A 143,405-nucleotide genomic window follows, 5' to 3' on the forward strand; every position below is an offset into this window, starting at 1 on the left:
AGAGGATTCCAAGAGGATGAGCAGGGACATAAAGCAAGTGTTCGTGATGGTGAATTGCATAGAGGATCTAGGCTTGTTAAGAGTCGAGGCTGGAAAGTGAAAGTGAAGTGTTAGATATAAAGTATATATAGTTAGATTTGTTATTGTTTAGTCACCAAATCTTTGCAGCCCCATGGACTGCAGTCCACCAGGCTCCTCTGTCCATGGGATTCTCCAGGGAAGAATACTGGAGTGGGTTGCTATTCCCTTCTCCAGGGAATCTTTCCAACCCAGGGACTGATTCCGGTCTCCTGTACTGCTGCAGATTGTTTATTATCTGAGCCACCCAGAAAGCCCTGGTGAGGTTGGAGATGTTGGCATATCATGTGTGGCCTGGCGTTCAGTCATGTAGTAACAGGAAACTTTATTTAGGCTAATATATGATTAGGCTTCCCTGGTGGCTCGGTGGTAAAGATTCCACCTGCAATGCAGGAGATGCAGGAGACCTGGGGTTCAATCCTTGGGTCAAGAAGATCCCCTGGGGAGGGAAATGGCAACTCACTCCAGTATTCTTGCAGGACAATCCCATGGACAGAGGAGTCTGGCAGAATATAGTCCATGGGATCACAAAGATTTGGACATGATTGAGCATGTAATATACAATTTACTTGATCAGAATTGAGTTTTTGAGTTTCCCTTTGGAAGTGGCATGGGATTTGGGAGATGATTTATGATGAATGATTGCAAAACCCAAGGTAAGAGAATAAGGATATGAACCAAGGCTCTAGCACTGTCAATGGAGTGGGTGTTCTCAGGGATGCCGAAGAAGGAGAACTATCAGGAATTGAGTGTAGGAGCTGGGGAAGTCAGGTGATGCTGAGAACAATCATCCCAAACTTGGAAACGAGGTAAAGAGGGACGCTGCATAGCCTGTCCATGACCTACAGGGGCAAAAACACACCCAAGGATCATCACAGAACATATTTTATTCAACTCATTGTTTACTAGTGACTGAAGTTGCCGGACATAGAGAAATGACAAGTTAACTTGTAGATTTTTGTCTGATAGAGATGCAAATAATTTCAGTCAAGGGAAAAAGAAAACCCCAAAGGTTATGTTCAATTGCCCTCTAGTGAATTAGCCAGTTTTTAACTGAATCCATCCATCTTACTCTAAAATTTCTTCATTAATTTGCTTATACATACCTACCTTGACATTCATCTTTGCACCAGCATGTCAGTCAGTTCAGTCACTCAGTCGTGTCCGACTCTTTGCGACCCCATGAACCGCAGCACGCCAGGCCTCCCTGTCCATCATCAACTCCCAGAGTCCACCCAAACCAATGTTCATCGAGTCGGTGATGCCATCCAACCATCTCATCCTCTGTCGTCCCCTTCTCTTCCTGCCCCCAATCCCTCCCAGCATCAGGGTCTTTTCAAATGAGTCAACTCTTTGCATGAGGTGGCCAAAGTATTGGAGTTTCAGCTTCAGCATCAATCCTTCCAATGAACACCCAGGGCTGATCTCCTTTAGGATGGATTGGTTTAATCTCCTTGCAGTCCAAGGGACTCTCAAGAGTCTTCTCCAGCACCACAGTTCAAAAGCATCAATTCTTCAGCGCTCAGCTTTCTTCACAGTCCAACTTTCACACCCACACATGACCACTGGAAAAACCATAGCCTTGACTGGATGGACCTTTGTTGGCAAAGTAATGTCTCTGCTTTTTAATATGCTGTTGAGGCTGGTCATAACTTTCCTTTCAAGGAGTAAGCATCTTTTAATTTCAGGGCTGCAATCACCATCTGCAGTGATTTTGGAGCCCAGAAAAATAAAGTCAGTCACTGTCTCCACTGTTTCCACATCTATTTGCCATGAAGTTATGGGACCAGATGCCATGATCTTAGTTTTCTGAATGTTGAGCTTTAAGCCAACTTCTTCACTCTCCTCTTTCACTTTCATCAAGAGGCTTTTTAGTTCCTCTTAACTTTCTGCCATAAGGATGGTGTCATCTGCCTATCTGAGATTATTGATATTTCTCCTGGCAATCTTGATTCCAGCTTGTGCTTCCTCCAGCCCAGCGTTTCTCATGATGTATTCTGCATATAAGTTAAATAAGCAGGGTGACAATATACAGCCTTGACGTACTCCTTTTCCTACTTGGAACCAGTCTGTTGTTCCATGTCCAGTTCTAACTGTTGCTTCCTTACCTGCATTTAGGTTTCTCAAGAGGCAGGTCAGGTGGTCTAGTATCCCCATCTCTTTCAGAATTTTCCACAGTTTATAGTGATCCACACAGTCAAAGGATTTGACATAGTCAATAAAGCAGAAATAGATGTTTTTCTGAAACTCTCTTGCTTTTTCGTTGATCCAGCGGATGTTGACAGTTTGATCTCTGGTTCCTCTGCCTTTTCTAAAACCAGCTTGAACATCTGGAAGTTCATGGTTCACGTATTGCTAAAGCCTGGCTTGGAGAATTTTGAGCATTACTTTACTAGCATGTGAGTGCAATTGTGCGGTAGTTTGAGCATTCTTTGGCATTGCCTTTCTTTGGGATTGGAATGAAAACTGATCTTTTCCAGTCCTGTGGCCACTGCTGAGTTTTCCAAATTTGCTGGCATACTGAGTGCAGCACTTTCAGCTTTCAGCATCAGCTTTCAGCTTTCAGGATTTGAAACAGCTCAACTGGAATTCCAACATCTCCACTAGCTTTGTTCGTAGTGGTGCTTTCTAAGGCCCACTTGACTTCACATTCCAGGAAGTCTGGCTCTAGGAGAGTGATCACACCATCGTGATTATCTGGGTCGTGAAGATCTTTTTTGTACAGTTCTTCTGTGTATTCTTGCTGCTGCTTCTTAATATGTTCTGCTTCTGTTAGGTTCATACCATTTCTATCCTCTATCAAGCCCATCTTTGCATGAAATGTTCCCTTGGTATCTCTAATTTTCTTGAAGAGATCTCTAGTCTTTTCCATTCTGTTGTTTTCCTCTATTTCTTTGCATTGATCGCTGAGGAAGGCTTTCTTATCTCTCCTGGCTATTCTTTGGAACTCTGCATTCGAATGGGAATATCTTTCCTTTTCTCCTTTGCCTTTAGCTTCTCTTCTTTTCACAGCTATTTGTAAGGCCTCCTCGGGCAGCCATTTTGCACCAGCATGAACATCTTACTTTTTCCTGCCTGAGTGATTTTTAACAAAGTTTTATTTATTTTTAGGCTGTGCTGGGTCTTCGTTGCTGCATGGGGGCTTTCTCTAGCTGTGGTGGGCGCCGCGGAGCGTCTGCTCTCTGTCGTGGTGCAAGGGCTTCGCACATGCAGGCTTCCCTGGCTGCAGATCACAGGCTCTCAGCACGTGGGCCAGCAGTTGCGGTGCTCAGGCTTAGTTACTCTGTTGCCTGTGGGATCTTCCCTGAGCAGGGATCAAACCTGTGACCCCTTCACTGGCAGGCAGCCTCCTAACCCACTGCACCCCCAGGGAAGTCCCCTACATTCATTAGTGAGTTGAATAATATAGGTGACAAGTGTTCATGTCACATTTACGCAAGAATCATGATTTGGCTCATTTTGAGAATTATACTCTGCTAGAGCACACGCTTGACTTTGGGTATCTGACTTTGGGTAACAATGTGGAAAACCACGATGGCCCACAGAGAGATCTAATTTGTTGGCAAAGATAATAACTTATTTCCTTGTATGTGCTTGAACTTCAGGTGCCCTTGGGATATCCAAAGACAAATATCTACTGACCATCTTTCCTGGAGACAGGGAAGAACTTAGGGAAGTAGGGTGCAGCAATTTTGGAAATGCAGGGCTTCTACATAAGTAACAGCATGATGAGTATTGGACTGGTCTCTGCGAGTATACTGCACACACAACCCTCACACACACTCACACTCACACACAGAGTCGGGTCCAAACAACGGCTAATTGCTAATTTTTTTTTTCCATCAGAAAAATGAAGTGCTCCTCAAGCTTCAGTCACTGAGATGGAGAGTCTTCCAAGTAATTTATAAATCAAATTAAACAGCAGAATAATTACTTTCAATCCACAGATATTTTGAGAGTTGTACTTGGTGAATTAATAAAACACTCTTGCTCAACTGTGCAACGATCAGACTAAACGTAAGGAGACCAGCCTTTGCTTGTCATCAGAAATTATCTTCGGATATTACTTGTTCACAAAGGGGAGACTACTTAAAAGTTATCCAAAACCTGGATATAGGATGAAAATGTGGGTGACATGTCCTTTCAAAGCAACAGAGAGGTGAAAGTTCATTGACGGTTTGTCCAGGAGGAGGTACTTTGACTCACTCTTCACTGTTGATTAAAGGAGAGGATAAGGTACTATAATAAATGTTTGGTGCTTTGCAGGAATATGCCCTTAGGTGACACTATAGGTGAAAGAACTTGCTTGCCAATGCAGGAGATGTAAGAGATGCGGGTTCCATCCCTGGGTTGGAAAGATCCCCTGGAGAAGGGAATGGCAACCCACTCCAGTACTCTTGCCTGGAGAATCCCATGGACAGAGGAGCCTGGTGGGCTACAGTCCGTGGAGTCACAAAGAGTCAGACATGACTGAAGTGATTTATCACATACTACATGCGCTTAAATTGTTTGTTCAATTAAAAGGTATTGTTTAAAAGTTTTATTTATTTATTTGGCTGGTCTGGGTCTTAGTTGTAGCATGTAGGATCTAGTTCCCTGAGCAGAAATTGAACCTGGGTCCCCTGCATTGGGAGGGCAGAGTCCTAGCCACTGGACCTCCAGGGAAGGCCCCAGGTATCATTTTTTTACTCATTAAATTTCCTAAACACTTAATTTAAAACAGAAATTGATGGTGCCTCTTCAATTAGGGAAACACTATACTATTTTAGTTGAATTTTACTTATACCCTTGTAAGTAAAGGAGTCATATTAATGAATCAAATCTAATTTTCCACGTATCCACCTAAGACATTGACCGACAGAACAGTGATATCAATGACTGACAGCAATCAATCAATCAATTATAAAGCACAATCATGAGAACAAGACTTGTCAGTCCCTTTTAATTTTCTTCTCCAATGGAGTGACTGTTTTGATTGCTAGATGTAGTGAAGCAAAAGATAGGCAACATTTTGATTTTCATGAAGCATTTAAATTTTATATTTTGAGTAACATAGTCATCACCAGATATGAATATAAAATATATAAAATTCTAATACATATAGTATATATATATATATGTGTATGTATTATATATATATGTAACGCCTCTGAGTACATACCTTTGTTCTAGATGTCACAGAAGCATAAGGTAAGGGGAGAGGTGGATAAATGACCCCAACATGGTTACACATCTTGATTAAGGCTTTTCATTTCTCTTCCTCTGAAGAGTCAGTGGGGTGAGAGTTTAAAATCATTAGGATTTTCACTTGAAGGGGTTCTGAGAAAATATAGTGAAAATAATGGAAAATTAACCTAGTTCATCCTGCTGCCTTCTAACATTTGTGAGACCAGACTGTTATAACAAATGGTCAGTTAAAATACATGTGTCTCCCACTTCCTGGGTTAGGAAGATCCCCTGGAGAAGGGTGTGGCAACCCACTCCAGTATTCTTGCCTGGAGAGTCCTGTGGACAGAGGAGCCTGGCAGGCTACAGTCCATGGGGTTGCAAAGAGTTGGACACGACTTACTGACTAAACAATAACAAATCTAGCTTTATATACTTTATATCTGCCTTAAGATAACTTTAAAAAATTAAGTAGACTGGACTGTAATCTCTAGACATACTTTGCCATCATTTTCTATACACAATGTATTTATCAGCTCTAGCTCTCCCCACTTTTGATTCCTAATAACTAGTGTCTTCAGCATCTTACATTCTCCAAGTTTCTAGCATGACATTAATGCAAACCACCTTCAGAAATTCAATATGTCAACAGCAATCTCACTCAGATGGAACAAAAACAACCTGAAGAAAATGTCGACAGAGATAAACAAGAAGTATCTTACCCTCGTCTTCTGGAAGAAGCTGTCCCATAATTTCTGCTTTCATTACTGCCTGCAAATAGTGAACCAAGGAATAGTAGGTCTTGGCTCAGACGTTCCCTTCTACCAGGATTGTGTTCAGATATGTATAACCTTAATACTCACTTACCATTATCAACAAAAGGATGGGGGCGTGTGTGTGTGCAAAGTCGCTCAGTCGGGTCCCACTCTTTGTGACCATCAGGCTCCTCTTATCCATGGGAATTCTCCAGGCAAGAACACTGGAGTGGTTGCCACACCCTTCTCCAGGGGATCTTCCTGACCCAGGAATCAAACCTGTGTCTCTTGCGTCTCCTGCATTAGCAGGCAGATTCTTGACCATTCTTCACCTGGGAAGCCCCCGTCTACTTAGTTCTAATTCTGAAAATGTTCAGAAAGCCAGAAGCAAAGATCTCAAACGCTGGTTTTGTAAAGGACACTCTTTGTCAGGCCAACTTGAATTTTCTTCCACGACAGAGATTATCTATGAGAAGAGTTTAGAACAAGTATGAGGCGTTTCAATTTTAGTGAGTTTTTCGCCTTTAAATTCTGACTAATGCAAGTAGGTCCTGGTAGGTTGCGAAACATTTGGGTTTTACTAATAGGTTGATTTACATCACACACACACACACACAATGATTACATGGGGGTTAGTAAGAGTGAGGACGTACCACAGGGCTGTGATCCCTTGGGGCCATTCTGAAGTTCAAAAGGGCTCTGAAAACAGAAGGGCTTTTGTTTGGTATGTGGCAAACTTTTTGGCCATAAAACCGACCTGAACCAATGTGAGACTATTTTTAGTCTGTATCCTTCTTAGTGTGAGAACTCCTGTGTTTCACTGCAGAAACATTAAGGTGATTGATTACAGGGCCGCTCTGGCCCCTGCTGCTGTCACCCCATGGGCTATACCCGCACTGTTTCCTTTCTAAAACCCCAAATCCTAAGCTCTGAAAGGCAGCTGGAACTAAAGGTAGTGGATAAAAGATTGTAGAAAAGTATTAAATAGTTTCTCTTAGCTTTTTTTAGAAGAAAGGATTGAAAAGTGAAATTGCTCAGTCGTGTCTGACTCTTTGTGACCCCATGGACTGTAGCCCACCAGGCTTCTCTGTCCATGTGATTCTCCAGGCAAGAATACTGGAGTGGGTTGCCATTCCCTTCTCCAGGAGATCTTCCCGACCCAGGGATCGAACCCGGGTCTCCTGCATTGCAGGCAGACACTTTAACCTCTGAGCCACCAGGGAAGCCTGAAGAAAGGATTAAGAAGGTGCAAGTAAAATGTATGAAAGATACTAAATTTCCAGAGATAGTTTGCATTGGACTCTTTAAAAAAAATTTTTTTTTAAATTTATTTGATCCTATTTGTTGCGTGCAGGATCTGTTTTATTTTAGTTTGTTTTGTTTTTGTTTTCTTTAAAGTTCTGGCACATGGGTCTCTTTTAGTTACAGCGTGTGAACTCTTAGTTGCCTGCGTGTGGGATCAAGTTCCCTGACCAGGGATTGAACCCTGGGAGCCTGGAGTCTTAGCCACTGGATCACCAGGGAAGTCCTTGGCCTCTTTTTTTATTTCATACAATTAAGATTTTTTTTGAGGCGATCACCTGGTCTAATCCCTTCATGTCACTAATGAGGTAGCTATGATCTACAGAGGCTATGTGCTTTGCTTAGGGTCCCATATTTCAAAAACCAATAGAGGACATTGAAAATGATTTTCTCAGTTGCTCACTGCGAAGTGAAAGTGAAAGCTGCTCAGTTGTATCTGACTCTTTGTGACCCCATGGACTATACAGTCCATGGAATTCTCCCGGCCAGAATACTGGAGTGGGTAGCCTTTCCCTTCTCCAGGGGATCTTCCCGACCCAGGAACTGAACCGGAGTCTCCTGCATTGCAGGTGGACTCTTTACCAGCTGAGCTATCAGGGAAGCCCTATTACTGCAAGGCACTCCCTATAAATGGCCAGGTCCAACTGCAGAAGCAAACATCTGTAGCCTTTTAGTTTGGTTCTGTGCAACCCCTGAGTTAATGAGAAAACAACACAAAGCAAAATAAAAAATCATCAGGATTCCCTTTTTTCTCAGTGGGTGGGGTGAGGGCTTGGCTTAGTTGCCATCACACCTGCAACCTGGAACCAGGGACCGAGACCTGGGGCTCTGCAGTCAGGGCTTGGGGTTTGGCACCCGCTGAGGGGCACCTGCTGGGTTACAAGCCAGAGGCTTGGTGCCCGGGCCCTTCACAGCCTGTTGAGGGCTTGTCACCTCCCTGGAGCTCAGACATCCGAGCTGGGTGTATGTAAGAAAATTCAGGAGGCTGCAGGGAAAGCAGAATTCTGATCGGATCTGTTTTACTTTTTTATATAAAAAGATGCAAGCCAAGCCTTGCTCATATCTAAGAGCCTGGCGGACACAGGTCAGCCCTGCAGATGCTCATGGCCACCCCCAGGGGCTGGCACAGCCTCTCCACGGCCCCTTGCTCTCAGCGCTCGGTGAGGTTGGCTGTTTACCTGCACGGGGTTAAGTGGCTTTATACATTGTATTATTATTTGCAGTTTATTAACATTTTTATCATTTTTTATTGAGGTATAGTTAATGTTCAATATTGTATTAGTTTCAAATGTACAGCAGAGTAACACAGCTATATACCCACACACATAAATATCCTTTTTCATAGTCTTTTACATTACAGTATATTATAAGATATTGAGTATACTTCCCTGTGCGATACAGCAGGTCTTTGTTGTTTATCTGCTTTATATCCAGTCGTGTATATATGTTAATCCCAAACTCTTAATTTATCTCTCTCTCTACCCCTTGCTTTCCCCTTTGGTAACCATGTTTATTTTCTATGTCTGCGAATCTATTTCTGTTTTGTCAATAAGATTAGTTGTATCATTTAAAAAAAATTTTTTTTACAAATATGTGATATCATATAATGTTTGTCTTTATCTGTTTGGCTTTTTTTCACTTAGTATGAAAATCTCAAGGTCCATACAGGTTGTTGCAAATTGACATTATTTTTTTTTTCAAATGACATTATTTTTGTCTTTTTTTAAATAACTGAGTAATATTTCATTACATACATATATACGTATAATATGCACACATACATACATATACATACACCATGTATTGTCTTAAATTGTACGATCTTCACAGAAGTTTTGTAATGAGATGGGGAATGATCCTTAACATGCATTGTACCACACTTCATTTCATTGGTTATTTCATCACAGAGTACTTCAAAGAATCCTTGAGTTTAAAGAGCAACTGTTCAGGGGAATTCCCTGGTGATCTAGTGGTGAAGACTTGGGGTTTTCACAAGGGTCCAGGGACCCCTGCTGGGGGAACTAAGATCCTGCAAGCCATGTGGCTTGGAGACCGCCCTGCCCTGCTGCCACACACCACCAAATAAAGAGGAGCTATTCATTTCTCGGCTTTCCTGAAGTATCTTTTTCAGCAAGATAGGCAAGGCTTAGTAGTGAAATGAGCACAGAAGGAAACCATATTTGATACTAGACTTTGACTAACTGCATCAGTATTAAATCAAGATCTTGTGAAATACACAATCACAAAGCACAGTCACAAAGTAAAATGTGTTTTGTTCTATTAATAGATGAAATGGATGAGAACTCTTTAAAAATATTATTTATTTTATTCATTTAATTTTGAGAATAATATTAATGCAGTAGCATATGCACAAAACTATGTTTATGTGTGTGTGTACACACACGCTCACACAGAGAGAAACACATATATACAGGGAAAGTCCAAAATTTTCTTAGAGCAGCATATGGTGAAGCATTTGGAGACCAGTTCCCCTGGACTGGCTTCTGCTCTGTACCCTCAGCTGACTCTCTGAGTCTCTATAGCTGGATTTAACCTTTTCTTATTAATGCCAAATACCAATCTGGGAAAAATGCAAAAATATACTTGCTAAGATGTACCAGGCTTGTCCTGGGTGTTCATTGGAAGAACTGATGTTGAAGCTGAAACTCCAATACTTTGGCCACCTGATGAGAAGAGTTGACTCATTTGAAAAGACCCTGATGGTGGGAAAGATTGAGGGCAGGAGGAGAAGGGGACGACAGAGGATGAGATGATTAGATGGCATCAACAACTCGATGGACATGGGTTTGGGTGGACTCTGGGAGTTGGTGATGGATAGGGAGGCCTGGCATGCTGCGGTTCATGGGGTCGAAAAGAGTCAGATACGACTGAGCGACTGAACTGAACTGAACTGAACCAGGCTTGTGAAGTGTGTGATGGGAGGGACCTCTTCAAATTCCTACTCTGTTGTTCTCCAGCCTTGTGCTCTTGGACAGATTCTTTTTCTTTTTTAAATTATGAAAGTATGATAACACATTGACAGGAAATTAGGAAAACAGAGAACAAAGTTGCATATAGTTCCACTATATATTACAATTACATTTTAAGTAGATAAAGATTTTTAATTGGAGTTTCAGTATCAAAGTCTCAAAAATCAATAGAATGAATAAACAGAGTTGTAGAACAATAAAGTAAAACTGAAAACCTCTATGAACCAATTCAACATAATTAAGATTTATAGTTTTCACACAATAGTAGGATAGAAATTCTACTCAAGTTCCCATAGACTATAGACTAGGAGACACTAGAACATATCAGGGCATAAAGCAAGTGCAAAAATATCATGGCCTAAAGGTTTTGAAACCATACCGAATGTGTTCTCTTATCACTGCGAAATTACATTAGAAATCAGTAGATATTTGAAAATAATTCATATATTTTCAAGTGCAACGTAACATTTACCAAGAGAGATCTTGACTTAGCCATTGAAAGCTTCAATAAAGTTAGAAGACTGAAAAAACACAGAGGGTGATTGCAGAGAAGAAAGCATTTAAATGAGAGACTAATACAAAATGAGAAATTAGCATCAAAGGTACTTCAGAAGCCTCAAGTATTTGAAAATTAAACGGCTCTTGGACAACTTCTTTACCCTTCTGGAATGTGGCTCCCTCATCTGTAAACTGAGGAGAGTGCATCTTCAGAGAGTTCTTGAAGTTTAGGTTCAAACAAGAGTGTCCTGCATCCTTAACACTCTCGCATCTCTCCATGGATCCCACTCCTGAGAAACGTCCTTCCCCAGTTTTCATTTACATGTGGGCAACACTCTCACCTAAAGAGGCAATAAACCCTCTGCCGAAGGGTTCCTCCGATTTCGGTCCATCGCCCCTTCCCTGGAGCACACTGCGTCTGTGCAGAGAACAGTGGAAGGAGTTATTAAATGCTGACTTCTCCTTCTCTGCAAAGAGGGCATTTCCATACTCCAAAGTTGCAGATGAGGAAACTGAAACTAGAGGTTAGGTAATTTGTACAAGACAGCAGAGCTGGTCAGTGGTGGAACAAGGCTTGTCAACTGAGCTATTTAGGACTAGCACACATAATCATGGGCTTCCCTGGTGGCTCAGTTGGGAAAGAAGCTGCCTACAGTGTAGGGGACCGCCTGCAACACAGGAGACCCAGGTTCAATTCCTGGGTGGGGAAGATCCCCTGGAGAAGGAAATGGCAACCCACTCCAGTACTCTTGCCTGATATATCCCATGGACAGAGGAGCCTGGCAAGAGTCAGACACGACTTAGCAATTAAACCACGTATGTAACCATAAAAATCCATGGAGAGGTTTCTCGAATATCTTGTTGTCTTTTGTGTTTCCTCCCTTATTTTTCAGTGCCTTCTATCTCATGGACAAAATAGCAAAGCCATGAGATTTTCCTGGCCGTTCAGTGGTTAAGACTGCTTCTACTGCATCAGGGGATGGGTTCAATCCCTGGTAGGGGAACTAAGATCTTGCATGCCCCCTGGCGGTCGAAATAGCAAAGGCTGCTACAAGACGCGCTTGGTTTGTTTTTTTTTTAACCTGATTGATCCCAGCCCAACCAGTTGAGCTTGAGAATTTACATCAGTTTTCTCTCTTGTCAACTGTAGGGTTATGAATATAACTGCGTCGCTATGAGGTTGGCTACTGCTGTGTGATCACGCTCAGTTTTGTTTGACATTTTGTGACCCCCACGGACTGTAGCACCCCCCCACCCCAGGCTCTTCTGTCCATGGGGTTTCCCAGGCAAGAATACTGGAGTGGGTTTCCATTTGCTCCTCCAGGGGATCTTCCGACCCAGGGATGGAATCTGCGTCTCCCCCATCTCCTGTATTGCAGGTGGATTTTTTTTTTTTTTAAACCAGTGAGACACCGGGGAAGTTGGTAAAGCTGTGTAAAAATGCTCCTGATCGTTTGCTTGTATATTACTTGGTGGGGGATGGGGTTCTAAGAACCAGGAGGCCTGAGCTGACTACACTGTTTCAGTGAAACCCTTGCAGTTTCTTTGTAGATGTTGCCTGTTTCCAGATACTGCAGAGCTTACACCCCTGCCCCCAAAGCAGGGGTGCTGTTCCCATTTCCCGAGTGCTTGCAAAGTTCCAGGCACTGTTTCACCAGCTTATTTAACCTTCACACCGTTTCTGTATGGATGATTGTTCCCCCCTGTTTTACAAATGGAGACATTAAGTTTCAGAGAGAATGGGAAACTTGTCCAATGTAACTCAGATTATAAGTGGCAGAGTCTGACCTTGATCCCATGTCCACTTGGCTCAAGATTTCCATCTTTAATTGCTCCTCACACAGCCTCCCGTGAAGATACTGCCCAGAGCTGCCGTGATGATGGACAAGCTTTTCTCCTTTCCGGAATGAAAGCCAGGGACTCACTGCACACTAGAGTCTTGCCTGAGAAGTGCGTGGTACTGGGAGTCTGATTGCTGCCTCTGAATCCTGGATCTACCAGTTAGTTCTAAGCCTGCTTCCCTGTCTATAAAATGAGCATAATAACAATAACACCAACCTCCTGGACCTAACCTAGAGATTAAATAAAACTGCCCGTGTAAAGTATTTAGCACAGTGCTTAGTAAGTTTAAAAAAATGTTAGCTATTTTTCAATATTGAATGCCCTGTGATAAAACATAATGGAAAAGAATATGTAAAAGAAAGCCTATATGTGTGTGTGTGCATGTATGTATGTAACTGAAGCACTTTGCTGTATAGTATAAATTAACACAATATTGAAAATGAATTATACTTCAATAAAATAAAATTTAAAAATACTAGCTATTTTAATTATTAGGCAACTCCCAATGTAAACACAGATGGAGTTCCAAAAGTGCATCTTACATTCTGTTGTTTGGACTCAGAACATATAAAGAATAGTGGATGTTTTGTGTGTGTGTGCATGCTCAGTCACTCAGGTGTGTCTGACTCTTTGCAACCCCCTGGACTGTAGCCCACCAGCCTCCTCTGTCCATGGAATCTTCCAGGCAAGAATACTGGAGTGGGTTGCCATTTCCTCCTCCAGGGGATCTTGCAGACCCAGGGATCGAACTCGTGTCTCTTGCGTTGACAGGTGGATTCTTTACCACTGCGCCATCTGGGAAGTCCAGAGGTTCTATTTGATCCCCCCATAAAGTTCTGGGATGTATGCTGTTAGACTTCCATCGCAGAGCGGAGGCTTTGCAGGATGAGGACGGAGCCGGGCACCATCTACTCTACCTCGGGGTTGTTCTCCCTGGGTGAGGGGCGGGGAGGGTAGGGGGACAAGTCCAAGGGTTCTCAAGCTGCCTTAAGCCTGTGCTCCATGGTTCTAGGAGGTTTTCTGCTTCAGTATTACTCTTTTCCTGCGGTAGTCATGATCTGGTCAGCGCCTCTGGCAGCTGTCCAAACCTTAAAAAACCAACAATCCTCTTCCCCCCCTGCACCCTTGCCCTCTGTGCCCTGCGTCGAATATCCCATTCCCTCAGTAGCTGGCTCAGGAAAACAGCCGCTAATTTATGAGGATCTTTGAGGCCTTAACCTTGCCAGAGCTGTTTACAGTTTTGAAGAAATGGAATTGAGAGTTTCAGGCAGTGAGACAGGGAGCAAGCCCAGCATCGCAAGCACTGGGACATTAATGATGCCCTTCTTACAATGCCGTTTTGAGAATGACGGGGACGATTGGTGCCCCATCTGATTTCTTACCTAATATTTTTATGACAGAAGGTACTTTGAGGAAGACCAGCTTCATTGGGAAGTTTGACCTGGGATCATGCTGAAGCTGAAGCTGAAGCTCCAATACTGTGGCCACCTGATGAAAGGGCCAACTGATTGGAAAAGACTCTGGTTCTGGGAGAGATTGAAGGGAGGAGAAGGGGACGACAGAGGACAAGATGGTTGGATGGCATCACCAACGCGATGGACACGAGTTCGAGCAAATTCTGCAAGGTAGTGGAGGACAGGGAAACCTGCGTGCTGCAGTCCATGGGGTCGCAGAGTCGGACGCAACCGAGGGGCTGAACAACAACGACATCTCTCTTAAGCTGATCTTCTTGTCTTCATTACCTCTTCCCTTCTTCCATTCCTTAAGCCAGTTTTTTTTTTTTTTCTAAGAGCTCCTGGATTAAAAAAAAAAGGTGGTTGTAAGGTAGACTGACTCTGGTAGAAACTGGGACCTCTGGTAGGGCATGTGCTTGTTCAGTGACCAAGTCAGGGGGTGTCGATGTATTTGTGTGGGACACAAGCAACATATGCCTGCCAGTGACAGAGTGTGTGGGTGACGGATCACTGATGACTAAAGTTCTCATCTTGTCCAAGCCAAAATTTAGGACACATGATCTGACAAATGCAAATAAATTTATGAGACAATGGAACCAAGGAATTGAAACTGGGATGCATGCCAGAGATACGACAGCTGAAAGAGCCAGACAGCTAACTGGAGAGAGGAGGCTTGTGGGGCAGCAGGAAGAGTCTTGACATTTCTATATTCCTCTGTCATGGACAGAGACCAAGATGAATAGCCCAACAACCCACGGTGCTCCTTCCAAACAGAACAGGGAATTAGTGATGCCTTTTCTACGGCACGGGAGCAAAGAAGCCTGTGTACCCGCTCCGCTCAGCTCCCGGCCAGCACTTCTAACTGCTTCTCAAGCATCTTTTCCTGGATGTCCATGAAGTGCCTCAAAGGGAACTTTTATCTTTGGTCTCAGTTCACGGCTTCATGATGCACAGAACCATCCAAACTAAATATAGTGATTTTTTTTTGTCTTCCTCTTTCTCACTTAAAAAAAAAAATTCAACTGGCCCCTGAGAACTTTTATTTCTACATTTCTACCACTGCAACATCTTTTCTACTCCTAGTGCCATCACGATCCTCTGTTTTAACTACTTCATTGGTTCTCTAGTCGATATCCTTGCATTCCATCTCCTTCTCCCTATTTTTCTCAGATACGCACACACACACACACACACACACACACACACACACACACACACACACTATCCTCCCCAAACACTTTACATATTTATTGTCTAGAATAAACCACAATGCCCCACAATAGTGCTGAAGGTTTTCCTCAACTTAATTTCCAACTCTTCTTTCTAACTTCATCTTGGCCCCTGCATCCTGCATTGGCTTATACTGGACTAGTCATTTCCTGAAATAAGCCTCTGTGCCTTTGTAAATGCTGTTCTTCCCCACTTTTCTCTGTTTCATTTTTAAATGTCTTTCTCTGTGGAGCTTGTCCTGGCTTTCCTGGTCAGAATGCATCGTTTCCTCCTGGTCGCTCCCTACATTGTCCCCACTCGATTCTAGCATGTTCAGAGCCTGACATGTCTACACCCCCTCCTCGACTCACCCTCACAGGTATTCATCTTTAGGCCCCAATCACTTAGCCCACTGTCAGCATCTAAAAGGTGCAAGTGCAAGTGATAGTCACTCAGTCACGTCCGACTCTTTGCGACCCCATGGACTGTAGCCTACAAGGCTCCTCTGTCCACGGGATTCTCCAGGCAAGAATGCTGGAGTGGGTTGCCATGCCCTCCTCCAGGGGATCTTCCCCACCCAGGGATCAAACCCAGGTCTACTACACTGAGGGCGGGTTCTTTACCAACTGAACCACTAGGGACTTGCTAATAAATATATAAAGTCAGAGCTGAAATCCAAACTGAGGGAGCTTGGCTTCAAAGTCTGTACTTCTCACCATTAAAGACTATTTAGCTTTGAATCACAAAATCTTTAGCACCATGACAATGAAGTGTCCTTGGTCACAAGGGAGAGCTATTAGGAGACATGAATGATTCAACGTAGCTCATCTCCACTAATGGAAAATGTCTCAAATCTTAAGTATTACTGAGGGCAGGTCAGTCTCTCTTTTTATCCCTTAGTTATAACCCAAATAGCTGAACTGGAGCTATGTGATGTGGCCACAGAAGTCTAAGTTTAAGAGAATTACTAATCAAGGTAAAGAAGCCTCTGAGAATCAGTACAGTAACGATACTGAACACTTTCCATGTTATAATGCCTGGTATTTTTATAAGCTAACTTGAAAACTCAGAAAAACCCCTCCTTACAGACAAGGCAATGAAAGCTTAGAGATATTAAGTAACTTGTGCAGAAACATATTTAAGTTCCTGAGATGAGATTTGGACACAGTTCTGAAAGACCACAAAATTTAGACTCTTTACATATGTCAACAGACAAGCAAAATTAATTTTATACATTTTCTGTTGGTACAAACTATTACAACCAAAAATATCTGGATTAAGAATATGATGCAATTTTTATTTTAACTGATAGCTATTTGTTATCAGTTATAATTATTGGGAACACAGTGAGCAAATGTTTTTCTGCAAACTACTCTTGCTTTGAATTCATCTTGCACCTTGATAAGTAAGAAGCACAAGGAACAGTAAGATAAGACTGGAAACATCATGATGGTGTGTCCCGTTTTCAGGTACACATTGTTGCAACCAGAATTTCAGCTAGATGAAAAGACAAATTCAGCAGGCATGGGTTCTCACTTTGCTCCCTCTTATCACTTTCAGATAGAAACTCTTTTTTTTTTTTTTTAATTTAGTTTTAGGCTTCCCTGCATGTGGGATCTTAGTTCCCTGACCAGGGATTGAACCCATGCCTCCTGCAATGGAAGCATGGATTCTTTTTTTTTTTTTAATTTATTTATTTGTGTTTATTTATTTTTGGCTGCACTGAGTCATCGTTGCTTTGTGCAGGTTTTCTCTAGTTGCACCAAGCAGGGGCTATTCTCCAGTTTTGGTGCTTGGGCTTCTCTTTGCAGTGGCTTCTCTTGCTATGGAGCAGAGGCTCTAGGAGGATGGGCTCAGCAGTGGCGGTGCACGGGCTTAGTTGCTCCACGGCATGTGGAATCATCCCGGATCAAGGGTCGAACCCAGGAAGCATGGATTCTTAACCACTGGACTGCCAGCTGGGTGCCAAACAATCGATGCTTTTGAACTGTGGTGTTGGAGAAGACTCTTGAGAGTCCCTTGGACTGCAAGGAGATCCAACCAGTCCATCCTAAAGGAGATCAGTCCTGAATATTCATTGGAAGGACTGATGCTAAAGCTGAAACTCTAATACTTTAGCCACCTGATGTGAAGACTAACTAATTGGAAAAGACCCTGATACTGGGAAAGATTGAGGGCAGGAGGAGAAGGGGACAACAGAGGATGAGATGGTTGGATGGCATCACTGCCTCTATGGACATAAGTTTGAGCAAACTCTGGGAGTTGGTGATGGATATGGAAGCCTGGTGTGCTGTAGTCCACAGGGTCGCAAAGAGCTGGACACGACTGAGCGACTGAGCTGAACTGGACTGCCAGGGAAGTCCCTCAGATAGAGATTCTATAAGTTTCCCTGCACATCTTCTCCTGCATAAAGGGGCCAAGGCAGTATCCAGTGAAGATAAGTTGAAATGGTTCAGTCTTGCTTCCTTTATTCTCTTATATTAATAAGTCTGTGCTGTGCTGCTTCTAAAAAAGGAGGGTGTGCTGTGATGCTTCTAAAAAATGTTCTAGAATGAACATCAATAAGGAAAGAGGAGGCCCTGGGAAGGCAGCTCCTCCAAAACCTGTTGCTTGTGAGATTTCACAGTGGCAAGAGGCATCTGGGCCAAGCTCTTGGCAGAACGTCCTGTCCAGATTGCCTGGCGTCCAGTTCCATTACTCAGCAGCTTCATTCCCATTGGCAGAAGAATTAGATTTTTATTGGATGCTACTCAGCCTCGAGAACATATAGTGATTGCCTAATGGGAGTCCATGGGCATTTGTTACTGGAAATAGAAAACATTCAAGGTGAAGAGCTCAAAAAATTTCAAAGTGTATTTGAAATTCTCGAAGGACAGGTCTGTTCTGAAGGACTGAATGTTGAGATTCCTTCTGGCTCTGACTTACACTGAACCTCTACTTACCTGATGCTGGCTTCGAACACTTTAGCATCTCCCTATTTTCTCTAGAAGGCCTAAAGAAAGTGCCCAGAACAAAATTAAAGTTTTACTAGCTTCCCTGGTGGCTCAGTTGGTAAAGAATATGTGTGCAATGCAGAAGACCTGGATTCGATCCCTGGGTTGGGAAGATCTCCAGGAGGAGGGCATGGCAACCCACTCCAGAATTCTTGCCTGGAGAATCCCCATGGACAGAGGAGCCTGGCGGGCTACAGTCTACGGGGTTGCATAAAGTCAGACAGGGCTGAGTGATTAAGAACATATCTTAATTGAAAAGTACGAGCCTTGGTTTCCTTATTTGATTAAGAGAGGTTTTCATAATACCTCCCTCGTGGGACTATGACGATTAAGTGTGTGATGGACTGAAAATGCTTTTGTAAGCTATCGCTGTCATCCAGTCTTTATCTTAAGAAGTGGCTGGGAAATAGTTCCAGATAAAACCATAACACTGTTTGGCAGAACAGAAGACCTCATTAGAGTGCATCTCTCCAGACCTCAGCTATAGATGCTGACAGAATCGGTGCTTGATTCTGATGGGAGGCATGAGAAAGCACCTGTCCTGAATGAGAAGATGAAGTGGATTTGTGCTGAAATTAGAGAATGAGTGAGCTCTGAATGGAATCGGGAAGAGTGGAGAGCATGGAGTAGGCAAAGAAGAATGTTCTGGACTGCAGAGCCTGCATGAAGACCAGGCGATAGAGAGGGTTTGGTCTGTTGTCACTCGTGCCCAGGCGTGTCAAGGACGTCGTGTGAGATGAGATTGGAAAGGTGACTTGGGGGACTTCTCTGGCGGCCCATTGGCTAAGACTCCCGGCGCAGGCGGCCTGGGTTCAATTCCTGGTCAGGAAACTAGATCCCACACGCTGCAGCTAAGAGTTCGAATGCCACAACTCAAAGGTCCTGCCTGAAGTCACAAAGATCCCCAGTGCCAAACTGTGCAGCCAGACTGAAACAAAACAGGTGACTCGGGAGTAGATCACAGAGGACCTTGAATGCCACCTGGGGGTTGGGATCAGCTTCTCCAACAAGACGGAGTCACTGAAGACCGTGGGGAAAGGAGACAGACGTGAGGGACAGAGGTTCTGGGTTTCGCCAGGTTGCTTCTCCTAGCAGCATGACTCACCTCAAAGATGTCTTGGATGGGGAAAACATGGAGGTAGGCTGGCCGGTGGGAAGTTATGGAGGAGTTTAGCAAGAAGGACCGCAGGAAGAAAGCAGAGGGATGGGTATCAGGGATGTGGAGAGACTGAAAGAACGGTGCAAGAGCGGAGGCGGCGGGGGACCGGTTTTCCGGTCGAAGCCACTGCCCAGGGTGCAGGCAGAGGCGGCAGAATTGACCTGAATGAGGTCAGTGTTAGTCGCTCAGTCGTGTCCGACTCTTTGCGACCCCATGTGCTATAACCCACCTGGCTCCTCTGTCCGTGGGACTCTCCAGGCAAAAATACAGGAGTGGGTTGCCACGCCCTTCTCCAGGTGCTCCTCCCGACCCAGGGATCAAACCAGAGTCCCTGGATTGCAGGCAGATTCTTTACCCTCTGAGCCTCCAGGGAAGCCCCTGGTGATTTCCTTCCCAGTCTTGCGGTTTTAGGTCAGTTATGAACTCAGCGCACCCCAGCCAATCAACTCCAGCTTGGACCATTTTCTCCCACTATTGCCAAGCCCTCTGGGAGGTCCATTGAGTGCAATGACAGGCCCTTCCTCTTGAAGGAGGGTGCCAGCTACTTTCAAAGGAATGGGCCCTACTTTTGGGGCACTCCTTTCTCTGTTTGCATCCTCATGGCAACAGAGAACACACTGATCGCCTCTGCCCACAGCTTTGCAACTTAAGATTCACAGAGCCACTGGCTGGGCAGCTATTCAGGACAGTCTTTCATTTTTGTGTTCTTTTTCCTTCTTGGCCCAGCAAGACTAGTTAAATGCAGGAAATGAAAATCACATTGTCTGAGTGTGCCCTGACTAAATTCCATTAGATTGACAAGCCCTGTAAGTCCTGATTATTTTAAGTTGTCTTCATATGCATAAAAATGCATTGTAACCAGCATCAAAGCTGACTATTAAAGGTTCATCGGAGAGTGATGCTAGCTTATCCAGCCCTCAGGAGAGTAGTTATGAGACAGTGCTGTCGTCTGCCATGGAAGAGATGCTGAATTCTATACAGGAAGACTTCCTGTTCCCATGTTTCTGGCCCTCTAGGGGAAAGAGGAGTAGGAGGTCATTGTTGGGTAGAAACACAGTAAAGAGAAGCCTCTTTCTGCCATGGAAAGTCGACTAAAACAGTCCTCTCACCATAAGGAGAGAGTAGAGTTTTGCAAAGTGTATTGGAAGGAGCAAACTCTAGCAATACAATTAACAGAGATTGTACTTGAAGTGCCTCTTACAGAATGGGAGGTTTGTTTCTCTGTGGGTGTTTTGGCTTTTGTCAAAAGGGATGCCATCAGTCTCTGATCTATAGGAGTTTATGACATAACAGAGAATATGCTTTGATATATAGAAAAAAACAGTGAAAACACTAACACAGAAATCACATGGAAGGTTTGCTTTTATTTGCTTTTGAGGATGACAAGAAAGCAAGTAAAAACAAATGTTATGTGTGATTGAGAGGCTTAACAATTGCTGATGACTTCCATTTATTTAAGAACCTTTTACTGAGTAGCCACAAACGTCAGAAGTGCCCGATAACCCAGGGACATAAAATTATCGGAGACACACTTCTGCTCTCAGACTGGTGTACCAGGGGCGATGGAAGCGCAACCACCGTGATGCCATCAGACAAGTGAACACATGGACAGATGTAGGAGGCTCTCAGAGACCAAAGCAGAGCGTGATGACTCTTTCTGGAAGCTGAGGGAGAGCTTCAGAGACGGGGCAGAGTTCCAGCTGGATCAGCAAGGAAGAGGCTAGAGGAGTGAAAAGACGTGGAACGAGCGATCATATGTGGTTTTATCAGGAGAATTACAAGTGAGGTGGAAACTGCTGTCACTCCCCATGTGCGGGCTAAGTCACTTCAGTTGCGTCTCTTTATGGACTACTCTACTACAGACTTGGAGAAGGAAATGGCAACCCACTCCAGTACTCTTGTCTGGAGAATCCCATGGACAGAAAAGCCTGGTGGGCCATAGTCCGTGGGGTCACAAAGAGTCGGACACTCACTGAGTGACTAACACTTTCACTACTATAGACTGTAGCCCACCAGGGATCCTTCAGGCAAGAGTAATGAAGTGGGTTGCCATGCCCCCCTCCAGGGGATCTTCCCGACCCAGGGATTGAACCTGCGTCTCTTAAGTCTCCTGCATTGGCAGGTGGGCTCTTTACCACTAGTGCCACCTGGAAAGTCATTCCCCTTATGCTCAGCAAATCCCAATCCCCTCAGGTATGGGTACCATATGCTTCTGAAGACATGATGAGGCTTCTCACCAGCCCAGGGGTATGGTTTTAATAGTCTAAGCTAATCAAATGCATCAGTTCCCCTCACCAGTAACTGCTTTTGGTATAAGCTGGCATTATTATGAGCTAAACTGTCTCCCTCAAAGACATGCTGGAATCGTTACCCCAGTACCTGTGAAAGGGATCTTATTTGGAAACAAGGCCTTTGCAGATGAGATCAAGGTAAGATGAAGTCATTGGGGCAGGTCTTAATCCAATGTGACTGTTCCTTATAAGAAGAGAACACCAGGGACCTTCCTGTGGTCCACTGGTTCAGACGCCACGCTCCCAATGCAGGGGGCCCTGGTCCGAGTCCTCATCAGGGAGCTAGATCCCGCATGCAGTGACTAGGACTCTGTGCAGCCAAAGGCGTGCGTGCTCACTCGTCTCTGACTCTTTGCCACCCTGTGGACTAGAGCCCCAAAGCCTCCTCTGCCCATGGAATTATCCAGGCAAGAATACTGGAGTGGACTGCCATTTCCTCCTCTGGGGGATTTTCCTGACCTAGGAATTGAACCCGCATCTCCTGTATCTCCTGCGTTGGCAGGTGGATTCTTTACCACTGAGTCACCTGGGAAGTTTGGTGCAACCAAATAAATAAATATTTAAAAAGAAGAGAACACCAGGTGATGATGCAGAAACAGAGGGAGAGCGTGGTGTTGAGACGGAGGCAGAGACTGGAGTGATGCTTCTATAAACCAAGATCACCAGGGATTTCTGGGAACACCAGGTCTCCTCCTGGAGGCTTCAGCAAGGACTGGTCCTGCTGACATCTTGATTTTGACCTTCTGCCCTGTCGTGAGACGATAAATATCTGTTGTCGTAGGCCAACAAGTTTCTACAACAAGTTTCCACAGTGATGTCATCCAACGGTTGAATTTCCCTAGAGTTTCTGGATTTTTTTTTATATGCAATAATAAAATTTGTTCCTGTGCCCCCTTAAGAGGTCTCTGTTCCCTGCATTCGAAAACGCCTTCACTCAAACATCAAGAGTTAGTGGGCTCGAGAGGACACATTTGAAGTCAGGAAGTCTTTTTTTTTTTTTTTAATATTTAAAACCTCTGCAATTATTAGTTTACTAGTATCATCCAGGACTCAGATGTTCAGTATTCCTCCTGAAATTACATAAACAAATGCAAATGGAAAGAATCCAAGTCAAAATTATATAACAAAACAGCACTCCATCACAAAAGTGTGTAAAATTACAAGAACGCTATTTTAAAACACTGGCACTTTAAGAGAACAATAATCTCAAAAACCACAAAATTGCCAAATTGTTCCCTATAACTGCTAAGCAGATAAACATATGACCCTAATGAATGAGCTGGAGTTTTGTAAAAGTCAAATTCAAATAAATCAGTTAATTCATACTGAGATACAAAGCGTCTTCCTCCCTTGTCTACTTAATTTATAAAGGGGTAAACCATAATACAGGAAGATATATACCTGATTTAAAATGTGGTATATAACTTTAAAAGTTGGCCCAATTAATTAAAAATACCTTTAACCAAGGGTCTCAAGTTTCCTAAACAATCTCTACTTGGATAAACAGGAGAAGACATCTACAGCCAGCACTTTTTTCCCAGAGCCTTTGCTGGGACAATCATAAGACAAAAAACCAATATGGCAGTCTTGTATTTTATGCTCACGCTTTTGGGGATACATTCTCGGGTCTTTAACGTGGGAACTGCAAATATAACTGCCATTACATGGTAATGGGAGTTAAAGAGTGTAGAGTCCTCATGTAAAGATTAGAACATACTTTTCTATTAGTCCTTCAAGGACAGACTTTCAAAATGTTTGATTCTAATAATCCCGTGCTGTGAGTAGATTGGTTACTCTTCACTTGGTAAATGTAACTGGGCTATGTGAAATCCGCTATCAACTGGTCAAGATTTAAGTTTCAGTTATGGACGAAAACTGTCTCAATTCAACTTTTATTACCCTCATCATGGGTATGCAGGGTGCGCAGACAAAAGCTTTTTATTATCAGCTAACTATATGAAAGATAAATAGTGTAATAATTCGTGTGATCCAAAATGGGCAAAAGCAAAAGACTAGCTTCCCCTTAAGAAAAATTTTCAGACCTATGAAAAGGACAACAATACTAATAAGAAAAATTGTATTTACTTAGAAGCATTCAGAATGTCAACAAAACAGCTGCGACTTTTTTTCTTTTTCTTTTGCAATTATAGAGTGGTATTCAGTTAACAGAACAACAATTATTCGTATAAGTTGCATCGGAGACAACTGAGGATGAAAAAACTACCATCCCCATATATAACTAATCTGTGCTGTGCACCAACAAGAACCTGCTTTAAATTTCCATGCCAATTTACAACCCCCATACTGTACCAGGCAAGGTTAGTGGCTATTGAAAATACCACCAGGACAGGGCTACCTAAAGGCACATTCGGTAGTGTGTTAACTATACAAAAAAAGACACTGTACAGTTTAAAAACAAATCTTACACAGCCTTATATTTCAATTTTTTTTCTTTAAAAGGAGTGAGTTGTATACAGGGGGGTTAAATGCTTTATAGACAAGAAAAAAAAACTGCGCTAGAACCAACTTATTCATCATCACCTTCTTCCTCCTCCTCATCCTCTTCATCTTCTTCCTCCTCCTCATCCTCTTCATCTTCCTCATCTTCCTCCTCTTCCTTCTTTTTCTTGCTTTTTTCAGCCTTAACAACTCCCTTTTTTGCTGCATCAGGCTTCCCTTTAGCTTGGTATGCAGCAATATCCTTTTCATACTTTTCCTTCAGCTTAGCAGCCTTCTTCTCATAAGGCTGCTTGTCATCCACAGCAGTGTTATTCCACATCTCTCCCAGTTTCTTTGCAACATCACCAATAGACAGGCCAGGATGTTCGCCTTTGATTTTTGGACGATACTCAGAACAAAACAAGAAAAAGGCCGAAGGAGGCCTCTTGGGTGCATTGGGATCCTTGAACTTCTTTTTTGTTTCCCCTTTAGGAGGGATATAAGTTTTCATTTCTCTTTCATAACGGGCCTTGTCCGCCTTTGCCATGTCTTCAAATTTTCCTTTCTCTTTAGCAGACATGGTCTTCCACCTCTCTGAGCACTTCTTAGAAAACTCTGAGAAGTTGATTGAAGCATCTGGGTGCTTCTTCTTGTACTCCTCCCGGCAAGTTTGCACAAAGAATGCATATGATGACATTTTGCCTCTTGGCTTCTTAGGATCTCCTTTGCCCATGTTTAATTATTTATCCTCCGCGAGGCACAGAGTCGCCCAGTGCCCGTCCGGCTCTCACTTGCCCCGGCGCTGTCTCTATGGCGCTCAATGTACTGCCAGGAAGTCTTTTGCTTGCTACCAGCAACTGGCCTTCGGTGCCATTTCCAGTAAGTCCTTTGCAGAAGGGACACTCCCAGAAAACGGACCACCTTTATTACTAGCCAGCTCCAAATCCCACTAAGGTTTCCTCCCTGGTGAAGATGGCAGGGCGGTCTATGAGTCTTGAGGTCCTCTGGCCTCCTCGTCCCAGAAACACTGTCCCGCCCCACCCTCTCCACCATGGAGTATTTCTCCACCCACCCTCTGGGTTTCAGCTTAGGCACCGTTGCCCTGAGATGGCTTCACTGACTCCTAAGACAGGTGTAGGTGCCCTGTTATTTTTTAACGTTTATTTATTTTGGCGTGCTGTGTCTTCTTTGCTGTGAGGGCTTTTCTCCAGTCGTGGAGGGCAAGGGTTACGCCTGGTTGTGGTGTTCAGGCTGCTCACCGTGGGGGCTTCTCTTGTGCCACGTGGGCTCAGTAGCCGCGGCTCCTGGACTGAAGCACAGGCTCAGTCGTCGTGGTACACGGGCTCAGTTGCTCTGAGGTGTGTGGCATCTTCTCAGATCGAGGATGGATCCCGTGTCTCCTGCACTGGCGGGCAGTTCTTTACCACTGAGCCCCCTGGGAAGCCCCTAGGCGGCCTGTTAACAGCGTTCTGTGCACCTTGGTCTTGCCCCACCTCGGATGACACTGTATTGCAATTGCCTGTTTACTGTTGCTCTCTCTCACAAGGCTCTAAGGTCTTGGGGGCAGAGGGACATCCCTGGTGGTCCAGGGTCTAAAACTCTGTGCAAGTAAAGATCCTGCATGCTACAGTGAAGACCCGGTGCAGTCAAGTAAGTAAATAAATAAATATTAAGAAAATAAAGTCTTCGGGGCCAAGACTGCGAATGTCCCACTTACTGTTTCATGCCCCATCTAATGCAAGGCCTGTCCCATAGTAGGCACTTGATAAATATGTGTTAAGTAAAAGAAAGAGGTGACAGTGCTGACTGTCTGCAATCTAGTTTATCCACAGCCTTCTGATGAGGGCCTGGAACAGGAGTGTTGGCCAGGGCCTTGGCAAAACACGAAGGAGGCAAGTGAGCCTTTGCCCCCAGCCTCGGGATCCTATACAGGCTTTCCTCCACACTCCTCACCTTTCTTTCCTTCCCACCTTCTACTTCTCTTTCTAGGTCCCTCGAAAATTTTCTAGAACTGGGCCTTATTTGACCTGAATAGGTTAAGGAAAAAAAAAAGGAATCATCATGGGTTGTCTAAAGTGATCAAGTAATCTACCACTACTTCTCTTAGGGGGAAACAGTTTAAAAACGCTTTTAATACCAGTTAAACTGCATGGAACTACGTCTCCAGAAGAGTCCTAAAAAGTAAGGTCAGGAATATATGATAGGGAGGGAGGAGGAAGCAAGTGGGACCTTGGCTACCTTCAGAAGTTGGTCAGTGGTGCCTACTTTGGTCTGGGTTCCAGGAAGATCTTTCGGACATCACTCCACCTTTGACACTTGAGGACATGTTCCATAATGATCCTGGTGTAGTGTTAACCTGATTGAAGGTCAATCGCTCCTTAAAGCTGTCCGTGCATTTGTTGCACGGGTTCTTCTTCTATAGAGGAAAGCATGCAGTGTTCTGACAGGTGTAAAAATTCTAACGTCAAGTTTTTTTTTCTTTATTCAGAAAACATTTGGGTGTTTCCCATGAATGCACCAGATACTGTGCTGCGCATCCTTGTCATCAATGGTAAGACATTCAGGAGTCGTATCTAGCGGAGCCTATAGCCCGCCATAGGAGTACAAATAAATATATATACACGGTATAAATTTGCTCCAAATGTTGTGAAGCAAAGCAATAGATTGTTGAGATAGTGAGTAAGGTGCAGGGGGGGGGGGAGGGGCCACCTAGCAGATGAGCAGGGACAACTTTCCTGAGAAGGTGACATCTGAGCGGACGCTTTAAAACATGAAGAGTCAGGCTTCGGGGTCAAGTCCACCTGTCGGTTAGAAGAGCTCACAACCTCTCCCGCAGCAAGCTGGGACGTACGAACAACGAGGCCCCGCTGCCAGCACTAAAGATGGCGGGCGGGAGGGGCGGGGACAGGCGTGTCCGCGCCGTGATTGGTCAGGCGGGGGTGTGGGCGGGGCGTCACGTGGGCCGGCTGAGAGCATCCGGGCTCCCGGCGGCGGCGCTGCGGAGGCTCCCGGGAGCCCGGCGGCAGCGCGGGGCGGCGAGCGGGCCGGCGATCGGGGGAGCCTCCTGGGCCGGCCGCGTGGGCCGAGCATGGCGGGCTCCCTGCCTCCCTGCGTGGTGGACTGCGGCACCGGGTAAGAGCCGCGGGCGCCCGCTCCGGCCCCGGCGCGCCGGGCGCCTGCCTGCCCCGCGGCCCGGCCCCCCGGTCTCACCTGGGGCGCTCCGGGCCCGGGCTCGGGTGTCGGCCCTCACCTGTCCAGGGCCCCCTGACTCGCTCACCTTGCTGGGGAGGGAGCCGAGGGGAGACGTGGCCTCCCGGCCTCCTCCCCGCGCTCGGCCGGGCCTCCCCGGGACCCCTCCGCCTCCTGGGCTGCCGGCTGCGCACCCCGCTGCCGTCCCCTCGCCTTCCGCCTGCCTCTCGGCGCCCCTGCCTTCTAATTCAAAAGTGGCCCTCGTCCTGGGTCCCCAAGCGCATGCCATTTCTCCTCGCTGATAGGGTTTCTTTATCACTTACTTGTGGGAGGTTTTTACACCCGTCTCCCAAGTTGACATCTTTAAAAAATTTTTTTTTTTTTTTGCAGCCCACTCTGTCCTCTTCCAGTATTGAATGGCTCAGTCAGGCTAAGGTCTTGCTTTAGTTTGCCTAGAGTTACCTTTGCACTTAAGAATGTTAAAAAAGACTCCATTTTGAAAAACAGAAAAATCTAAAATGTAGGAAAGGCTGTTAGTGGTAGTATAGTTTTAATCTCTCCCCCCAACCCCGTTACTTGTGGGCCGTGATTGCTTCTTTTGATGTTGAGATATGCCACTTCGGAAAGAGACCCTTCGGAAATCTCCCGGTCCTTTCTAGTGGCCCAGGCTCGGCTCATTTTTAGGAAGGTGCTCGCTGAATCCATTTAGCTTTTGGTTTAGAAATTCAAGCTTGCCTGCTTGCACTGTAGGTGAAGTGCTTAATAAAATAGCCTGGAAGTAAGTTTAGCCTCTTAAAAAGATTTTTCAAGATGGGATTTCAGTCATTTTTTGCCACAGAGTATTCCACCCCACGTTCAGCTTAGTCTTGATTCTTCTCTGTGGAGAAATGCACTTGGTTTAGTTGCCTTGACAACCTTGTGGGGGTGTCTCCCTTAATTTGCTACAGTCCATCTCCTACGGATTGTTCTTTCCTTTTGCTGCAGGAAAAGGAGTGGTTACAAGCTGGAGAAAAACTGCCTCTTTGCATGTATTAATTTTCCTTTCAGAGATACACATTGTACCAGAAGTTTTGGGGCTCTTTATTTCAGTAGTTGTTTTGCTACCCAAAACCCGAGCCAAAAACAGTGTTGATACGAACACCCCCCCGCAGGTACTGGCTTCCTTAAGCTTCCCCTTCTCCCACCATCTAGTGTTCACCCCACACCCACCTGAGGTCTGGTTGTATCAGGAGAGAAGGCAGCTGGTCAAAGAATCTTTCATCCCCACATTTACATGTGAGGTTTTTGTGGTTTTGGTCTCATAAAACTGTTGAAATAAAAGCATTTCTTGGCAGAAGCCATAAAATGTGCCCACAGGGTTTGTCATAACTTTAATGTTAGTAAGCTGGGAGCCTTACTCATCATTCTTGCTATAAATATCAAAAGTGTGGTGCTCAGTCATGACCGTTTGAGGTAGGTGGTATCTCACGTGGCGGTGTGACTTCAGGATATCTTTGTTTTATGGCCCCAAGTTATGTTATCGTCTTGAGGCTGTTGTAGGTTTTGTGTCCGGACTTAGAAATAGTGGCCGGGAATCCTCCCAGGGGGTTTCACATGGACATAGTCTGTTGTGGAAACAGGGATGGTCAGTCATGAATTTGCAGTGTCTGGTGTGTGGCCAGGAGAAGCAGCCTGGAAGAGCCCAAGTTTATTTAAGCATATTACTGCTTCTTATGTGTCCTGCAGACCCTAGTGATTTTGCATTGACCTTTGCCTCAAAATAGGATCAAAAGGGATAAAATGCAGATAAAAATAACTAGGACCAGAGAAAAGAATGGGCCTGGAAAATCACCTTAAACTGTAGGCCAGTATTGAGCAGCTGGTTTGGCCTCAAGCTTGGCCTTCCTGTATGACAAGATGACGAGAGTCATCCTCAGTTATGTAATGCCTGTCATCAGGGAAGAAGAGAAATACCTGTTTCTCAGGTGAAAAAGCTTTTTCTAGTACTGCATTTTAAAAGAAAAATTCACATTGAATTATACATAGTGGGCATTTATGATTGAGAAGACAGTACACTAAATGGTGCTTTTTTAAAATAAATAAATTTCATCCTGGGAGCCTGGCCTCATCTAATAAACCCTGAGACCAGCTTGGTGGACTCAGGTGTTCTGGGGGCTGGGATGACATGGACCACGGCTCTGCCTGCTCTAGAGACGAAGCGTCATCCACTTAAGTGAGTTACGGGGCTCCAGAGTGTTCAGGGAATAGTACTAGCCTGACTTTTCCTAACTGAACTTGTATTTTTGAAGATTTTTGTGTTCTTTAAACTTTTTTTGAGAAATTTCAAATCTACTGAAAAGCTGCAAGAAGAGTACCAAAAAAAATGCTATATAGTCTCCATCCAGCATTCTAACTACTAACATTTGCTTTTATTGTTCTCAGTATACTTTACACGTTATTATCTTTCTGAACTGTTTGTGAGTTGCAGCCATCCTGCTGTTTACACCGGGGTACTTCAGTGTATCCTTTATGAGAACATCTAATCACAGCCCAGTGATCAGAACCAGAAGATGTAGCGTTTATGCCGTAGTGTCACCTGCCCTGCGGTCTGGATCCCGCGAGTGGTCCCCGTGTGTCTCTGGACGCTCAGCCCTCCGCCCTCATTCGGCACCGCACACCGTGTTTGCTTGTCATCGTGTCTTTTTAGTCTCGTTTCCCTGGGCCAGCTCCTCAGCCTTTTTCTGCCTTTCAGGACGTTGGTATTTTTGGCAGCCAGTTGTTACGGATCATGCTCCTCAGTTTACACTTGTCTGGTGTTTCCTTACAGTAGTCACGGAATGTGTTTTTGTCAGGGGTACCAGAGAAGTTATGTCAGAGCTTCTTCGTGCATCAGATCAGAAGCTCCCCGCCCCCTCCCCACCACCAGCTTTATTGAGAAGTAACTGACATATTATGTTGCATAAGTTTAAGGTTACAGTGTGCTGGTTTGGTGGGTTTGTATATTGCAGAATGAATATTATATTGCATTACTGACACCTCCATCCTGTCTCATTGTAATTATGTGGGGAGAACATGTAAGATCCACTTGTCTTGGCAACTTTCAAGTATATAACAATTCAGTGCTACTAATATCATCTCTGTGCTGTCCGCCATGTCCCTAGAACTTACTCCTCTTATCAGGAGGCTTAAGACAGCCGATGAAGTTCACTTGGATCATTGGATATAGTGCCGTCCACTAGATTTCTCACTGTGTGGTTACCGTTTTCCTCTTTGTAATTCATGTCTTTTGTGGAGAGAGGTTACGAGATTGTGTAAATACCCTGTTCTGCCTTAACACTTTTCACCCATTAGTTTTAGTATCCATTGGTGGTATTCTTGTTCTAATTGATGGTTACAGCGATGGTTGCAAAATGTGTGTGTGTGTGTGTGTGTGTGTGTGTGTGTGTGTGTGTATTTATTAGTTAACATTTTACAAAAAGGGTGCACTTTCCAGTAGCTCCCTTTTACTTATCATCTGTATGGGTTACGCTTTTCAGAGTTACTTATGTGATTGTTACTACATTCACTGGTTTATGATTTCTTACTGCCATTCCTTGTTTTCATGCTTCAGCTGTCCAGTAGTGGAAGCCCCATTCAGGCTGTTCCTGGTTGTCTTGAGACATGTCCCCATCCATTTTTGAGCATTTTATCAAAAGGCTGCAGTGTAGTCAGTGCTGGGCATTCGTCTTTTTTTGCATTTTCTTTTCTTTTCTTTTTTTGCTGGAGCATCTCTGAGACAGGTTTCTAGAAGTGGGACTTCTGAGTCATAAGGTACTTTGGCTGAATCGTGTCAGATCCCACCCCGGCGTGTGTGTCTTCCCCAGTGACCTGTGACAGTGCTTACGTCTTCTTACAGGCTCATCTCTGTAATTGCCGAGTTAAAGAACTTTTTTTCTTTTCACCAATCTGGAAGGTGGGAAATGATATCGTTTTAATTTGAATTTCTTATTATGTGGGAAGATGAGCATCTTTCCACGTGATGAAGTGGCATCTGCATTTCCGTTTTCTGTCTTCATTTCTCTAGCCCGTTTTTCTGCGGCCCTTCGGCCTTTTGCTGCTTTATTTTTTGGAAGCTCCTTGTGGATTAGGGTGTGTTGAGGGTCCCACAGGCCACCCCCAGGGTCACAGATTTGCTGGGAACAATCCCAGGATGGCAGTGGAAAGGTAAAAACAGCCAAGAGGAAAGGCGCGTGGGGCGGAGTCTGGGGGAGTCAGCCGTGGGCATCTTTTCCCAGTGGAGTCACTGACGTCCAGTGTGACAGGCATGTGAGTCCGTGTTCACTGGGGAAGCTCCGTAGACAGTCAGCGCCCAGAGTTTCTCTTGGGCTGGTCGTGCACCTTCCGCCTGGCACAGACCGGAATTCAGCCCCAGAAGGAAAGCAGGTGTTCAGCATACACTGTATTTGGGGCATGGTGGGAGCCCTCCTGAAATCTTAAGTTCCCAGATGCCAGCCAGAGGCCAAGCTTACAAGCAAACCTTCACCTTGGTAGGGAGAGCAGTCCGAGGCCTCTTTCCTGCACATGGAGGCATCAGCCCTTTGTGATACAAGCTGCAAACGCATTTTCCTTATCTAGGTATCATTTGTCTTTTGCCATGCAAAGACTTTTTTTTAAAGCAGTAGGTTTATTTATCTTTTCCTTATTGTTGTTGGATTTTGAATCATAGTTAAGATGGGTGTTCCCCCTCCCCATTCCCAGATTTTATGTAAATCTCTGTTCCACTTGAAATTTATCCTGGGATGGGGTATGAGGATGGCCTAGTTGGAGCCAGTTCTGTCTTCTTTCCTTCTGGATGTCCCGATTATCTCAGCCTCATTTATGAAACACAAAAAGCATAACAAAACGCTGCTTGAAAATACCGCTTTTATTGCGTACTGCATTTATCTATGCAATTGTTTATTTCTGGATTCATTTTGGGTGCCTGAACCTGTCTGCTTGTATGGCAACATCGCTGAGTTTAACTCCTGAGGCTTTATGACTTCATATCTGATGAGGTTGGTGTCCCCGCCACCTCATTTTTAAGAGTATGAATGACTCTTACTTTATTTGATAGTAAATCATCCAGAGAAATAAATCATTGTGTTCACTGGAAAAAATTATTATTGTCAGATAATATTGTTTGGGCTTTTTAGTCTTTTTTTTTTTTTGAACTTTGTATTTTGTGTTGAGGTCTAGCCAACTAACAGTGTTGCGGCAGATTCAGGTGAACAGGGAAGGGACTCAACCGTACATATACATGTATCCACCTCATCTTTTTTTTTTTTTTTTAAACTTTATTTATGTGGCCATGCTGGGTCCTAGTTGCTTCGCTTGGGGTCGTTTGGAGCATGTGGGATGCTCCCTGCACAGGAGTGGAACCCAGGCCCCCTGCCTTGGGAGCACCAGGGAAGGTTCTCCACCTCATTTTGTAACAAGTGTCTTCCAGTCTATTCTTCCTTATTATTTCTCCAAGTGGACTTTACATGCAGTTTCTTCTCTTTTTAGTTCTGGGGGAAAGCTGCTGATGGTATTTTGATTTGGACTGCATTAAACTCGTATGCTAATGAGGACTGTTCCATTTATGATACTGTCTTCCCGCCAGAGAATATGGTGTATTCTTTCCATCAGTTCAGGTCTGTTTTCTGTCTTGTAGGAATATTGTGTTTACCTCAGGTAGCTTTCTTGTTAATCACCTAGTCATGTGGTTTTCTTTTTGGCTATTGTAAACAACATTTTCTCTTCCATTCTATTTTCTGTTTTTCTTCACTATATTAAAGGCATTTATTTTGTGTTAATTTTATAATCTGCTTCTTTACTAAATTGCTAAATGATTTTTGTTGTTTGAATGAATTTTTTCCCCTCATCTTTAGGGTTTTCCATATAGAGAATTTTGTCACGGGCAAATAGAGATCGTTTTCCCTTTCCATTTTTAGGAGCTCTACTTACTTTTTTTTTTTCTGACATGCTGCAGTGGCCATTGCCTCCAAATAGTGTTAACTAGGAGTGGAGTTAGTGGGCATTATCCTTTTGTTCTTATTTTAGTGGAATAATTTCTGGTGTTTCTAAAATAAGTAAGATGCAGGCTTTTGGGCTGCTGTTTGTGTCTATATATATAAAGTGAAGTTGCTCAGTCGTGTCCGACTCTTTGTGACCCAGTGGATTGTAGCCCACCAGGCTCCTCCATTCATGGGATTCTCCACTCAAGAATACTGAAGTTGGTTGCCATTTCCTTCTCCAGGGGATCTTCCCAACTCAGGGATCGAACCAGGATCTCCTGCATTGTAGGCAGACGCTTTGCTGTTTTTAAGAAAGCTATCCAAATATGTTAAGAAGTGTCTGTCAACTGCTGTGTTTTGGATGTTAAAACATGAATGCGTGTTGCATGTTACATGATTTCTTTGTCATAAATGGGACGTGTGGTTTTCTTTGTTGGTTCTCATAGTGGATTTCCTGATGTCGAAGCATTCCTGCATTCTGTAATAATCCCCACTTGATCGTGATGCCTTGCTTTTGATGTGTAGGTAGATTCTGCTACTGCTTCTTTTAGGTTTTCGCATCGGGACTTAGTATGAGTTATAGTTTAGTTTTCTGGTGCGTTCTTTGTCAGAGTGTGGGATCAGTGTTACACTGTCTTTGTGAAACAAAGGAAGAAGTTTTCTTTCTTTTTCTGTGCTCTGGGGTAGTCTAAGTAATTTTGGGATTATCTGAGTTTTAAGGTCTTGGTAGGATTTCACTGCTTCTCCTTGTATTTCTTATGAGGCATCTAACGATGCCCCATCTTGAGTCGAATCAATTTTGGTTGTGTTATATTTGTCTAAAAACAATTCTGTTTTATCTAAATTTTTCAAATTTATGTATATAGTAGCCATGATTTTTAAAAATCTCTGTTTTTATGGTTATGTTTTCCCTTTGTCACTCAAATTTATCTATCTTGCCTTCACCTTTTTTCTTCAGGACTTACCTAATAATACGGCTGTTTTGTGGGGTTTTTTTTTTTTAAGAATAAGCTTTGGGGTTCACTTATTCTATTATTTTTCTGTTTTTTGACTCATTTATTTCTAGTTTTATCTCCTCTGCTTTCCTTTTTTTTTGGGGTTGGATATTAAATTCATTTTAATTTTCCCTTTGTATTGAAAAGAATTTGATACTGTGAAAATTTGGCTATTACCTCTTTTTTTAAGATTTCTTTTGGATGTGAACCACTTTTAAAGTGTTGATTTTGTTACAGTATTGTGTCTGTTTCTCCTTTCGGTGTTTTGACTGGGAGGTTTGTAGGATCTTAGCTCCCTGACCAGGCATGGAGCCCGCACCCCCTGCATTGGAAGGCAAACTCTTAGCACTGAATCGCCTAGCTTCCTGACCAGGCATGGAGCCCGCACCTCCTGCATTGGAAGGCAAACTCTTAGCACTGGATCGCCAGGAGAGTCCCCAGCTTTAACTGTATGTATCCCTTACTGGGATTTGGGTATGGTTTATCGTTAGCATTTTCAAGAAATTTTTATGTTTTTCTTTTGAATTTCCCTCTTAACTCAGTATTTCTATACTAGTATGTTTGAAAATTTTCAAGTAGAAGGGCCTTTTCAAATTTTGTTTTTAATTCTAGTTTAATTACATTATGGTCAGAGTGCTGTTTATATTTTCTTCTTTAGACTTCACTGAGTCCGAGATATGGGCAGTTTTGTGAATGTTCTCTGTGTATTTCTGAAGAGGTATATTCCCTGTGGGTGTGTTCTGAGTTCTGAGTATATCTGTATGAGCTATCTAATTAATGCTGTTATTGAGGTCTTCTGCTTATTTTTGTCCACTTCAGTTCAGTCGCTCAGCCGTGTCTGACTCTTTGCGACCCCATGGACTGCAGCACGCCAGGCCTCCCTGTCCATCACCAACTCCTGGAGCTTGCTCAAACTCGTGTCCATTGCATCAGGGATGCCATCCAACCATCTCATCCTCTGTCATCCCCTTCTCCTCCTGCCTTCAATCTTTCCCAGCTTCAGGGTCCACTTACTCCGTCTGTAACTGAGAATGATGTGTTAGGCGTTCCTGTCTTTAGTGTGTTTCTTGTTTATTTCTTCTTGTTCTATGAAAGTTGCTGCTGCCTTTTTTTTAATTGATTAAGAATTTCACATATTTAATTTTGGTTGCGCTGGGTCTTCGTTGCTGTGGGGCTGCTCTCTCGTGCGGTGTGAGGGCTTCTCCTTGCAGTGGCTTCTCCTGTTGCGGAGCACAGACTCTCGGCACTGAGCCTGTGAGCCTGGTAGTTATGGCACAGGTTTTAGTTGCTCCACAGCTTGTGGAATCTTCCCGGGCCAGGTATCGAACCTGTGTCCCCGGCATTGGCAGGCCGGCTCTTACCCACTGCACCACCAGGCAAGTCCTGCCTTGTGGAATAGATCAGGTCTGTAGATTTGGCGGGTGATACAGGTGGCTTCCCTTATAGCTCAGTTGGTAAATCATCTGCCTTGCTAATGCAGGAGACCCGGGTTCGATTCCTTGTTCGGGAAGATCCCCGGAGAAGGGAAATGGCAACCCAGTCCAGTCTTCTTGCTTGGAGAAGCCCATGGACAGAGGAGCCTGGTGGGCTACAGTCCATGGGATTGCAAGAGTTGGACACGACTTGCCAACTAAGCCACCACCACCACAGGTGGATTGTTGTTGGAATAGCTTCTGTCTTAACGGTCTCCGGGCCTTTCCTCTTGGGCTGGTCACTTTCCGCTGAGAGTGCACTTCTGACCCTCTGCCTGGGGGCCGGGTCTGTGCTCTGAGAGCCGGGCTGGGAGCGGGGAGGCCATGGGCGAGCCCGTCTCAGCTGTCAGGGCTGTCCGTGTTCAGTGGGGTAATTCTCAGAGTGGTTCCTGGACTCGCCCAGGCCGGTGACCTTGCTTCACGCTCCAAGCCTCGCTCTGCACTCCCAGAGTCAGCTTGTGGGGACGCGGGGGTCGGGGGGAGCAGCCGCCCTGGTGCGGGGTGGGGGCACGCTCATCTTGGCCCGTGTTTTGGGCCCTTCGGTCCTGGATCCTCAGGCCCGTGCGGCTGCCTGTCACGGGGCCTTGCTTCAGGGTCCCGGGTGTGTGGGGCCGGGTCTCAGCTTTGCCCACCACCAGTTTTCGGACGTCCCCAGGGCAGTTAGCGCTGATCCTTAGCCGTCCAGGCCCAGATTCCTGCAGTTGCCGCCTCTTCTTTTCTCCCTTTTGTTGTGGTTTCTGCATCTTAGAGAGAATCATTTTGTTTTGGTTTTAGTGGGGCTTTGGGACAGAGTGAATTGGATCACGTGTTTAGTCTACCGTTTTACCGTGGAAGTCAGAATTCACTTGATAATGCCCCAAACCCATAAAGAGGCCACATGTCCGATCTTATATTTATCAGACGTGGAGCAAAGGCAGTGCTAGTGGTAAAGAACCCACCTGCCGATGCTGGAGACATAAGAGGTGTGGGTTCATCCCTGGGTCAGGAAGATCCCCGGAGGAGGGCACAGCAGCCCATTCCGGTATCCTTGCCTGGAGAATCCCATGGACAGAGGGGCCTGGTGGGCTACAGTCCATGGGGTCACACAGAGTCGGACGTGACTGAAATGACTTAGCACGTAGAAGAAGTGGACATATATATTGGGTAATGTAAAATTTACAGACCAAATAGAGAAAAAGAAAAACAAAAACTCTTTATTGGATTTAGATAAAACAATTAATTTGAACTTAGGTATTTAACTGTGTCTTATAAACAGAAACTACCATTTTCTATATGACAACCCAAGGAATGTTTGAAGGACTTGATTATGATTATATATTAATTTCTGCAGTATACAGTGTGTGGAGTGTGTATTATTTAGAACATTATCATTAAGATCTGTTTAGTTTTATCAAAAAGTTTTATCAAACAAGTTTAGTTTTATCAAAATCATGCTCTGAGGCAGGGTAGTCACTTTTTTAAAAATTTAAACAGAACAGCTTAGGAGTGGGTAGAGCTCTTCTGGTTGAATTTGGGATTTGAGACTGGACCTTATAAGGGGTCTCACACAAAAGAACCTCCATCCTGGATACAGTGTTAAAAATGCTGTTTTAAGATGTGACATTTCCGCTTTGAAACATAAATTGGTCGAGCTGACACTGTGACCTTCTGCTCTAGACACACGGCTGTAGGAGGAATGTAGGTAAGTGCGTCGAGCTGACAGCAGTCAGATCAGCCCTCACTGCAGGCCGTTCTGTGCAGAGAGGGGCCTTTAACACGGGGAGCGGAAGAAGCTTTGCACGAGGGCCGTTTAGAATGTTTGTGGCGAGTAAGGATGTGTTGTGTTTGCAGACAGAGACATCAGAGGATACACGAGAATAGAGTGGAAGGCAAAACGGGTGGGTGGGTGTCGGAGTGGGGGCGAGACTTCTCAAGGTACCTGGTGCAAGTGTCTGAAAGTTTGAAGTGTGAGGACATACTGGGTTAGCAGCAGAGTTGTCACTCTTGGTCCTGCCTTGTGCAGCCCTTGATTCTGCTTCTGTATCTCCTGTCTGTCCTGATTTCCCAATGAGAAGAGGCTTCAGGTCTGGGATGCTCGGAAGGTGGCCCTGTGTTTGAGAAGACTGCTGTCTGTAAGCAGGGCTTATGTGTGTTGAGAAGGGCGCTTGGCTGCACCACGCTGGCTGTCCTTTGCGAAGATGGTTTTCAGATAAACATAAAAAAAAAGCCTTTTAATGTGAAGGTTGTCAATCTTAATTCTTCATGTACACATGACTGATATAGCTCTTCATGTATGGGTATATCGATGTACACAGAACTGGAAGGGAAATGAGTGTAGGGAGAGACTTTCAGAGTAGAAACTGCAAAGGAAGTTGTTCGGGAAAATAGTTGGTAGATTTGATCATCTAAATTGTTGAAACGATTATCTTTCAGAAAATGTGTAATTGCGGGTAAGCCGCAAATTCAGAGAAGTTAGTAACATATGTGGGCAAACGTTACATCCTCGGTGTGTGGAGTGAAGTGAAGTCGCTTGGTCGCGTCCGACTCTTTGCGACCCCGTGGCCTGTAGCCCGCCAGGCTCCTCTGTCCGTGGGATTCTCCAGGCAGGAATACTGGAGTGGGTTGCCACTTCCTTCTCCAGGGGATCTTCCCACCCAGAGGTCGAACCCGGTCTTCCACGTTGCAGGCAGACACGTCACCATCTGGGCCACCAGCGAGCCCTCGGTGTGTAGCAGTTCACACAAACTGATGACACAAAAGTCCAGTAGGAAAATTATCTACGGGCAGTTCCTGGAGGAAATACAGTTGGTGACTATACAACAAATAATACTCAGCAGTTGAATGAAGTTACTGACTGTGAGATCCTTTCACCTTTTGGATTAGGAGATATTTTCTAGAAACGGTCAGTCATGTTTAGCACTGAGGTAGGGATTGATACTGAACTTCCCTGGTGCCTCAGTGGTGAAGAATCCGCCTGCAGTGCAGGAGATGCTGGTTCAATCCCCGAGTCAGGGTGGTCCCTGGAGAAGGGAATGGCTACCCACTCCAGTATTCCTGCCTGGGAAATCCCATGGAGAGAGAGCCTGGTGGGCTTCAGTGTATGGGGTCACGAAGAGTCAGACACGACTGGGCAGCTAAACAACGACGACAGAGGGCTTGTTATTACCGTGTGCTAGTGAAGACGCTGCAGCTGGAGGGATCCCGTAACTTCCGGAAGCCCCAGAGCTAGTGCTGCGCTTAGAACCCAGCACCCCAGGCCCCGTTTAACTCCCTGCAGTGTGAATATACGTACTGTCTTGCAGCTGTTTTCACTATGAACCTTCCCCCTAAGAACTGCTTTTGCTGCATCCCATAGATTGTGTGATTGTGTTTTTCTTGTCATTTGTCTCAAAGTAGTTTTTAATTTCCCTTCCGATTTCATTGTTGACTGATTCGTTTTTTGGGTCAACTATTTTCAAAGTATATGTGTATATGACCAGTAACGTGTCTGCTTCATTTTTGATGATTGTGTAGCATTTTATTGAATGATGGCAATATATTTATTTAATTTATCCTCTATTGATGGCATTTGAGTGTTTCCATTTTTTGTTGTTGTTTTCCTATTACACTGCTGTATAGAACGTTTTTTGTGCATTTCTTTTTATACATGTAAAAGTGCTTCAGTGGGGTAAATTCCTAGAAATGTGCTATTTGGACAGTGGGGTGTATCCATTTAAACTATGTATAAAATGGTGTATGCATTTACAGTATTGATAAATAATATGAAACTTCTCCTTATGATGAGGCTTCAACTTTTTAATTGTAAAATTAAGTGTAATTTTCAGTAAAATTTCAGTAAAATTTACTACCACCTTCTGCAGTATTGGCCCAGATTTTGAATGGTTTTGGATTAAATTTATAGGTGAGTTTAGTGATAATATGTGATGCTTCTTTTTAAACTGTTGACTCTTCCTGTATGAGTGAGGTGTGTCTCTGTCTCCTTGTATATGGAGTGTTCTTCCCATCATATGTCTTATTCTCAGGGGTAATGTTCTGTGTTGTCACTGTTCTGAATGGCATCTTTCCATCCAGTGTATATTCTTACTGGCTACTGGTAGGAAAGTTGCTGATTCTTGTCTCTTTCTTTGTTAGAATGTGAGCATGAAGATGGGGAGCTTGCATTTTATAAAAATTCAGAGATGACTGCACGTGATATATAGTTGAGTCAGTGATTCCTGCAATGGTTGTTCTTCAGAACCGTGGCTGAGGGTGGTGGGGAGGAAGGAAGGGGATGTTTAAAATACAAAAATCCAGGTGCCTTCTCTGTGACTCTGGGACAGGCCCTGGGAATCTGCATTTTTCAGAAGCTTCCCAGGTGATCCGGTCAGTCAGTCTTGGTACTTTCTTTCCAGATGCCTTCCCAGGTAATCTTAAACTCACCTGCCAGATAATGTAGGCCATGCTACTGTGAGAAGCGCAATCTGAAATCATGTTTCTGACAGGTGACCTTTTTTTTAAAAAACCTAATTCTCATCTTTTATTGTATGGTTTTTAAAACTTTATTTATTTTTACATGGCATTTTTCTTTTTTTAAATTGAAATTATAGGGCTTCTCAGGTGGTGCTAGTGGTAAAGAACCTGCCTGCTGATGCAGGAGATGCGAGAGACTCGGGGTTCAATCCCTGGGTCAGGAGGATCCCCTGGAGAGGGAAATGGCAACCCACTCCAGTGTTCTTGCCTGGAGAATCCCGTGGACAGAGGAGCCTGGGGGGTCTATAGTCCAGGGGGACGCAGAGAGCCGGACACGACTGAGCACGTGGAGCACAGTTGATCTACAGCGTTGTTAGTTTCTGGTATACAGCCAAGTGATTCAGTTACACACATGTTGTTTTTCAGATTCTTTTCTCTTATAGATTATTACAAGATGTTGAACATAGTTCCCTATGCTATGCAGTAGGGCCTTGTTGTTTATCTGTTTTGTGTATAGTCGTGTGTATCTGCGAATCCCAAACTCCTGATTTATCCTCCTTCCCCCTTCCCCTTTGATGGTCATAAGTTTGCTTTCCGTGTCTGCGTCTAACGGGGGGCATTTAGGGGAGCGTTTCGAGGACCAGGACTGTGCTTCCCCTCCCCTCCCTCTCTCAGTATCCTCATATATGCCTACCACATGGTTTCTAGCTAGCAGGCTGGTGGGAATGTATCTTTGCATAAATGGTGTCTAGAATACCTTCCCTATTTTAAGAGTTGTGCTTTACTTGGTGATTTTTGTGGAGTTGAGCTGTTGTAAGATCGTCTCCACCGGGGCATGCCAGTCCAACACTGGGTTGTCCTCCTGGGAGAGAATTGTAGGAGGACCACTTGTTAGTTACATGTACAAACGTTCTAATCAATAGGGTCTCACTGAGGTTCCACATGGACCTGTGTTGATGAAGATTTTGTTGAAATTTAAAATTTGAATGTCTCTTACAAAATCTTATAAGACGTTCCTTACATTGTGATTATTCAAAGTAAGAAAGCCTCAAGTGTGTTTGATGCTGTGTCAAAATTAGCACAGAAGAATTTATAAAGACGTTGAATTACCGCAAAGGGGTCTGAGTAATGTGTGCTTTTGCCAGTGTTTTTGTTTTAATGGTTTCCGTTTTGCCAGGAAGGTGAGGAGGGAAGACCTCAGAGAGGTTAGTACCCACACTGTTAGTGGTCTCTTGGTGCTGGGTTTGGAGGTCATTGCAGGTGGCATGTCACTGCCGCCCGGCACCCGTGTGACTGACAGAGGCCTCCGGTGAGGGCCGTGCCGTCTCAGCGCGGAGACTTCAGAACCCCAACACCCTGGCAGCTGTGCCGGGGGGCCCGCGGCGGCGGCATCATCCGCAGAGGGTGGAATGTTAGAGCCGTGGGCCCCGGAAGGGCCGCGTCCATCTGCGGAGCCCGGCCTTTGGCCACGGTGGGCCGCCGTTCACGGTTTCAGGACACACAGGCTGGAGACGGGGATGAGACGCCTCTGTCAGCGTTGGTGCATTTTATCTCCTCCACTTCACACACGAGTGTGTCTGTGGTGTTCAGAGTGGGCACGGCAGGAAGACTGAGTGGTGTGGTTTGGGACACATGAACGTAACGGCTTTGGAAACATTTTTTTTAAAAAATGTAAATAGGAAGTATTTCAGTCCATCCTAAAGGAAATCAGTCCTGAATATTCATTGGAAGGACTGATGCTGAAGCTGAAACTCCAATACTTTGGCCACCTGATGCGAAGAGCTGACTCATTTGAAAAGACCCTGATGCTGGGAGGGATTGGAGGCAGGAGGAGAAGGGGACGACAGAGGATGAGATGGCTGGATGGCATCACCGACTCAATGGACATGAGTTTGAGTAAACTCCAGGAGTTGGTGATGGACAGGGAGGCCTGGCGTGCTGCAGTCCGTGGGGTCGCAAAGAGTTGGACACGACCGAGTAACTGAACTGAACTGGATCACACATAATAATGGTAGCAGGCAGATGAAAAATAGAGAGAGCACCGCTGTTGTGCTTGTTCTCTTTCTGTTTACGCGTTTAATGCATTAGCTCACCACCCCTAGGAAGTGGGCTGCGTTATGATCCCGCTTTTACAGATGGAGAAACTGAGGCACAGAGATACCCGTTTGGCCAATGAGAGAGCTGGGGTCTGAGCTCGGGCAGTCTGGTGCCAGAGCGCATGGCCCCAAGCAGTGCATACACTCTGCTGCCTTTCAGAAATATAAAAAGTAATATAACAGACATGAATGATACTTAGCACCTAATTTTAATAAATGTTAGCATTTTTCTGTACAGCCGACCCCTGGACAACACTGCGGTTAGGGGCACCGACCCCAGCACAGTTGTAAATTTACATATAACTTTTTGACTCTCCCAAAACTTAACTACTAGTAGTCTTCCATTGACCAGAAGCCTTCAGTTCAGTTCAGTTCAGTTCAGTTGCGTCCGACTCTTTGTGACCGCATGGACTGCAGCACGCCAGGCTTCCCTGTTCATCACCAACTACTGTAGCTTGCTCAAACTCATGTCTGTTGAGTCGGTGATGCCATCCAACCATCTCATCCTCTGTCGTCCCCTTCTCCTGCCCTCAATCTTTCCCAGCATCAGGGGCTTTTCTAATGAGTCAGCTCTTTGCATCAGGTGGCCAAAGTATTGGAGTTTCAGCTTCAGCATCAGTCCTTCCAGTGAATATTCAGGACTGATTTCCTTTAGGATGGACTAGTTGGATCTCCTTGTAGCCCAAGGGACTCTCAGGAGTCTTATCCAGCATGACAATTCGAAAGCATTAATTCTTTAGTGCTCAGCTTGCTTTATAGTCAGTCGTGTACTGTATTTATCGATATTGCTAAGTGTACATCATCTGTACGTAAGATGAATCATCTGTCAGTCCCTACATCAATATTATATTACATAAAACACTGTTATTAACAGTAGACATCAAAAATGAAAAGGTAATGAAACATGAAGAAATTCAGATTTATTTACAGTGCAGTTCATGCATTGATAACACAGAGGCAGAGTGTGATGGAAGCCAAGTGCAATTGCTATTACAGTTTCTTGGTAGCCCAGCCTCTACACTGGGGAATGAATTGTTAAAGATTTTTATGGCAAACAGTATTACAGCCAAATTCCTGATACAGAGTTGGAACCACTTGCATTTAAACACCACCACTTGCCTGTAGTGATAGCCGGATCTGCAGGTTCTCCAGTTACTGGGGGGCGGAGGGGCGGGCAGTCATGCTGTACAATGACGTGACTCCTTGGAAGTAACACAAGGAGTAAGAAAACTAACACATTATTAAGTCTGTGTTAAATTTCAGTCATCTTACTCTTGTGTAAGGATAGGCTCTCCACTTGAACGCAGGTCTTGCACATGCTCTTCTATGTATATTTATTGAAAATAAATTCACCTATAAGTGGACCTGCCCAGTTCAAACCTATGTTTATGAGAGTCAGCTGTATTTGTTTCAAGGTTGGTTTGTTTCTGAAGTGACCCTGTTAGACACACACAGGTGTAAAGGAGAGATTAAACAATGTCTTTGTCTTCTTTGTCTTTGTCTTCATTAAACAGTGTCTAATGTATTAAGCAATATCTTTGGTCTTCTTAGCATATAAGTTAAATAAACAGGGTGACAATATACAGCCCTGATGTGCTCCTTTCCCAATTTGGAACCAGTCTGTTGTTCCATGTCCAGTTCTAACTGTTTCTTCCTCACCTGCATACAGATTTCTCAACAGGCAGGTCAGGTGGTCTGGTATTCCCATCTCTTGAAGAATTTCCCACAGTTTGTTGTGATCCACACAAAGACGTTAGCATAGTCAGTAAAGCAGAAGTAGATGTTTTTCTGGAACTCTCTTGCTTTTTCGATGATCCAACAGATGTTGGCAATTTAATCTCTGGTTTCTCTGCCTTTTGTAAATCCAGCTTGCACATCTGGAAGTTCTCGGTTCATGTACTGTTGAAGCCTGGCTTGGAGAATTTTGAGCATTTCTTGGCTAGCATGTGAGATGAGTGCAATTGTGTAGTAGTTTAAGAATTCTTTGGCATTGCCTTTCTTTGGGATTGGAATGAAAACTGACCTTTTCCAGTCCTGTGGCCACTGCTGAGTTTTTCAAATTTGCTGGCATATTGAGTGCAGCACTTTCACAACGTCATCTTTTAGGGTTTGAAATAGCTCAACTGGAATTCCATCACCTCCACTAGCTTTGTTTGCAGTGATGCTTCCTAAGGCCCACTTGACTTCAAATTCTAGAATGTCTGGCTCTAGGTGAGTGATCACACCATTGTAGTTACCTGGGTCATGAAGATCTTTTTTGTATATTTCTTCTGTGTATTCTTGCCACCTCTTCTTAATATCTTCAGCTTCTATTAGGTTCATAGCGTTTCTGTCCTTTATTGAGCCCATCTTTGCATGAAATGTTCCCTTGGTATCTAATTTTCTTGATGAGATCTCTAGTTTTTCCTGTTCTATTGTTTTCCTCTGTTTCTTTGCATTGATCACTGAGCCAAGGCTTTCTTATCTCTCCTTGCTATTCTTTGGAACTCTGCATTAAAGTAGGTATATCTTTCTTTTTCTCCTTTGCCTTTAGCTTCTCTTCTTTTCTCAGCTATTTGTAAGGCCTCTTCAGACAACCATATTGCTTTTTGACTTTTCTTTTTCTTGGGAATGGTTTTGATCACTGCCTCCTGTACAGTGTTATGAACCCCTCTCCATAGTTTTTCAGACACTCTTATCAAATCTTATCCCTTGAATCTATTTGTCACTTCCACTATATAATTGTAAGGAATTTGATTTCGGTCATACCTGAATGGCCTAGTGGTTTTCCCTACTTTCTTCAATTTAAGTCTGAATTTGGCAATAAGGAGTTCATGATCTGAGCCCCAGTCACCTCCTGGTCTTGTTTTTGCTGACTGTATAGGACTTCTTCATCTTTGGTTACAAAGAGTAAAATCAGTCTGATTTCGGTGTTGATCATCTGGTGATGTCCATGTGTAGGGTTATCTCTGTGTTGTTGGAAGAGGATGTTTGCTGTGACCAGTGCATTCTCTTGGCAAAACTCTGTTAGCCTTTGCCCTGCTTCATCCTGGACTCCAAGGCCAAATTTGCCTGTTACTCCAGGTATCTCTTGACTGCCGTCATGTATGGATGTGAGAGTTGGACCATAAAGAAAGCTGAGTGCTGAAGAATTGATGCTTTTGAACTGTGGTGTTGAAGACTCTTGAGAGTCCCTTGGACTGCAAGGGGATCCAACCAGTCAATCCTAAAGGAAATCAGTCCTGAATATTCATCGGAGGACTGATGCTGTAGCTGAAGCTCCAATACTTTGGCCACCTGATGTGAAGAACTGACTCACTTGAAAAGACCCTGATGCTGGGAAAGATTGAGGGCAGGAGGAGAAGGGGACGACAGAGGATGAGACGGTAGGATGGCATCACCGACTCTATGGACATGAGTCTGAGCAAGCTCTGGGAGCTGGTGATGCACAGGGAGGCCTGGCATGCTGCAGTCCGTGGGGCCGCAAAGGGCTGGACACGACTGAGCGACTGCACTGGACTTGGTCTGCTCTGGTTTCATCAGGTTGTTTTTTTGACTGTCAGCACTGCCCCCCCCCCCCCCCCCCCGCCCCCCACAAACAGCGCCGTTTCAAACACTGGTTCCTCCGCCAGCGGTTTGACAGTGACTGCCTCCTCTTACACCCTGTGAGAAGTCATTCAGCAGATGTTTATGGAGTGTCTGCTACATGTCAGGGCTGTGCCAGGGGTGGGAGAGGGTCCAGAAAAAGGACCCTGTCCTGGTCATCCTGCAACTCACACTCCAGCCATGTGGGGAGGCAGACTTATTTATGTACAAGGTGTGTAGTTGGGGAAGGCCTGGGGGTGGTGGGCCATGTGACCTGTTAAAAGCACAGGCTTGGGTGTAGTGATTTCAGTGATTCCTGGCCTGATTGTTAGCTTCTGGAGGCTTCTTTAGCCTTGGGTCCGTCATTCAGTTTATTTATATTTGTTAGTTGGAATATATGTCTAGAAAAATGGTTCAGTTGGGGATAGGCTGGGGTTTTGAAGCTCAGTACATATTGCCTTCCTTTCGGTGAGTCCCTGCCCCTGGGTTGGCTCTGGACCTCGCTGTGGCTCTGGCAAGCCCTGGACTGGAGGTCTTGCGTGCCCACTTGTTCTGTGTCCTTGAGTAGAACCTGGGAGTCCCTCAGATGGGTCTTGCCTTTTAGAAACTGACCTGATGCGTCTCAGGGCCAGGCCTTGCCCCGCCTCCTATGACACCAGGACCTTAGATCCTTGGAGACCGAGCAGTCAGGCGTGATTTAAGTGGGGTTGACTTGCTTGTTTTTGTTTTTTGTCTTCATAAACCTTGTTCATTTACTGTGTGCTCAAAAAAAGTAAAATTGGCAAATGGTTAATATATATTTAAAAACCATAAAATTAGTTTGTTAAGATGTGGAATGTATTAATTACATAGAAAATTTAGGACTTCTCTGGTGGGCTAGTGGATGGGAATCCGCCTGCCAGTGCAGAGGACACAGGTTTGATCCCTGGTCCGGAAAGATCCCACATGCTGCAGGGCAGCTAAGCGTCTGAGCTGCAACTACGGAAGCCCGTGCTCTGCGGCAAGAGAATTCACTGCAGCAGAAGCCCGTGCGCGGCCATAGGGAGTCGCCTCTGCTCGCTGTAACTAGAGAGGGCCCTCCCGAAGCACCAAAGACCCAGCACAGCCAAAAACAACTAGCTAACTAACTAAATGCTTCCCTGGTGGCTCGGATGGGAAAGAATCTGTCTGCAGTGCAGGAGACTCAGGTTCGATTCCAGGGTCGGGAAGATCCCCTGGAGAAGGGAATGGTGACCCACTCCAGTACTCTTGCCTGGAGAATCCCCATGGACAGAGGAGCCTGGTGGGCAATAATCCGTGGGGTTGCACAGAGTCAGACACAACTGAGTGACTGACACTTTTCAAATAAATAAATGAACAAAAGTACATTTAAAAAATCGGATATCAAGCATCTTGAAATAATTCATAAAATAGGATGAATTAATAAAGTGACTTTCAGCGCGGCTAGGAAGTGTTTCTGTTCGTTGTAAGCGTTACTGCAGAATGCAGGCCCCTTTCCGGGCCTGACCCCTCGGGGCTGGGGGCCTGCTGAGAAGGGGGTGCTCAGGAGTGTTTCTAGGGTTGCATTTCCAGCAGATGGTTCCGAGTGGTGGTCCCCCTCCCCGCTTTTTTTTTTTTTTTAATATATTTAGGAGTTTAGCAAGTGCTCTTGGAACAGATAGTAGTATTTTGGCATTCATTTTCGTTAAGACTTTTGGAATCCATCATACGGAGCATCTTGACAGAAAGTGGGCTCGCTCTGCAACGAGATGATAAAGAGACGCTTCTGTCAGATATTCTCAGGAGGTGGCAGGAGCTTTTCTAGACATATGCCATGACATTTTAAGAAAATTATATAATTTCCTAAGCCCCCTAAAAGTTCACGAAGTTTGCGAAGTAAGTACGCTTTGCTGAGAGGCAGCCCTAGAATTAGAGCCTGCATGTTGAGATGTGGGCTCCCTTTTTCCGTTCACTGGCTGTTTGGCTTTGGGCAGCTCAGTTACCTTCCCAGTGCCTCGCGTTTTCTCACCTGCAAAATGGGGACAATATTTACTTCCTTTGTAGGATTCTTGTAAAGGTTAAAAGAGTATGAGAGCACCTTAAAAATCATTAGGGATCCACAGATGTGATGTACGTATGAATACATGTGTGCAACAGTTTTTCCAGTAGAAACAAGCATGTTTTACCTTTTTGTTAACTGCCTGCTTATCTGAAATTAGTGTTTGATTCTTAGTCACCACCAGGTTTTTATTTTTAATTTCACGGGGGTATTTTGAGTCTTGATATTTTAGGACTTGGAGAGCTCGTAATAAAAGACATTAATGGAACACAGAGGAGAGTATTATTATCTAAACCTGTGTTGATGACTTTGTGCTTTTAGGTATACCAAGCTTGGCTACGCAGGCAACACAGAGCCACAGTTCATTATCCCTTCATGTAAGTAAAGCTCCGCCCTTGGTTTATAAAGGGTTGTGTTTCTCGTAACTGTTCTAAGCATTCTGATTCTGGTGTTCAAGGTATGTTAATTTACTTGCCATCTCCTTTTAGATTGTTCTGGTTCCTGGGGAGTTATTCATCTGGCTGCCGAGAGTTGCTATTGGCTATAGCTGCCACCTAATTCTCACAATGCCCCCCCACCCAACACGCACCCCAGTCCTCTGATTTTCTTGTGATTCCGTCCTTTGTCACAGTCACTGGAGTTTCAGCTTGGGTGGGCTTCCCTGGGGGCTCAGACAGTGAAGAGTATGCCTACAGGGCAGGAGACCCGGGTTCGATCCCTGGGTCGGGAAGATCCCCTGGAGAAGGGAATGGCCACCCACTCCGTTATTCTTGGCTGGAGAATCCCATGGACTGAGGAGCCTGGTGGGCTACAGTCCATGGGGTCGCAAAGAGACAGACCTGACTGAGCGACTTCACTTCCTTTTCACTTTTCAGCTTGGGCGGTTGCCTCCTGAATGTAGCCCTTGTTACCTTGTTGCCCTCATTGGGCCTGTTACTTCCTGAGACATCCTGTCTCCAAATAGTCACTTAGCTCCTTCAGTCATACATGTCTGAGCTGCTTACAAGAAGTGTACCTGTTCCATAAGCTGAATTGGTAATTTTAAGTAAGTATAGTTTTATTAATTTAGCACTTTGGTGGGTTATCTGTTGTGTTACGCTGTTCTCTTTATTGAAGGACTTTTTTTTTTAAACTGAGAGGCCCAGTGGCTGTTTTACTGTGTCCGGAAGCGTCCTGTTCTGTTGAGTCGGTGGAGCGCGCTCGGGGAGGAAACGCCCTCACCTTTGGGCCGGCGTGCCTCCTGCCCACCCTTTACGCACAGTCGTGGTCCCCAGGGCAGAATTCTTCTCTGGAACTGTGTAACTGCTGGGTTATCACTCGGAGACTGTTGACCGAAGAGGCAGGTTATGTCAGGCAGGAGTGAGGTTCCGCTCCCTAAATGCAGCCCCTCATCAGGTAAGTTGCGCCCTTAGAAACGGTCAGCGGTTCCGGGCGCAGGGCATTTGAGTCGCAGGCGCTGGCACTAGCGTGGGGCGCGGCGGGCAGCCCAGCAGAGCCGGGGGAAGGGGCTTCGTCACGAGTATCGTCCGAGGGAGACTAAGGCCCTTTTGGAGGAGACGAGTATTCGCGTCACCAGAAGGTGCACCTAGATTCCTTGAGAAAGCCTCACTCACCTCACTCCAGGTCCGTCCTCGCTGGGTTACCGATCACGCGTTTGATTTTCTAGGTCTCAGTACCCGATTTCTGTGATGGGGCGTCATGATTGGTCTGCCACATCCTCATCTTACATTGGTGATTTGGTGTATTCGTTTGCTAGGGCTGCCGTAACGGAACACCACAGCCTGGATGTCCTGACAGCAGAAATTAAACGGGTCGCAAGTGGAGGCTCTGAAGACCCAGATCTAGGTGTAGTCTGGGTTGGTCTCTGCGAGGCCTCTCTCCTCCGCTTGCAGGCGGTGCCTCTGACCGTGGCCTCACGTGGCCGTTTTTTCCTGCGAATGGCCGAGCGGGAGACCTCTGGTGTCTCCTTCTCGCATGAGGACACCCGTCCCGTGGCATATTGGGCCCCACCCTTAGGACCTCATGTAGCCTGTGTTACCTCCTGAGACATCCTGTCTCCAGATGCAGTCACACTGGGGTTGGGGCTTCAACATAGGAGTTTTGAGGGGACACAGTTCAGTTCAGGGCTTCCCTGGTGGCTCAGCGGTAAAGAATCCACCTGCCAATGCAGGAGACACGGGTTTGATCCCTGGGTTGGAAAGATCCCCTGGAGGAGGAAATGGCACCCCACTCCAGTATTCTTGTTTGGAGAATCCCATGGACAGAGGAGCCTAGAAAGTTATAGTCTGTGGGGTTGCAAAGAGCCGGACAGGACTGAGTGACTAAATAACAACAGAATTGGATCATTCCATGCTGAATTGATACATTGGAATTGGGCTTTCTGATTTTTCAGAGCAGGTTAGTTTTCACCTTAAGTGCCGCAGCTCTGAGGCTGACCTTGCGCCTTTTGCTTTACTAAGGCTGTCAGCAGCATGCAGTTGGCTGCCCCATTGACCTGTCATCATCAATAGCGAGGGGAGTTGAAGTCAGCTATTAGCAGGATTTCAGTGCAGAAGCTCTGTGGTCAGTGCCGTCAGAACAGCAGAGGCAGGAGCTAGCGAGATAAAATTTCAAGGAGGTGGACGTAAAGGAAGAGTTCCATCACTGGTTGAATTTGTGGCAAGAGGTAGAGAAGCTGGGAGGCAGCGTGAGGTGTTTGGGTTGAAGGGAGCGTGGTGGGCCAGGTGAGAGCGGCCTCAGGTACCTTGGGCAGCTGGTGGGCTGCACCTCTCAGCCCGGGGAACTGAACTGTGTTCCTGGCTACAGAGGCTCTGCTCCCACGGTGGAAGTTCAGGGTGCAGAGTGGCTTTCAGAGAGAGAGGGTGGAGTGTGTATCCATGCGTGGCTGTGTAGGGATGCCGGAGCAGGGCTCCCTGGCTCTGTGGGTGCAGAGGGGAGGCAGCCCTGATGTGTGGTCATCACACCCCAGGCGGAGGGTGGCCAGAGAGCTGGCTGAGTACGTGGAGAATGGCCGGCGCTTGTCATCGCCTGCCGTCGTAAGGAGCTGTGATTTTATTTTGCATCCCAGGAGTCTTCATTTTCCAGGGGCCTTGTCCCGGCCTAGAGAGAGAGGCACGTTGCCCCGTCCTGCTTCACTAGGGTGGCCTGCTTGAATCTCATTTATCAGTATTTGAGCTTCTGTGCAGAATTCGCTTGATTATGTGAAGAAAGGTTTCTCTACCTTTTTTTTTCCCCCCACGTTGTTGGAAGATGGTGAGCGTGATTGAAAAGTTTCAGGCAGACGGGTGTCTGCGTGCAGATCCCACCCATAGAAGGAGGACGTGGGAGGGGCGGGAGGGGTCAGGAGACACGGAGTACCACTTTAGACAGTTGGTGTGTGGAGGGTCAGGCGTACAGGTCCCCTAAGCAGCTGGGAAAAGGTGTGATGCTGTGGGGGAAGGTCTAGACTGGAGACGGAGGCAAGAGATGTGTTTGTTTTTTGAATGTCTTTAAAACCTTTATTTTGGCAAAAAAAAAAAAAAGAAAAAAGATTATATAACAAAGACCCACTTACCCACCACCCAGAAAGAACAGATGTGAGCACAGTTGCGCCCTGTAAATACAGAAACGCAGACGCGCATCAGAGCGCGTGCCAGCCCCTTCTCCTCCTCCAGGCCTCCCCGCTGTCCCTCCTCTGCTGGGTGTTGGCTGCATCCAGTCCAGGCTTCCTCCCTGTGTCTCAGATGCAATGCAGTTGACAGTTTCTCGTATTGTTTTGTGAGTTTAAACATTTCCAAAATAATATCACGGGGCAAATAACTTCATGCATTTTTTAGGGGGGGAGAATAAGCCCCTATGCTTTTTTTTTTTTTTAAAGATGTATCAGTGTTGCTCTATGCAGATCTAGATGAGAATTCTTAGTACGTGAATCTACAGCATCTGGGCATTTTCTGGTTTTCTTTGGTATACAGAATGCTGCAGCAAGTCTCTTATCTGCACGTGCTGGTTTCCCAGGAGTCATAATGAGAAATGGGGTCATGTCATCACTCAGACGCGCCCCTCCTCAGCCTTGTCACGTATTGCCAGATGGCTCTTCTGTACTGACTGGAAACCTGTACTGACCTCCGTGCCCATCGGCAGCGGCAGCAGTTTCTGGTTCTGCACATCCTAACCTTTGAATACAAATTTCTTGTAAATATTTTCTCCTAGTTTAGCACATCTTTTTAAAATTATTTTTTATTTTCTTTAAGATACAATTTTAAAGCCTTTATTGAGAAATTTGAGACACTGTTTTAAGTGTGCTGATTCCCTATGTATCGTTTTTTTTTTTTTTTCAGAATTGATTACCTCAAGCATAAACCATCAGTATTTTCCTATGGGATTGCCATATGTTTTTACTATAACATTTATTCAAACAAAGGAAATTTATAATGCAAAATGTGTGATTTAAACACATACAGTTAAATCAGATTTGATTTAAACGAGAAGTTTGAGCTTGTGGCTCAGCGGTAAAGAAAACACCTGCCAATGTAGGGGACATTTGATCCCTGGGTGGGGAAGATCCCCTGGAGAAGGAAATGGCAGGCCACTCCAGTCCTCTTGCCTGGAGAATCCCACGGGCAGAGGAGCCTGGAGGGCTACAGCCCAGGGGGTCGCAGAGAGTTGGACACGACTTAGCAACTAAACAACATGTAACTTGATATATTCTTTATTCATATTCACAACTAGCACTTAAAAAAATTTCACGTAGTACAGTTTTTCAGTCTTTTTATAATCTGTTTCTATTAAAAGTGCATTTGTATTCCAGTGTCATGAAGATTTTATGTGTTCTCTTCTAAGGAAATTTTAAGCTTCTTAAAAAATACCGTGTGGGAGAGAAGTGTGGTTTTCCAAATGGAAGGCCAGTTGTCCCATCATCATTTGCTGCGGAGTGCCTCTTCAGTCGTACTGAGGCTTCACGTTTGGTGGGGAATACCTCTGGTGTTATTCTGTTTCATTCATGCATTTGTTTATCTCTGTTTCAAATTCGTTTACAAATTGTTGTAAATACTGTTACTTTGGCCTGTCTCTTTATATCTGGTAGGTCTGGTTCTTCCTCCTTTTTCTTTCTTAAATAGCCTTGGCTGTTCTTGGACCCTTACTCTTTATCAGGCTTCCCCGGTGGCTCAGCTGGTAAAGAATCCGCCTGCAATGCGGGAGACCTGGGTTCAATTCCTGGTTTGGGAAGATGCCCTGGAGAAGGGAAACGCTACCCACTCCAGTATTCTGGCCTGGAGAATTCCATGGACTGTGTAGTCCAAGGGGTCGCAAAGAATCGATTGGACAAGACTGAGCAACTTTAATAAATTTTAGAATTATTTTAAGTCCGTGAAAAAAAAATTGTAGATTAATTTGGGGGAAGACTTGGTATCTCAATGCATTGAATTTTCCTATCCATGAATATGGTATAGGTATTTTATTATTTATTCCTGTCTCCTGTGTTTTTCAGTATTCATTAAAAAGCCCATACATAGCTTTTGTTAAATTTATTTTTAGGTACCTTTCTTTATGTTTTCATTGTGAATGTTTTTTGAAATTAAAATGTCTAATTATTGCTAGCATAGTAGGAATGCTGCTAGATTTTTTAAGTCGTTTTTTTAATCTGACAGTCTTGCTGTCCGGGCTTATTTGTTCTGATTGCCTGCAGGTTCTTTTTAAGTTTTCTATGCAAGCTGTTGTATTAACTTCGGATAATGGTTGTTTTGTCTCTTCCAATCCTAGTACTTCTTTTTTTTTTTTTCCCTTGATCTGACTACACTGGCTAGAACTCCTGTCAGTGACTAGAACTGGGGATGGCAGGTACTTTTGTCTTTTTGAATTTAAAAAGAATGGTTTTGGTGTTTCATGAGTGATTGCTGTAGGCTTTTGTGGAAATGCCTTTTCAGGTTAATACAGTGTCCTTGTATTCCTAGTTTACTAAAGAGGTTTTTAAAATTTAAAAAAAAATGATGAATGGATGTTGACACTAAGGCAAATTTTGTGTATCTGTTGAGACGATTATGTGGTTTTGACATTTAAACTCCTAATATGATGCATTACATTGATAATATTTTCTAATGTTGAACAGTGTTTTATCATTCTTGAGATAAACCCTACATGGTTATGAAATATCAAGCACATGAATTGTATTTGCAAACATTTATTTGGGATTTTTGTATCAGTGTTCGAAAGTGAGATTAGTCTATTTTTTTTTTTTTTGTACTAGTTTTGTCTAGTTTGTGTATCAAAATTATACTGGCTTTAGAAAATGAGTTTGTTAGCTTTCTTTTCTGTCCTTCGGAACAACTTATGTAAGTTAGGAATTATCCTTTGAAGGTTTAGTAAAATATATGACATTCTTTTGGGAAATACACTGAATATTTTTATTTTTTAAAATTACTGTTGTCTGTTAACTGCTGTAGCAAAGTTTGAAATACTGTGAGAATTACCAACATGTTGACACAGAGACATGAAGTGAGGAAATGCAGTTGGAAAAGTGGCACTGGTAGACTCGCTGGACTCAGGGTTGCCCGAAACCTTCAACTGGTGAAACACTTAGCAAAGCAAAGTGCAATAAAACTAGGTGTGTCTGTATATTATTATGACCGAAGAGAGTTGTAGACAGTGTGGAGCTCAAGTCTTTTTTTTTTCCCTTCAACTGGACCAGTATCTGTCTTTTAGCTGGTGTGTTTAAGCAACTTACATTTATATGAATTCCCTGGAGGTCCAGTGGTTAGGACTCCATGGTCTCACCGCCAAGGGCCTGGGTTTGATCCCTGGTCAGGGAACTAGGATCCCACAAGCTGTGCAGTGCAACCAAAAACAAACAAACAAAAGACCACTTACATTTACTGTGATTATTGATTAGTGCTTTATCTGTTTGTTCTTTCTGCTTTTCCGTTCTTTGTTTTCTTTTACCTAATTTTGTGTGGATTACTTTGAGTGTGTTTTAGAATTTCATTTTGACTTATCTGGGGGTGTTTTTGAGTGCTTCTCTTTGTGGTTTTTTAAAGTGGTTGCTCTAGCTCTCATGTGGGCTTCCCTCGTAGCTCAGTTGGTAAAACTCTGCCTGCAATGCAGTAGACCCAGATTCGATCCCTGGGTCGAGAAGATCCCCTGGAGGAGGAAATGGCAACCCACTCCAGTCTTCTTGCCTGGAAAATCCCAGGGACAGAGGAGACAGGCAGGCTGCAGTCCACGGGATCGCAAGAGTCGGATACGACTTAGCGATGAAACCACCACCTAGCTCTTATGTATACACAACTTTTCTTAGTCTGCTTGTGTTAACATTTACTAGTTTTAGTGACATGTAGAAACTTTATCTACTATAAAGATAGGTCTCTTTACCCTTCCCACTTTCTGTTATAATTAAGATTTTACATTGAGAAACACATCAGCATTAACAATTTTTGCTCCAACTGCCGAACTCTATTTAGCAAACACAAGAAGAGAAGGAAAGTAATCGTAATTGCCCGTATTTTCACTCTTTTCATTGTTCTTCTTGGTTTCCCAGGATTCCTTCTTTTATCATTTCTCCTCCTTGTATAGAGACCTTTCTTTAGCCATTCTTTTAGAGTAGATATATTAGTGACAAATTGTGTTAGTTTTTGTTCATCTGAGAATGTCTTGATTTGCTCTTCACCTTTGAAGGAAACTTTTCCTGAAAATAGAATTCTTAGTGGACATTTCTCTCAGCAGTTGGAAATATGCAGGTTCCTTTTGGGCTCCCTGATTTCTAATGGCAGATTTGCTGGAGGTGTTCAGAATTTTCTGTTTGGTCTAGTTTTTAGATGTTTGACTATAGTGTTTCTAGGTGTGGATTTCTTCGGGTTTATCCTCTTTGGAGTTTACTCAACCTTGAATCTGTAGGTTTCTTTCTTTCCTTTTTTTGGGGGTCAGATTTGACAAATGTTTTAACGCTGGTTTCTTTGGATGGTTTTTCAGCCCTCCTCGCTTTCTCCTGTCGTCTGGGACTCGGGGTGTATGAATGTCACATCTGCCTTTGTCCAGCCCACACGTCCCGAAGGCCCTGCTCAGTTGTTTTTCAGAGCGTTTTCTCTCCGTTGTTCAGATTGGGTAATTTCTGTTGTTACGTCTTCAAGTTCATTGGTTCATTCCCCGTCCTTTTCTTCTTCCGGGCCAATATTGAGGTTTTATTTCAGGTACTGTGTTTTTTTTTTTGGCTCTAAAATTTCTGTGTGGTTTTGTCTTTATGTCTCTGTCTTTGCTGTGACCTTCTTTTCTCTTTTATTTCAGATGTGTTTGTATTGGCTCATTGAAATGTTCTGTGACGGCTCCTAAAATCCTATTTGCTAATTCTTCTATCTGTGTCATCTCAGTGTTGGCATTTTGGTCATCTTTTCTTTTTTCACTTGAGATATTCCTGCTTCCTGCTATGATGAGAGTTTTTTTTTTTTTTTTTTTTAATTGAAACCTGCACATTTTGGTTATTATATTATGAGATTCCAGATCTTACTTAACTCTTAGATTTTAGCAAGTCATTTCTGGTGTCGCTTCAAGCAGGAAAAGGGGGATACCCCTTGTTAATGCTGGTTTGGGGTTGCCATTCAGGTTTTCCTCTTGGCCTGTGGTGATGGGCATTTGGGGAGGGGTTGCACGCTATCGCTGAATGTGGGCAGGAGTTTGCGCCCCCCCAGGCCTCTGCAGGTGCCATGCTCTGGGAGGGCGGGGGTGGCAGCGCTGACTTTCCACTGGGCCTCCTCTGATGGAACCCCAGCCTGAGCCGGAGGGGTGGGGAGAGTCCTGCCTCCCGTGTGGTGTCTGCACTGTGTGCGGGGGTTTGTTTTTCTGTCGTGTTTGACTGGAGTCAGGGAGTGGTATGTTTCTAGTGCCGCCTTCATCGTCTTTGGCTGTTTTGTTTGTTCCCATTGGTGTTTCTGGGTCATTGGCTTCCCTGGCAGCCAGTGTGTCTATGGGACAGAGGAGACCCAGGAAGTCACCCCTGTCTTGGACCTCGGGTCCTGGGGTCCCCAGCCAGTCTGCCGCTTCACCCCTCAGCATTTTTATGTTTCTTTCAAGCATAAAGTCCAGTCATTGCAGCAGTGCTTAGGGAGAGGAGTAAAGTGTGAGTAGGGAAAAGTCTATTTACTCCATCTTTCCAGAAGCAGAACTCCAAGTTTAATGAATCTTAGATGCTTTTGAACTGTGGTGTTGGAGAAGACTCCTGAGAGTCCATTGGACTGCAAGGAGATCCAACCAGTCCATCCTAAAGGAGATCAGTCCTAAATATTCACTGGAAGGACTGATGCTGAAGCTGAAGCTCCAATACTTTGGCCACGTGATACGAAGAACTGACTCATTGGAAAAGACCCTCATGCTGGGAAGGATTGAAGGCAGGAGGAGAAGGGGACGACAGAGGATGAGACGGTTGGACGGCATCACCCACTTGATGGACATGAGTCTGAGCAAGCGCCGGGAGTTGGTGATAGACATGGAGGCCTGGCGTGCTGCAGTCCATGGGGTCTCAAAGAGCTAGACACAGCCGAGTGACTGAACTGAACTGGACTGGATAGGCAATACAGTCATCTGACATACACATGAAATGGAATTAAAAACGTCCAGAGGAAACTCACCTCCTCCTGCCCACTGCCCTCTGAGATGGGCAGCTAATGAGTCTGGTTTCTTGTGCTTCCTTCCCGGGTAACCCTACGTGTGCCAGCAAATATTAATATGCACAGATGTGTTTGTACCTAAGTGGTGGCGTTCCACAGACACTATTTTTCACCTTGCTTTTTTTTTCTCTCTCATGATCCTTCGTCTTAGTGAACCTTGTGGATTAACACATGGAGGACTCTTTGGTTCTTTTTCATCACCTCACGGTTTTACATTGCATGGAGATGCCACATGCATGTAACCAGCTGGAATGTCTAGGTGTTGATCCTGTTATCTGTTATATTTATTGCCCTACCATCTCAGTGTTCTCCGCACACTTCTTCTCTCTCTGTTTACACCTGAGTCAGGGTCCTGTAGTGAGCTTTGGTGCGCTGGAGAAAGCTGTGGCTTACTTAGATCTGTGTTCTGCGATGAGTCACGTATATATACTCCAAGGACACTCAGAGTTGCTCACTGATAGCTACTCTTCCAGATGCTTCTCTCCTTCATGTTCACAAGGACTATTTGGACCACATCATGCTTTGCATAGGGATGGACAAAAGATTTGGAATATAAGCTCTGTGTGCCCACCTTTCCTCTCTTTCATGACTTCAGTTACTTCTGTATAACAGTTAAAAGAAGCACACTTCATGGTTTTGTTGTTGCTAAGGGCCACTAAGACATCAGTCGTCTGTGATTTGGGGTCAGAGTACTTGCGTGTAGCTTTTCAGGGGGATAAGATTTACTTTCTTGTGTAAATTTTTGAGTGTGGTAGCTTCATTCTCACTAAATTTAGCATGCTTTTCTTTAAGGTGGTGATTTTTCTTTTGGTTAGATATATTGCCCATGGTGTCATGAATTGAAGACTCTGCCTCTGTATGTCTGCAGTCTTTGATGCTGACTTGGCGGTGGAATTCTAAGTTCAGGCTTAGTTGCATTTTTTTCTTTAAGGTGGTGATTTTTCTTTGGTTAGATATATTGCCCATGGTGTCATGAATTGAGGACTCTCTCTGCCGCTGTGTGTGTGCGGTCCGATGCTGACTTGGCGGTGGGTTCTGGGTGCAGGCTCGGCTGAGTTTGTCGCCGGCTCGGCCGCCCTGGGAGGCGCTCTGAGGTCTGCAGGGCTCTCGCGGGGCCGTTTGGAACGCCGCCGGCGCCTAGGTGATGGTGTGTCCCTGTGCCGTGCAGTGCTGCGCCCGATGTTCACTGGCGGGCTGTTTGCTTCTGCAGGTGCCTCCTAAGTGTTGGCCCTCTGGACTCTTCTGGCCCCTTTCTCAGCCTCGCGGCCCGGACGGGCTCACTGCTTCTCACCCAAATGCCTTCTCTAGCTCAGTGCCCGGCATGTCCTGCAGGAAGTTCTGGTCCTTCAGATGTGTGCCGCCATTCGTAACCTGAAAGCGTCGAGGCTGAAAATGTGGCAGTGGGTTGGAGCGAGAATAGGAGGCAGGCAAAGTGACTTCTGTCCTCTTTTTTTCCCGCTTTTGAGGCTGTTACTTCAAGATGCCTTTCTGAGGAAAAGGATTAAAATTCACTCCCGTAGCTTTGTTGCTATTCTTCATTTGTGAATAAATTGGGGATTTCAGATAATCTACCTTTAAAAAGCGATTACCAGTTTGTTTTGGAATAAATTTGATGAAGAGGAGTTTATAGGAACTCAGAATGTAACCAGGGGCTAGGAATTGAAATGGAAAATTGAATCTTTGTGAGGCTTTCCACATTAGGTGTTAAATTCTGGAGTTAAGTTTTATATGATTATTTACTATCAAGTATATTTCTAAATATCAAGGTTAAGCTCTTATTAAAATATTTCCAAAAAGTCATTAATATTTTTACATAATACAGTTGGTTTGATTATTATACTTTTCTTTTGTCAGATATTAGCAAACTCTCAGTTTTTCTTTTAATGAGAAGTCAGGTTTTTTGGTAACAATACTAAAAATATATTTTAAATCTGACATAGAGCTTTATGAATGACTTGAGAGCATATAGTCATTTTTCAGTTTACTCTTTAAAATATTTTAAATTTTGTCTCTTTCTATGTTGTATTTTAAAATTTGGAACCTATTTGGTAGTCCATGGGCATTTCATTTACTATCTTGAGGGATTTTTTTTCAGATGAAACTGGGAAATTTAATAATACAGCTTTTGTCAGCTTTGAAAGTAGACTGGCCAAGTTCTTTTGTGCCTTGCTGAAAATAATACTGGGACATAGCAACTTGTCTCTCTATTATTTTATGTACTCCTCGATAAGAGTCTTTTCTGTGAGCACGCTTGACCCCAAATAAAACCCTAACGTTGAAATTTTACTTGTACATGCATAGGGATTATGTCATCCTTTCTTGATCATTGGAACGAACGTGTGTGGTGATGGACGCTTTGTATTGTTTTCCCTCAGGTATCGCCATCAGGGAGTCGGCAAAGGTGGTGGACCAAGCCCAGAGGAGGGTACTGAGGGGAGTTGACGACCTGGACTTCTTCATAGGGGACGAAGCCATAGATAAACCCACATACGCCACCAAGGTAAGCCCCTCTGTGAGTGCACAGACACCATCAGGGTGAACCCTCTGTAAGGGCACCGCCGGGAAAGCGCAGCAGGACAGGCGACGCGAAGGGTGCTGTGTGTGGAGATGGTCCTCGTGAGCGTGGAGTGCATTTCACTCTTCTGTTGGAAAAGAGGGTTTTGTTGTTGGTTTGACTCGGGTGTTTTTGATGTGGGCGAGCAGGTGAACTCACACAGCCCCGGGATGCAGAACTGACTTGGGATGCTGGACTACGTAGGAAGCAAGGTCTGCCCCCATGGGATATTGCAGGTTGACTAAATAACCAGCCAGATGTGGAAAGCTGTAGACTGATCAGTTGAAAAAGAAGCACTAAAATTATCTACCCAGATATTTGTTCTAAAAAACCCCTACAAACTTCACAGATCAAATGGTGTGGTGGGTTAGCTGTACTTTCCCATCTGTTGCCTATCACGTTGTTAAGACGATTCTTTGTGCTTAGAAATGGCTGGAGTAGTACCTCTATGTTCATCGCAGCACTGTTTATAATAGCCAGGACATGGAAGCAACCTATATGCCCGTCAGCAGACGAATGGATAAGGAAGCTGTGGTACATATACACCATGGAATATTACTTAGCCATTAAAAGGAATTCATTTGAATCAGTTCTAATGAGATGGATGAAACTGGAGCCCATTATACAGAGTGAAGTAAGCCAGAAAGATAAAGACCAATACAGTATATTAACGCATATGTATGGAATTTAAAAAGATGGTAACGATAACCCTATATGCAAAACAGAGAAAGAGACACAGATGTGCAGAACAGACTTTTAGACTGTGGGAGAAGGCGAGGGTGGGATGTTCAGAGAGAATAGCATGGAAACAAGTATACAGATCAAGGGTGGAACAGATCACCAGCCCAGGTTGGATGCATGAGACAAGTGCTCAGGGCTGGTGCACTGGGAAGACCCAGAGGGATGGGATGGAGCGGGAGGCGGGAGTGGGGATCGGGATGGGGAACACATGTAAATCCATGACTGATTCATGTTAATGTATGGCAAAAACCACTACAATATTATAAAGTAATTAGCCTCCAACTAATAAAAATAAATGGAAAAAAAAAAAAAGAAATGGCTGGAGTAGAATATAAACAATGAGCTAATACAATCTTTCTGGTAAAATGCTTGTTACTTCTTTATGTAAATTAACATTCTCTCCATGCAAAGGCCCTATGTTCTCTAATAACTGGGTCTCTTCCATCTCTCCTGGGCCAGTGCCGTTGTTAAACTGTTGCTCTTACTACTGTGAACTGGATCTTGATGTGGTTTGGTTTCTTTTGCTTTAGTGGCCAATAAGACATGGAATAATTGAAGACTGGGATCTGATGGAAAGGTTCATGGAACAAGTGATTTTTAAATATCTTCGAGCTGAACCTGAGGATCATTATTTTTTAATGGTGAGTGACTGGAACTAAGAGGAATGTGTCCCTGTAAATTCCAAGTTGCTTAGATTTTAAATCCAAGTTTCATTCTTCCCTGGGGAGCTTTAAATTCCTGCTGAAGCTGTTTGTATGAATCAGGGTACTTTTGGGTAAATGATAGAAGGGTCAGCAAAAATGTCTAGAACCAAAAGGGGCTTATTGTCTCACAAAATGGGAAGGCCAGATCGAGGCCGCTCCAGAGCCGGTTATTTCAGCAGCTCAGAGACGGGAGGCGACGGCTGGCCTAAGGCAGTAGTTTGGCCTCTCCTGTTGGTTCCCCTCAGGCCGGGACGGCGGCCCAAGCTCCTGTACCACCTGTTGGTGTGTTGGCTTTCAGACGTAGAAGTGCTTCCTAAGAATGGAGAATCCCTTCCCAGACACCTTCCATCCATTCCTAACCTGGTCCCTTGCAAGGGGAGTGCAGTGACCTTCACAGGTGTGGGTTAGCCAAGATTCTCCCTGGGGCTGATGAGGGGACCACGTCTGATCACCTGGCCCCAGGAGGGCAGGTACGTAAATGGGCCTCCAGTGGCACTGAAAATGGAAATGGGGGAGGAATGGATTTGGGTGGGAAGCTAGCTGTGTACTCAGATGTCCTTCTGAAGTAAGTGTACGACTATGATTTTGCTTCTTATATGGTAGGAAACTGAGTCAAGATGTTACTTTACCAGGATTTAAATCTTACTCTAAAATAAAATCAGCCTGAGTTATGGGCCCTGATAGTGTGGTACTTAATTGATCTTGTTCAAACAAGATAAAACATGACAGAGAAATAAAAAGAAATCTCTCGTTCTGGAATCTTTCCCAGTTGTTCTCCTCGACATCACATGTCCCCTTCCATGAAATGTTCTTTTTAAGTTAAAATTAATTGCACATAGAAAACACGTGTTTTATGGAAAGCAATTGCATGCAACATAAGTTGCACATTAAAACCTACATAATTTAGCTTTGGATTTTTTCCATGAAAGTACATTGTCAAACGGTCCCTGGTCTAATTAAATAGTTCTCGCTAATGTTAAATGTGGAGTGTTCTTTAGAATTATCTGGCTTAAAATACATTAACTACAAAGACTATTAAGGTAGTTGATGGAGTCTGTATATTTAATATCTGTTAGAGCAAGTCCTTGAAGGCGCTCTGATCTTTTTTTCTGGCTATGTCACCACAACTAGGAATTGCCGAGGGTGAGGAGTGTGTTTTACTGGCCATGTGTATTTTATCTCCTGTGCATCTACAGTGGTTTGCGTAAAAGAATTGGAGCCAGAAAGCTGACGGTGTGTCTGAGTGGCTTTATCTTTACAGCCAGAGCAAACTGCACATTCCCACCTGCCACATTTGGCGTTTCCCCTCCTCTTGCACATCACGTAACTGCCTACCTGCTGGACAGGACGTTAGGGGAGGTGCCGCCCAGGAGCTTCCTTCTGTCTGCCCCAGCTTCCCTGCCAGAGGTCCCTTCTCCCTCCACTCAAGGGATGCCTGCTCTCAGCCTGGGGGGCAGATGCACACCGCTCGGACACAGCCCGCAGGAAAGGTTTCCTACAAGAAACTTTTCCTGCTTGAGCCTGCATTAGCCTGGGAAGCGCTAGTGGTAAAGAACCCGCCCGCCAGCAAGGAGACACAGGACATGCAAGGTCGATCCCAGAGTCAGGAAGATCCCCTGGAGAAGAAAACGGCAACCTGGCACCCCACTCCAGTACTCTTGCCTGGGAAATGCCACGGACAGAGGAGCCTGGTGGGCTACGGTCCATGGGGTCACAAAGAGACACGGCTGAGCACGCACACATGCATAAGATAAACCACGTTCTTGGAAGAAATGGGAGGTGTTTCATATGAATGTGGAAAAGTTCACTGGCCAGAAATGAACATTCAAAAATAATCCAGCTTATTAAAGGTCAGAAAATACTGTGTTCCGTGTACTGTGCTTTGAACTTTCCAGATCAGTTCATTGCACAGTGTGACCGAGGAGGTAGCGAGAAGGTACACGTCTTTCAGGTTTATGCCCCCATCCTCTCCGTTAATGGGGAAGTTCCGGGGGGTGAAGCTGGTGTGGAGAGATGTATGGTCAAGTCTGAAAGTCAGCTGAAGACATTTACGAAACTGTGGCATCAGATGAGGGCTTCTTGGGATAAGAGAAGCCAATGCGGTTAAGTTAAAGGTCCTCAGTCACTCCCCAAATTGTTCTTTCTGGCTGCGGTGACCAGATGCCTGGACACGTGAGAATGATCCCATCACGGCTCATGTTTTTCAAAATGTTTCAGAGACTCCGCTCCTATCGGTCATGTGGATTGAGCAGACAGCAAATGGGAGTCCTGCCCTTTTTTCCCAACACTGATTTGCCCAGAGCTCAAAACAGAGTCGCGTGTGTTAGAGCCTTGGGGTACTCTTGAGTAGGAATTGAGTTATCACGTTAGAGTGATTTGCAGACTTTTTGAATATGCGTCAAGGAGGAGGAGCACGCAGCATGAATGCCCGAGAAGCAGGAGCAGCGGTGAAGATGGACATGCCAACTCAGAGAACCGCCCTTCCTTTGTGTTTTTCTTCCCTGGGGGCCTCAGTGGCCCGGGTGATGCCTGCCCCCGTGGGTGAAGGCGTGTCTCTACTCAGTCCTGACTGCTGATCTCTCCCTGAGACACCTCACAGACACACCCAGAAGTGATGCTGTACCAGCTCCCCAGCGTCCCTCACACTGCCCGTGACCGTGTGTGTCCTGACCCTCCGTGGTGGTTCCTTTCCGGGCTCTTCAGGGTGATGTGGACCCACTGTCCAGCGTGGTGGTCACCGGCCAGAGCGCAGGTGGACGGCCCCGGGTTCGTGCGGTCCCACCCCAACCATGTGCTTTCCGCCTTCCAGCGCCTTGTCATCTCCTCTCCTGTTCTCCCCGCCTTGAGGATTTATACTTTTAAAAAGGTTTCTTCATTGCAGTTTTAGAGAGCCTTGGGGGTGGAGCAGTATTAGGCCCATGTGTTCAGTTTGCTGTCTTCATCCAGAAATGTGGATTGGTTTTATGGTACTGATTAATTCATTCATTTCGAATTAATGCCAGATGATGTGTCACCATTATTAATGAATAAAAATGTGTGTGTAACTTGTGTTCATGTGACATTTTAATCATGTTTCAGTATTTAAAAAATAAGAATTTGATATCTCCAGTTTAGATCTCATAATAAATAATGGTTTGGGAAAGCTTCATTTAGATTGGTGTCCTAAAAGGAACAGTTACAAGTGGTAAACATAAAGGAAATGGAGGATTGAGAAAAAATGGATTTATGATTATGGTTCTCAGAACCCATGAGAATTTGCCCTTAATAATGCTGAATTTAATTTGGGAACCAGGAGAAAGAACCTTATTATATTGAAAACATTCCCTTAAATGGAAGTATACAGATTTTAAGGTAAATTCTTCCCAGATGGTGAATTGTTTGGTAGCAAGTAATTAGTGTAAAATGCAGTGGTTTAAGCAAGTTGTTTTTCTTAAATACATTTGTAGTAAGCAAGGCAGCTTCCTTGTGTCCTCGGAGATCTGTTTAGCACATGGCTTCCATTCGAAGGTTACTTTATGATCACAGATTCACTGCTGCAGCTCCAGTCATCACCTCTGCATTCCAGGAAGGTGTTCAGAGCAGCAGAAGGGATTCTACTACTCGAGTCTCCCTTCAACCTTGTAAGGAGCTCTCCTAGAAGCCACATCCACCAGCTTTAGCTTCTTGTTGGCCAGAACATAGCCATCCCTGTCCAGAAGGAAGTCTGGGAAATGCTTTTCCTCTGGGCCCATGATTGATCAGTGGTCCGTCATTAAAAGCAGAAGGGAGACGAGGTGCTGGGTAGCGAACTCACAGTGCCTGCCGTAATGATGTGACTGTGGGCATGAAGACAGTGGCAAGACAAGATCCCATTCGGTGTCTTAACACTCTGGCCGGGTGTGGAGAGGTCTCCCGTGCTGGGAGCCAGCGGGCCACGTTCCCGGGTTTGCTCGCCGCCCAGCCTCTGTGCCTTTCTTTTGTCTGGATAAATACATCAGACAGCTGTACTGGGCGTTTCTGTGCAACTTTGCACACAAGCTGTAACCCCAGATTTCACAACACTTGTAAAGATTTTTTAGTTTAGGACTGTAAGTGTGAATTAGAAAATTTGGAAGATATCTGGGACTTTTCACACCCCTATGCCATTAACATACATTTTATTATTTAGCATATCTTCATTTAATCTTTTCACTGTGTTTTTATATGTTTTTGCATCAATATTGTGTTTTCCATCCCTCTCCCCCCATGAGAGGAGAGGTTTTCGTAATCCTCATTTTAGTGGCTATATAATCCTCTATCCAGTGAATATTTCCTGTCTGTTTAGCACTTTCACTATTTTTAGATGTTTACTTTTGCTTCCAATTTCTTGGTTTTATAAGAAGTAATATGAAGTAATCTTTGCATAGTTTTTTCTATATTTAGAACACTTTTTATGTTAAAAATATAAAAGTTATGTATTAATATGATTTTGGGGTCCAGAAGTATTAATAATTCTGAATCTTTAGCGTACCATTTCATACTGAAATCTTCAGTGTACAAGAAACCACATTATTTGAACTCTTGTCAGAATTGGATTAATATTTTTGACTATTTGACATTACTTTCCATTTTTAATCACTTGGACCTTCAACCTTTTTCCGTATGTTAGCTGTCCTTCCTCTTTTGTGAATTGCCTGTGCATGTCCTGTGCTGTGTTTTTACATATCAGTGTTCTGTTACTTTTCCTATTACTGTGATTTCTGTGAATTTTTTTTTTAACCTAAAAGTTTTTTTTTTAATGTGTTAGTCACTCAATCGCATCCAACTCTTTGTGACCCCATGTACCAGCCTACCAGGCTCCTCCATCCATGCGATTCTCCAGGCAAGAGAATACCAGAGTAGGTAGCCATTCCCTTCTCCGGGGACCTGCCCAACCCAGGGATTGAACCCAGGTCTCCTGCACTGCAGGTGATTCTTTACTGTCTGAGCCACCAGGGAAGAAAGATTTTAGCATCTGGTTCTATTACTTCATGATGACTAAATGGGGAAAAAGTGGAAACAGTAACAGATTTTATTTCTTGGGTTCCACAGTCACTGTGGACGGTGACTGTAGCCATGAAATTAAAAGATGCTTGCTCCTTGGAAGAAAAGCTATGACAAACCTAGAGAGCATATTAAAAAGCAGAGACATCATTTTGCTGACAAAGGTCCATCTTAATCAAAGCTATGGTTTTTCCAGTAGTCGTGTACAGATGTGAGAGGGGGAGCATAAAGAAGGCTGAACACTGAAGAGTTGCTGCTTCTGAACTGTGGTGCTGGAGAAGACTCTTGAGAGTCTCTTGAAATGTAAGGAGATCCAACCAGTCCATCCCAAAGGAAATCAACCCTGGTTATTCACTGGAAGGACTGATGCTGAAGCTGAAGCTCTAATACTTTGGGCACCTGATGCAACTCATTGGAAAAGACTGATGCTGGGAAAGATTGAAGGCAGGAGGAGAAGGGGATGACAGAGGATGAGGTGGTTGGATGGCATCACTGACTCAGTGGACATGAGTTAGAGTAAGCTCCAGGAGTTGGTGATGAACAGGGAGGCCTGACTTGCTGCAGCCCATGGAGTCACAAAGATTTGGATATGATTGATAGACTGAACAACAAAAGTTTCTTTTGTGGTAAGGTGTACATCCTGTAAAATTTACCATTTCAACCATTTGAACGTCCAGTTTGGTGAATGGAATACATTGACATTGTTGTGCAGCTGTTACCACCATCCACCTCCAGGACTTGTTCATCTTCCAGACTGGCACTCTGACCCCCTTAAAGAATAACTGCCCCCTTTTCCCTCCCCTGCTCCCCCCAATCCTGCTTTGTGTCTCTGTGACTACAGCTATTCCAGGCCCTCATACAAGCAGACTTGAACAGTATTTGTCCTTTCATGACTGGCTTGTTTCACTTAGTATAATGTCTTCAGGGTTCAGCCACATTGTAGTGTATCAGAATTTCCATCCTTTCTAGGGCTAAGTATTCTGTTGTATGTATGTACCACATTTTGTTTATACTGTGGACTCTTCAGTTATATAATAGGTAGCAACCTTTTGTTAAGAGCACACACTTGTTTTTATCATTTTTTTCCCCTTTGCACACTAGGTTTTTGAACATCTATGCCTGTGAATTTTTATGTAGTGAGCCTGTTCCCCTTTGATGTTGACACGTAGTTTTCATCCGTCTGGGATTTATTTGGAGCACCAGTTGACACTGAACTCAAACCCAGGAAGAATCCAGGGGCCTGGCTTCATCTGTTTTCTTGCTGAGAACGTCTTCTATAGGCTCAGTTTTTGCTTCAAACCAAGCAGGCAGCTCTTGGCCGGGAGACGAGAAACACTCCCTGTTAGCACGCACACCTTTCATGCTGTTTTTGTCTTCTCTTTATCCTTTTCCCCCCTCTACTTAGTTTAAATGCTTTGTTTATAAAGTGTACTTACTAGGTACTTGCATTCCTCTTCAAGGTGAGAAAAGATTTTGTAGATCTCTGTGGTCAGTACATACAATTTCTTCTGCTGTGAGTTACGTTACTGATAGTATAGCTGACATTTACCTGCTATGTGCCCTGCCCCTCCCCCATGCATTTACCCAGTTATTTAACCCCGCCAACAACCGTGTTTTTCAGGTCGATAGGAAGTACTTTAAGGAGATACTTGGTAGCCAGTACAGTTGAAACCTGCAGCTATTACTCATGTGCTTTAAATGAAAGAAATCTAAAATAGTAGTCGTAAGACTGTGCTGACTATGTGCTGCGTTTTTTTTTTTAAGGGAGTAACAGGTTTAATCTCAACACCTTGAGGTTTGCACGTTAAAATAAGTTGCATGTTGTTGGGTGACTTTTATTTTTATTTATTTATTTATTTATTTATTTATTTATTTATTTTTTTAAAATATTATTTTATTAGTTGGAGGCCAATCACTTTACAACATTTCAGTGGGTTTTGTCATACATTGGCATGAATCAGCCATGTAGTTACACGTATTCCCCATCCCGATCCCCCCTCCCACCTCCCTCCCCACCCGACTCCTCAGGGTCCTCCCAGTGCACCAGGCCCGAGCACCTGACTCATGTATCCCACCTGGGCTGGTGGTCCGTTTCACCATAGATAGTATACATGCTGTTCTTTCAAAACATCCCACCCTCACGTTCTCCCCCAGAGTTCAAAAGTCTGTTCTGTACTTCTGTGTCTCTTTTTCTGTTTTGCATATAGGGTTATCGCCACCATCTATCTAAATTCCGTATATATGTGTTAGTATACTGTAATGTTCTTTATCTTTCTGGCTTACTTCACTCTGTATAATGGGCTCCAGTTTCATCCATCTCATTAGAACTGATTCAAATGAATTCTTTTTAACGGCTGAGTAATATTCCATGGTGTATATGTACCACAGCTTCCTTATCCATTCGTCTGTTGATGGGCATCTGGGTTGCTTCCATGTCCTGGCTATTATAAACAGTGCTGCGATGAACATTGGGGTGCACGTGTCTCTTTCAGATCTGGATTCCTCAGTGTGTAAGCCTAGAAGTGGTATTGCTGGGTCATATGGCAGTTCTATTTCCAGTTTTTTAAGAAATCTCCACACTGTTTTCCATAGTGGCTGTACTAGTTTGCATTCCCACCAACAGTGTAAGAGGGTTCCCTTTTCTCCACACCCTCTCCAGCATTTATTGCTTGTAGACTTTTGGATAGCAGCCATCCTGACTGGCGTGTAATGGTACCTCATTGTGGTTTTGATTTGCATTTCTCTGATGATGAGTGATGTTGAGCATCTTTTCATGTGTTTGTTAGCCATCTGTTGGGTGACTTTTAAATCCCTTATTTACAGTCTGCTTTTGATGACTCTATTGTTTCTTCCTTAAGAGTGCGTTCTCTCTCCCATCCGGGGAATATATTGATTGTAATTGCAGTAATTAAAACTTGCTTGGGGCACTGTGTGTGAGCTTTGCTTTAGTTGCTACACAGGAGTCTGAACTAAAGCCCCCCGTCGACAGCCAGGCTGACTTGTTTGGAGAGAGAGCGCACAGCACGGAGTCAGAGGGTGCAGGGGACATCCGGTCCGCGGGGTCTCCTCAGCTCAGAGCTGCCTCCTGGGTTTGCGTCCCGAGAGGGGGGCGTGTTCCGAGAGGGGGCGTTCCCGAGAGGGCGCGTTCCGAGAGGGGGCGTTCCCGAGAGGGGCGGCGTTCCCGAGAGGGCGCGTTCCCGAGAGGGCGTGTTCCCGAGAGGGGGGGGGCGTTCCTGAGAAAGGCGCGTTCCCGAGAGGGCGCGTCCCCGAGAAAGGCGCGTTCCCGAGAGGGCGCGTTCCCGAGAGGACCCCGCCTCTCCTGGGTCTTAACCAGAGAGCTCGGCGTGCAGGCATGGGAGCTGCGCAGGAGCTTGTTTTGTACCGTGGTAACGAGAGACACACACTGCTGTACACCCCGGTTGTTTTATTTTATTTTAAACCCAGTGATGCAAAGCATCGTGGGAAACGTACCTCTCAGTATGTGTTTGGTTTAGTCCAGCGGTGTTTCCTGTGTTCAGCTTGCGCTGTGACAGGTCTCTGGAACGTTCCCATCTCACAGTCTGACACGGCCCTTCAGGCAGCTCCCGTTCCTCTCCACCACACACCTCGTTTTATTTTTTTGAGGTTGTTGACACAGAAGAACACCTAGGCGTGTTCATTTAACAGCTTAGTCGAGAGAGTGTTCCGTATCGGCGCCCGTAGAGCGCATCCTTTTTAACTGCTGCGGAAGGCCGTGTTTATGGACGTGGTGTCAGTTGTTACATCAGTTCCTAGTGATGGGCGTTTAGGCTTTTTCCGATCTTAGACACCGTGCCTCTCTGAGGCACTTTGTTTTTTGCCGGGACAGGGTAACGTGCTTTTGTTTCGTGGTCTCAGCCAAGAGACCGTGTTGCTGGCAGTGCTCCTCACTGCGACTTGCTGATGCTTTGGGTAACAATAACTCACACATGCCAGGTGCTGCCCCGGTTTAGGCTCCTGTGAGGTCAGCGCTAATTGTGCATAGAGAGAGGAAGTCACTTTGCAAACTCAGGGACATCGAAGGCGCCGGTGGACCTCGGAGCTCTCCTCTTGGCCGGGCTGGTGTGGCCTCGGCAGAGCCGTTTTGCTGCCCACTGTGGTTCCTGGTTTTGATGGGTTTTGTTTGTGTGCTCATGTTTGAAAACTCAGGTTTGATTTTTCTCTCTGATTTCCATTGGGTGAGTTCTTCCCGATAATTCAATAATTTTAAAAAATTGTTTTAGTTACTTTCATTTGTACAGTTTAAAACATTTTGAAAGACTTCAAAAAATAAATATTTTGTTAGACCAGAAAGTTTTTAAAAAATCTTTACGGATTACTTCCATATTCTCTTCCTCCAGCTCCCTCTGTTAACATCTTTCATAACCGTAGTGTAATTATCAAAACTAGAAAATCAACACTGATGTGATGCTGCTAACTCATCCACAATCCAGATTTGGACTTTTCTGGTATTCCCCCTTTTTTGTCCCAAGACTCAGTATTTAAAACTTTTTTTAATGTAGCTATACTCTTGCATATTTACTTGTATTTGTAGGGTGACTAGGTTGTTACATTTCCACATTTTCTTACCTCCTCTTCCTTTCCTCTGTCACCTGTTTTGGGCTGATTGTTACTAAACACTGGGCTTCCCCCGTGGCTCAGAGGGTAAAGAACTGCCTGCAATACAGGAGACCAGGGTTTGATATCTGGGTCAGGAAGATCCCCTGGAGAAGGGAACAGCACCCCACTCCAGTATTCCTGCCTGGAGAATTCCACAGATGGAGGAGCCTGGCTGTAGTTCATGAGGTTACAAGGAGTTAGACACGACTGAGTAGCAATTCCAGTAAACATTCTAATATTTACATCTATAACGTTATGTGTACTAATGTATGTGATACTCTATCAGTAAAACAGTTATTTTTTGATTCCGTGATACAAGGGTATCAGTGTCTTTGTAGTCTTTCCTCCTTCCCATGTATACCTCTCAACTCAATAGTGGTTCTGCTGTTTTAATTTACAGTGTTTACATTCTGTTCCATAGCTGTAATTCTCAGAAGAGAAAAATCTTTATTTCTACATCTTTTTTTCTTTCTTTTTTCTTTTTTCTTTCTTTCTTTCTTTATTTAATTTTATTTATTTATTTATTTTATTTCTACATCTTAAATGGATTAATTGCTCACTGTGAGTCATTGGCTGTACTTTCTGCATTTTTATTGTTTGGCTAAAGCTTATCTCCTAATAGTTAATTCAGGAAAGCTTCATAGGAATGAGATTCTCCCAGGTTCTTATATGTTTCAAAGTGAAAGTTGCTCAGTGGTGTCCGACTCTTTGTGACCCCATGGACCATACAGTCCATGGAATTCTTCAGGCCAGAATACTGGAACCTTTCCCTTCTCCAGGGAATCTTCCCACCCCAGGGATCCAGCATTGCAGGCAGATTCTTTACCAGCTGAGCCACCAGGGAAGATTTGTTTTTGCAACACCATTGGCTGGCAGTGTGGCCACGCCTTCCTGCCCTGAGGGCCTGTAAGTGGCCCAGTGGTGCCCACGAGTCTGTGCCGATGGCCGAGACTGGCTGTGCTTCGCCGGCTTTAAGGGTGTTTTGGTGTGCTGGAACATTTGCTGTTGTTCAGTCGCTAAGTCGGGTCTGACTCTTTGTGACCCCATGGGCTGCAGCTCACCAGGCTTCCCTGTCCTACACTATCTCCTGGAGTTTGCTTAAACTCATGTCCATAGACCATCCAATCACCTCATCCTCTGTCGTCCCCTTCTCCTCCTGCCCTCAATCTTTCCCAGCATCAGGGTGTTTTCCACTGAGATGGCTCTTCTCATCAGGTGGCCAGAGTATCTGGAGCTATTTCTCTGCTCTTCCCCAGTATCACATTGGATACCTTTTGACCTGGGGGAGTCCATCTTCTGATGCCCTATCTTTTTGCCTTTTCATACTATTCATGAGGTTCTCCTGGCAGGAATACTGCAGTAGGTTGCCATTTTCTCTTCCAATGAACCACGTTTTGTCAGAACTCTCCACCGTGACCCATCCATCTTGGATCGCCCTGCAGGGCATGGCTCATCCCTTCATTGAGTTATGCAAGCCCCTTCGCCGTGACAGGTCTATGATCCATGAAGGGGCTGCTCAGACTCAGCATGATGAAACCCCACCGTGTTCTCTCAGAGTTCTGGAGGCGTTAGGTCGGAAGTCAAGGCACCATCAGGGTTGGTGTCGGCCAAGGCCTGTCTTCTTGCTGACCTCTCTGTGTCCTCCATGGTCTTCCCTCTGTGCAGGCGCGAACGAGAGCTCTCTGCTGTGTCCTCCTTCTCTTGCAAGGACATTAATCCTGTGGAATTAGGGCTCCCCCGTGACCTCACGTAGCCCTGTTCCCTCCCTAGAGACTTCGTTTCCAGATGCGTTCACATGAGGGTTGGGGCTTCAGCGTAGGAATTCTGGGAGACACAGCTCCGTCTATAACAAAGGGTAACATGGAATTTTTTGCCTAAAGGATCAGAGAATTTTTATTTATTTATTTTTTCTTTGTTTTTTTTTGCAGCTTAAATATATGATGTATATCCGTATTTATTGACATGGAAAAGTGTTCACAACACACTGCTGAGTGACAGAAAGCAGGTTTATTTATTCTTTTTCTCTTTCTGTGATCCCGTTTACTTCCTCCTCTTTGATAGTCGTTGTTATTTTAAAACAGATACTTGAATTTTCTGAAATGCCTCTACCATGATTTTCACCTGCTTAGTTTTTCCTGGGTAAATGCTTTTGGTCTTTCGTCCGTTCTCCCTGTTGCTTCTCTGTCCCCCTCCCTTCCTCTTGCGGCGTTTGTACACGGCCTTTGGCTGGTCTCTCTGAGTTCCTTCCTCATCCTGGAATGAGGGGAGTTCTTCTGGGCGGCTGTGCGCGTGAGTTTGGGCCGGGCGCGGGTGAAGCGGGTCTGGGCGAAGCTGCTCCTGCCTGGGTCTTTCTGCTCGCCGCCGATGGCAGAGCTGCCTTGTCTGACCTCGTGGCCTGTGCTGTCAGGGCGGCTGGGGCTCGGGGCGGGGGGCTTCTCCGCTCTGCTCTGCTCAGACGGGCTTGTTCCACGCGGGGGCGCCCTGCTTCGGCTCTTCTCTGGAGACCCGCGTGGCTGGCCTGCGACCTGGAGTCAGCGGTGCCCCGCTTCTTGTGTCCTCTCTTGTCGCGGGGTGGGGGGTGTTACTGCCCTTTGCAACTCGCGCAGGTCTCCTCAGCTTCAGGGTGTGTGGGTGCTGCCTTATCGAAGGTGGTTTCCTTTTCTGTGTCTGGTTCTTGTTTTGGGGGTGGCTAGTAAGAGCAGAAGTGTTTAGAGAGGTCTTTGCTCTGCTGTGTGTGTGCTCCTAAGCCAACCTGTAAGACCATTTCTTCAAGTGCAGATTTCTTTAGCGTGCTCCCTGGGTGCGCCCTACCTGTGAAATTAGGAAATGGTTATCATGCTTTTAGGGTAACTTTCTTGCGATTCTGTTGTAGTGACATGAAGTTTCAGTGAACACTACATACAGTGAATGTTTTCTTACAGACAGAACCGCCACTGAATACACCAGAAAACCGAGAGTATCTCGCAGAAATTATGTTTGAATCGTTCAATGTCCCAGGACTCTACATTGCGGTTCAGGTAAGAGCAGAGAGGTTTTTATGATTCTCAGGCTTCCGCGGCTGTCTCGGAGTGGAGGTGGTCCTGAAGGCCCCAGTTGTCAGCGTGCTGCGCATTCTTCCTTTTCTGCACCCTCCACACACACACGCGCCCACATAATACAAACCAACAGACTGAAACACACACATACAAACACACACACGGTGTTGGGTTTGAACTCAAAGGCTGTACGAACATGTTCTGTGATCTGTGTTTTTATTGCCGGTATGGAGTTGTCCAGCTTTTGTCTTTTCACATACATTAGCATCTAAGGTATTCTTTGTGTGACAAGCTCGAGACAGTGGTTCTTTTTTGGCTTCTTCCACTTCTGATCATAAAAAGGAAAAGATGCTCTAGAATCTGCTGAAATACAAAGCAAGGACCTCTAGAGGGCCCCCCTTTGGGATTTGGGCTCCATGAGCTTGCAGAAGCTAATTGCTCGTAATGTGGGGTTTTTGTTGGTTTTGGTTGTTGTTGTTTATCTGCCACTCTTATATAAAGAAACTGACTGACATTTTTGGGAATAAATTTTTGAGAAGTGTCTCCCAAAATATTTTCTGCATACTCTGGTTCTTCACTTCTAAGAAAAAGGAGGAGGAGTTACATGGAAAATTAATCTGGGAGATAGCACGTGCCATGGCCTCTGGTGGTTCTCACCAGCTTTTCTTTGCAAGACTCTGGTTTATTTTGCGGAAAGCTTGACTCCTCAGGTGACGCCTACAGAATTTGCATGTTAGTCCCCCATGGGACTGGGGTTTGAATTCTTGGGGGAAGATGGAGGGTGGGGAAGGGAAGGAGTTACTCAGGCTTGTTGAGTAAGAGAAGGCTTGACTGACCTGAGAACCTCGGGTCCTTGGGAAGCGTTTCCCCGAGGCTCACGGCCTCTGTGTCTCCCGTGCAGGCAGTGCTGGCCCTGGCCGCCTCGTGGACATCGCGACAGGTGGGCGAACGCACGTTAACGGGGATCGTCATCGACAGCGGGGACGGGGTCACCCACGCCATCCCAGTGGTAAGCAGCACATTCGGGGCTTCACTCTGCGGGCCTCACCCGATCTGAGGTGAGGGAAGAGATGAAGGGAAAACACCCTTCTGGAGTTAAGACACCACTTTAGAAGACATGGCTGTGCTCAGCAAAGGTAACAGGAGTTTTAAACCCAGGACTGTGAGAAAGAAGACGACGCCCAGTGTCTGGTGCTGGCGGTTTGAGATCCGCAGTGGGGGGTTCCTGCAGTCAGAGTGTCAGCAGTGGTTTGGGGTCTCCTGGGCTCCGCGTGATCCCGGGGTACATCACCAGGGGGTCTTCCTGGCTCACGTTCTGAGCTGTCCGTTTGGGTATCAGTAGCTCAGGATGACCTCTTTGCTCTGTGACAAGAGGGGGTAGCTTGACCCAGCTCTTGCTTTAGAGGAATCACTTCTTGCTGCTTATTTAAAAGCCAGGAAAGGGAGATTCCCTGGTGGTTCAGATGGTAAAGAACCTGCCTGCAATGCAGGAGACCGAGGTTTGATCCCTGGGTTGGAAAGATTCCCTGGAGAATGGAACGGCATCACACTCCAGTATTTTTGCTTGCAGAATCCCACGGACAGAGGAAATACAGTCCATAGAGTTGCAGAGATGGGCATGACTGATTTTCACTTTCAAGGGATGATTGTTCGTTTTGGCCTGCAGAATACCCTGCAATGTTATTTTTTGGTTTTAGATTTCAGAGTATTAGAGAAGTGATTTCTTAATTCAGGCTTCAAGAGACAGTATCTGTTTTTTCTTTCCATCCAGTGGATTAAGTTAACTATTTGAAAGTGAAAGTCACTTAGTCGTGTCCAACTCTGTGACCCCATTGACTATACAGTCCATAGAATTCTCCAGGCCAGAATACTGGAGTGGGTATCTGTTCCCTTCTCCAAGGGGGATCTTGCCGACCCAGGGATTGAACCCAGGTCTCCTGCATTGCAGGTGGTTCTTTACCAGCTGAACCACCAGGGAAGCAAATTATTTGAAGTTTGCTTTTTTAAAGATGAGTCGAAGCTGCCTGCCGGGGCCACCGTGGACAGTCAGACCCCCTCCGATTCCTCCCCTTCCTCCTCCAGACTCAGGTTCAACCCTGTTACTAGTTATCAGTGGACACTGCAAGTGGGTTTTCTGCATATATGGGGTGTGTGTGTGTGTAACTCCTTTTAAAAATGCAAACTGGGTGGTGGTGGTTTTTTAGAGCAATTCATTTAATTGAAAAAATAGTCACCATTTTATTTCAGGCAGTTGAGGAGTGATGTACTGACATGCTGAGGCTTTAATTCCTGGAAGGCCAGTGTTCACTGCAGGGGAAAGTTCCTGTGTCCACAGTCAGGAGGATAAAGCCACATTCCTCCCGCCCGCCCCCCTGCCAGCGTGTCGCCTGCCCCCCTGCCAGCGTGCCGCCCGCCCCGAGGGATGAGAGAGACGGGCAGAGCCTTCTCTGTGCCGGCGGAGCGCCCTCCGCTGGGCCCTGAGCCCGCCCTGCTCTTGAGGCCCTCGAGGTACCGCTGAGGGCCGGCCTCCGCGCTGCGGTCATGCCCTCAGAGACAGGGCGGACCTGGGTCTGGGCGGCGCCCTGCGCTTTGCCTCCCTCTTGCATCTGGTTGAGGAGAAGAAAAGAAAAATTCTGCGTGGTGTTCAGGCCCACAGGGAAAGCTGCTGTTCAGCTTTTTATCTGTTTCTTAGTTCAATTATTTTCCTGATTATAAAAATGAGATTTGTTGAACAAAATCAGGACAAAATAGAGAAGAAAATAAAAAGACCTGTAATATCCAACCAGAGGACTGCATTATGCTTTTGGTTGTATATCTTTTCTAAGCTCTTAAATACATGTGTACATATTTTAAGCGGAATTAGAGTATTCTGTGTCTGAAATTGTATTCTGATTGTACAGTGTAATCCTAAATTTATATTTTGTATATTGGTTTATCCCTAGTGTATGGTTAAATATTCTGTGAAAAAACATCACTACATAATAGCCCATCCTCTGGGTATAGCATCACTCATTTATTTTCATGTTGTTGGTTTGTGGGGTGTTTTAATATATTTAATGCTGTGATGAAGCTGATTGAACAATGGTTGAATTCATTTTAGAAGGTGTTATATATATAAAGCATAGATGGTAAAGAATCCGCTGCAGTGTGGGAGACCTGGGTTTGATCCCTGTGTCAGGAAGATCCCCTGGAGAAGGGAGTAGCAACCCACTCCAGTATTCTTGCCTGGAGAATTCTGTGGATAGAGGAGCCTGGCTGGTTACAAAGACTCAGTGACTAACGCAAGGCACAGAATATAAAAATTTGTGAGTGGTTTGTGTCAGAGAGAGCTCATATTCTTATGAGTGTTTATGTTGATCTTTTATTATTTTAATAATTGGTTTTATATTTTTTATCTCGATCTTAAAATATTTAATAAATGGCTTGGACTTTTTGGAAAGGCCACAGCTTCTCTGCTAGACAGAGTTACATCAGAAGAAACCCCAAGAGGAATTATTGGGGTTGGTGTATTTCAGAGCTTAGAAAGATAATATAACCAAAAGCATAACGCAGGGACTTGTTCCTGCAACCTAACTGGTGATGGTGTCTGTGCTTAGAGTTTAGGACTGACACGCCGTAACATGGAGCCACCTCTGTCCGCTCTGTCTCGGGCACGTGGCCCAGGAGACAGGGCTTCATGGGAGACTGTGAGGGCCCCTCCTTTACTCGAGGAGGCTGGGGTCGGGCTCCTCGCTGACCGTCAGCCCCTGGAGCGAGCTGGAGGTGCCCAGCCTGGCTTGTGTGGCGGCTGAGCCCGCGGGGCAGTGGGCGGGGGCGCCGGGCTGCAGCTCCTTGCTGGCCTTGGCGGAGCACGGCCCAGCCCCTTCCAGCGTGGCCCCGCGGCAGAGCGCTCCGGTGGGCTGACCAGGCATCCCCGAGCAGTGCCGCTCACCGCACGGCGGAGGGGACCGCTTCCTGGGAGCTTACTGCCTGCCCAGGACAGGGCTGGGTGCTGGACTCGCCCATGAAGGCTGTACCACCACCGTCAGCCCCATCTGCCCCACAGAACGGATGAAGGCGCCGCGGCTGAAACGTGTTGCCAGCGTCCACGGTCCCTCCGCCCACAGCAGTGGAACCGGACCGAGTCCAGGTTGTTGGAACCTGCGTCCTGCCCGCTAACCAGCTTGCTGACTTTTCTCTACAGGTCCATTTCTAGTTGCTGTAAGAGTTATGAATAAAACCTTTTCCTTTTCGTTAGAGGAACAAAAGGAGGATTCATCTGTTGTTCTGACAGGCAGCCGTACTTTCTGGAAATGACTGTTTTACGGGATTTTCTCTTCACATTCTTGACGAGAACGTCAGGTTCTGCTAAGGGAACCGCGCTTGCTCCCAGGCCCGAGCCAGCCCTCCGCAGCAGAGTGCGGCCGCAGGAAACGCCGTGGTGTCCGGCGGGGCGGGGCTGGGGCAGGGCTGACTCGGCGCCGGGAGCCCGCGCCTCCTGGACTCGCTTACAGGCCTCCCCTCCTCTCCTTCCCCAGGCAGAAGGCTACGTGATTGGGAGCTGCATCAAGCACATCCCCATCGCAGGGCGGGATATCACCTATTTCATCCAGCAGCTGCTGCGGGAGCGGGAGGCGGGGATCCCCCCGGAGCAGTCGCTGGAGACCGCCAAAGCCATCAAGGTAGAGACAGCCGGGGGGCAGGCCAGTCTGGGGGCGAGAGAAATGGTGTTTGGAGGCTTCCCTTGCTGCCACTGCCTCCCCGCTCCCGGCTTCATTGTCCTTCCTGCTCCCTCCCCGAGAACGTGGGTCTCCATCCATTTATGCTTGCGGGGGTTCCCGCTGTTAATGAGAGCAGCTTGGTGGCCGGGGTTGAGCACCGGACCCAGTCCAGCATCATTTCAAGGAGCCTAATTAAGTTAGAACTTCAGTTAGCTGGGCGCATCTGCCTCCCCTCCCTCCAAGTTCATCTCTAGCTTCGGGAGCAGCATGAGCAGTGATATCAGGGGTCTGGTGAAGTCAGCCAGTTTTCAGATGCATTTCCAGCACCTGTAGAGTGTGGTTCTGGGCCCTGTGAATTACAGCCCAGAGGAATGCTGTTCCAGGATGGGGTCATTGCTCAGACCCCCCACCCCGCCCCCTGTCGTTTCTAGACTGTAATGACCATGCTGGAAAGGTTAGAGGGTTTTAAGATCAAATCAGTAAGATGAGAAGAAAAACGTCTTACCAGTCCTTTCTAAAAGTACCCGCTTGACCCGGCCCATCAGTCTGGTCTTTGTGTTTCTCTGTATGTAGCAGCTGACAGACCCTTTTTAAAGGAGCTTTCTTTTCAGGTTGAAAATCAGGATAGATTACTGAAGATCAGGACACATTACTGTTTTCCACTTTAGCCAAAATGCAAGAGAGTCTTCATAACGCAAGGGTGATTATTATGTAGATGAAGAGCAAGGGTTTCATTTGTTTAAGGAGAAGCATTTAAATGTGGGGGTGACAGGGGGCCTTGGGCGTCCCCCCTTCTCATAGAGCACACAGCGCCTGAACCTCAGGGGCTTTAGCCTCCCCTGCCTGCCCCCTACTAAGCACCCAGTGAGGGGCTTGAAGGAAAGGGAGATTGGGGCACTCCCTCGATTCCCTGCCCTCGGTGAGCACAGGTGTTCTGGGGCTGGGGTTCCTGAGGAGGGGCCCCCGCTGCCCTGGGTGTCCAGGATGGGAGCTTCCAGGGAGGGGGTGCCTCAGAGCCAAGCTTGCAGCCCCGGCCCAACCCCAGATCTGCCCTCTCCCCCTGGGAAGGTCACGGGAGCGTCCTTTTAGACTAAAACCTCCCCCATTTGCCCTCCCTTCCTTGCCTTTCTTTTTGTCCCCTCCCCGCCCCTTCTGACCGGCCCTCGGGGTGGACGTGGGGGAGGGGAGCCCTGAGTGGTGACCGAGGGGCTGCTTTCCAGGTCCCCGTGGTAGCCTTTCCCTTGTCGCGGGCTCTCTGGGGCCCGGTGCTGACTCCGAACCTGGATCTGGTGTGTTCAGGCCGCTCAGCATGTGGCTCAGCTCTGAGGTGGGGGGGTGAGAGAGACCCCTGTCCCTTCAGCCAGCTGCCCGGCCTGCGGCTAGTCCTCCCCTCACTCCGTGAGACCAGGGCGGGGGCGTCCTGGAAAGGTGGTGGAGCCCCTGCACCCCACAGGGGTGGTCTCTGCAGGCCTGAGGCTGGTGGGCCTGGCACTCACGGTCCTGGCAGCCCACGTTGCCCACAGGAAGCTTATTTCAGGATCTGGTACCCAAGAGCCACCTGCTGCTCTGCTGAGGTCAGCTCTCACGACAGGTGATGGACTAGAGATCCCCAGGGGGGCATCACGAGATGCCACGTCTCAGGCTGGTGCTGGTGCTGGGGTGAAAACCAGGAGCGGGTTCTCAGGCCGCAGTGCATGGCCGCTCCGTCCTGCCTGTCGGCCTCTTCTGTCCGTGGTGCCTGGCACCTTACACCGTGCCCTGTCATCTGCTTATTCGTCACGGCCGTTGCTTACGCTCCTGACTCTCCGCTGGGGTGTGTGCTCCAGAGGGCGGGGGGTGGAGGGGGTGTGTTTTGTCGTGAGTCCTGCGTGTCTGTGTCGTGGAGCTGGTGGCCGTGCCGTGTCAGACTGCACAGCAGGTTCACGACCCGTGGTCAGCCGTGTCCGGCATGGGCTGGAGTCGGCTGCGTTCTGCGTGGGGCTGCAGCGCAGGTTTGCTGGTCCTGGTGGACGGCCGTGAGTGCCCGGGCAGGCGCCGCGTGGGGCCACGAGGAATAAGGAGACCGGAGGTGGAGACAGGATGCTTAGTGCATGCCGTCAGACAGCGCTTCAGCTGATGAGCAGCAGAACATGACAGGGGAAGGCTGAGATTAATAGCCGAGCTGCAGGGCAAGCAGGTTCACTCACAGTCCAGAGCGAAGTCATGAGAAGCCTGTGAGGCTTGACCGTGTCTGCACTGGAGTTGTGATGAGCGGGCAGGACTGGTTTTGGGGTGCCCAGGGTTGAGGTTACTGGGTCTCGGTCAGAGGCAGACCCTGGTGACTTCCGTGTGTGTGTATCTGCAGGAGAAATACTGCTACATCTGCCCTGACATAGTCAAGGAGTTCGCCAAGTACGATGTGGATCCTCGGAAGTGGATCAAACAGTACACGGGGATCAACGCCATCAACCAGAAGAAATTCGTCATAGATGTCGGCTATGAAAGGTTCCTGGGCCCTGAGATTTTCTTTCACCCAGAGGTAAAGCTGCGGGCTTTTTGAGAGTGACGTCCGCCGCGTGTGGTGGAGCGATGCTGCCCCCTGGTGCACGTGGGCAGCAGTCCTCGGGTCGCCTTCCCGTGAGGCCCGCCGGGCGCCCGCTGTACGCCCGGCAGCTAACCAGCACCCTGTGTGATCACCTGCTTGACTGTTGCCCTCTTTAGACCCGGCTTTCTGTTAAAAAAACAGCTAACGAGTGATTAGGAAGCTGCTTTGAGAGCAGTAGAAGATAATGGAAATGGAGTTGCTCTCATAGTGACTGGAAAGCTAGTTAATCCTGGCAGACCATCAGTGTGGGCGCAGGAGGGCAGTGACCTTCCCATTCTTTGTGACGGCCCGTCCCACCTCCAGTTCTGAACCCGGACGGCGGGTCCTGCCGTGTTTCCTGCTGCAAGTTAGTCAGAGCTCCTCTCTGAGCAGCACCTTTCCGTCAGTTAGACGGGCTTTAGGAAGTACAGGCCTCACCGTGTTAACTGTAGTTACAAAGACTTATTACTCTTACAGATAAAGTAATGAAGAGACAACATTTTAAGGTTTAAATAAAATGGGTTGTGTTTGCATTTTGGCTTATTTTTCTAATTCAGTTTGCTTTTGCTAGGTAGGTTACACGCTGCTGCCTGTTTCCGGGTATGTGTGACCTTTTGTGCAGGGAAATGGCTGACAGCGTTGCCTCACCACAGTCTAACACTCATTCGTGCCCTTTGATATTACAGATTTAAAACAGACATAAAGCCAGCCATGACCAGTGAGCACCCGGATGTTACCTTCTTGAGTCCGTTAAAGGTGTCCTTCATTTTTAAAGCATAGTTCAAATTTTTAAAATCAGATTCTTTTGCACTTTACCTTATTTGACTTACAGAACTGAACTGAAGGCTGTTGACTCAGTGACGTGACCGTCACCGTATTGCTTCATTTAAAAGCCGCCCCCCTGAACTGTCCCACCTTGCACCCCCACCAGGTTTCTGGCTCAGGTTTACAGTGTGATCGTTCATTGGCTGTGTTTTCTCTTGCATCCTGGCTAATTTTTACATGACATTAATACTCGTAAGTGATACACTTGTTCTGTACTCACAGTGCTTCCGTAACATCACACACATGTGATTTACAGCCTCAGACAGCAGGATTCCTGGTGTGTCCTGACGCAGGGCTGGGCGCTCTTGGCTCCCGTGTGATGTTTTCCCCTCACTGAGCCCACACATGTCGCCGGGACGTGTCACCATCACCCCATGCACACTCACTTGGGTTCGCTTGACATACTAACATTTGACATGGTCATTCCAGCCTGACGCCTTTAAAAGTTACAGTACATTCCATATTTATTAAAGTCACTTTAAAAAAAATTACTGAGAGAAGTATGTAATGTTTCTTTTATATTTGTACAAAATCCAGTTTGCCAACCCGGATTTCATGGAGTCCATCTCGGAGGTGGTCGATGAAGTCATACAGAACTGCCCCATCGACGTTCGCCGTCCGCTGTATAAGGTATGAGCTGCCTGGGTGAGGCGCCTGGGTTTCATCCCACAGTCTAAGGCCCAACATTCTTAGAAGAACAGGTTCTTACCATCAGTGTGCAGACGTTCCTGTCTCACCCCGGTCTTGTAGGATCTGTTAAAGGTCAGCATACTGGTGAAATGTTCTTCTTGGAGTGCTGTGATGTAAATGTTTGGAAATAGGGCTCAGTTAACCGGAAGTCTTTAAGTCTTCTGTATCTTTATTCTTATCTGGCCAGCTGTATTTTAAATTGGACAATTTTAACCCTGCATAGTGACCGAAAGATAAAAGCAGCCCTTCCCCGCCTGCTCTCCATGAATTCGCTGGTCTTGCTTCACGGTTTGCACCACATGCGCTGTTGTCGGGAGGAAGTCAGATCCTGAATGAAGCATCAGGTGGAAAATACCCATGTAATAATGTTTCCAAAATTCTGTGTGACCAGGGAGCTTTGAAACCTGAGATGAGAAAAGGCTAGTCTGTGTAATTACAGGATAAAAGATGTTGTTGACAGCTGGATGTTGAGAGCAGGAAGTGGCGGTCAGCTGGCCCTCCTTCACCCGTGGTTGCCCTCTGCCGAGTCTTACCTCCTCAGCTTGGGGGGCTGAGCTTAGAGGGGACCATCAGGCCCAGCAGTGAGGGTGAGTCCTGTGCAGTCTTCAGAAAGAATGAGGTGAATCAATGTAAATTCAAATGAAGAGATGTTATACTATATGTTAAGTGAAAAGGCAAATCGTAAAACTTATATATACTATTATTTGATTTAATTTAAAATGTAGTTTGTGTATGTTATATACATACATACATATATATTTGAAAAGGTTTTGAATGATACATGCCGAACTCAAAGAAAATAAAATATCTTTGGGGTTTGGAGATGGATAAATTTTACTTTCTACTTTTTGTGTTTTAAAATTATTTGAAATTTTATAGTTAACAAATATTATTTTTATTATAGGAACATTTTCCTATGTAGACAACTTTTTATGGGTGAAAACAAATTATAATTTGGTTTTTATAGTTCAGTTCACTCGCTCAGTCATGTCCGACTATTTGCAACCCCATGGACTGCAGCACGCCAGGCTTCCGTGTCCATCACCCACTCCCAGAGCTTGCTCAAACTCATTTCCGTTGAGTCCAACCATCTCATTCTCTGTTGTCATAAGTGATACACCATAGTTCAAAAGCATCAATACTTCAGTGCTCAGCTTTCTCTATGGTCCACCTCTCACATCCATGCATGACTACTGGAAAAACGATAGCTTTGACTAGACGGACCTTTGTCGACAAAGTAACGTCTCTGCTTTTAAATATGCCATCTAGCTTGGTCATAGCTTTTCTTCAAAAGAGCAAGTGTCTTTCAGCTTCATCACTGTAGTCACCATCTGCAGTGATCTTGGAGCCCAAGAAAATAAAGTCTCTGTTTCCACTGTTTCACCATCTATTTGCCATGAATTGATGGAACCAGATGCCATGGTCTTCTTTTTTAGAATGTTGAGTTTTAAGCCAGCTTTTTCACTCTCCTCTTTCACTTTCATCAAGAGGCTCCTTAGTTCCTCTTCGCTTTCTGCCATAAGGGTGGTGTCATCTGCATATCTGAGGCTATTGATATTTCTCCCAGAAGTCTTGATTCCAGCTTGTGCTTCATCCAGCCCAGCGTTTCGCATGATGTGCTCTGCATAGAAGTAGGTAACAACATACAGCCTTGACGTACTCCTTTCCCAAGTTGGAACCAATCCACTGTTCTATGTCTAGTTTTAACTGTTGCTTCTTGACCTGCATACAGATTTCTCAGGAGGCAGAACAATTATACTAAAAAAATTCCCACACTGTTAAGAAAGTTCTAGGACCCACAACAGATTTCTCAACCTGGGGATTCGGCAAAGGGACTGAGAACCCTCAGGGAATTTGACTTTGGAGGCCAGTAGGATTTGATTTTTATTGTTACATGTGCTTAATTAAACATCTCTCCTCCAATAAAATGTGCAAGAAAGGGAAACTAGAGACAGAAGAGAGTATTAAAGTTTAATAAAATTCACGCTTTGTTCGCTTTACTTCTTAAATCTCACCCGACATTAGCTGTGTCTGTCCGTGAAAACATGGAGCAGTTGTGCTCTCTTTAGTCTCCATTTCATTGAAATGGAAACGAAATTTGTGCCAGTGGTTACGAAGGTTCATGATGGGGTGAGATTTTTCTCATTAGACAGCTGAGTTCACTTTCAGTAGTATTATAGGAAGTAGAGATGGCCTGGTAGCCTGAGCTCCTTATTTCATAGAGGACGACCCTCAGCCCCAGAACTAGATGGACCTAGGTGAAATGGAGCAAACTGGTCTTGGACTTGTAGTTATTATAAAATGCTGGCTATATTCCCCGAGTTGTACAGTATATCTTTGTAGTTTATTTTATGCAGAATAGCTTGTATCTGTCAATCCCCTACTCGTATCTGGCCTCTTCCCCCTGATCCTGCTGGCAACCACTGATTGTTCTCCATGGAAAGTGAAAGTTGCTCAGTTGTGTCCGACTCTTTGGGACCCCATGCACTGTTCACTCCATGGACTTTTCCAGGCCAGAATACTGGAGTGGGTGGCTGTTCTCTTCTCCAGGGGTGTCCGGGTGTTTGGCGGGAGGATTCCTACGTCTGTCTCTCATGGGTCCTCTGTCCCTCTTCAAGCGGAGCAGCACGCTGCTCCCAGGGACTGAGGTCATTGTGTGAGGCAGGCGTGGGTCTCCTTTAGTAAACATTCTCTTTACAATAAAACTCCTTAGTCTCGCTCCCCTTTCTTGAGATGTGGATTGTGTCCTGACCTTGTGACTAACATTACCCCTTGTTCCCTTGGTAACAGTTGCTGTACGTTTGGTTTTCTGATCTCTATCATTCCCAAAAGAAGTTTCTTGTACCACAGCCTATATATACTCATAAGAAAATCATTAAAGCACCTGTGCTCCATCAGAGCTTGGGTCCCTGGGTCTTTTTTGTTTCTCTTTCTTTCCTCTCTCTCTCTCTCTGGCTGACTCTCTGGAGCGTGGAGACCTGTCATGCTCACTTTCCTGCCCGGGCTTCTAAGACCCTCTTGAGAAGGCACTTTGTGCCTTTACCCCTTCGAGGGGGCACCTGGTGCCCTCGTGAGCGATGCAAGTCCTGTGTCAAGGGTTTTATTGGTCCTCTGCGTAAACCAGGGAATATCAGCCTCTTTCTCTCTTTTACTTTCTTATCGTTGACTCTATACCACCAGGTTCCGGTCCATTAAAGGACCTCAACACAGGGGATCTTCCCAACCCAGAGATTGAACCCAGGTCTCCCGCATTGCAAGAGGATTCTTTAGCAGCTGAGCCACCAGGGAAGCAGATTGTTCTTTATAGCTGTGTCTTACTTCTTTTTTGTATGTTCATTCGTTTTTTATATTCCATATATGTGATATCATACAGTATTTTTTTCTACTTTATCCCTCTAGCCTAATGCCCTCCAGGTCCATCCATGTTGCTGCAAATGGCATTATTTCATTCATTTTATGTCTGAGTAACATTTCATTGTATATATGTACCACATCTTCTTTATCCATTCATCTGTTGATGGGCACTTAAGATTGCTTCCACATCTTGGCAGTTATAATGTTGTGAACATAGGGGTGCTTGTATATTTTGAGTTACTATGGTTTTCAGGCTTCTCTATCCCTGAGACCCGTGGCCCCCACTGGCCTCTGCTCTGCCCGTTGTCTCTGGAGGCTGTCACCCCGGGTTACAGGCTCTTGGGCGGGCAGCCTGGTTCTTCAGATTCACTTTGTACTCGTGGTCCCACTTCCTATCGTGAGCTCCTCCTCGTGAGCATGGACGTGAGCTTGCTATGGACAGAACCTTCCACCGTGACGTCTGTGTTCATGAAATGCATGGATGTACGGTCGGTGGGATTTTACAAGTAACTCTAAAGCCCTCTTCTGGTTAGAGACATGGTACATACAAGTGCTTCTGCAGAGCACACGGGCATCTTGCTCCAGAGAGCTGAGTGGGCATGTCTTTGGGATCATGTCTTTCCTCTCCAGTCTTACTGTCATTCTCTTCTCTGTTGCCGACGCTTCTTCCTGCCTGCTGGGCCCACTCTTGTCAGTGTCCCAGGCACCTGCCGTGGGGCTTCCAAAGTGCTCAGTGAACCATCCAGGAAGTGGAAAGCAGTTTGCACCCACACAAGCTCACGATTGCTGTCTGCTGAGCCCTGCTGAGTTACCCCTCAGGCATGAGGCCCTGCAGTAGGCTGGGTTCCTGACTTCTACCTTCATGCACAGTCCCTCCAGTCCCCACAGGCTCAGACGGGCAACTCTGGTGGTAGAGAGGGTTATAGGGGAACCCGCAGGGAAGGCTCTCAGGCAGCTCCCTGGGGCCCCGAGGTCTGCCCTTGGCTTCAGAGGAAGGTGTCTCCCCTTTGCCTCACCTGCTCCCAAGGCACCGCCTTGATCAGCAGGGTCAGGATTTCTTGTGTTTCCCAGGCCCAGTTGTGGAAACTGTAGGGGAAGTGTTGTATGGTGAAGTGAGCAGAAGGCTTATTGTAGGCCCTACTGAAAACACCTGAGACCTCCTCGGGCCTTGATTTGACACTTTCCTCAAGCTAGTAGTCAAGAAAAAGAAGTTGGTGGAGAATACAATGTAGCTTTGAAAACTGAGAATCTTTGCAAAAGCCAAACAATTGTTTTAGACAAAAGGAGTCATAATCTAATTTTTATTTCATTCTGGCCTGTAGATAAGAAGGTTATTCATGGGACTTTCCTGGTGGTCCAGTGGATAAGAATCTACCTGCCAATGCAAGGGACATAGGTTCCATCCCTGGTCCAAGATTCCACATGCCACAGAGCAACTAGGCCCATGCCCCACAACTACTGAGCCTGTGAGCTGCAACTACCGAGCCCTTGCTCCACAACAAGGGAAGCCATCGCGGTGAGACGCCCACACACTGCAATGAAGACTAGCCCCTGCTGGCTGCAACTAGAGAAAGCCTGTGCAAAGAAGAAAAATTTAAAGATTAATTTTTAAAAAGAAGGGTATTCACATGCCTCCCCTTCTGTTCAGTCTCTAAGTGTGATGGAAGTTGGGTCTGGAGAGGACTAGCGTGTGAGAGCTGACTCTTGGCCCGTGACTTTCCCACGAGGCCAAGTCATTCCAGGCAGCAGATGCTGCTGGAAACAAGATGTTTTTGGCCCTGACTGTCTGTGGGCATCACCCCAGGAGCCGTAAAGTACACAGATGTCTGGGTCTCACCCCGAGATTCTGATATAATTTTCTGGGCATTTGGATTTTAAGCTTCCCAGATGATTTTGATATGCAGCTGAACTGAGAACCACTATTAGCAGCTAGTCACTCTGAGGTTATCCCAACCTGTAGGGAGTGGTTGACATTGAAATCTCTTCAGGGAGCAGGGCAGAACCCAAACACTGCCATCCCAGCAGAACATGCAGCTATTTTGCACCTACAGTTTCGAGAGGAAGCCGACTGAGGTACACAGGATGGTGGGCAGGGGGCACTGCGAATCTGTCAAGCTGGATGAAGAATAAGGATAGAGCCCCTAGCACAAAATACACTTGATACAGGAGTGGAACTTTTGTTGTCTTTAATCCCATGTAAGGTAATCAGTGGACTTTGTAGACAGACTTTGTCTTTCTACTTAAAAAGGTGACTGACAGGCTCTGGGTAGTGTATATGATGATGTTGGCCAGGATGTTTTTTTAATGGCATATAAAGACAGGGCCTTTCCTTCTATAGAGGTAATTACGACTGAGACTTTTTATTTCACATCATGGAATAGAGATTTATGCAGCAAAGTAAGGACCTGTTGGAAAAGTCCAGTCCACTAGAGGGGTATCTTGAACAAGCAGATGAGTAAATGGTATGCTGTGCAGATTGGGGTCTGTGGCCTTTCAGCAAGTTGGCGGACAGCACTGTGAAAATACAGTCTTAGGAAAACCTAGACTCTGCAGATAAGCAGAGATAACTATTTCCAAATTAGAAAATTTGAGAAGTAGCAAAATCTTTAATAAAACAGTAATCACTGCTTATCAATTATCACTTTGTCTTTCTCCTTTTCTTGAAATATAGGAGGCAGGTAAATATATCATGCTGTATTTATATTTTGTATCTTGTATAGTAACCTAGCATTGTGTTGCACATTTTCTTAGGGAATTAACGTTTTTCAGAAGCATCCTTTTTTTTTTTTTTTTAAATGGTATCTTATGCTCCACCCTACATCTGCTTCAGTATCCAACTCCTTTTCCTGCGTTTTAAGTTTTTGGTATTTTTCTAGCTCAGGTCAAGCTTTCCTTCTCTCCCAGGACACACTTGGTGTGATGACTAGTGATGCTTCCTGATGGGCAGGTTCCGGCCTGATTTGCAGACCGGATGAAGCGGACGCCTTCTGACATGCTAGCTGCTCGCGTGGGTCAGCGGGCTCTGAGCTCGTCAGGATCTCCAGTCAGGATCCCACGGGAGCTGGTGGGAGGCGGTGACTGGGTGTTGGAGGAACGTCTTTCCTGAGGCGGGCTGACTGCTAGAAACTCGCACCTTGGAGACTTACCCACCGCTCTCGTTACGTGTGATAAAGGATCACCTGGTCTTTTAAATTTTCTTTAGAATGAATCACATTAATGTCGGCTTTTGTTGAAAGTTTCTCGAGGAGTGTCAGTTTTTGTATCATAACATGTAAGAGTGTGTCGCTCCGGAGCCAGACCGCGGGCTTTCTTCGCGCTCTCGTAGCCGCCGTCTGCCCTGGAGCATGGGGTGTGTGATCTGCGTAACGGTCCCTCTGAACTCTCGCGAGGATTCGCTCAGAGAACGCATGCGCAGGGTTGAGCTCGAGACTGGGTGTGGGCAGTTTTGTGTGAAGTGAATGTTAACTACCGCCATTTTATCATGGGCTCTAAACCCCACGGCCATGAGTTCGGGCTGTGCAGTCAGGCCTGCAGCCTACTCGCTGTGTGGCTCTGGGCTGTGATCTAACTGCCGGCCCTGCTCTTTTATCTGTGAAATGGTGTGGCAGCGCCTGCTTCATAATGCCGTGAGAGGCTTGCTTACATGGGACAGCGACCATCATCCGGCACCTGCTAAATAAGCCTGTGGTCACCGTTAGGACTGTTCATAGTGAGGCCAGGAATTTGAAATGACACCATAATGTTCTGGTTTAGTTCAGAGAAAATGCTGTGGTGTTTTAAAAAAATTTATCCCAATAAAGTGTTGAAATATGCATTTTTGTTATTTGACTCAGTTAAGGTAAGTCAGGAATTCTTTAATTTAGTAAATCAGTAATCAGTCTTGCTAAGACTTCCAGCAGGTTAGTGCACTTTGAGTTTTTACTTCTTCAGTTCAGGTCAGTCACTCAGACGTGTCCAACTGTTTGCGACCCAATGGACTGCAGCACGCCAGACTTCCGTGACCATCACCATCTCCTAGAGCTTGCTAAAACTCATGTCCGCCAAGGCGGTGATGCCATCCGATCACCTCATCCTCTGTCATCCCCGTCTCCTCCTGCCTTCAGTCCTTCCCAGCATCAGGGTCTTTTTCCAGTGAGTCAGTTCTTCGTATCAGGTGGCCAGAGTATTGGAGCTTCAGCTTCAGCATCAGTCCTTGCAGTGAGTATTCAGGACTGATTTTCTTTAGGATGGACTGGTTGGATCTCCTTGCAGTCCAAGAGACTCTCAAGAGTCTTCTCCGACACCACAGTTCAAAAGCATTAATTTTTTGGCACCCAGCTTTCTTTATGGTCCAACTCTCACATTTGTACATGACTACTTTAAAAACCAAAGCTTTAATTAGATGGATCTTTGTTGGCAAAGTAATGTCTCGGCTTTTAAATGTGATGTCTAGGTTGGTCATAGCTTTTCTTCCAAGGAGCAAGCATCTTTTAATTTCATGGCTGCAGTCACCATGTGCAGTGGTTTTGGAGCCCAAGAAAATGAAGTCTCTCAGTGTTTCCAATGTTTACCCATCTATTTGCCATGAAATGATGGAAGCGGATGCCATGATCTTTGTTTTTTGAATGTTGAGTTTTACGCCAGCTTTCTCACTCTCCTCTTTCGCTTTCATCAATAGATTCTTTAGTTCCTCTTTCCTTTCTGCCATAAGAGTGGTATCATCTGCATATCTGAGGTTGTTGATATTTCCCCCGGCAGTCTTGATCCAGCTTGTGCTTTGTCCAGCCCAGCATTTCTCATGATGTACTCTGCATATAAGTTAAATAAGCAGGGTGACAATATACAGCCTTGACATACTCCTTTCCCGATTTGGATCCAGTCTGTTGTTTCATGTCCGGTTCTAACTGTTGCTTCCTGACCTGCATACAGATTTCTCAAGAGGCAGGTCAGGTGGTCTGGTATTCCCATCTCTTTCAGAATTTTCCACAGTTTGTTGTGATCCACACAGTCAAAGGCTTTGGCGTAGTCAGTGAAGCAGAAGTGGATGTTTTTCTGGAATTTTCTTGCTTTTTCAATGATCCAACAGATGTTGGCAATTTGATCTCTGGTTCTTCTGCCTTTTCTAAGTCCAGCTTGAACATCTGGAAGTTCATGGTTCACGTACTGTTGAAGCCTGGCTTGGAAAATTTTGTGCATTACTTTGCTCACCTGTGAAATGAGTGCAATTGTGGGGTAGTTTGAACATTCTTTGGGATTGCCTTTCTTTGGGATTAGAATGAAAACTGACCTTTTCCAGTCCTGTGACCACTGCTGCGTTTTGGTTTCGTTCAGAAAATGCTACATTTTAAAAACATTATATTCTGATAAAGTAGTTGTTGAAATATGCATTTTTTTATTATTTGAATTGACTCAGTTGAGGAAAAGGGAGGAATTCTGTAATTTAGTAAATCATTAATCAGACTTGCTAAGACTTTCAGCACATGAGTACATTTTGAGTTTTTACTTCTTATGAGACCTTCATAAAGACTTTGCATGATGGCAATACAGGGGAGAGGGTCCCTCTCAGCTGAAGTTGATTCCCGGAAGGTCCAGGGCAGAGGTGGACGGGTGAGCCACCTCCACGGGTGGAGGACAGGGTGGCTGAGGCCAAGAAGACCTGTGTGCAGACGCGGGCAGGGTGGGCGTGGTGTCTGAGTGAGCGTGGCAGGGTCTAGTGATCCCATTTACTTATTCAGTGTGCAGTGAATTCCACTGATTTCCCTGCCACCCCGAAACCTTTCAGAAATGAAAAGGCCACGCCTACCGCATCCCCCAGGTGGTACTAGGAGAGTCAGTGGCAAGGTTGGCACCTGGAGGGAGGTACCAGCCCCTGCCTGACCTGAGCGCTCGGCCTGGAGTTGTGCAGCGAGCAGCCTGTGCAGCAGCCTGGGACCATGGGGGCTAATGGCAGGGCTTCAGCTCCCGGCCTGAGAGAGCCGAGAAGCTGTCCAGGGGGTGGGGGCAGGAGTAGTGACTGGGTGACAAGCTTTATCGTGGTCACCAAGGTGCTGTGCTGGGAGTTGCCTGGGGGAGATAAGACAGGACTGGGGAGCCCGCGGGAAGTCGTGTCAGGGTCCAGCAGGACAGTCACAGAGGTCCGGTCCACCTCTGCACCCCAGCCTCCCTCGTTTCCCTCCTGGCCGCTTCACAGACACACCGAGCACATTCCTGCCCCAGGGCCCTTGCCCCTGCCGCCCCTGCCAGGGAGCTACTCCAGGCGCACCCCTGACCTGCTTCCTCTCTGCCTTCACGTCCTTGCTGGCACGTTGTCTTCCAGCGAGGCTTGCCGGCAGCGTCCATCTCAGCCTCCCTCACGCTCCGTTCCCCCTTTCCACTTCAGGGCTTCCTCCCTGGCGTGTGCCACCTGCCAGTGTGACGCTGCTGTCCCTCGTTCGTTTGGGTGTACAGTCTGCGTCTCCCCCCTTGCGATAGGTCAGGTTCTGGGCCTGCACCAGCCGGCTCCCAGGTCGTGTGGGGCCGCGTGAACGGATGAGCGTGCGGAGCACCTCGTGAGCCCCTGACCTCTGACTGCTCACACTCAGGGAAAGAGCGGCCCCTTGATCGGAGGGAGGGGGGCCAGGACCTTTGAGACACAGTGACGTCTTGTTAGGAGAGCAGTGCCTGAAAGGACCCGGCGAGACCAGGGGCGGGGTGGGAACGTGGGCTGGGGTGCGATGGGAAGGGCATGTGTGTGGATGAGAGCGTAAGACGAGAACCTTAGTGAGATGAGGATTTCCAAAGGGAGCCTTAGTACATATTTGCTCAGCTGTTAAATGCTGAGTTAGAAAATCTTATTTTAAGAGTTCGTGTTGGCCTGTGCTGTACAAACAGTGGGGTAAGGTGGGGGGTTACAGTGTTCTTTCATGACTTCAAAGATGGTATTAGTTAAGGAGGGCATTAGAAATGCTTTCTCTGAGCTGGGCTTTCTGCTGAGAGCTCTCTGTACACATGTCTTGCGGTGTCTGCCTTAGGAGGCTGTTTCCTTCCTGTAAGTGAGGGGCTTAAATTACAGTATTAAAGTTTTACTATTTGTGATATCGTATTGAAAGACTTCCCTTAGAAGAATATCTGCTTACTTTTCTGTGTGGAAATTGATTAAGAATCCTGTGAGGCTAAATGTTCCTATTTTCTAAGGTGCAAAACCATTAAGATAAGCACTGTTGCTTCTCTTGAAATGAGATGGAGAGAATCCATGTATTGGTAATTTCACTTATTTCTCTATTTTTGTTTTTTTCCACCACTCTGAAAGTGGGACGAGCATAGGTGATAATAGACCAAAGCCAACACTGCCTGTCAGCTAAATTTAAACTCTCAGGATAACTCTGAAGAGCCACTCGGGTTGAAAATAATAGGTTCATGTAACATTCTGATGCTCATAAAACACTAGTTAGCGAACCAGTCTTACTTCCAGAAAGCCAGCCAGTTACCACTGGAGAAGGTAGGCTGAGAACATGGCCAGCAGAGCATGCCCTCTCCTCTGCCTGTGTTATAGTTATGAAGATTTTAAGGAAATATTTTCTTCTAGAGATTCTGTATGTTTTAGCCCTTAAATATATGATCCATATTGAATTCAGTTGTGTGTGTGAAGTAAGGTAGTTAGTAAATGTTCAATTCCCCTCCATGGATATTAATTATTCACCATCATTTGTTGAAAAAGACTATTCTTTTCCTATTGAAGCATCTTGGCAACTTTGTCCAAAATCATTTAACCATGTATACACAGCACTGTTTTATGTAAATGAATGAATGAATCTTACATGTTATGCCTTTGCAAGCGACTGAAGATCTTGCAATGCTTCTGAAATATCATAATGAACATTCATTTTTCATACTCTGATGAATTAATTTGTAAATTAAAAAATCCATTACAGAAATATGACTGGTAATTGCAGTAACTGGCCCATGACTGTATTCTGGACTGGAGTTAAAAATGCTAGAAAGTATTAATGGAACAGGTGACAGAATTGCAGTCGCAGTAATAGATTAAAGTTATATTAATGTAAATTTATGAGGTTAAGAATTGTACTGTGAGGCTTATTCTACAAGCCAGTGCCCCAGATAACCAAGAATGCTTTTGAGCTGTGGTTCTTCGTAGCTCACAGGTAGGCAGTTTGTGTGAAGGTGTTAGCAGGAGTCTCTTCGAGAAGACGGAGGTCGTGGTGCTCTGTGACGCCCCGGCGGGGTGGGGTGGGGAGGGAAGCTCAGGAGGCGGGGGTGTGCATATACACGCTGATTCACAGCGTGTCTTACAGCGGCAGCTAGCGCAACACTGCAGAGCAATTATCTTCCAATTAAAAATTAAAAAAAACAGACGGAGATCAGAAGACCCTTGTTTTACTCTGTTAAGGTTGCTGTCCGACCCGTCCTGGACTTGGTCCTGGCGCTCTCAGCTCCCGGCCGCGTTGAGGGGTGACCCCTGGGTGCAGTGTAGGTGGGTGGCCCCCTGACTCTTGACAGGAGCCAAGCCCCCTCCTGTTGCTTTTGAGCGATTCTGCCACAGATGACCGGGTGTGGCAGTGGTCACTGGCGACACTGATGTCGGGGCGGGATGTTGTCAGAAACGTGCAGATTTGCGATTTGTCAAGAGAAGCCAGAGGCCTGTGGGGAGGGCTGCGGGTAGACGATGCCCCCTAGAGAAGTGGGACAGGCAGCATGGTTTTACTTGGTTGTGGTGGAGGAAAAGCACCAAGAGAGACTTTGTGACGCAGGAGAAAAACTCAGTTTATGCTTTAAAAAAAAAATTATGTTTATATTTGGCTGCCACGGGTCTTAGTTGTGACACGCGGGGTCTTCGTTGCAAGCCTGTGGGGTCTTTGGCCCTGGCCCACTGACTCGGTAGTTGTGGCACGGACTTAGTTGCCCCAAGGCACGCGGGCTCTTCCTTCCCCCACCAGGGACTGAACCTGTGTCCCTTCCATTGCAAGGTGGATTCTTAACCACTGGACCGCCAGGAAGCCCCGATTTATACTTCTTCCTTGATAGCGCTAACTTTGCCTCAGTGATTAGCTTCTCATACAGGTTGACGTGTGTCACTCAGACGACTGAAGGGTGGGTGGGGAGTGTGTTGCGAGCAGGTGATTTCACACGAGGAAACCTCTGTTTTGTGTCTTCTAGAATGTCGTTCTTTCGGGAGGCTCCACGATGTTCAGGGATTTTGGACGTCGCCTGCAGAGAGACTTAAAGAGGGTGGTGGACGCCAGGCTGAAGCTCAGCGAGGAGCTCAGCGGTGGCAGGATAAAGGTGAGGCCTCTGGGTGGCCGGGCGGGGCTGGACATCCCACTGGTCTGGGCCGTAAGGGGTAAACACGAGTTGGAGCCACTTTCTTAGCCGCACTGTGAAGTTACAGTCAGAGGTCTGTTGCCCGGACTCCCTCCAGGTGTGCAGTTAGGACAGGTGTGGACCTCCCGATGCAGCAACGCAACTCTCCCCAGCCTGCCCACCCAACCCCCTACGCCTGCCAGCAGTTTCTTCCCTGTTGTCAGAGATCAGGCGTGTCCTGTAATGACCAGTACCCCAAGGAGGTGGATCACTTTTCAGTGAACTCACTTTTCAGGAACTCTAATGTCTTTTGGAACGTTCTGATTAAGCTCTCATCACTGGTATGAGCAGGGCAGTCCACTGTTTTCCTTAAGATCCTAACCTTTAACCAGCTAGTGTATTTACAGGGTTGGGTTGGTGTGGGGCCCATGGGAGCAAACCCACATGTCCTCACCTCCTGGGATCACCCCCAGGTGGTGTCATTTCTTAGAGTATTTTTGGGACACTTAAGTGTTACTTCCCCATGGCTTCCCTGATAGCTCAGTTGGTAAGGAGTCCATCTGCAATGCAGAAACCCGAGTTTGATTCCTGGATCGGGAAGATCTGCTGGAGAAGGGATAGGCTACCCACTCCAGTATTCTTGGGCTTCCCTTGTGGTTCAGCTGGTAAAGAATCCATCTGCAATGTAGGAGACCTGGATTCGATCCCTGGATTGGGAAGATCCCCTGGAGAAGGGAAAGGCTACCCACTTCAGTATACTGGCCTGGAGAATTCCATGGACTCTACAGTCCATGGGGTCGAAAGAGTCAGACACGACTAAGTGCCTTTCACTTTCACTTAGGCTTCTCGTGTAGCTCAGTTGGTAAAGAATCTGTGTGCAATACTGGAGACCTGGGTTCCATCCCTGGGTCAGGAAGATCCCCTGGAGAAGGAAATGGCAACCCACTCCAGTATTCTTGCCTGGAGAATCCCATGGACAAGGAGCTTGGTGAGCTATGGTCCATGGGGTCCTAAGAGTCGGACATCCCTTAGCACTATCTTTCTTAAGTGTTACTTAGAATTATCTGTAGATGTGAAAACATCTAATTTGTTTAGTTTAAAAAAACAAGCTGGGCTAGTTGCATGGAGTGTTTGCGTCTTAAAAATGCCTTTAAATGGAGGTGACCTGCCCTTGCCTTGTGTTCTTTCTTGTCTGCGCCACCTGGGCTCGGCTGGGGGTCGGTGGGCTTGGCAGTGGGGGGGCTGAGCACCCTCCTGTCAGGGTGGGGGCGTTGAGCCTGTAGGTGGGGCCTGCGGGGTGGGAGGAGGGTCCCAGGTGGGAAGGCTTCAGGGTGCCCTCTGCACAGACAGTCAGCTCGCATCATTTCCCTTGCAGCCCAAGCCTGTGGAGGTCCAGGTGATAACACACCACATGCAGCGCTACGCCGTGTGGTTCGGAGGCTCCATGCTGGCCTCAACTGTGAGTCCTTTCCTGGATTGGGCTGTCTTTTCATCTCTGTTTTCTGTTGAGTTTGAATTAATACTCTCTTACCGGAGATGAAATGGTGTGTGCTCTAATTGTGTGTGGCTCTAAACAGCCCCATATTTAATTCTGAGATAGAAAAAATAATGACCATTAGTGGTGCAAATTAGTACCACTAATTCATAAATATCCTTGCAAATTAGGGGTTACAGATATTGTAGATATGTGAATCCGAAAATAACCTACAATGTCGCCGTGATCATTAATTCCAAAAATTTTTCCTAGTAATTACTGGTTTTTCTCCTCAAACTTGTGACTAGCTAACAAATTGCTAATTTTGGGCGAGCAAGCCCATAGTTCTTCCTAAACAGAAGCTCAGACTGAGCGCCTGAGCACGCAGGCAAGTTTTTTAAAAAACGAAATAAAACTCCCGTCTGGCAGTTCAGGCTCACAAAGCCCGCGGCCGCAGTGGGGGAGAGGGTGGCGGTTCTGGCGAGGGGCTGTCTCCTCTGCTTGGTCGTCTGTCTGATGCTCTTCCCTCTCCCGCGCTCCTCCTGCAGCCGGAGTTCTTGCAGGTCTGCCACAGCAAGAAGGACTACGAGGAGTGCGGCCCGAGCATCTGCCGCCACAACCCCGTCTTCGGGGTCATGTCTTAGTGGCGGCTTGGGCGCCGCCCCCGCAGTGGTGTCGTCGGAGCGCAAGTGTCCTTCAGACCCGGAGTCAACGGGCCCTGTACATAGAGCGCGAGCGTGGTGTCCCAGTGCATGCGGCGCCGCCCGCCGGACAGCTCGCCAAGCCATCTGCGCGCCTGCCCCGCCCCGCCCTGCCCTCGCCCCGCCCTCGCCCCGCCCTCGCCCCGCCCTCGCCCCGCCCTCGCCCCGCCTCGCCCCGCCTCGCCCCGCCCGCCCCTCGCCCCGCCCCCGCCCGCCCCTCGCCCCGCCCCCTCGCCCCGCCCTGCCCCATTCCTAACCCTTGCCCCACCCTGCCCCTCGCCCTGCCCATCACTCCGCCTATTTCCCCGCCCCCTCGCCCCGCCCCATTTCCAACCCCGCACTGCCTCTCACCTTGCCTATCTTCCCGCCCCGCCCCTCTATGCCCTCACCCCGCCCCTCACCTCTCCTTGCAACCCCCCCCGCCCTTGCTCCGCCCCCACCCCACCTCGCCCCTCACAGCTCCGCCCCTCGCCCCGCCCCACCCTTGCTCCCTGCCCCTCACTCTGCCTCTTCACCCCGCCCCACCCATTGCCCCGCCCAATTCCGCCCTCGCCCCGCCCCCTACACAGCTCTGCCCTCTCGGCCCGCCCTTTGGCCCGCCCCTCGCCCTCTTCACCAGAGCTTCTAGTCCACAGTTGGGTTCTGGAGTTCAGCTGCGGCTCTTAAGAATAATAGTTAGGGAAAACCCTAGAACGTGACAATAGCTCTCCCCCCCCCCCCCCCCCCAGGACAGAGTATGGGACTGTAAAGCCTCTTCCTCCCAGACTATTTTTGTAAATAAAATGTTATAAACTTGAAATACTAAATCGATGTTTATATTTCCTATCATTTTGTATTTTACGGTTCTTTGGTACAACTGGCTTGACTGCAAGCACGCGTAGATGTCGGTGTCATGGGGTGTTGTCATAAAGCGTTTCTAATCGTGAGGCATGTTCTGATGTGTTTGTAGGCGAGCAGAATAAATCAGAGCAAAACGTTTTTGCCACATGTTTGCTAGAAAACGACTATATTTGATTGAGCGACATGAAATTTAACCACTAAGCAGTATTGTATGAGAATCATCACAGACAATGTATCTTTTCCTTTTCCTGTGTGAGCTTTCTGGAACTGTTTTACAGAAGACGCCAGTGTGCTGTTGGTGAGCGTTGGATGAAATAAACCTTGCACTATTGTAATAAAAGCACTTAGACTCTTTATAAAGATCTCCTGTGGTGCTGTGGTGGTCTTTGGGTTTTCCCCTTGGTGCCTGTGCTTCTTTCAAAGAGTATCGAAATTTGTTTCACATCAGTGGAGGCTTTGATGATAACAGGAAGTTTGGGGGGGAAGTTTCCTGAAAGGGTGTGGAATGCCTGTGATGCAGGGACCACTCCATCATTCAAAGTGGTGTGGATGGTGCTGGATGAACTTGTGTGAATGTGGGGGGTGGGTATTCCTGGTGGTTTCCACCGTCCCTTCCCAGGAATTCAGAATGCATGGCTTTTAAGAGTGGAGCAACTACTCTTGACATCTGCTGAGAAGATTGCTGGCTTAAAAGATAATTTGCTAAATTAAGAGATTTAGTTTTAGCCCATTCTTCGTATAATACTTATGTTCCTGTTTACACTGATATTTTATGGCATTTCTTCTAGGTCACGAAGTATTTTTTTTTCTCTTAAGATCGGAATTTGTAAAGAAACATTTGGTTTTATTACTTAAGGTTAAGAAGACGTTGGGGATAATACAGGAATCTTTGTGCTCAGTATGGTAAAATCTGGGTTTCCTGGGCTGTAGGTGGTTCCTGCTACTTGTTCCCGATGGTCAGTGACCCCAGGCCCTTCAGCGGAGGGTCTCAGGCCACTTGGTTCTTCGTTTGTCCAGACAGTTTCTCCACTTTCCCTCGGGTTTGCTCTGCTCAGGGTCGCAGGACTGCTGTTTGAATCTTCCAGCCACCGCTTTATCACAAGTCCCGGTGGGTATGCCTCCTTCAGCACCCCCTGCCGTGTGACAAACAGCAGACTGGCGGGATCACCTCCCCTAACACTGCTGCTTCTGCTCAGAGACCATGGGGGCCTCCCCTGGCCCATCCCCATATCAGCTGGCGTCTTCACATGTGGACCCTTTGCCTCCCCACCCTCCCGGTCTCTGCGTTCTCACAGTGAACACACCATGCCTCCTCCCTCCTTCCAGTCCCACCTTGCTTTGACTTGGCCAGGTGCCAAGTATATTGGAGTTATTATCATTTTTTGTTTCTTCAATCAACCTGCCAGAGGCCATATGTCAAAGTGGAAGTGAAAGTCACTCAGTTGTGTACGAATATTTGTGACCCCATGGACTATATACAGTCCATGGAATTCTCCAGGTCAGAATACTGGAGTGGGTTCCTTCTCCAGGGGATCTTCCCAACTCAGGGATCACCCAGGTGTCCTGCATTGCAAGTGGATTCTTTACCAGCTGAGCCACCTGCAATGTGCATTGGTCATTCTATAAGGAGGATAAATGCTTAGAGTTATGGTGGTAATTTTAAGAAAGTCTACAAGTATCTTTTCAGATTGAATTAGTACAAGATCATAATATGGTGAGTTAGGTATTACTGGTTGATGGGTAAAATCAGCCTTCTATGATGAAAATGCCTTGTAGCTCTCAGTGAACAGTTTTCTATAAAAAAAATTTCAATGAACTCACACTTTCACAGAACATATTCTAAAATGTCAATAGTTTTTTTTTTTTTAAAAACAACTATTAAGCTTTTAGATAGAATAAGAAATCATGTTACCCTTTTTGACAGATGTAGACATAATCTCAACTTTATCATGATAAGCATATTATTGGGATGCTTTACTTAAAATTTGGTAACTGATGTGTGAGCATTCCCACTCTAATCCAAACCCCTTGGTATGTAATGTGTGCTAGAGAGCTGCTGATCTAGGATGTTTAGATGGTAAATTATTTTCATTTTCGTTCATAAGGCTTTGTGAATATATGTTTTGTCATGTGCATTGACTGGATTGTATAAGGCAAATAAGATAAAAGAGAGCGATAATGGGACCATGATAAGTGTTCAGTAAATTTTAGCCTTTGTTATTCTGTTATAAAGCAAATATTGTGTCTTGAGACATCATATTGTTCTTCAGTTGCTGAATCGTGTCTGACTGTTTTTGACCCCATGGACTGCAGCATGCCAGACTCTGTCTTCTACTGTCTCCCGGGGTTTACTCAAATTCATGTCCATTGAGTCAGTGATGCTATCTAACCATCCATCCTCTGCCCCGTTCTCCTTTTGCTTCAGCCTTTCCCAGCATCAGGGTTTTTTCCAATGAGTCAGTTCTTCACATCAGGTGACAAGTACCGAAGCTTCAGCTTGAGTCCTTCCAGTCAATATTCAGAGTTGATTTCCTTTAGGATTGACTAATTTCATCTCCTTGCTGTCCAAGATACTCTCAGGAGTCTTCTCCAGCATCACAATTTGAAAGCATCAGTTCTTTGGCACTAAACCTTCTTTATGGTTCACCTCTCCCATCCACACATGACTACTGGAAAAATCACAGCTTTCACTATATGGACCTTTGCGGGCAAAGTGATGTCTCTGCGTTTTGCATCATAATTGTAATAAAATTGTATTAAAAAATTTAAAAAATTGTAATAAAATTGTTTGAGTAGGGGAAAAGAAAATTTTAGGATCATGAACTAAAGGGCCTTTAGGATTTCAGTAAGAAGGTATTTTTTAAAAAGATATTACAGGACTTCCTTGGTGGTCCAGTGGTTAAGAATCCAGCTTGCAATGCAGGATACACAGGTTCGATCCCTGGTCAGAGAACTAAAACCCCACATGCCTAAGACCAGGTAATAAGCCTGCTTGTCACAACTGCTGAGCCACATGCTGCAACTAGAAAGAAGCCAGCATGCAGCAACTAAGATCCAACACAGCCAAATATTTTTTAGAAAGGCTTTTCTTAAAAAAAAAAAAAGGTATTAGTATATAGTTGTAGAATCTAAACATCACTGGGCCCTTTCTTTTAATCACGATGCTGATATAACTGAGTCACTTTCATCATCCATGTAATAAAGCTATCCTGTTCCTTCACAGCAACTGTCTCCTCCCCTGGTTCTGTGCTGGGAGCTGTCTCTCTGTGACACTGTGAGGCCGTACATGCTCCATAGACATGCTCAGTTGAACACGCTGGGATTTGCAAGTTACTCTTTGGTGTTATGGCGTTGTTTCGGTAGCAGATTGGTGCACAGCATCCTGGAGGGGTCAGCCCAGAAGGGGCTTCTTTCTGAGTGCCCTTGCCCTCAGCTGCAGCATCACCCGTGTGGGAAGCCTGCTCTGACCTTCCCCACCGAGTCAGTCTCTAGCTGTGCCCTCTGTCCCTCACTGGACAAGGTTCCTGAAAACAGGACTGATGTTTGTGCTCCTAGGAGCCCCGCTATCCCCAGCACATGGTGGGTGCCCAGTAAATAATGAATAAAGTTTCTTTTCAAGTGAAAACTCCATCCCTTTTCCCAGGCTGGGTGTGAGAAGCGTTGTGTAGGGTAACCTTAGATGAAAGCTGGGTTTTGGAGGTGTGGGATGTTAACCATTGTTATTTTAAGATTTTTTAACAATATAAAATTTAGCTTGTGGATGGATAAAGAAGATGTGGTACATATACAATGAAATATTACTCAGTCATGAAAAAGAATGAAGTATTGCTCTTTGCAGCAATATGGATGAACCTAGAGACTGTCATACCCAGCGCAGTAAGACAGAGACAAATACTCTATGATATTATTTGCCTGTGGAATCTAAAACAGTAGTACAAATGAACCTATTGACAACATAGAAATAGAGTGACAGATGTAGAAAACAAACCCTGGTCACCAGGGGGTAAGGGGGGAGGGATAAATTGGGAGGTTGGGACTGACGTGTACACGCTATGTATATAACACAGAAAACGAGTAAGGACCATTGTATAGCACAAGGAACTCTACTCAAAACTCTGCAATGACCTATGTGAAATGAAAGTCGCTCAGTCATGTCCGACTCTTTGCGACCCCATGGACTATACAGTCCATGGAATTCTCCAGGCCAGAATACTGGTGTGGGTGGCCTTTCCCTTCTCCAGGGGATCTTCCCAACTCAGGGATCGAACTCAGATCTCCCACATTGCAGGCAGATTCTTTACCAGCTGAGCCACAAGGGAAGTCCGCAATGACTTATATGAGAAAAGAATCTAAAAAAAGAGTGGATATATGTATAACTGATTCACTCTGCTGTACATTTGAAACTAACTGAATGTTGTATGAATAAATCAATTATACTCCAATAAATCTTTTTTTTTTTAAAAGAGAAAATAAGATTGTCTGCAACAACTCCATCCACCTAATCTAGCTCTTTTATCAAATAGATCAGTGATTGCCTGGGAGAGGACTGGGGGCAGGGGTAGGGAAGTTTGGGAGGAAATTGGAAATTGGAAATACCAATAGGAACGGGGTTTCTTCCTGGGGTGAGTAAACCCTCCAAAGGAGCTCCCAGGTGGCTCAGTGGTAAAGAATCTGCCGGCCAATGCAGGAGATGCAAGAGACTCGGGTACGATCCCTGGGTTGGGAAGATTCCCTAGAGATGGTAACCCACTTCAGTATTCTTGCCTGGAGAATCCCATGGACGGAGGAGCCTGACAAGCTATAGTCCATGGGGTTGCAAAGCGTCAGACACGAGTGAGCAACTAAACACACATACACAGTGTTCAAAATTGTAGCGAGGATGGCACAGCTGTGAATACAGTGAAAGTCATTGAATTATTAATATATGCATTAAGTGGGTGAACTCTCTACAGCATGTGAATTATATCTCAATAAAGCTGTTAGAAACTTATGGAAAAAACAATCCAGCTCTTAAACTGTGACTCCGGTAACTCTTCTGTAAACCTGAGAGGTAGGTGTGCGATGTAGAACACGTGTGTGAGTGGACCTCTGCTGTGTCACTGCACGTGGTCAGTGAGAGAGCCCAGCAGAAGAAATGATCCCCCAGGAATCTTGAGGACATAAGCAGATTTTATGGAAGTGATAACCAGTTCGTTCTCCAAGGTAACTAGTATGAATCATGAGCTCGTCTCTGATGGATGCACCCAGAGTTTTGTGATGAAGTCATTGTTTATGATCCCTCCATTTTATCTCATTTGTAAAAAGCATCATAGTGCCAAACAAGCTTGTGAGGTTAATTGAGCGTGTCGCTTATTTAAAACCACGAGAGAGCCTCATTAAGAATATTTATCTGTTAAATAATTCTTTTCTTAATTGAAATATATTTCATAGTGTTTCTTTTAAAAGTAACTGTCAGGATTCTTAAATGGCAAAATAATTGTGTGGGGTGGGTTCTGATTGGCAATGACATCAATTTCACTTGGTTGGAAGGAAATAAATCTCATTAATTAAAAAGAGGAAAAGTCCTGTCGTTTGATATTGGTATCATGGAAGGATTTTTATAATGTTAAAATTTGAATTCCTTCTACCCTCTATTATGTCTCAAAAGTAAGCAGCTGTTTGTTCTTTGAAGGTTGATTTCTCAGGTTTTATCCATTTAAAAAAATTTTATTTATCTTTGGCAGTGCTGCTCAGGCTTTTCTCTAGTGGACAGCGGGGGCTACTCTCTAGTTGCAGAGTGTGGGCTTCTCATCGTGATGACCTCTCTTGTTGCGGAGCACGGGCTCAAGGGTGCGTGGGCTTCAGTAGTAGTGACTTCTGGGCTCTAGAGCACATGTAGTAGTTATGGTTCACAGGTTTAATTGCTTCGAGGCAGGTGGGATCTTCCTGGATCAGGGATCGAACCTGTGTCTCCTGCATTTGTTCAGTTCAGTCGTGTCTGGCTCTTTGTGACCCCATAAGTCAAGTCAGGCCTCCCTGTCCATCACCAACTCCCGGAGCTTGCTCAAACTCATGTCCGTTGAGTCCAGCCATCCAACCGTCTCATCCTCTGTCATCCCCTTCTCCTGCCTTCAATGTTTCCCAGCATCAGGGTCTTTTCCAATGAATCAGCTCTTCGCATCAGGTGGCTAAAGTACTGGAGTTTCAGCTTCAGCATCAGTCCTTCCAATGAACACCCAGGACTGATCTCCTTCAGGATGGACTGGTTGGATCTCCTTGAAGTCCAAGGGACTCTCAAGAGTCTTCTCCAACACCACATTTCAAAAGCATCAATTCTTTGTTGCTCAGCTTTCATTATAGTCCAACTCTCACTTCCATACGTTCTTTACCACTGAGCCAGCAGAGAAACCCTAGCCATTGTTTTTAGCTTGGGACGCTACAGATTATTTCCGCTTATGAGGGTGTATGCAGGTGGCGCTAGTGGTAAAGCATTCACCTGCCAACTCAGGAGACACAGGAGACCCGGGTTCCATCCCTGGGTCGGGAGGACCCTTTGGAGTAGGAAATGGCTGCCCACTCCAGTATTCTTGCCTGGAAAACCCCATGGACGGAGAAGCCTGGTAGTCCATGGGGTCCCAAGGAGTCAGACACAACTGAGCAACTGAGCACACACACACATAAAATCATATATATATATCCCTCCTGGTGAGGGACAGGGAGGCCTGGTGTGCTGTAGTCCACAGGGTCACAGAGAGTCAGACATAACTGCGCCACGGGCAACAACAACATTTACATCTGTGTGTATATGTGTATATGTGTTAATAGTATTTTCTGTAAACAGTTCCAAAAGTTTCTAATTGATAAAAGGGAAATACAGTTATAAATTATTAACAAATTAATAATCACCAACCTAAGAGTTTATGGTGTGCAATAAAATTTAAATGATATGGCATTGGTTATATTTTCAATATTAGGGGGTCAGACCAGTTTCAGTAATTGATCAGATCTCCATTTAATTCACTCATGGCTACACTAGCACTTACTGCAGATAAATTTTTAATGGCTTCCCATGAGACACACTTTGGCCTTTCTTCATGCTTCTAGATTGTTTGGCCATGGTGATCAGATGAGAAGGGGGTCTGAGGGAAGGCTCTTGGCGTTCCTTTTCAGGACAGTGTGGCTGAACGTGGGGACTGAGCAGAGAACCAGCGTCTGAAATCCTGACTCTAGAGCCTGGCATCGCTCTTGGCTTGTTGCTGGCCCTTGTTAGCATCAGTTCATTTCTGTCTCCTCCTCACCTTCTGAGAAGTGGTAATGTGGGCCAGAGGAGTCAGTGACCACAGGATCCCACTGGACGACTCCAGAAAAATGAGATGAGGACGTTGCCAAGGAAACAACAGCAGGCTGTGGTCCAGCTCTCCGTGCACCTCTCGGATTGTGTGGTTGCCTCAGGTTTTTGTTTTTGTAGACCAGGAAAAGCCATAGTGTGTTGTATGCTTGCTGGGTTCTGGGTACTGTGCTAAGCCCCCATTCTGTCATCACACGTATGCTAAGTGCCCGTGAGCCAGGCTTCCCTGATAGCTCAGTTGGTAAAGAATCTACCTGCAGTGCAGGAGACCCCAGTTTGATTCCTGGGTCGGGAAGATCTGCTGGAGAAGGGATAGGCTACCCACTGCAGTATTCTTGGGCTTCCCTGGTGGCTCAGCTGGTAAAGAATCCACCTGCAATGTGAGAGACCTGGGTTCAATCCCTGCGTTGGGAAGATCCCCTGGAGAAGAGAAAGGCTACTCATAACTCCAGTATTCTGGCCTGGAGAATTCCATGAACTGTATAGTGCATGGAGTCACAAAGAGTCGGAAACGACTGAGCAATTTTCACTTTCACGACACACAAACCTGGTGTGGGTGGAGTAATGGTGCTCAACGTGGGGCTGGGTGCAGGAGTTTGGTCTTTCTCTTCAGAACAAAGCCCTCGGGCGCGTCACAAGACTAAACAGAAGAGCAGGTGATCAGATTGGTGCAGGCGTGCCTGCAAGTTTCAGCCGAGGGCTGCAGCTTTTCTCTGGAGACGGAGCAGATGAGGAAGAAAAGAGGGGGTCGGCCGGACGTGAGGGCTGCTCAGGAGTCTTCTCTTGGGAAAGCTGACTCATGAGACCAGAGTCTGACAGAGGCTGTGGACAAGAGCTGCGGGATGTTCGTGCCTCGCGCTGACGACCAGTGGGTGGAGGGGATCAGAGCTGTCAGATGAGGGTGGGGGACGGACTCTCGGAGGTTTAGGGAAGTAGGACACTCGGCTATGTGGATGCAGTTAGTTTTCAGTCTTTTAAAAAATATTTCTTTCTTTCTTTGTTTTGGCTGTCATGGGCCTTCACTGCTGTGCAGGCTTCTCTCTAGTGGAGAGTGGGGTCTACTCTCTCGTTGTGGTGCAGGGGCCTCTTGTTGCGGTGGCATCTCTTGTTGCAGAGCACGGACTCTAGGGCGCTCCGGCTTCAGGAATTTTGGCTCCCGGGCTCTAAGCTCAGGCTCAGTGGTTGTGGCATGTGGGCTTAATTGCTCTGAAGCACGTGGGATCTTCCCGGATCAGGGATCGAACCCGCGTCTCCTGCATTGGCAGGCCAATTCCCTGCCGCTTAGCCACCAGGGAAGCCCAGTTTTCAGTTTTAAAACTGAATTTATTTTAAAATTAAAAAGTTTTTAAACTAAAAATTTTCTCCTGCTGAATTTAAAAGTGGTAGATGTTTTTCACGAGTATTGTATATGAACGCACGTATATGGGATGTGTTTTCTATTATATTAAGAGAAAAATGGTACAGATGAACCTATTCCCAAGGCAGGAAGAGAGACACAGATGTAGGGAACGGACGTGTGGGCACCGAGGGGGTGGGGAGGGGAGGGCGAATTGAGAGAGTAGCGTTGACATGTACAGACGACCACGTGGAAAATAGCCGGAAGCTGCTGTCCGGTGCAGGGAACTCGGCTCCACGCCCTGGGGTGACCTCCAGGGGTGGGATGAGGGCGTGGGAGGGAGGCTCAAGGAGGGAGGGGACATATGTACTCCTATAGCTGATTCACCTTGTGGTACAGCAGAAACTAACATGACATTGTAGAGAAATTATCCTCCAATTAAAAAAAAGGAGTAGGTGTTCTTCACTCTTCTTAGCACTGTGCTTTATTTCTTTTGCAGAAAAAGAGCTTCTATGGTTTGTCCATAATCAGTGGTATTTGAGAGCTCTTACAGGAGGATTTATGATACATCACAGTATAGATTAGGTGCCCTAACTAGTCATTAAATATAAACTATCAAGAGAAATAAGTTTGTGAGCTATAAAGGTACAGATGACTGGTATTTTCCACTGACATATCTCCTCTTAATAAGGATAGTGTACTGAACTTGCATTTTGATTGTGTAGTCATTTTCTCGAGCTGAATCAGTATGTTTTAACATTTATCCACTAGCTCTTATGTCTCTGACAAATTAAACTTTATAGGTAATCAGAACATTATTGCCTGATATCATTACAGAGCTCTGAATTACAGTTTAAGAATGCTATTACAATAGTATATGTAACTTAAATGTCCCTGCTGCAAAGATGAATAGTATTATGAACTTTCCGGTAATACGCCCTTCACATCTGGGTTGATTTACAGTTGAGTAAAGAGCTGGTGGCTCTTGTGGTGAGCAGTTATGAACAGTATTCTTTCCAGGCGGGCGCGCCCTCCGTGATTTGGTGGTGATTTCTAAGCCTCTGATATTAATGGGTCTACTAAGATGGTTGTGTCAATGCCCTGAGAGGTTGTTACATTCATGGCATAGGAAAGTAGGTGTCCTGTTTCACAATGTCATGTTAGGAAGTTAGCTTCATGAAAATGGAAAAATAATGTCGATAGGATTCAATAACCACACCCTGGGATAGTTTTTCAGAGTTTTGTTTATAGATAGCTTGTGGGAAAAGGGGATGACAGAGGATGAGATGGTTGGATGGCATCATCGACTCAATGGACATGAGTGTGAGCAAGCTCTGGGAGTTGGTGATGGACAGGAAAGCCTGGTGTGCTGCTGTCCATGGGGTCGCAAAGAGTCGGACACGACTGAGTGACTGAGCTGAGCGGGAAGCTGCTGTAAAGCGCGGGGAACTCAGCTTGGTGGTCGGGGATGATCTCGAGGTGTGGGATGGGTGGTGGGTGGGGGGGAGGTCCAGAGGGAGGGAATGCACGTGTATAAATATGGCTGATTCGCTTCGTTGTGCAGCAGAAAAGAACACAGCATTGTGAAGCAATTACACCCCAGTGAAAACATCACTGACACACTCACATAACGAGGTGTACATTTTTGAGCACATGTATTTTTTCTTAAATCTTAAGCTCTACCATTCCAGTGGATTCCTGTAGGAAGCCTTGGGCTGTAAGTACTGAAATTATACCTATTCAGTTCCTTACCCGGGGAAGGCTTGTTGCCAGCATGAATAGAATGGTTAGTGGACTTGGAGTTCTGTCCCCAGCATCAGAGATGGATTTGTGGGGATGACAGAGTGACAGACCTTTAGACCAACCAGTTCATCTCTCCCTACCCTCCTCACCACCAGATCCTCTGGTTAACACAGGATGAGAAGTGATAGATGTGATCAAAATTCCTGTCTGTGTCCACCGCACAGTGTCAGACTTACTGGATCATGCGGGACTTGAACCAGAGACCCTGTGGAGACCAACAGAAACTACTCAGGACTTTTCATAAGTGACCTGTGGCTTCCGGAGGTGCTTGTTATAACAGAGAGATGAAAAACAAGTCCAAGCTCAAGTATATTTAGGAAGCCTGGTGTTAAAGAAGGCGTGTTCCTTTCTTTTCTTTCCTTCCTTCTTTCTAAAAAGCATATTTTGGACTTCCCTCATGGTCCAGTGGTTAAGAACCCGCCGGCCAGTGCAGGGGATACAGGTTCGATCCCTGGTCTGGGAAGATCCCGTGTGCCACGGGGAAAGTAAGCCAGTGCACCACGACCACCAGCCCATGCTCCGCAACAAGAGAAGCCGCTGGATGAGAAGCCCACACACCGAAACGAAGAGGAGCCCCCGCTCACGGCAACTAGAGAAAGCCTGTGTGTGCAGCAACAAAGACCCAGCGCAGACAAAGCAAAAAGCAAAAAGCCCAAGCATGTTTCTTTACTCAGCGGAAGTGTGAAAGTCGCTCGGTCGTGTCCGACTCTTTGCGACCCCATGGACTCTACAGTCCATGGAATTCTCCCGGCCAGAATACCGGAGTGGGTAGCCGTTCCTTCTCCAGGGGGTCTTCCTGACCCAGGAGATGAGAGGATTTAACGTGCTGGGATGCGAGGTGTCCTTCTGAGCAGGATACCGTCTGCTGCGTTCTGTTCGGTGTCTGTGCCTGAAACAGGAACGCCTCTGAGCGCCACTGGTCCAGAGGACGGAGTCTGGGGAACCCATCCTCCTGCGATCCCCCGGGAGAGCTGTGTTCAGAGGGCGCTGTCCACAGGGGGCGTCTCTCCTCTCGCTCTTGGTAGCCTTGGTGAGAGAACTTGAGGTTTCTAAAAAGGATTTTTTTTAACTTGGGAATCACGATGTTTATTTTACTGTGAACTGAAGAGAAATGAAAATTGTGCTTCTGATGGTCATTGGTGATAAAAAAAATTAAGGAAAATGAAAGTTACAGAGGGTATTTTGCAGAAGGACTGTAACTCACAGAATGGGCTGCTTGGCCTTCCTTCCTATAGATTTTCGTTTCTCAAGCTTCTATCTGAGAGGACGCACATGTGCAGGGTGTTACCGTCTTCGGGCTGCGTTTGTGCAGTTTTCCCGTGAGGACGTGATTTCTATTTATTGGAATTTGCTTTCAAATATGAGCAAAACTCCTGGAGGGAAAGGACCTAGAGGTGTTAGTGGCTCCTGCCGTGCTAACTGCCTGGGGACCGACTGCGTGCGCTCACTGTGACAGCAGTTTCTGGTTTTTAGGGAAAACAAACTCCTTTTATGAGTAGGATTAGGAATAAGAGCGATGCGATGCTGGGCTCACTTGTCTTTTGTTCTCACGTGAGGAATCGCCAGTTTTCTTTATTTTTTGTTTATTTAAAAAATTTATCTGACTTTTGGCTTCTGGGTCTCCCTTGATGCTTGTGGGCTTTCTCTCTTGCCCAGAGCAGGGGCGACTCTTTAGTTGCACTGCCAGGGCTTCTCACTGGGGTGGCTTCTTTTTTGGGGCGCATGGGCTCCAGGGTGTGCGGGCTTCAGTAGTTTGCGGGCTTCAGTAGTTGTGGGGCTTGGTTTCCCCGAGGCATGTGAGATCTTCGTTCCTGGACCAGGATCGAACCCATGTTCCCTGCATTGGTGGGTGGATTCTTAACCACTGGGCCGCCAGGGGAGTCCCAGTTTTCCTTATTTTAATCTCTAGTCACAGTTGTGTGCTTTGAGAATATTCTTTTTGTGGGGGTCGAGGGGGTGGATATTCTTAAAGAAGATAATAATTTTTTTTCAATTTAATAGTTGTAGTGGGCATCGCGTTTGTGGTTAGCGCAAGGAGTTTCTAAAGGTTATTTACTTGTAGATGTTTTCTTGATTCAGGACTTTGGAGAGTGCGATCAGTTTTCCATTACGGAGGCTCTTCCTGTTATATGGGGGGGGGCGTCTCTGATTGTCCCCCCACCCTGCCCTCCGGCTGTTTTACTTCATGAGAATGTAGTTTTACTTCTGGAGAAGGTAAAGGAAAATTAAAGATGGAAACTGCTTTCCTTTTAGCTTGGGGAAAAATAATTGGTAGTACAGAAGACAAAACTTTGTTATATGGAAATAAAGGAAGACCCAAGTAAGTAAGAGGCGGCTTACTCAGAGCTATGGGAGCTTGGGGGTTGCCACCAGCCTCTATGCTTGGCGGGGCAGCTCCATCGTGGAGAAGGGGGCTCCGGGTCCCTCGGGTGCCTCCGTGGAGGCTGTGGGTGCGGGGGACCTGGGGCAGCTGACTTCCTTACGTGACTTGTTAGGAGAGTGTATTAGGCTTTCCCCAGTTGGTCTTCAGTTGGAAGTGAGGGCAGAGATTAGGGAAGCTGTCTGTTATCGATGGAGTCCTAGCCATTTGGAGCTGGTTGCTAAGCTTCCCTGGTGGCTCAGTATAACCTGGTATAACTTGGTTATAACCTGATATAACCTGGTATAACCTGGGAAGTGCATCTCAGAAAGCTCTGAGAACTGTTCCACCATTTAGAAGTCATGACACAGTTTATAGAAGTTTTTTGAGATAGAGGGCTGTACATCAAACAATGTATTATTGACAGTTTACATAATCCAGACTTGAGCACCATCAGGGTGGATCATGGGGCCACTTTACAAGATCAAAAAAGTGAAAGTGAATCCTCTCCGTCATGTACAACTCAGTCGTGTCCGACTCTTTGTGACCCCTTGGACTATAGCCTACCAGGCGCCTCCATCCATGGCATTTTCCAGGCAAGAATACTGGAGTGGGTTGCCATTTCCTTCTCCAGGGGATCTTCCCAACCCAGGGGTCGAACTTGGGTCTCCCACGTTTCGGGCAGACTCTTTACCATCTGAGCTACCAGGGGATCCCTTATAGGATGAAGGAGGAATGCTACCTTTAAGGAGTTGTCTTGCTGTTGCTGGGAGAATGTTGCTCTTTTTGTCCTGGGCTTTCGTTATTGTTGTTTTGGCTGTGCTAAGTCTTGGTTGCAGTGCCCAGGATCTTTCCAGTTGTGGCGTGTGGGATCGAGGTTTCTGCTCAGGGATGGAACCCAGGCCCCTGCATTAAGAGTGTGGAGTCTTAGCCACTGGACCACCGGGGAAGTCCCAGGGTTGCTCTTTTAGGCTGAGCCGGTTTCTGCCGATGGGAGAGGTTTGATCCATACGTAATGCTTATACAGGTGCACAGAGGTCAGGTGGTGGGGGGAGGGGAGAGGTCGAAGGGCAGAGAAGAATGTTTATGTTTAGATTGTTCTTGTCTTGCCATAAAAGATGAATTTTGTTTCACGTGCTGCAGGTTGTGGGTCTGAGGCAGGCTGTCACACACGATCTGACGGCCGTCAGAGCGTATGTTTAGTTTTTCAACGGGAAGGTGAAATTTTGATTAATGTGTGGATGGTCCAGTCTACATGTTTCCCTTCCCCAAAGCATGAACACTGGCCGCCCAATCCTGAGGCCATGTTGCTCTGCGTGCTGCTATCGCTTTAAGTCAATGAAATCTCTGAAGCGTGTTTACCACCGACTGCATTTTCCCGTGGAAGACTTCGGTGATGGCACAAAGACCCCCAGATGTAGCCGCTGCGCCAGAGGGCTGGTCCCTGCCCTGCTCCGGCTGTGCTCTGTGGCCCCACGACATCGCCCGTCCCTGGGCCTCCGGTGGCCTCGGGGGTGGGGATGATGAGGTCCCTGACTCTCTGGGGTCTTGTGATGACACAGTGAAACCCTGAAGACAGTTGGGGAGACCTGCGTCCATTTCCCGGGGCTGTGGCTAACACAGGACTGCAAGCAGGGATGCCGAAAGCAGCAGAAACGCACTGTCATACTGTCTGTGGACCGAGGGTCCAAGATCACGGTGTTGGCAGGGCCAGGCTGGGAGCAGCAGGACGCCTGGTCTTCATGGCCTTCTCCCTCTGGGCCTGTCAGGGCCCACCTTCCCCCTGTTTATAAGGATGCCAGTCATCTCAGGTGAAGGGCCCACCCTGCTCCAACACGACCTCATCACAGAGTTACATCATCAGAGCTACTTATCTCCTGGAACTTCCCAGACGGTCCGGTGGTTGGGACTGTGTGCTTCCACAGCTGGGGGCATGCGTTCGATCCCGGGTTGGGAAACTAACACCCTGCATGCTGGTGAGCCAAAAAAAAAAAAAAAGAAAAAACCAAAAAACTGCTTATTTCCCAATAAGGTCATGTTCCGAGGTACTGGAGGTTAAGATGATGACATACGGGTATGTGGGGAGGCCTTTTAATGCATAACAAGACCCCTGAACACATGAGCCTCGGGTTCCTTGGAGTTGCTGGGTGTCTGCCGTGCTCCATGGGCAGCTCTGCCACGTTACCCAGGCAGTCTCCCCAGTTGTAAGAGGAGGGTGGTGAGGCAGACCTCATGTGCTTTAGGATTAAAAGAGGGAATAGGTGGAAAGGAAAGAGCTCAGCACAGTTCCTGGGATAGAAGAGCTGTTAGAAATGTGACCAGGAGCCCTCGGTCTGCAGGACTGCAAGGATCAGCATGCGGAAAGAGGAACAGCATGTCTCACTAAGGGACCGGGCGTCCGGGTTCAGGGGAGAAAGTGCTGCCTCTACCGCTGACGGCCCGGCCTGCGTTCCCAGACACTTGCAGACGTGGATGGCCCAGCTGAGGCCTCGCTTCTCCAGGAAGCAGTTGGCAATCTATGTTCTCAAGTTCATTTTGGGCCGTGGACTTTGCTGCTCCTCAGCCCCCTCCCTGGGGCTCTGTTTGAGGGCAGGGCCTCGTGAAGAATCTTCTCTGCACACGGAACACTGTACCTCGTCACCAGGCCCCTCATTGAGTGGTCGCAGGACCACTGTGGGAAATCAGAACACAGGTTCCTGTGCGAAAGTGATTCAGAATTCAGGATGGCAGGAGCAAGCTGTTCAGGCTGAGTGTGGAGTCCCCTGTGATCATGCAGCCGCCGGAGTTTCCCAGGAAGAGGCGTCCAAAGGACCACTGACATCTGGGGAAGCAGCCATGTGCAGGAGGGCAGAAATGCAACGGGATGCAGCGTGGCCCACCCACCTTGCAGGGGTCGATGGAGGGGGAACCCCTCTTGGGAGGGAGAGCACGCCGTTACAATGCCCTGACTTCCTCCCAGTCCTCTGTAAGGATGCCCGTTATCACCAGGCTGTGTTCCTCCCCGGGGAGCAGGGGGCGAGACCGCCCGGGGTGAATCTGACACTGGGCCTGGCCATGCTGTTTACTGATTCATGAGTCTTCCTGTAAAGCAGAGGACAAAAGACACAACTGTGTGCCAAAAAACACATTCTGAGTTCTTGACGGCATCCATTAAACTTTCACACTTGAATAGTAAACTACAGCAGCCTGGCAGGGCCCGCCGCTCTACCCTCCGGTGTAGCTGGAGGGTCCACAAGTTCAGGCTTTACGGGGGAACTCGAGCGCGGGGGCAGACGTGTGGCTTGTGGCTCAGCCTTGGGACAGGGACACTCCTATTGATAGACCCAGTTTGTTTCTCTGCCAAATCTCGTTCTCCTGGTCAAGCACAAATGATTACCCAGCTTAAGCTTGTGTTTGTGTCAGACAAAAGCAAGTGAAGAATTAAAACATTTGCGAGGATGCGTCATGAATATCATGTATGCAGTACACTTGGCAGGGGCCCAGGGGATGTAGACAGAGGATGAGGTGGTTGGATGGCATGACCGACTCAACGGACATGAATTTGAGCAAGCTCCGGGAGTTGGTGATGGACAGGGAGGCCTGGTGTGCTGCAGTCCATGGGCTCGCAAAGAGTCAGACACGACTGAGCGACTGAACTGAACTGAACGCTTCCAAAGGGAGATTGTCCATGAACTAAAGCAAGCTCAGGATAGCAAAAGCTACCATGTCCACGGATTTCAGGCAAGAGTGTCTATAAACTATTGATCAATTCAAACAATATCTATCTACCTTTTACTTCCACGAGATTGTCTTTTTCTCCCCCATAAAGAGTCTTCTATTAGTAAATGTTTCTTCGTGTGTGTGTGCACGCTTAGTTGCTCAGTCGTGTCTGACTCTTTGCGACCCTTTGGAATGTAGCCCGCCAGGCTCCTCGGTCCATGGGATTTTTTTAGGCCAGAAACTGGAATGGGTCACCATTTCCTCCTCTAGGGGATCTTCCTGACCTGGGATTGATCCTGCATCTCCAGTGTTTTCTGCATTGCAGGCAGATTCTTTACCCTCCGAGCCATGGGTTTTGCCAAATTGAGGTTGTCCTTCAGAACAGATTATTCTAATTTCCTGTTTGCAAAGCATGTGGTTTATCTCCAGACAGGATACAGTGAAAACACAGTAAGTTATTTCAGCAGAATTAGGTTGGGAGAGGATTTTAAGAAACACTTGCATCAAAACTTGCTTCTGCTCTTGAGACGTTCAAATTTAAATAATATTCAGTGGCAGAAGCTTGAAGAAGAATAATGGATTGGCCAAAATGTTCATTTGGGTTTTTCCTTATGATCTTATGGAAGAACCTGAACTAATTTTTTTGCCAATCCAATATATAGGTTTAATATAGAATTTAGTATAGGGCCTTCCCTGGTGGCTCAGATGGTACAGAATCCGCTTGTAACGCAGGAGACCCAGGTCCAGTCTCAGGGTCGGTGAGATCCCCTGGAGAAGGGAATGGCAGCCCACTCAGGTATTCTTACCTGAAAAATTCCATGGACAGAGGAGCCTGGTGGGCTACAGTCCATGGGGTCGCAAAGAGTCAGACACAGCTAATACTTTCATGACTCTCTTTCATACCCCACTTAAAATTATTATAAAATAATGGCTGTACCGAGTTAGATCCTAAAAGAACAAGAGGGCTGACGGCTTCAGAAAACCCAGGAGGACCAGCACACAGTCAAGAGGAGAAACACCCGGAAAGCCAGCCGGAAGTGGCGAACCACTGGCCCACCGCACCATGTAGCTCCATCCTTCTGCCACCAGCCGAAAAAGAAACACAGGCCTGCGTGCCCGTGCTGCCAGAGGTGACGTCTTGGGGCGGGGCTGCTCCTCCCCATGCTGACTTCTGCCCGGGCAGACCTGGTCCCACGTGGGAGACGTGTCCTCTCGGGCAGGTGGCTCGGGCTGCCGTCTGCTGGAGAAGGCAGCTGAATTGCCCGGTTCACTTCAGGCTTCCTCAGACCCCAGCTCTTTTTCTGCCTGGCTTCCTCCCCGGTCTGATCCTAAACATGGTGATTTATGTCGTTTGTCTCTGCATCTGAACTCTGGCTCTGAAGCAGTTGAAATGAAAGCAAATTGAGTTTCTCTCCGGAAGCAGTAGGTGGGAAGAGGGTGAACGAAGAGAGAACTGAAAGAGCGAGGGAAACTATCATATGGGAAGGAAAAAGCTGGAAAACCGCCCCCAGCCCCAACACACACACTGTCCTCCTTGTCAGAAGAGACAGATATGCTAGTTTCAAATTTGGTTCAGTTGTATTTGTAATAGGATCAGATTCTTCTAACCATTTTAGAAGAAATGTTACCCAGTGACTAAGAGATATAAGCAGAAACTGCCTGGATGAGTTGAAGACAGAGGCTCAATTTTACTGTTAGATTGTAGTATCAGACGTACTAAGGGTTATAGCAGTGAAAAAGACAGAAAGATTTTAAACTGTGCTAGTTGTAGTAGGTCTATGACTTCTTTAGGGTGAGTAATGATTCCTGTCAGGCAAGTAAGAAAATATTCCCATTTCATGAATCTAATTATCTACAAACAAGCTTTTCGGGAGTAGAGAGGTTGGTTTAAAACACTTCATGTAGAAGCCTATTTTTTGCTCTCAATATATTTATTGGTCTAGTGAAAGAGTGGAGTTTTTATTTGTAAGTAAAAGGATCTAGTTAGTTTGACTGCTTGTGACAAAAAACCAAGTATCCAAAGTAGTTTCAATATATAAGGTTTTATTTTTTCCTGTAGGTGGGCTGTCCACAGCTGGCATTGCAATTTCCCTGAGCGTCCCTGGGACGTGCTCCTCCCACTGTTCTGGCCTATAGTCCCTAGAGTGTGGCCATGGTCCTCATAGCCCAAAGTGGTGGCTGGAGCTCCAGCTAACACACCTGCTTTCCAATCAGCAGGGGGAAGAAGGTGACGAGAAAGGGAGTATCCCCTTTTCAGGGTACCATAAAAAAGCACCATCCAACACTTCTTGAGCTTGGTTGAGCAAGGAGCAACCAGCTACCAGGGGTGGTGGTAAATGTAATCATCTGGCTGGGGGACAGTGGCTTAGCTAAGAATCAGTGTTTCATGATTAAAAAGCAGGAGGGTGAATGTTGGGCAGTGATGAGCCATCTCTGCCTCAGTGGAGCTGAAGGATCGATGACGTCAAGGACAGTTGAGCCTCCTGCCCTGGGCTGAGTTCAGAGCTGCCCCCGCCCCGCGATGCCACACATGCTGACATCAAGTTCTATTTATCAAGAGTCAGGCTAGTGGCTTAAAAGCGCACCAGTGGGTTTTTATGCTTCTTTTCTTTGATCTAAACTTAAGGACATAGGACACTTTTCTGGAGGATGCTTTTTGCTGGCCTTGAATTCTCCATCAGCACAGCTAATATTGTCTCATTTGGACCATTGAGAGTAGGAATGAGGTGATAGGAATTACTAGAAGACCCTCCATTTTAATCTTAGGCTATCAATCTCTCCCTTATCCCCTCTGCCCTCTCTCTGCTGTTTAAAGCAAACAAAACAAGTGAAAACAAGGCTCCTGGATGAGTCTGCTAGGCCTGCTGCCATCAGACTATCACACACTGGGTGGCTCAAACAAGACCTCTCTGCTGTTCAGTTCTGGAGGCTGCAAGTCCAAGGTCAAGGTGCCGGCAGGGCCAGGCTCCCCTTCTGGCTTCTGGAGGTGGCCCTGGGTGCTCCGTCTTCCTTGGTTGCAAAGGCATCACTCCAAACTCTGCCTCCATCACCCCATGGCTGCCTGCCCTCTGCGGTCTGACTTCCCACGGCCTTCTCCCGTGTCTCTCCCCCTCTTCTTCTCTTGGCTGTGCCACACGGCTTGCAGGATCTTAGTTCACCAACCAGGGATTGAACCTGGGGTGGAGAAAGCGCCAAGTCCTAAGCACTGGCCCACCAGAGAATTCCCTCTTCTCCTCTTCTGATAAGGACACCTGCCGTGTGTGACTCAGGCCCACCCTTCTCCGAGATGTGTGCTTAGCTGTCCAGTCGTGTCCGACTCTTTGAGACCCCATGTCGTCCGCCAGGTTCCTCTGTCCATGGAATTCTCCAGGCAAGAATCCTGGAGTGGGTTCCCACGCCTTCCTTCAGGGGATCTTCCCAACTCAGGGATCGAACCCAGGTCTCCAACTTTGCAGGCGGATTCTTTACCATCTGAGCCACCAGGGAAGACCCTCATCGTCCCTTGCATCTTAGTTTCACCCTGTTTTCAATTGGGTCACATCATCTGGTGCCAGGAGCTAGGACTTCAGCGTGTGTTTTGGGGACACACCTCATCCCCAGACGACACATGGCCCTGCTCGAGGCTCAGGCCGGGCTCGGACCGACTGGATCTGTGCACGTTCAAGTTGAGGAGCTCTGGCCTAGCAGAGCGAGTGCCACCACTCCTTGGGGTCCATGCTGATACGTTGGATGATTCTCCCCGAGTCTGAGCCCTGGTTAAATCCAGAAGGTAGGCTGTGCTGTGCTCAGTCGTGTCCAAATCTTTGCGACCTCATGGACTGGAGCTCTGTCCCTGGGATTTCCCAGGCAAGAACACTGGAGTGGGTTGCCATTTCCTCCTCCAGGGGATCTTCCCGACCCAGGGATCGAACCTGAGTCTCCTGCGGCTCTTGCGCTGAAGGCAGCTTCTTTACCCACTGGGACAAGACCATCTGGAAGATGGCTTACCCGCAGCAGGGGTGTGGGGCAGAGCACTTGCCTCCGTTGGCCTGACCAGGCAGTCACGGCAGGAGGTGCAGAGCGGTTGTGGCTTTGGATTGCACCCGGCGTTCTAGCTGGGCAGCGGGCGGGGGATGTGCGAGGCAGGGTGCCCCAGGACAGGGCCAGTGAGTCAAGGAGATGCCCAAGAGGGCTTCCTCTACACGGCCCAGCTGACACCCCACCCCCCAATTTGCTATCTGCTTTTTTTTTTTCCAGCTTTATTGAGATGTAATGATACACAACAGGACTTCCCTGTTGGCTCAGATGGTAAAGAGCCTGCCTGCAATGTGGGAGACCCGGGTTTGATCCCTGGGTCAGGAAGATCCCCTGGAGAAGGGAGTGGCAACCCACTCCAGTACTCTTGCCTGGAAAATCCCAGGGACAGAGGAGCCTGGCGGGCTACAGTCCACGGGGTCACAAAGAGCCAGACACAACTTTTGCTTTCAGTGACTGACAACAGCGTGTAAGCTTAAGGTGTACAATACTACTTTGGGATGACAGTTTGATGGATTCAAGTTTTAAATTTTATAACTAGAAATAACTCACTTGAAAGACAAATGCTTTAATTATGGTTACCAAATCGGAAACGTGATGGAAAGGGGAGGGGTAAATCTGGAGTTTGGGATGAACACACATACACACGCTACTGTACATAAAATAGAAAACCAATAAGGACTCTGCCCAATATCTCTGATGACCTATATGTGAAAAGAATCTGAAAAAGAATGGATATATGTATATGCATAACTGAATCACTTTGCTGTACAGCTGAAACTAACACAACATTGTAAATCAGCTATCATCAATAAAGTATAAATAAAATTGCATCATCAACCACCCCACCCCCCACAAATTTCTTATTGAGGCAGTTAGCTTCTTGAAAGGGTTTCCCTGATGGCTCAGTTGGTAAAAATCTGCCCATAATTTGGGAGACCCTGGTTAGATTGCTGGGTCAGGAAGATCTGCTGGAGAAGGGATAGGCTACCCACACCAATATTCTTGAGATAGTGGACAGAAGTCAGATGTGACAAATGTCCTTTCCCCAGAGCGATAAGGAGAGCAAGACTGAGGGGGAGGACTGGAGGGCACACGTCTTAGCTGACATCTGGTCACTCCCAGATCTATGAAACGTAATGGAAGCTGCCACCGTTTTCATGCTGACCTCTCCCCACCCACCCAGAACTCCGGGGAAATCGGGTCCTTGCTGCTTGGTGTAAAAGAGCAGAGTTCAGATTCAGAAGGCTGGAGCCGATGGACAAGCTCTGTGCGGACTTCAGGATCCGCAACTGAAGACACGAGATTCAGTTTCCTGTTGACAACATGAGGAATCAAGCCACATATGTTATAGGGACACGGGGAGAATCAAATAAGGTAATGTGTAGAAGCGCTCATTATGCCATCTGCTCAATCGCTGTTGCTGTGATGGTGTCTAAAGTTCGACAGATGTCTTCATAAAGGAGCATCGTTCACGGAACATTTGCTGACCGAAATAATGGGCGGTAAGATAGGACTGCTGTTCTAAACAGCCGTAGTTCTGATGCAGAGACGAGGCATCCGCAAGACATCCTCAATAACACAGTTGTGTGCAAGTGCTGGAGGCAGCTATGGGCCAAGGGCTCTGGGGTCAACACGACGGGAGATCACGGGGGCGCCAGTGGTTGCTGGGTGCCAAGCTGCTCCAGTCGTGTCCGACTCTTTGTGACCCCGTGGACCGTAGCCCACCAGGCTCCTCTGTCCATGGGGACTCTCCAGGCGCGAATGCTGGAGTGGGTTGCCATTTCCTTCTCAAGGGGATCTTCCCCACCCAGGAATCACACCCGGGTCTCCAGCATGGGCAGGCAGGTTCTTCACTTGCTGCTTGCACCACCGGCAGTCACTGGGGAAGCCTTCAGGGAGGAGATGAGACTCCGCGTCGGGGACACAAAGCTAGGTAAACAGAGATGTCCTTATGGGCTCCCAACGACCCGTCAGTCCAGGCCGGGCATCCGTGGCCAGTGCAAGGGTGACCTGATCGTACAGATCTGGCGGGGGGACTGTCAGAGGACTCACCAGGACGGCTGGGTGCACAGATTTGATCGAGATTAGAACACAGTGGTGGGAGCGGGTATTGTGTTTCTCTGAGATTCTAATTAGGGCTAGCAGTTGGGATCTGTACCTTTTTTCTTCTGTGCCGTCTCAACAAAACCAGTTAAGCCTTATTGCATCCACACATCACCATGTGTGCAGGCCATAGCAGGCGGAGGCCTATTTAGCTTGTTGCCTTTTGGCTTCTAATGGAAAAATCAATTTATTCCTGCTTATTAAGCTATTAGTGCATATTGGATTTTACCTTCCATTTTTCCTGTAATTCCTCCTCGTGCTTCCCCTTTCTCAGGCACTGGGGAGGAGTCTCTTGTGACTTTAAAAATGGTGAATATGAGACTTCCAAGCTCAGGGGAATGAACCAGATGCTCACTAGATGTGTCTTGGACCCTCTAAGAACTTTCTTGTTGAGTTCTTAAATTCCTCAAGGCTTCTAAGTTCTACAATCAAGCATCGACCTTATTAATTCCATAGTTTGTTAAGAAGTGGCCCCAATGAGGAATATTACCCAGCCATATAAAAGAATGAAATAATGCCATTTGCAGCTTCATGGATGGACCTAGAGATTATCAAAACCTCAGCAAAGTAAGTCAGAAAGAGAAAGACAAATGCTATATGATTACCACTTATGTGTGGAATCTAAAATAAGACACAGATAAACCTGTGAAACAGAAATAGACACAGAGACATAGACACCTGGTTACCAAGGTCAGGTGGTGAGGGAGGAAGAAGGACGAACTGGGAGTCTGGGGTTAGCAGATGCAAACTACTACATTTAGAATGGAAAAACAGCAATCCTACCGTAGAACCCAGGGAGCTGTATTCAGTATCCTGTGATAAACCATAATGGAAAAGAATATGAGAAAGAATGTATATGTAAGTATAACTGAATCACTTTGCCGTATAGCAGAAATTAACGTAACACTGTAAATCAACTACACTTCCATTAAAAGAAAAAGAAAACCAACAAAGAAGTCTGACTCAAAAGTGGCCCCAGTGAGAATCTAATGGCCTAAGCTTTCTTCTAAGGATACACGAAGTCATTGACAGGTTACATGAGCAGCCCTTTATAAACAGGGAAGGAAGATTCAGGGTACCTGTGATAGTAAATTTCATGTGTCCTCTTGGCTGGGCTCTGGTGCCCAGTTGTTTGGCCGAACACTAGTCTAGATGTTACCATGAAGTTGTGTCGTGGATGTGAGTCACATCTATGAGCACTGACCTTAAGGAGATTGCCCTCCATAATGTGGGTGGGCTGCATCTCATCGGTTGAGGGCTCTAAGATGCAAAATGTGAAGGTTTCTGGGGAAGAAGGAAATCTGCCTCTAGACTGTAACACAGACATCCTGCCTGAGTGGCCAGCTTGCGAAACTGCCCTGCAGGTTTCACAGTCGAGACTGTAATACCATCTGTTACTGACTTCACAGATGCTCAGCCAACCCTCTAGAGCGTCTCAGATGTGCCAAGTCCCTCCAATCTCGTGAGCGGATTCCTTAAAATAAATCCCCGGCGGAACCCTGCCCACATACACATGCACGCCTCCTGTTGGACCTGCTTCTCTGAAGAGCCTTGACCCACAACTGACCTCCAGTCCTCTCTGTCTCTGTATTTGGGGCTTGGGGCATCCGGTGTAATTGCCAGCCAGGATCTTTCCTTCTGACTTGGACTCAGCATCAGAAATCACTCCAAAGATGCAGTGACTGATGGTGCCCAGACGGCAGCAGAGAGGGCACCTGTCTGCTCTTCTAACTCTAGTGGGCTCTCTTTATGGATGTTGGCTAATGGAACAGATACCTGTCGTCATGTTAAGAGATGTGTGATTTTTATGCCAGTGGCCACGGTCTGTCTGACCCTTGGAAGCCGGATTCCAGCGCCTGTCCCAGAAGTGGGCACCAGAGGGCGCCCCAGCACCACTGACCGCTCTGGTCCTGCTCGGGCTGACAGGTTGTGGCTTCAGGCTGACCTCGGAGAGCTGCTGGGTCGGGGCGTGGGGCTGGGGGTGGGCCCTATGCGGCTGCAAAGTGCTGACCTCATTATCCCTCCTCAGAGGTCACTTCCAAGCTGAAATCCAAGAGAATGGAGGACAAATTACATGCATTAACCCTTCTGGGTTATTGAAAAACCTTATCACACTTGCTCTCCAGTCGCTCAGTCGTGTCCCACTCTTTGTGACCCTCTGGACGGCAGCACGCCAGGCTCCCCCGTCCTCCACTATCGCCCGGAGTTTGCTCACAGTCATGTCCGTAGAGTCAGTGATGCTATCTAACCATCCCATCTTCCGTCGCCCCCTTATTCTCCTGCCCTCCATCTTTCCCAGCATCAGGGTCTTTCCCCATGAGTCGGCTCTTGGCATCAGGTGGCCAGAGGATTGCGGCTTCAGCTTCAGCATCAGTCCTTCCAATGAACACTCAGGGTTGACCTCCTTTAGGATTGACGTGTGATCTGGTGTCTTACCACCGCAGGGAGTGGTAATGAATCAGCTGGGCTTTGGGGGACAGAGGGAGGGTGCCCATGTGACACTTTCAGCTCCTTGGGAACAAGAACTCAGCGCCAAGGGATAGCTGGGTCCAGGGGCGCTCTGTCTCCCTGCTGGCCGCACACCCAGCAGCCTCACTGTGTGGAGTTCGCCTGGGGCGGGGGTGCCCAGTGCCTGAACCCAAGAGGACTGGTGTGACCTCACCAAACCCGCGTGCTGGGGAATCTGGGGCTTCCTTCTCTCGGAGTTACAATTCCTCTCTCTCTCTCACACACACACACACACACAAATTACCCAGCATCTCGCCCACCAGGAGCCACAAATCAGAGCGGGGGAAGGGGCTGCCCTCCCACTGTAGGACTGACCCCGATGGTGAGCAAGAGGTCTGCTCAGCACAGGACTCCATGTACACGATGGCGATTCTGAACCAGGAAGATGAAATGGGAGCTGTGTGCACTGAGGAGACTCAAAGTTGTGTCAGCGGTTAAGAAAGTGTTTAGCTTAAAATGGTTAAAAGAAGGTTTCGGTAAATGAATAAATGGAACTAATGGTGCGCAGTCACGTCTGACTCTTTTGTGACCCCATGGACCGTAGCCCACCAGGCTCCTCTGTCCATGGGATTCTCCAGGCAAGAATACTGGAGAGGGTTGCCATTTCCTCCTCCGGGGGATCTTCCCAACCCCAGGGGTCTAACCTGCCTCTTTTGTGTCTCCTGCGTCGGCAGGCAGCTTCTTTACCACTAAATGGAGTCACCTGGAAATTTCACGTAAGGGCCCATCACCGAGGAGCTGTGCGTTGATTTGTAAAGACGAGGGTCCTTGTACCTTGCTGTGGTGCCCCCGGTTATCATGGGCTGGGCACAGGTGGTGGGTGGGGATGCAGAGAGGGCGGGAGGGTCCCTCCTCTCCGCCTGCCTGCAACGCCTGGTCGTCCGCTCCTTTCTCCATCTCCCCCTCTTCCCTCCCTCCTTCCTTTCTTTCCCGTGCTGCGCGCTTTGCCGAGTCTTGGTTCCCCGACCAGGGGTTGAACCCACGCCCTGGCAGGGAAAGCGCCGTGTCCTAACCGTATTTCTAACACCTGCCTTGCACTGTGGTGTGTGAGCCCGGATCGCAGAAACCCAGTCCTTCCCTCGCGACACCCCACGGCACCCACTACCGCCCTGACCAACTTAGCTGCCTTCCCATCTCCCCTTGAGCACACAGGTGCCCCGAAGAAAGCGTCCAGCAGATTCCCAACCCTTGAGATTTTGTAATCTTGTTAGGAAAACTGTGTACATCAGTATGTAACCAAGGCTAAGCCTCTGATTTACCTACAAATGCTGCAGGATTTCAGACCAGACATGAGGTTGGAAAGATGATATTTGGCTGGGCGTTCACTGTCAGGTAGGACACTTTGAAGGGGTGTCCAGGTAGGGTCCTGGGGCTGGCATTCCTCTCGGTTGGAGAGATTGAGGGCAAGCTGCAATGCGCCCAGTCCACCAGCAGGACGATGTAGACAAACTTCATTTACACGAGGCACCTTGTAAATTGCTTTATACCTGTGGCTGATACTTTTATTTCTTTGTCTGTGCTCGGTCTTCATTGCCATGTGGTCTAGCTGTGGTAAGCAGGCTTCTCATCCCGGAGCCTTCTCTTGCTGCTGATCATGGGCTCTAGGGGCTGAGGGCTTTAGCAGTCGTGGCTCCCGGGCTCGAGATCACGGGGTCAGGAGTTGTGGTGCTCGGGATTCGTTGCTGCAGCACGCAGGATCTTCCAGGACCAGGGATGGAAGCCGTGGCTCCTGCATTCGCAGGCAGATTCTTTACCACTGAGTCACCAGGAAGGCCGCATGAGGCAATTCTTATCTGAAGGGAGAGCTGAGAACACAAACTCCACCTTCCTCTAGAGAACAGCCCAGCGCACCAAGGTATAGGACCGTGATCCCTCCTGTATTCTTCATGAATCTTCACGGGAGTCCCAGATTGACCAGCAGCTTTAACTGGAGTTCTTCCCAAAGAGCATCTAATCCACACTAGGTTTTAAATATGAAAGCCAGAAAATTTAGTGGGCCATGTTCTTTGGACTTACGTGTCATATACACATCTTAGGTACAGAGCTGTGGCTTCTGAAGTATACACAGCACTGCTGATTTATGCCTTTAGGTGGTGCAGTCTTGTCCTTGGCAATCTAGAGCTATTTGAAAGTTCTTCATTACTGCTGGCTAGAGGGTGTGCCAGTGGTGATCAGTTCAGTTTAGTTCAGTCGCTCAATCATGTCTGACTCTCTGCGACCCCGTGAACTGCAGCACGCCAGGCCTCACTGTCCATCAACAACTCCCGGAGCTTCCTCAAACTCATGTCCATTGAGTCGGTGATGCCATCAAACCATCTCATCCTCTGTGATCCCCTTCTCCTCTGGCCTTCAATCTTTCCCAGCATCAGGGTCTTTGCAAATGAGTCAGTTCTTCACATCAGGTGGCCAAAGTATTGGAGCTTCAGCTGCAGCATCAGTCCTTCCAATGAATATTCAGGACTGATCTCCTTTAGGATGGACTGCTTGGATCTCCTTGCAGTCCAAGGGACTCTCAAGAGTCTTCTCCAACACCACAGTTCAAAAGCATCAATTCTTCAGTGCTCAGCTTTCCTTATTGTCGAACTCTCACATCCATGCATGACTACTGGAAAAACCATAGCTTTGACTAGACAGAGCTTTGTTGGCAAAGTAACGTCTCTGCTTTTTAATATGCTGTCTCGGTTGGTCATAACTTTTCTTCCAAGGAGCAAGCGTTGTTTAATTTCATCTCTGCAGTCACCATCTGCAGTGGTGATGGGGTGAGTCATATCTGAAGCTGCCTCTGCTCTCTGGAGCAGATCATACCTTTTCTTTTAATCACAAAAAAGAGAAATTTTAAGACACCAAGATATGTATCTTGGATCTGGCTCATGTGTTTGGAGGGCCCTCTGTGCTCTATCACGGGCAGTGCTTGAAAGTTTCTGGCTTGTTCTGCATCTTGGCTCTGCTTCCAGGTGGGGACCCAGAGGGTGGGGACCCAATGTCGTCTGAGCAGTGCTGTCCCCAGGGTGCACACAGAACAACCACAGAGAGCCTTAGACAGAAGCCTGGCCCCTTGTCAACAACACCACATGGGGGGGCCTCTCCATTTCTGTTGTGTTTTCAGCAACTAGAGATTTGACGTGAAAGCCAAGGACAACCTCTCTGCCTTATTCAGAACACCAAGGGTTCATTTCTTGCTAATCTGTGACTTTTCTCAGAGCAGAGACGGTGGATGTTGGAGAAATCCAGTTACCGCTTTCTTTTCTCCAATCTACACCTATCAGAGAGAACGTGTGAGCAGGGTTTCCCTCTCCAGGGCCGGGAATTGGGAGGTAAGCAGGCGTTCCTGTCTTGGAGGAAGGCTGGTACCCGGTGGAACTTGCTGCCAGCTGGTTGGTGTCACTGGCTCTGGAGGTAGGAAAAAGCATCACACAGTAGCTGGGGTCTTCCGTCACTTTTGGGATTTTCCCAATTGCTCCCACTATGTGATTTATTTCATCTTCAGATTTTATTGAGAACCTGTTATCCTCCAGTGCATCAGTTTCCTGGGCCTCCTGTAAGAAATTAGTGCAGACTGGATGGTTCAAACAACCCGGATGAGTTATCTCCAGGTTCTGGGGCAGGAAGTCCCCGATCAAGGTGGAGGTGGGTGGGTTCCTCCTGAGGCCTCTCTCCTTGGCTCACAGACGTGGGTCTTCATCTTCCCATAAACGTGGGTCTGCATGTCTTGTGTGCATGTCTGTCTGTGTTCAAATTTCCCCCTTTGATAAGGACACCAGCCATCTCAGAGGAGGGCTCGCCTCCTGAGCTCATTTTACCTAGATTTGTGAAGACCTTGTTTCCAAATAAGGGGCGTCAGGGCTCCATTTTGGGGAGGACCCAGTTTGATCTCCAGCAGCTGGTGAGGGGCGGATGTCCCTCTCTCCTTTTTCCCCATGTGTCTCAGTGTTTTGGTCTATGTTTATTCATTTATTTTTAAAAATCAAATAATTAAAAAAATTTTAAGATTTTTTTTTGACGTGAAACATTTTAAAAATCTTTTAATTGAATTTGTTACAATATTTGTTACAATATTTTTGCTTTGTTTTGTTTTTTGGCCATGTGGGATCTTAGTTCCCTGACGAGGGATCGAACTCACACCCCCTGTATCAGAAGGAGGATTGTTAATCACTGGACTGCCAAGAAGTCCTTGGTTTATATTTATGCGAGTGTACTAAGTCACTTAAGTCACTCCTGCTCTTTGCAACCCCATGGACTGTAGCCTGCCAGGCTCCTCTGTCCATGGGATTCTCTAGGCAAGAATACTGGAGTGGGTAGCCTTTCCCTTCTCCAGGGGATCTGCCCCACCCAGGGATCAAACCCAGGTCTCCCACACTGTAGGCAGATTCTTTACCACTAGAGTCACCTGGGAAGCCCCGGTCTATGTTTATTCAGTTCAGTTCAGTTCAGTCACTCAGTCGTGTCCGACTTTTTGTGACCCCATGAACTGCAGCAGGCCAGGCCTCCCTGTCCATCACCAACTCCCGGAGTTCACCTAAACTCATGTCCATCGAGTCAGTGATGCCATCCAACCATCTCATCCCCTGTCATCCCCTTCTCCTCCTGCCCTCAATCTTTCCCTGATCAGGGTCTTCTCCAAGGAGTCAGCTCTTCGAATCAGGTGGCCAAAGTATTGGAGTTTCAGCTTCAGCATCAGTCCTTCCAATGAACACCCAGGACTGATCTCCTTGAGGATGGACTGGTTGGATCTCCTTGCAGTCCAAGGGACTCTCAAGGATCTTCTCCAGCACCACAGTTCAAAAGCATTAATTCTTCGGTGTTCAGCTTTCTAGGCTGTCTAGGTTGGTCATAACTTTCCTTTCAAGGAGTAAGCGTCTTTTAATTTCATTGCTGCAATCACCATCTGCAGTGATTTTGGAGCCCAGAAAAATAGTCAGCCATTGTTTCCACTGTTTCCCCGTCTATTTGTCATGAAGTGATGGGACCAGATGCCATGATCTTAGTTTTCTGAATGTTGAGCTTTAAGCCAACTTTTTCACTCTTCTCTTTCACTTCTATGCCTAAATCCATAAAATTTGCAACAGCAGGTGCACCCATCCCAAGACTATGAAAGCAACCTGTGGAATTTCATTACTATAACAGGTCAGCATCATGACCCATAAGCCCAGGAAGAGCCAAGCAAACGCAAGGTGGCCAGCACTGCCAGGCTGCCGGCTGGCCTCTGTCCACAGGTCACGAACCTCTGGAGTCTCTCCCATGAAGGATGTCCCTCCCCTGGACCTTAATTTCTCTCTGGAGCTGGGGGCCCCACCACTCCAAACCCTTAAGCATGACTCAGATCTCGCTTGTATGTCCTTTCCAGAATAAAATGAACCTTTTCTGTCAAGTCTGGAGTCAAGGACATCTTTTCTTGTATTAGTGCTTCTGACAAAATCACTGCAGATGGTGACTGCAGCCATGAAACTAAAAGACGCTTGCTCCTTGGAAGAAAAGCTATGACTAACCTAGATAGCATATTAAGAAGCAGAGACATTGCTTTGCCAACAAAGCTCCGTCTAGTCAAAGCTATGGTTTTTCCAGTGGTCATGTATGGATGTGAGAGTTGGACCATAAAGAAAGCTGAGCACTGAAGAATTGATGCTTCTGAACTGTGGTGTTGGAGAAGACTCTTGAGAGTCCCTTGGACTGCAAGTAGATCCAACCAGTCCATCCTCAAGGAGGTCAGTCCTGGGTGTTCATTGGAAGGATTGATGTTGAAACTGAAGCTCCAATACTTTGGCCGCCTGATGGAAAGAACTGACTCATTTGAAAAGACCCTGATGCTGGGAAAGATTGAAGGCAGGAGGAGAAGGGGATGGCAGAGGATGAGATGGTTGGATGGCATCACTGACTCAATGGACATGGGTTTGAGCAAGCTCCAGGAGTTGGTGATGGACAGGGAGGCCTGGGGTGCTGCGGTTCATGGGGTCGCAGAGAGTCAGACACGACTGAGCGACTGAACCGAACTGAACACGTGCTTAGTGAAGTGCAGCCCCTCCCCCACTCCTCCAGGGGTGGGGGCTGGACCACCGGCCCCCCAGCGGAGACCCAGCAAGGAGCAGGCACCTTCCTGGGGAAATGCCTCCATGAGAGGGGTGGGCCGGGGGTGGGGGTGCAGCTGTTGCAAAGGCAAGGGGAGTGCATGACTTTAGGAATGTGTTCGCAAATTTCCTCTTTTCATTTTGGAAACCTTCTGCCAGCGTAATCTAAACTGTTTTAAAAATGAAATCCTGTCCAAACGTTCCGTTTCTAAGTCGCAGACGGCGTGTTGGTTTCGAGCTGCACTTCAGGACCATCTACTCGGAACTGGATCTGTAAGAAGCCGCCAGGGGCGCCTGGGAGGCGGGGCTGGCTGGGGAGTGAGGCCCGCCTCGCGTGCTGGCCCCGCCCCCTCCATCACCCGCCTGGGACCCCCGGTATCATCAGAGGCGCTCACGCAGTCCCCGTTTCGGAGACACCGAGACCACGAAGCTACTTAAGCACACAACTGTGCAGTTCCCTCATGGAATTCTATGCTTCTAGAATTTTCCACCGGAAGCTTCTGAAGGGATTCTGAGAACCCACTGCTTCCTTGAGCAAAGATTCTCATAGCTTGTATATCCCCTCTCTCCCTGGAAAGTGTGTTGGGAATAAAAGCGGAGCTGAGCCCGTGTCTGGCTGCAGTCACCTGCTTAAGGCACTCTGTCATGGTGGGGGGGGGTCTCCCGGGGGGGGTCTCCCCGGATTGGCGCTCAGGCGGTGGTTGCAGAGACCCCTCCCCCGAAGCCACCGCCCCCTCTCCTGCGTTAGCTACTTGATTTACGTCCCTGAAAATGCCCACCAGGTTCCCTGAGTCTCCATCGCTCTAGCTGTATTGGCTTCTGCTTTTGGGGAGGGAGAGGGCCAGTGTGATGGGGGAAATGGAGAGGGTGGGGGGAGCGGGAAGGAGGGGGTGGTCTGTCACGTGGCCCTGAAACTGGGGGTGTGAGGTGGAGAAGCCCCAGAGGAGCCCAAGGGGGCAAGGATGTGTCCTGGGAGCCAGTGCTGGTCTCAAGAGGCAAGAGGTGGGTGGAGCAGAGCTGGAGGGGTGAGTGGATGGTGGTGGTGAAGGGGGTGAAGGCGGGGGTGGGGGGAGGGGGGAGGGAGGTGAAGGCGGGGGAGGGGAAGGGGAGGAGGAGGGGAGGGGAAGGGGTGCGGGGGAGGGGAAGGGGTGGGGGGAGGGGTGAAGGCAGGGGCCAGCGAGGGGTGAAAGGAGGGGGATGTGTGAGGGGGGTGAAGGGGGCAGGGGGTGAAGGTGGGGGCAGGGGGTGAAGGTGGGGGGAGGGGGGTGAAGGGGGGCAGGGGGTGAAGGTGGGGGGAGGGGGTGAAGGTGGGGGGAGGGGGTGAAGGTGGGGGCAGGGGGTGAAGGTGGGGGGAGGGGTGAAGGTGGGGGCAGGGGGTGAAGGTGGGGGGAGGGGGGTGAAGGGGGGCAGGGGGTGAAGGTGGGGGGAGGGGGTGAAGGTGGGGGCAGGGGGTGAAGGTGGGGGGAGGGGGGTGAAGGGGGGCAGGGGGTGAAGGTGGGGGGAGGGGGTGAAGGTGGGGGGAGGGGGTGAAGGTGGGGGCAGGGGGTGAAGGTGCTCAGGGGAGGTCGGAGCGGAGCCCTGGGGGTGGTGGGGCTCTGGCGGCTGGGGGAACACTGCCACCCTCTGGGGGTGCCCTGGGCCTTGGGGCTTTGTGGGCAGGCGTGGGCAGGGGATGGAAGGGCGGGGCTGGGGGCTTGAGGCCCTTCCTGACTCCTGGACCCGCCCTGGGTGAGCAGGCACCAGGCTCCGGGTTGGTCCGCGTGTCTCCCACTCGTGCGGCCTGCTTTTGAGTGCTCATGTATTCTAGGAGGTCTGCTTCAAACCAGGCATGCGCCTCTGTTCTGAAAAATGTAGTCTGTGGCTCCCCACACTTTCCGGGCTCAATCATACCGGCATTGTGAGTTTGTGGCCTGTTAGGATGACAAGAGAGTGTCATCAAGAGATGACAATGAGAGTCCCTTGGACTGCAAGGAGATCCAACCAGTCCATCCTAAAGGAAATCGGTCTTGACTGTTCATTGAAAGGACTGATGCTGAAGCTGAAACTCCAATACTTTGGCCACCTGATGCGAAGAGCTGACTCCTTGGAAAGGACTCATGCTGGGAAAGATTGAAGGCGAGAGGAGAAGGGGAAGACAGAGGATGAGATGGTGGATGGCATCACTGACTCAATGGATATGAGTTTGAGCAAACTCTGGGAGTTGGTGATGGACAGGGAGGCCTGGTGTGCTGCAGTCCTTGGGGTCGCAGAGAGTCAGACACGACTGAGCGGCTGAACTGAACTGATGATGACAGGAGACCTGGAGGCTCACCACGAAGGACCCTGTGCCTCCAGCGACCCCGACATCCCCACCCCAGACCCCACCTGCCTGGCTCACCACCTCCAGGTCCTCTTCATCACCTTTTCTCCCAAACCTTACAGTCCCCTGTCCCCCAAGGGCAGCACTAGGAGGCAGGTAGCCATCTGGCAACCTCGGGAGGCGCTGGCCTTCTGAGGTTGGGGTTATGACAAACAGGAGGGGTGACCTTCGTAAACCAGCCTGACCGCGAATTGGCTTGCTTTCTCTTTATTTCTGTCACCGCGTGCTGGGTCAGCCGACACCCGGCTGTTCCGACTGTCCTGTGTTTCTGGGCCTGTCGCTGTCACAGTTCAGGCTGGCCCAGACCTGCAGGGTGGCCGTGGGCCTGAAACTCCCACACAGCCAGTCCTTGCTTTATGTGACATGCGTGTTCCTGGAAAACCACCTGTAGCAAGAGTTTCCTGCAAAAATCAACGGTAGGAGAGGTGGTACTGAGCTGTTTCCATCTATGTTTTCCTACTAAACATCAGTATAACGTTTCCCATTATTGTGTGTGATAATAACGTGTGTTAAGTGACAATGAAAATGCAGAACACACAGTGTGGGCGCCAAGAGGTGGGCTTCTGGAGTTGGGATGGGATCAAATTCCAGCTTTTTTCCTATCCCATCCAAGTACTAACCAGGCCCAACCCTGCTTACCTTCAGAGATCAGACAAGATCAGGCATGTTCAGGGTGGCATGTCCGTAGACTGGCTTTTTCTTTCTAGTCCAAAGATCTTTAGCAAGTTAGTTCACCTCTGTGCCTCATTTTTCTAACTTGTCAGATGGAGGAAATAATAGTTGCTATATCATAAGGTTGTGCTACTGCAGAGTTGGTGGTGGACAGGGAGGCCTGGCCTGCTGCAGTCCATGGGGTCGCAGAGAGTCGGACACGACTGAGCGGCTGAACTGACCGGCTGACTGTACGGCACAGGGAACTCTATGCAATACCCTGTGATAAACCGTAACAGAAAAGAGTCTGTGTATATATATGTGTATAACAGAACCACTTTGCTATATACCAGAAATTAACAGGACATGGTAAATCCACCATACTTAAATATATGGTGGAAGGAGACGGTGCCAGGACTTCCTGCAGCTCCGACACACCCACGGAGCAGAGATGAGGCCAGTCTTCTCCTCGCGTGACCCCCTGACCCCTTCAGGGCTGGCAGAGGCAACCTGATTTCCTCCTCGTATCTCTTTGTCACGTCAAATTTACTGGCAAAGAGACACCTTGTGTAGTTTCTTGGCGCCAGAGATCTTTGCAGATTTCCTGACTTCTTGATAGGCAGGCAGCACGACAGAAGAGAAGCCGATCTCACATGAAAAGCCCGTGGAGCTGGGGTGTGGGGCGGACACAGTAGCAGGAGGCCCCGCAGGGGCGAGGGCACGCAAGGGGGGTTGTCAGCCCTCAAGGCTGCAGCGGGCTTCCCTGATAGCTCAGCTGGTAAAGAATCCGCCCGCAATGCGGGAGACCCCGGTTCGATTCCTGGGTCGGGAAGATGCCCTGGAGAAGGGAACCGCTACCCGTTCTAGTATTCTGGCCTGGAGAATTCCATGGACTACAGTCCATGGGGTTGCAAAGCATTGGACACGACAGAGCAACTTTCACTTCGCTTCACTTCAAGGCTGCAGCCGCTGAAGCTCCCTGCTCCTGCGGGCCAGTCCCCCCCATCCCCATGGGCCTCAGGGGAGTCCAAACTTGACAGAAAACCACCTGCGGGTGGAGGACTGTTTACCACCTGACCCAGATCCCGCTCGTGGGGGACCATTGGCAAGGGGCATGCTGTGAAAATATATTTCCCGCAGCTTTCTGAAATGAATGCTCACACTTCCATTTTAATTTTACTTGAATAGCTCACAAGAAGAAAGATCTGGACCCATAATCTGAGATATTTTGTAAACTAGCAAGAGAATTGATTCAGTTCATATAGAGGCAATTTTACTCGAAAGAGATTGGTTAGGTCAAAATGACTGGTTAAGTATAGCAAGTTGGTAAGTAAATTCAATTTTCCGTGGTAAACATTGTTCCCGATTCGAAGAGGAAAGGCATGATATTCTGCAAAAATATATTCCAACACATACAGTTTCCTCTAACAACATTTAGGGGAATCTCGAGTTAATCTAAACTTAAGGTTATAGGTAGGGAATGAAGACAAATTCTCTGAAGATGGAGACTGATAACGACCAGACACAGAGTGAGTTCCATTTGACCTTAAAGGAAATTTTGTCTTCCTTGGCTAGGACTATGTTTTGTTCTGCTGCAAAGCATGTGGGTATCACACAAAAGAGCCCTGGGTAAGTGGCAACCTGGAGAGTGTTTTCCATATAATACAGAAGTCGCATTTTTATCAGTGATTTTTCCCAGCTTGCAAACTAGTAAAGGAAGAGCAAAGGAAACTCAAATTAAGCAGAAGGGAACAAGAAAGATAAGAACAGAAATCAATAAGCTAGATGGCAGATAAATAATAGAGAAAAATCAGTGACACCGAAAGTTGGTTGTTGGAGAAGATCAACCAAATTGATAAATGTCTCGAAAGACTGATGGGGAAATAAAGAGATAAGGCCCAAATTACCAGTGTCAGGAATGAGAGGGAAATATCCTACCTGATAAGGATGAGAGAATATTATGAACTGTTCATGCCAGTAAGTTCCACAATGTAGAAATAAAATGGATAAATTTCATGAAACACAAACTATGAAAACTCACCCAAGAAGGAACAGATACACTGAATGGCCCTGCATCTGTTAAAAATTGAATTTATAGTTAAAGACCTTCACATAAAGAAAACTATAGACTTATTGGTGAAGTTTATTAAAATTGTTGGGCTTCCCTGCTGGCCCAGATGGCAAAGAATCTGCTAGCAATGCAGGAGACCCAGATTTGATTCTGGAGTTGGGAAGATTCCTGGAGAAGGGAATGGCTACCCACTCCAGTGTATTTAAGGAAGACATAATATCAATTCCTCATAGACTTTCAGAAAACTGAAGAGGAGGATACTTTCCAATTCATTCTCTGAATCCAGCATCATATTGATACCCAAACCAGAAAAACACAGTTCAAGAAAACACAAAACCACAAACTAATATCCATCATGAACTCAGATGTTCTTAGCACAGCATAGCAATTTGAATCTAAAAATAAATAAATAAATATATATATAGTACGTCATGGCCAAGAGGGATTTATCCCAGGAATGTGAGACTGACGTTTAAAAATCAGTGTAATCCCCTTTGTTTGTTTTTGCTTTTATTTCATTTGCCTTAGGAGACAGATCCAATAAAATATTGTTATGATTTATGTCAGACTGTTCTGCCCATGTTGTCTTCTAGAAGTTCTATGGTTCAAATCTTACATTTAGGTATTTAATCCATAATAAAATCTCTTTGCAAACCCAGGAGAGAAGTGAGGAAGGTGAAAAATGGCCCCCGGAGATCTTCAGACTCTTGTCCCTGGAACCTGCGGATGTTAGCCTTATATGGCAAAAGGGGCGTTACCAATATGATTAAATTAAGATCCTAAAATGGGGCGATTATTGTGGATAATCTACTGTGTGAGTGTGTTAATCAGTCAGTCGTGTTTGACTCTTTGCAACCCCGCAAATTGTAGCTGGCCAGGCTCCTCCGTCCGTGGGATTCTCCAGGAAAAGAATACTGGAGTGGGTTGCCATTCCCTCTTCCAGGGGATCTTCCTGACCCAGGGATTGAACCCAAGTCTCCTGCGCTGGAGGCGGATTCTTGACCGTCTAAGCCACCGGGGAAGCCATGGATAATCTAGGTGGGCCCTGGATGAATCACAAACGGCCTTTTTAGAAGGGGCCAGAAGGAGATCACCAGGCTGCAGAAGAGGCAATGGGATGACTGAAGTGGGTGCTACCCTGCTTGACTAAGAGAGGAAGGAAGGGGCTGTGGAACATTCCAGAAGGAAGAAGCTCTTGAAGCTGAAAAAAGCAAGGAAGCAGATTCTCCCCTAGAGCCTTGGGTGGGGCATGGCCTTCCCAGCACCTTGATTTGACCTAGTCCTGGTTTTTATAAAGAAATATTTTACTTATTTATTTGGCCATGTCAGTTCTTAGTTGTGGCATTTGGGTTTCTCCTTAGCTGTGATGCTTGGGCTTAGGGCCTCCAAGGCGTGTGCGGTCTGAGTTTCCTGACCAGAGACGGAACCCGTATGCCCTGCGGGTTCTTAAGAAGGCAGACTCTTCACAGCTGGACCACGGGGAAGTCCCGACCCAGGGTTTTGACTTCTGACCCCAGAACTGCAGGAGAAGATCCGTGTACTGTTTTGTGACGATTTGTTGGAGCAGCCGTCGGAAACTCACACAGGAGGAGAATGTTATGTTGAAAACTCTGTCCCCCGGGGCCTCTGCAATAGGTACCCGAGCCGCACTTGCTCGCTAGGGCTGCTGAATGAAGCCTTGCAGACAGGGCGGCGAGCACAAGGGAATCAATCTCACGGTCTGCAGGCTGGAAGGCGCAGATCCAGGGCGGGCAGGGCTGGTCTCTGCGTCTGGGAGGAAGCACCGATCCCAGGCCTCTCTCCTGGCTGCTGGTGGTGCCTGGCCATCTTTGCTGTCTCTTGCCTGTGGACGTGCTGCCTGACTCCATGGCAGACCCCGGTGAATCCCTGGACACCAGACGAGCTTCCCTGGTTGCAACACTTCCGGCGTGTTGTGTTGTCACACACTGTTGCTGGGAGTTGTGTGTCTCTCAGCTGGTAAAGAATCCTCCTGAAAGCAGGAGACCCCGGGTTGATTCCTGGGTCGGGAAGATCCGCTGGAGAAGAGATAAGCCACCCACTCCAGTGTTCTTGGGCTTCCCTGGGGGCTCAGACGGTAAAGAATCTGCCTGCAGTGCAGGAGACCTGGGTTCGACCCCTGGGTTGGGAAGATCCCCTGGAGAAGGGAAAGGCTACTCACTCTAGTATTCTGGCCTGGAGAGTTCCATGGACTCTATAATCCATGGGGTAGCAAAGAATGGGACAAGACGGAGCAATGTTCACTTTCTTTCACTTGTAACTGCGCTGGAGACATACCTGCAAGCTTGTGGCTGGTTCCTTCACCCACATCTTTTTCTCATTGCTGGTTTTACTATGTACCTTTTCTTTGTCACAAACCATAACCATAAGAATAACAGCTTTTCCTGACTTCTGTGGGTCCTTTTAGGGAATCATCAAGCTTGAAAATAGCCTTGGGGACCCTCTGACACAGTTATATCACACAGACCCCCACACATATCTTGGGTGGAAATGGAGTTCTCTAGGCAATGATGAATCACTAGAGTCTTTACTTGGGCTGCTCAGTCACTAAGTTGAATACAACTCTTTGTGACCCCGTGGACTGTACCCGCCAGGCTCCTCTGTCCATGTCTCCAGGCAAGAATACTGGGGTGGATTGCCATGCCCTCCTCCAAGGGATCTTCCAAACCCAGGGATCAAACCTGTGTCTCTTAAGTCTCCTGCTTTGGCAGATGGGTTCTTTATCACTAGCACTACCTGGGAAGCCAAGGGTGCTCGCTTAATAACAGTGGTATGTTTAGTACTGGTGCCAACGGCCTTCTTTGCCTCTCCAGATGCACTCCCTGCCCTTCACCATCTGCTCTGAGCCCTGGGAGCTTGCCCTGTACTGACTGACCAGGTCCTCGGCTCTCTAGCTTCCCATGAGGGTGGGGGGAGCCTAGAGGAAGATACAGTCACTGTGTTGATTTCTCCAGCTCCTTCCACTGTGGAACTGCTGACTGGCTAACCCTCTGCTGCTCCCGGGTCTCCCCCTTGGTCTCCTGGGGTTCTGGTGACAGCCCCTGCCCTGTCCCCTCATCTAGAGATATAAGGTTCTCCATCAATCCTAGCTCTGGGGACCATCCCCATCTTTTCTTGATTTCCCTGTATTAATAGTCTGCTTGTTAAACTCCTCAGTCACCAGCTTTGCTTGCCAATTCATTGCCTTCTGGGACCCTTTTGACTGATACGGTCGATCCTGAGTCAACTCATAAAGTCAGAAATACACTCTATCTGCAGGAATGTGTTTAGCACATCTGTATTTTATCAATCCCAATTGCGTCACATCTATTCCCCAAATCGTATGCACAATCAATACTATTTACTCAGTATTCAATCAGAGCTTGGTTTGAGCACAGATTTGTAGACCTCTTAATTCCCAGGCTCCCAGCAAGGACCCAGAGCTCTGGGCTTGGGAAGCCTTGTCACAGATCACTGGAAATAGAAGTGTTGATCACCACTGCCTTGAAACTTACCTGTAAATGCTGTGGTTCCCAACCTGGCTGTAAGGGAACCATTTTCAGAATGCTAATTCTTAGGCTCCCACTCCATACTGTCTGAGTCTCGCCCCAGTGCCTCTGATGATGAGTGGAATCTGAGATCAAGGATTTAAGTAACTGAGAGCTCCTTATGGAGACTAGGCAGTTTGAGTCATAAAATGTTGCTTTTGGAAATAAGGCGGCTTCCCTGCTGGCTCAGATGGTAAAGAATCTGCCTGTAATGCAGGAGACCTAGGTTCAAACTCTGGGTTGGGAAGATTCTTTGGAAAAGGGAATGGCAATCTACTCCAGCATTCTTGCCTGGAGAATTCCATGGACAGAGAAGCCTGGTGGGCTACAGTCCCTGGGGTCACAAAGAGTCGGACATGACCAAGCGACTTTTTACTTTGAAAATAAAGGTCAGCGATGGGAGTGAACAGTTTACCTATGGAACCTTACGTACCGTCGAGTGCAAAGAATTTCCAGCACCTCCTTCCCTCCTGGTTACACGGGAATTGTTTCCCACCCCCGTGGCAGGAACTGATCCCGGCCACCGGGCTGGGAGCAGACGTGGTCCAGGTCACTTGGGGCAGCAGGTAAGGCTACTGGGGCTTCTCCGTGGGCTCTTCCTCTGATGTTGTCATCATGGGAGGTCACAGTGTTCAGGCCATCCATGGGGACAGCGGCTGGACAGTCCTCAGTGTTTTGCCGGATGTCCGAATCCCCGAGCGGGAAGAGAGAAGGCTTCCAAGACAATGTAATTCGCAAAAAGGGAAGTTTATTACTGACTCGAGCCAGGGCTTCTGCCACATCCAACGCGGTGGTGCAGGGTCAGAAAGCGCTGAGCCCAAGCTGTTACCCAAATTTATAGGGTGTGCATAAGCAGTTGGTAGCTGGCTTAAGCGGATTGGTTACATGTTTGCAAAGCAATTTTATTGGTCCAAACTTTCGCGGGTTTTTTTCAAACTTGGGCATTTGTGGGCTTTTTAGCTTTCCCCTGATAGGTTCCCTCTTTCTTACTAGGCGCATGTTGATTGGCTGGCTCCAGGTGGCCTGATAATCATGTTACCCCGGACAACCAGGCCTACTCCTAATCTAGGCTGCCTGTCATGGCGTTTGCCCTGGCAGCCTCACACTCAGACCCTCATGGACTCGGAGTGAGCACAGAGTAGACCTCATTGGGATGGTTTGGAATTGATCCTAATCACAGCAAAACTGAGCTTATCCTACCTGTTTTTACCATTGTTGAGATATTGCTCAACTATGAACAGCTTATAATTCTAAACCTATAAAGCATCTTGTAGAGAAGGGCATGGCAACCCACTCCAGTATTCTTGCCTGGAGAATCCCATGGACAGAGGAACCTGGTGGGCTACAGTCCATGGGATCGCAAAAGAGTCGTGGACACCACTGAATCGACTAACACTTACATAGCCTCTTGGGAAGATGCTTCATATAAGGGGAAGTAAAACAATCAGGCTATACAATTGCGTATAGTTGATATATAGTCACTGAAGAATATACATGTGGCCCACGCTGAATGCATGAAAGTTAAAATATTTGTGTGAAGTTGATGGGGGTGATGAGTCATTAAAATGGAAAAAAAAGTCATCCTTGAAATGTCTTTAATATCTTTGAAATGATTCTCATAGTTTTTCTTCCTTTTTCCTCCTTCTTCACTTCTTCTCCTCCACATTATACTTTTGAAGGAACAGAAAGTGGGCATTTCTTTACGGCAAAGGCAAGATGAATGTGGAACCTGCTGGCCCTATGTGAGAAGACAGAGCTGGGGGGACGGGGACCCCGAGGCTGTGTGTCCCCAGCTGGAGGCAGCTGTCCTGGAAAGAGTCTGTTTGGGTGTCATGCAGTCCTTGGAGGTTGTGAACGAGGTTCTCAGAGCGTAAACCCAGACTTTTAGATTGGCTGTTTTCATGCTGTTCATGTTTTCTGTAGTTACTATGTTTTTTTCTTTAAAAAATTAAAAAAAATTATTTATTTTTAATTGGAGAATAATTGCTTTGTAATGTTGTGTTGGTTTCTGCCACACATCCACAAGAATCAGCCGTAGGTGTACGTACGTCCCCTCCCTCTTGAACTTCCCTCCCACCCCATCCCACCCCTCTAGGTTGTCACAGAGCCCCGGGTTTGAGCTCCCTGCCTCATGCAGTAAATTCCCACTGGCTGTCTATTTCACATATGGTCATGCATGAGTTTCCATGTTACTCTCTCAATTCGCCCCACCCTCTCCTTCCCCCGTTGTGTCCATAAGTCTGTTCTCTGTGTCTGCATCTCTATTGCGACCCTGTACATAGGTCCATCAGGACCATCTTTCTAGATTCCAAATCTCTTTCTGACTTACTTCACTATATACTATGGCTTTTTTTTTTTTGTCAGTTTTTTGTTATGTTCCATTTGATAACAATAAGCCTGAAGCACTGATTCTCTTCCAGGGGACAGTCTTGCCTCTGGGGACATCTGGCCACGTCGGGAGATGTTTTTGGTTGTCGTGACTGGGAAGGAGGTGGTGTCTGGTGGGTAAAAGCTAGGTAGGTGCCCCCACTCTAAAATGTACAAGCAACCCCACAGCCAAGAGCTGTCAGGCTCATGGGCCTGCAGGTAAAGGAGGAGGGGTTTCTATCTCTTCCCACTGCTTAGGGAGCCCACGACCTCGGGAAGTTAAAGCTCGAGACCTCCAAGGAAAGATGAAGGCTGGGGTGGTCCCCGTGGGTGCAGCCAGCTCCCCACCCCCGGGAGCCCCCCTCTGCTGCCTGGTCTTGCCCTGGCTTTCACAGGAGCTCCTTCCTTATTCCTCTGGAGATGCTGACAACTGCATCTTTCTTTGGTGATAGGCAGGACCAGGGTGTCTGGGAATGGTGAGTGCTCCGGGGAACAGGCAGGAGTGCTCATTTACTTCTAAAAAAATCCAGAATGGATTTTATGAATAAAAAGATTAATTTTGAAAAAGTTTTATTGAAGTAAAGTTGATTTACAATGCTGTATTAATTTCAACCTATTAATATTAAATTCAACATATTAAATATTAACGATTTGCTATATAGCAAAATGGCTCTTATACCCACATATGTGTTCTTTTTCATCTTCTCTTCCATAATGGTTTATCACGGGATATTGTGTCCTACAATAGAAGCTTGTGATTTATCCATCCTATACATAATAGTTAGCGTCTGCTCATCCCAAACGCCCAATCCATCCCCCAGCCCCACTCCCTCACCCACTTGGCAACTCTAGCTTTGTGAGTCTGTTTCTGTTCCACAGATTTGTCCATTTGTGTGTTGTTTGAGATTGCACATATAAGTGATACCATATGATATTTGTTGAGAAAGATCAGCCTGACCTTGACCAAAATTCCACCCACCAGGAGAGTGTTTGCAGCATTCTCCTTGTTGGTTAAAAGGTCAGCAGGGTGGGGATTGCTGGAGAACTTCCTGGAGAGAGCCTTGTTAGAGGGAGTGGTGGCGGTTTAGTCTTCTTTAAAGTCCTGTCCAGGTCTTCTGAAAGCCCATGGGCTGTAGCCCGCCAGGCTCCTTGGTCCATGGGATTCTCCAGGCGAGAGTACTGGAGTGGGTTGCCATTCCCTTCTCCAGGGGATCTTCCCGACTCAGGGATGGAACCTGGGTCTCCTGCATTGCAGGCAGATTCTTTCCTGCTGGGCCACCAGGGAAGAGGGAGGGGGGCTGGTGTGTATTTTGTGTCTTTTGGGGGTTGGGGAGGTGGCTGTCCAGTGCCCCTGGGTGTGGGGCGTCCTGCAGCCCTGGATACTAGGAGGCCTTCAGGTCCTGTCTCGGCTACAGAGCTGCCTCAGCTGCCGCCCTGGGTACCACCTCCTTCCTCCAGGTGGGATGGGGATACAGGGGATGCCAGTGGGTCCCGTGGGGCAACTCTGTAGCACCTGCCCTCCACACGTGCTCATGCCCACCAGGTCCCCCCACTCGGGCCCCATCACAGCATCAGCTCTGGGAAAGCTGGCTGCGATGGGGAAGAGAGGATTCTGAAGGCTCAACACTCAGCGTGGAAGGGCTTCCGGGAGGGACTGGAATGCAGGGCCCACTGACAAAAAGAGGCCACTCAGGAACGGAAACATCGGGGCTGTTTGACACAAAGGCACCCCTAGCTGCTGAGACGAGGAGGCTTCTTTGGCCACGATTCACCTCAGACGATCTATTTTCCCCCGGCTATACCACCTCTGACAAGATGAAGTGCATTCCTGACATCCAGAATTTCCCAATAAAGATTTCATTGTCTGGTTCCCCTGTGAGAAGTGAGACGTGAACTTGATATTTATCTGTTCAACCTTCATCAATAAAAAAAAAAATTTTTTTTCTGGTTGGCTTATTCCTGTTGATTCTTAATGAAGTGGCATTTTTATGAGGTGCCACTCAGTCCGAAACTTCAGAAGGAGTCAGGAATATATATGGCATGGCAGAGCAGATGCATTAAACGTGGAAATGTGTATGAATGGTTGTATGCATACATAACACGCTGAAATAAATACTACAGTCATCAGGGGTTTAATATACCTCATCCAGAAAGGGATATATCACACATTAAAACATAATTACTGGCTGGAAATGGAAATAGATCACCTCCTAAACCAGATTCATCAGCCTGACTCAAATATATCACCCAATGAAGCAGAGAGAACACACACTGAGCCCAGGCCGCGGCCACTGATTTAGACCCAAAGCACTAATGTACTAAATGGGTGACCACCCCCAGCCTGAAATATATTGTCGCCTGGTGAAAAAGATCGCTGTGATGGAGCCGATTGACCGAGAATGAAATCCACGCCGGCGGGGCGGCCCCGAGCTGGTGGGCTGTGCTGGGGGGGTGCCTGGCTCCCGAGGCCCCCGCAGGAGGCTGGTCCTGCAGGAATCAGCGCTGGTCGGTGAGTCACTCGGCGATAAGCCAGCACCAGTCTG

General features: G+C 46.9%; 1 protein-coding gene and 1 pseudogene across 6 annotated transcripts; one reads left to right on the forward strand and one right to left on the reverse strand.

The window, feature by feature from the left end:
* Positions 1–23,617: 23,617 nt before the first annotated feature.
* LOC136170525 (high mobility group protein B1 pseudogene) lies at positions 23,618–24,999 on the reverse strand (annotated as a pseudogene).
* A 2,152-nt stretch (positions 25,000–27,151) lies between these two features.
* ACTR3B (actin related protein 3B) lies at positions 27,152–98,999 on the forward strand. 6 transcript variants are annotated; one of them, XM_065939530.1, is made up of 12 exons: positions 27,152–27,308; positions 48,273–48,328; positions 59,956–60,080; positions 61,406–61,516; positions 74,119–74,214; positions 75,134–75,241; positions 78,750–78,893; positions 81,277–81,450; positions 82,858–82,950; positions 95,497–95,622; positions 97,016–97,099; positions 97,663–98,999. In XM_065939530.1, the coding sequence occupies exons 1-12, from the start codon at positions 27,265–27,267 to the stop codon at positions 97,756–97,758; spliced, it is 1,257 nt and encodes a 418-aa protein (XP_065795602.1). In that variant the 5' UTR covers positions 27,152–27,264; the 3' UTR covers positions 97,759–98,999. The 6 variants fall into 6 exon arrangements, with proteins under 6 accessions (XP_065795602.1, XP_065795603.1, XP_065795604.1 ...); XM_065939531.1 differs by lacking the exon at positions 97,016–97,099; XM_065939532.1 differs by lacking the exon at positions 78,750–78,893.
* Positions 99,000–143,405: the final 44,406 nt, after the last annotated feature.

The sequence above is a fragment of the Muntiacus reevesi genome, chromosome 6 (genome assembly GCF_963930625.1).
Source record: "Muntiacus reevesi chromosome 6, mMunRee1.1, whole genome shotgun sequence".
In the NCBI taxonomy this organism is placed as follows: Eukaryota; Metazoa; Chordata; class Mammalia; order Artiodactyla; family Cervidae; genus Muntiacus; species Muntiacus reevesi.

Coding starts and splice junctions, on each gene's coding strand:
- ACTR3B (XM_065939530.1), top strand. CDS start 27,265: ATGGCGGGCTCCCTGCCTCCCTGCGTGGTGGACTGCGGCACCGG. Junction 27,309..48,272: donor GTGGTGGACTGCGGCACCGG/GTAAGAGCCGCG, acceptor TTGTGCTTTTAG/GTATACCAAGCTTGGCTACG. Junction 48,329..59,955: donor ACAGTTCATTATCCCTTCAT/GTAAGTAAAGCT, acceptor GTTTTCCCTCAG/GTATCGCCATCAGGGAGTCG.